The sequence below is a fragment of the Pan troglodytes genome, chromosome 5 (assembly GCF_028858775.2).
Source record: "Pan troglodytes isolate AG18354 chromosome 5, NHGRI_mPanTro3-v2.0_pri, whole genome shotgun sequence".
Taxonomy (NCBI): Eukaryota; Metazoa; Chordata; class Mammalia; order Primates; family Hominidae; genus Pan; species Pan troglodytes.
Genome location: NC_072403.2, coordinates 101,111,931 through 101,250,854, shown reverse-complemented (window position 1 = coordinate 101,250,854; position 138,924 = coordinate 101,111,931). Strand labels below are relative to the sequence as shown.

Here is a 138,924-nt window from a genome sequence, read left to right as displayed (position 1 = left end):
GCAGGGAAGTTATAATCTTTTGGAAAATCAATTAATTTGCCATCAGAATATAAACTGGTGTATTTTTTAACCATTTTGGTTGCCAGTGACAGAAATTCAACTAAAAATGGTACAAATGAAAAGAAGATATATTGGAAGGATACTCCAGGGGCTCATAGAATGAAAGGGGATTTGAAGGGAGCAGGGAAGCTCTAGGGAATTAAGGGTCTGGAATTGGGTTTCAGCATGTCCCTTCAGGGTCATATCTCCATCCAACACTCTGTCTGTCTTCATTCTCACCCACTGCAGACAAGTTTCCTCCACCTGGTGTGGGTGGGTGGGTGAAGTGGCCTTGACAGTCTTAGGCCCACAGCTTTCTAGTTCAATCACCCAGTGTCAAGGGTCTTTCTATGTTTATTCCACTTAGAATAAACCTGGGGAATGAATTTAACTGGTCTGGGCTGGGCCATGTATGTTGAAGGTGATCAGATCTCTGTGATGTGTTTAAGTTGAGAAAGCTAGAACTCTTCAAAAACACTTTTATTTGGTTCCACCTTTTTGCAAACATCTGTTAAAGGGAGGCCATGAATTTGAAAAATGAAAGGCTGCTTAGTTTGAGGAAACAGTGAAGAAGGAAAATAACATTAAAAATAGTGGAGAAAGTTCATGCTAAATTCAGTAATGTGTGAGGGCCACAGTCTATGTGTTGATGTTCATAGAGACTGGAAAGCCAGGAGAAAGAGCTGGCATGCGTGGAGGATGAGGAGTTTGAGTTTCACAAGGAACTAGAAATGTCAAATAAAAAGTAGCAAATGTTGGTGTGAGCCTGAGAGGGAGATAAAGATTTGGAACCATATCCTAGATATGCTGAATGAAGCTATGAAAATGGCCAAAACTGAAGGGGAAGAAGCAGCAGACAGCAGGTCTGTGGACAAGAGCTCGGGAGTATATATTTAGGTGGGAGGAGGATTGTGGTAGAAGCTGGGAGGAGGGAGTTTCTCAACAGGAGGAGGGTGGGGCTGGGAGCAAATAATAACCATAAACACAAGAAGGGTAAAGACTGAACAGATGTGACAAGGTGTAGGCAGGAGGCTCGGTGGCCGCAAACACCAGGTAGACAGCCATCCTTGGCTGTCTTAACCACAGTGATTGAGGAAGGTAGAAGTAACATGTTCAGAGAATTATGTTACTTATTATGGAAAGACTATTATAGATTCTTATATTTTTGAAGGCTTAAAACATAACATGGTAGCAGACCCAGCCTGAATAAGGGCTGTGTTCTCAATGGTTGGTTCCCCAAACTATTACACTGGAATTTGGGGGAGTGGCCCAAGAACAGCGTTTATAACTGGATCATCAGATCCAGTCGTCACAGAAGATAAGAGAACAGCCATTAAAGTGACCATATGAGGTAAATGGCAAGTATAGAGTGCATCCTCCGCTCAGCACCATGCTAAACGCCAGACGTGTGATTCCTGATTCAGTTCTCACATCAACCCTGCTGTGGTAGGAAGGACTTTCCCGTACTCCACACCTGCTAAGCTGTGGGGCCTCCCATAACTGCAGTCAACATGTCTACGTAGGTGGATCTTGCATGAAACAATCCATTTCTCATAGTATTTTCAGGAAAAAGGTGATTCATTCCCCACTCAGATGGACAGAGAAGTGGTTAGAAAGAGCAGATAGAAAATCTGGGTTATGCTGAAACGCATCTACATGATTATCTCTACACTCAGGTGAGAACTTGGAGTTAAACCAGGACATCTTGGTTTAGCTTCTTGAGGCTGGAAGCTGGCTTTGAGAGACACACACATATTCAGGGCAGCCAGGGCAGAGGCATTATGGGTTTCCATCACCGACTCTGTTAAAAGGCACTATTCATTTAATCAGTGCGCAAGGAGAATCCACAGCCGCCGCCGCCACCACCACCATTTGAAACGTCTTGTCTTTTTCATTCCATTGCAAAGGAACGGAGGGCTGTGGCCTAGAGGATTAGCACCGGTTTGGAAGCAGCTGACTCCCCACTCCCACCAATCACTAGGAAACGGTACCGGTAAAGAAGGCTGTGTGCCTTACATGTGTCTGAGGACAAGTGTGCTGGACTATTCTCATGGAGAGTTAAGTCCTGTGCTAGGAGGGTCTCATGGCCCAGCCTACCCAGCCTCCAGAGCCATCCGGAGCCTGCTCATATCTGCAGCATAAGAACATTCCCCATTAGCAGATTGGATAAAGCACTCAGTCCTGACCCTCTGACCTTCAGATGGCATTTAAAAAATGACATTTGGGCCAGCCATCGATAACATTCGGTTTCGGATTTATTTTAAAAGCTAAATTGAAAAATAAACCTTCGCTATAGTACTCTGTTGTTTAATCTAAACTGACCAGGTTAATGGTGGTGAATACTCTTCTGCACCGTGTCCATTTAGCCCAACATGGCTCAAATTTTAATGTGCATATGAATAACTTGGATATCTTCATAAAATGCAGATTTTGATCCAATAGTTTTGGGAGGGGACCCTGGATTATGCATTTCTAACAAGCACCCAGGAGATGTTGGTGCTGCTGGTCTGCGGACCAGGCTTTAAGTAACAAGGCCCCAGAGCCCCCTGCTCATCATTTGAAGTGAAACTCAGATGTGTCACCTCCCGTCTGTGGCATCCTGACAAGAGAGCTCACATTCCCCTCCCAAGGCAGAATGTATTATTATCTCATCTGTGATCCCAAAGCATTTTGTGCATTGAGGCACTTCCTTTATGTTGTGATTATTCTACTTGAACAATGGTTCCCAGGCTGGCTGTATGTGAGTCACCTGGGGAATGTTTGAAAAAGTATCAGTGCCTAAGCCCAGCCCCATTCTGATTTTATTGTGGTCTCAACTCTCTCTCTCTTTTTAAATGACACTATTTTTAAAAGACTGTTAAGGGGGATCACTTGAGCCCTGGAGTTCGAGACCAACCTGAGCAACATAACAAGACTCCTCTACAAAACAGTTTAAAAATCAGTTGGGTGTGGTGGTGTGCACCCATAATCATAGCTACTCAGGAGGCTGAAGTGGGTGGGAGGATTGCTTGGACCCAGAAGGTTGAGGCTGCTGTGAGCTGTGATTGTGCCACTGCACTCCAGCCTGAGTGACAGAGTGAGACCCTGTGTCTGAAAAAAATAAAGGCTGGTACTAAAGTCTGAAATAAATTTCTCTGGGAGAGTATTGTCTGGACATGGTTTCTAAACTGTGTTCCCTGGAAACAAGGGGTTCTCTGGAGGGGCTTTAAGGTCTACTCTGGAGGAATGGGTGGGAGACAGAAGAACAAGAAGGAACACAGTGCATGAGGACAAGAGATGGAGTCAGCCAACCAGCCCAACAAAGAATACAGAGCCTACTATGAGCAGGTGCTCTTCCAGGAACCCAGTGCTTTAGTTCTTCCAGGAGCCCAGTGAAGAAGGATTTACAGAGAGAGAAGAGGTAAAGGGGGTGAGTTCCAGGGCCAGGGCTGGAACTGAGGCTTCTGTCCCCAAGCCCTTTTCACTTTTCACAGTTTCCTATAAGAAAGCTACGGAGTTCCAGGAAAAAAAAAATGGCCCAAGGGAGGTTTTAGTCTTCTTCTACCAACGTCCTTTCAGATCATTCCAGAAGGCACCTGACTTCCTGGCCGCAGGCACGGAAATCAGGGGTGGGAGGGTCAGACAAGCACCCACAGAGCTTGGATTTGCCTGAGCTGCTTGGAAGAAGCTTCCAGCCCTGGATGCTGGGCCTCTGGTCGCCAGCCCTCTTCTGGCCTCCGGCCTTCACCTGCCTCTTTTCCTTTCCCTAAGAAAGCACCGCTGTTCCACCTCCGCTAGGAAGCTGGCAGCTGCTGCCTCCACATCTCCAACTCTTTCCTGGTGTCTGCTCTACCATGGCACTGGAGAAGCTGTAGAGTGGCACCTAGCCACAGACCTTTCTCATCCTCCTGTGAGCAGAAAGGGTGCAGGAGGGGAGGTTGCCCCAGGGAATTTAACCATGGATGTAATAAGAAGCCCTAGAAGGTAAGCTACCTGAGAGCAAGGATTTTTGTCCATTTCCTTAATTGCAGTAATTTAGGGTCTACAACAGTGCTTGGCACATGATAGATGCTCAGGAAATATTTATGGAAGAAATGAGTGAACTCTTCTTGCCCATGAGGCATTGGGGACTGTGCTGAATGCTTACTTACATTGTGTCATTTATTGTTAGCTACTGAGGTATCTCATTCAAGTTCAGTGTGGGGGCAGGAGCCTGGAGATTCAGAGCATGCACTTTGCTAGCTCTGTGGCCATGAGCCATTTATTTACTCTCTCTGAGTTTTAGTTTCTGTACGTGAAAAAAAAAACGTGTGTGTGTGTGTTATACACACACATATAATTCTGGCCTCTCAGAGTGGATGTGAGAAGTGAGTGAGCCAATGTACCTACCCAGCCCAGGCTGGGTGTAGTGGCTTATGCCTGTAATCCCAACACTTTGGGAGCCTAAGGAGGGAGGATCACTTGAGCACAAGCAACATAGTGAGATCCTGTCTCTACAAAAAATATTTTAAAATTAGCTGGGCATAGTGTCACGCACCTATAGTCCCAGCTGTCTGGGAGGCTGAGGCAGGGGGATTGCTTGAGCCCAAAAGTTGAAGGCTGCAGCGAGCTGTGATTACACCATTGCATTCCGGCTTGGGTGACAGAGAAAGACTCTATCTCTAAAAAACAAAACAAAACAAAAACTAAAATACTCAGCCCAGTGTCTGGCCCCTGAGGAAAAATGAAGTAGAAGAAAGAGATAAGGAGAAGGGAGGAAAGTGAGGAAGGAGAAGAGTGTTGCCATGTTCCCAAAAGGGGAAGAGCATTGCTAAGTTTTAACTTTGCCAAATGAAAAGATTTAAAACCACCCACAATTCAAAATATTACTTCCATCTCTTATCACTGTCATTTTTTTTTTCTTTGAGAAGGAGTCTCACTCTGTTGCCCAGGCTGGAGTGCAGTGGCACGATCTCCACTCACTGCAAACTCTGCCTCCCGGGTTCAAGTGATTCTCCTGCCTCAGCCTCCTGACTAACTGGGATTACAGGCATAAGCCACCACACCTGGCTTATTTTTGTAGTTTTAGTAGAGACAGGGTTTCGCCATATTGGCCAAGCTGGTCTCGAACTCCTGACCTCAAGTGATCCACCCCCGTCCTCACCTTCGGCCTCCCAAAGTGCTGGGATTACAGGGGTGAGCCACTGGCCCACTGTCATTTCTAAAACAAAAATTTGAACACTGAAACTGTGGGAAGGTCTGATTTCAGAATATATGAAATTCTTCCCAAGAAAACTCAGTTTGCACTTTATCCTTGACATTTTCACCAAAAGAACAGATGAGGGCCGGGCGCGGTGGCTCACGCCTGGAATCCCAGCACTTTGGGAGGGGGAGGCAGGCGGATCACCTCAGGTCAGGAGTTTGAGACCAGCCTGGCCAACATGGTGAAACCCCGTCTCTACTAAAAATACAAAAAATTAGCTGGGTGTGGTGGCACACACCTGTAATCCCGGCTACTCAGGAGGCTGAGGCCGGAGAATCGCTTGAACCTGGGAGGCGGAGGTTACAGTCAGCCAAGATCATGCCACTGCACTCCAGCCTGGGCGACAGAGTGAGACTCTGTCTCCAAAAAAAAAAAAAAAAAAGAATCCAGAGTGAGATAAACAGCTTGTATAATTTTCTGGATGTTCCTTCTTAATAATAAAATAATACAAGAAATAAGACAGCATTTAAAAACAACATTGTGAATAATAATGTATGACTACATGAGTCAGTAATCTGGGCCATTTGTACACCTGGGATTCAAGTTACTGCTTATCTTAAGGCCATAGTGTCCAAGAATAATGACATCTTTCATTTTCCACAATACTATTCTGCCCCTGTCTATTTATTGCATGTCATGTACACATGCCACATGAATATGGGCATCTAAAAAGTGGGAATATGTAGTCATATCTGTCATATCTGTGTTCTGGGAAACTTACCTTTTCATAAATTATTACCAGATACAGCTGACAACTTTTATCGAGGTATGATTCGCATGCACTAAAATACACAGATCTTAAGTGTATATTTCCATTCGTTTTGACAATGTGTGTACCCATTAGCCCACAATCTACAGAGATAGAACATTGTTGGCACCTCATAAAGTTCTTCCATGCTCCAGATTAATCCTTATAATCACCTTCCCTTACTTCACAACTACTGTTCTGAGATCCATCGCCATTAGATTGGTTCTATCATTTCTAAAACTTCATATAAATGGAACCATGAGGTATGTACTCTTTTATGTCTGGCTTTTATTCACTCCACATAGCATTTTTTAGATTAATTCATGTCGTTGCACGTATCAGTTGCTCATTTTGATTTGCTGCTGAGCAGTATTCCATTGTATGAATAACCAGAATTTCTTTATCCATTCTTCTGTTGATGGACATTTGGGTTGTTTCCAGTTTGGAGAAATAAATCTTCTTATAATAAATTATTTAAAATGATTTTAAAATAATAAATGTATTTATAAATAAAGCTTCTACAAATATTTGTGTACAAGAGTTTGTGTAAACATATGCTCTTATTTCTCCTAGTATGTACCCAGGAGCAGAATTATTAGGTATTAACTAGGTCGGTGAATTTTTTTTTAAGAAAGCATTTTATTGACATATAATTCACATGCCATACAATTTGCTTATCTAAAGTGTACAATTCAATGATTTTTAATATATTCACAGAGTCATGTAACCACTACTGCAATGAATTTTAGGATATTTTCATCACCCCAAAAAGAAACTGCCTGTCCTTTCATCCCCAATTTCCATATTCCTCCCCTCCCCTAGCCTTAAGTAACCATTAATTTACTTTCTGTTTCTATAAATTTGCCTGTTCTGTACACTTCATATAAATGGAATCATGCAATGTATGGTCTTTTGTAACTGATTTATTTTACATTGTGTAAGTTTTCAAGGTTCATCCATGTTGTGGCATGTATCAATACTTTATTCCTTTTTAATTGCCAAATAATATTCCATTGTATGAATATACCACATGTTATTTATGACATTTGGTTTGTTTTCATTTTTGGCTATTATGAATCATGCTGCCATGAACATTTGTGTACATGTTTTTGTGTAGACATATTTTTTCATTTCTCCTGGGAATAAACCTAAGAGTGGAATTGCTGGGTCATATGGTAACTCTATATTTAACTTTTTGAGGAACAGACTATTTGCTAAAGTGTGGGCACCATTTTACATTCCTACAAGCAATTGATGAGGCTTCCAATTTATCTGAATCTTCATCAACACTTACTACTGTCTGTCTTTTATTTTAGCCACTCTAATGGGTATGAAGTGGTATCTCATTGTGGTTTCGATTTGCATTTCCCTGATTGTTAATGATGTTGAGCATCTTCTCATAAGCTTATTGGCTGTTTGTATATTTTCTTTGGAGAAATGTCTATTCGGATTGCCCATTTTTAAGTTTGGTTGTTTTTAATTATTGGGTTGTAGGGGTTCTTTATGTATTCTAGATACAATTATCAGATACTTATCAGATATATGCTTTGTAAATATTTTTTCCCAGTCAGTCGGTTGTCTTTTCACTTTCTTGATGGTGTCTGCTGAAGCAGCAAAATTTTAAATTTCAGTGAAGTCCAGCTTATCTGCTGTTTCTTTGGTTGATTGTGCTTTTGGTGTCACACCTAAGTCAGGCGTACATTTAATCTTATAAAATCCTGAAGGTGTTATGTGAGTTGTGCATGTCTTAGCACAGAAACATGCTCATCTAAGATAGTTACTCGTGAACGAAGCTCAGGGGTGGTGTATATACAACTAGACCCTTTGTGAAGTTCAAGTGAAGAATTTGTGGAAGAAGTTGCCAAGATGAAGCAAAAAAATACAAGTTCATGCAGTTTTTAAAAGTTATCTACCAATTTTCAATCAAATGAAGAAAATAGGCTTGGTTTGAAAATTCATGTTTACAATTTGTAGACGAGTTGCTCCTGGTGGGCTGTTGATGTCTCCATTTTACAGTGGAGAAAATTCCTGGACTCTGTTTCCTTATGTGTAAAATGGAGGTGCTGACTCCTACCTTGCCTAACTCACAGTTGTGAGAAGCAAATGAGTGAATGCATGGGAATGCACTTGTCAGCTTAAAGTCCTGTATAAGTGCAAAGTGCTGATGTTGTCTACGATAAATTCACACAGTTTTCCCTTGAGCAACTGTTGTAGAACTTCATCTTAGTCTGTTCAGGCTGCTATAACAGAATACCATCAACTGGGTGGCTTAAACAATGAACACTTGTTTCTCATAGTCCTGGAGGCTGGGGAGTCCAAGATCAAGGCCCTGGCTGGTTCAGTGTGTGGTGAAGGCTCTCTTCTTGGTTAGCAATATCCTCACTTGGAGGCAAGCAGAGAGAGATTATCTCTCTCATGTCTCTTCTTATAAGGACATCAATCCCACCTGTGAGGATTCCATCCTCACGACTTAATCACCTCCCAAAGGGCCCTGCCTCCAAATACCATTACATTGAGAATTTGGGTTTCAGCCTAGAATTTGGTTGGGGGCAGACACAAACATTTAGCCCACTGCAAACATTTTACCCATGTAATGCATGATTCTAAGCATTTTACATTTATTAACTTGTTTACCTCCTTAAGAAGTAAGTATTATTGCTATCATTCCAGTTTCACAGTGAAGAACTTGAGGCGTGGACAGGTTTCCCTTCCAGAGTCCACGCAGGTATAAATGGCCAAGCTGGGATTTGAACACAGACAGAACTGGCTGAAGTCTGAGCTGCTACTATTGTGCTGTCTGTCTTTCTAAGAAGATGTTGTCGTACCTCTGAGTAGCATCCCTACATTATAGTAACTCTCTCCATCCACAGCCTTTGCTTACTTGTGGGAGGGTTGTGCTATCTTCAAATTCTTTGGAGCGTTACCCATTAGAAATAACAGAAGATGCTGAAACTTTGCATAAAATGTTAATGATTTTCCATTTTGGTCTTCTAGAGGTTTGTAATGAGATGGCTGGGTAAGCCATATGCTTCGTGCACACTATACCAATCTTTGTATTTATGGGACAACTAGAACTGCCAACCTGATAGAGCAGATCTCATGAGCTCCTGTATGAGGCTGTCTTTCCCAGGACGTGCAACATGGTGTTCAACTGAGGTAGGAAATACCCTTTGGCTTTGATTGCTAAGAAGGAAGCATTCCCATATCCAAGGTCAATCTCTGTCCTCACCGCCTGGACAGTTTGGCCTTGCTCCTTACAGACTTCTCTGGTGCCTCAGGCTTTGCCTCCTTTTGCCTGAGAGGCTATGGTAACCAGACTGGAGAGGTACCTTGCATGACTGGGTGGGGACACGTGGGGATGGAGAGAGCACTTTTTCTTTCTTTTCTATTTTAAAACAACTAGGGACCACTAGTTAACACCTGTAAATTGACCAGAAAGCAAAACATTTTTTAAGCAAAATAATTCTGGTTTTCTAAAAGTTGCATGTCCCGATTACTGAGGTTTCAGAGCATGAGCTGTGGAAATTCTAAATTAGGTGAAATTTCACTCAGCAACTCCAGAAACTACTGAATATTCAACTCAAGAAGAACCAACTGAGAAAACCACCTGCATTGCCAACTTTAGCATTTTCTACAGAACAATTAGAAGCAGAGGTCACAGCCCCAAAGACCACATCACTAGAGATCGGCTGGCTCCATCTCCAGCATTGACTGAAAGGGACAGGAAATTACCAGTTGTACCTAAATGGTACTAATAAAAAACAAGAAGCTCCTACAACTTTATAGCCACTTGGGAAAAGCAAACAACACTGAATAACCCATCTGAATGAGTTCGCTGTTGGTAAATGAGGTAGATTAACTTAGAGGAACCCCAACATCTATCCCTCCTGAAATAGTCAGGATTCTTAAAGATGCCTAAGGTAAGTTCATGCCATCAATATCAGCTGCAATCCCCACAAACCTGTGATTTATAGTCACATCCAAGCTGCCCTGGATGTTCTCCTGGGCCCAGGTTATGGAGCAAGATTCATGGTGACTTCAGAAGCCCCTAGGGAAAGCATAACCTAGGGAAAGCCCAGCCCTAAGCCTCACAAGGCAGAAGTCCACAAAAATTAGTTCCACTGGTTCATAAAGAGCCCGTGTTTTCTCTTTCCCTTAAAGCAAAGAACCAAATAATCTGAAAAAAAAAAAAATGAAGATGAATGAAAACACTCTGAAGCTTATTTTGTTTTCATTTTTCAATAGATTAAAAGATAGTGAAATTTATATTAACTTATTTTAAGAAATTATATGCAAAGTTACTCTGTGAGTCAAGACAATCACATGCTGAAAAAAGTTAAATAGTAATACATTATATCACACAACTTATGTTGTGTTATGTTGTTCTTCCTATTGTATCTTTACTCATGAGTTCAATTTAAGTGTGTTGTGTATTTTATCATAAAATTAAATCACACTCTTTCTTTTCTTCAAGAGTTGACAGTTTCTAATGTGGCTTCTCATTCAAAGAATTTATTCTTGTCATCCCCCCAAGCCTCTATTTCATTCCAATGAATCAGCTCCTCTAATTAGCAGGGAAGAATCTGGAATTAATTAACTAAAAGATCTGAGTTGTCATCAAAATGTCCTGTTGGGCAACATGGTAAATAAGGAGAATGTGTCACAAATAAAATCATTTTACAGATCAGCCATTTCAGGAAGGGGCAGGAGAGGACAGAGCTCACAAAAAAGCCCAGGCCCGGGATCAAAAGCACAGGTTTTCCTATCTATTAATCATGTGTCCTGGGGCAAATGACTTTATGTTTCTGGGCCTCAGGTGCTTCCTCAAGGAAGTGGAGGTAGTAACCTGCTATGCCTACTTCAAGGGCTTGTTCTTGGGGCCAAATGAAATCACTGATGTGAAAATGTTTTGTAAATGCCAAAGCACCATTCAATTGCAAACTATTACTATTCCAAGGCAGTTGGATTTGCTGGGGGGCACAACAAAAGAAGTCCTTGCATTTTGTATTCAGCCCTCAGACAACATGCTGAGGGGACCCCATTTCCACACACCTCTTCCATCCTAGCAGCCCCCATGAAGGGCTTCTTACTGCCACCGTGGCTTTAAGCTTAATTGATCTCACAACATTTCCTTTTTTCACCACCACATCTGCCCCTAGTGACGTCCCTGAAACCTGACAAGCATATCGAATTTGATCAAAAAGAAGCCTGGGGACTTCTTGTGAGTCTGTATTTGAGCCTAGAAGCCTATGGATTTCAATCAAAGGCAGGCTTGGAAATGAAGAAAAGGTTGCCTTAAACAATTTTTACTATGATTCCAGCAGAGGGAGACAGGACTGCACTTTCCCACAGGATATGCATTTTAATTTAAAGGTTTACAATATGAAGAGCCTGCCTGCCTGCCTGCGCCTGCCCGCCCGCCTGCTCGCCTGCCCGCCCGCCTGCTCGCCTGCCCGCCTGCCTTGCCTGCCTTGCCTGCCTGCCTGCCTTGCCTGCCTGCCTGCCTTCCCTTTTCCATCAAATCATGGTAGTCATGATTTTAATGCCCCTTGGTGGAGAAAGTACATGGCTGAAGGCCATTACAAATTCAGCTATGCTTCCAAAATGAGTTTGTGTCTATTGATCACAAAAGCCACTAGGGCATTTGGAAACAGCAGTCAAGGCACGTTATATATTCTTACTGACTCTTCATTGATAGTTCATATTTATAACCTCTAATTTAAACTGGAGATTACATTTTAAAAATCGCTTATGGCTCCTGGTGGAAAGAGCTAGCAAAAGTAAGAAGTAGGGGTTGCCTCATTGGAAGGAGACTAAAGTGCCCAACTTCCTAAGAAGGATTTTGGTCAAGTATTTAATGGATTGCTCAGAGAATCACCAGATAATTGGTCTGAGTAGTTGTAAGACATTTATTATTTGTGGGTTTTTGTGAGCCAGGCCTTTAAGCAGGAGACGTTTATTATTTGATCAACAATGAGAAATAGGCCGGGTGCGGTGGCTCACGCCTGTAATCCCAACACTTTGGGAGGCCAAGGGAGGTGGATCACCTGAGGTCAGGAGTTCAAGACCAGCCTGGCCAATGTGGTGAAACCCCATCTCTACTAAAAATACAAAAAAATTAGCCAAGTGTGGTGGCGGGTGCTTGTAATCCCAGCTACTTGGGAGGCTGAGGCAGGAGAATCGCTTGAACCCGGGAGGTGGAGGTTGCAGTGAGCCGAGATCATGCCATTGCATTCCAGCCTGGGTAACAATAGCAAAACTCCATTTCAAAAACAAAAAATGGTGAGAAATAAGAACTCAAAAAGAAATGTAATTTTTCATCCAATAGTGTACAAAGTGTTATTCTGGGTGCTGCCTGTAATAAAAAGATGAATAAAATACAGTGATGCCATTTAGATTGTCCTTTGAGAAAGAGGACTAACAAGGAATATGTGAAACAGTAGCCAAATATTTTAGGCAGCAAATAATTAAACCCTAAAGTCATGTGGTACAAAATAAATACCACTGGTACATGGACAAAGAGAGCTCCCAGTGAGCTACTGTGGTCAGGAGAGGTTATTTTATGGAGGAGATGAGCTTCACATAATGGTTTGGGTTTAGATAGACTTTTCAAGGTGAGAAAAATTGGGGCAATTATGGTATTGGGTTTTTAAAAATGAAATCAATGCTAATCAGAAATACTTTTTATTTCAACCCTTGTTGAAGTTTTTCCTAAAATGTAGGAATATATGGACATCTGAAATTGTTTCCTATATTTTGAAAATACTTCAGAATTAAACTCAGAAAAAATTTAAATGTATTTATGCATTTCCTTTTTAGGAAATAAAAGCTTTAGGCATTTGATAGGTTAATTTATTCATTTGTTAAATATTTATTGAACACCTACTGTAAGCCAGGCAAGGTTCTAAGTGGTGAGCAAAATAAATATGTCTCATTGATTATTAAAGCCTTGGGGAGATCAACAATAAAAAAGTAGTTAGACATGCTTCAAAGGAAAAGAACAAATTGAAGTGACAGCAAATAACAGATGTAAAATCTACTTAGGTAGAACAGTCAGGGAGAGCTTTGGTTGAGATTTAAAGAATGAGCAAAGCCAAGCCAGCAAAGTGGGGAGCAGAGTTCCAGGCAGGCCCCCAGGGCTAGTTTGAGGTGCCCAGGTATAGCATCATATGTAGGTTGTATGTATATGTATATAAAATCATATACATTATATATGCTATATATCCTACTTTATTTGCTTATTTATTTCAAGGAATTGCTTATGTGATTTTAGGAGCTGGCAAGTGTGAAATTTGCAGGCCAGGCCAGTAGGCTACAACTCTTGGGCTATTGCTGTAATCCTTTCTTTTTTTTTTTTTGAGACGGAGTCTCACTCTGTCACCCAGGCTGGAGTGCAGTGGCACTATCTCAGCTCACTGCAAGCTCTGCCTCCCAGGTTCACGCCATTCTCCTGCCTCAGCCTCCCGGGTAGCTGGGACTACAGGCGCCCACCACCACGCCTGGCTAATTTTTTGTATTTTTAGTAGAGACAGGGTTTCATGGTGTTAGCCAGGATGGTCTCGATCTCCTGACCTCGTGATCCACCCGCCTCGGCATCCCAAAGTGCTGGGATTACAGGCGTGAGCCACTGTTCCCGGCTATTGCTGTAGTCTTAAGGCAGAATTTCCTCGCCCAGGAAACCTCAGTTTTGTTGCGTTTAAGGCTTTCGAACTGATTGGCTAAGGCCCACACACATAATTGAAGGTAATCTCCTTCTACCTAAAGTCAACTGATTGTAGATGCTAACCACATCTACACAATACTTTCACAGCTAGATCCAGGTTAGGGTTTGATTAAATAACTGGGTACTATGACCTAGCCAAGTTGACACATTAAACCAACCATCCCAGCAGGAAACCATCACATCTAGCACAGTGTCTGGAGTACTGTGAGATAGGACAAGAAAGTCAGATAAATTTGGGAAGTTGGATAGAGGTCTTGAGGCTAAGACAGAGTTTAGCTTTTATTCCAAGTGCATTGGGAAACCACAGAAATGTATCAGCAGGGAATGGAGATTCATGCATCTTACAGCCTATTTTTCATTCTCTTAATCAGTGGAACCCAAATGAAAAAATAAGTCACTCTGGCTACTCTCTGGAGAATAAAATAAAGAGTGTATTTTGGGGAGAATAAAATAGGGAGCCTAGTCAAGATCTAGTGGAGAGGCAGAAACCAGTGGAGTGACTTCAATAGAGAACATTTGATAGAAGGAGTTGTTAACTATGCACAAGGTAGATAACTTTTAAAAGGTGTAGAAGAGGGAACAACTGCCGAGAACACCTGTAGGGCTGAGAGAAGAACAAGGAAGGAACTTGGAAATCTAGAGGAGGTCCTGTAAGGTCTGTGATCAATGCTCTGATGGGAAGGCGTGACTCCTGCAGGAACACGCTATTCACCACTGCGGGGAAGAAGAAACTTGCAGGGGGCTGCTTGCTGGAACCATAAGGACCTCAGCTGCTTTGAAGAACACCACAGGAAATAGCTGCACACTGTGCCCCTTCCTGCCACTAAAAAAAAAAAAAAAAATAGAAGAAAAGATTCTTTTCTCCCTCTTCCAGCCTTGTAGACTTCATCCTGCACCCTCTACTGGCAGCATCCAGCATTGTATTGACTGGCAAAGGAGAAATGTGGTTTATAGAGTCAGTTCAAGTATTATACAGTAGGGCAAAGAAAGGTGGGCTTGAGGATAAGAGCAAATAAGTGGATAACTGGCACTGGGATCAAGGGTGGACTTGGTGGCCAGGTGTGGTGGCTCATGTCTGTAATCCTAGCACTTTGAGAGGTCAAAGTAGGAGGATTGCTTGAGACTATGAATTCAAGACCAGCCTGGGCAACATAGTGAGACCCTGTCTCTACAAAAAATATAACAAATTAGCTGGGCATGAAGGTGCATGCTTATAGTCCCAGCTACTCAGGAGGCCGAAGTGGGAGAATCGCTTAAGCCCAGGAGATTGAGGCTGCAGTGAGTGGTGATTACACCACTGTGCTCCAGCCTGGACCCTGCCTCAAAAAATAAAAATAAATAAATAAAAAAGGGTGGACTTGGAGTTGAAGCTTTTAGGAAGCTATTGCAGTGGTCAAGGGGAGAGTTGATGGGGGCTGGATGAGAGTGGTGGCAACATAATTGGAGAAGTAGATTCATTCAAGTTATCTATTGGAGGTGGGTGCTCAAAAATGTTAAGTTGACATCTTTAATTATTCATTAGAAGAGAATATTGAAAATATGAAAATTCCATGGTATGACTCAGGCTCTTAACATTACATAAATAATTCCAAACATGAAGTCTTAGTGGCAGTATTTATTAATTCACTTATTTGTGTAGCAAAATAAATAAAAAAGTTTAAATAAATGGAGAGATATTCCATTTTCATGGATAGAAAGACTCAATATTTTTAAGATGTCAGTTCTTCCCAACTTTATAGATTCATTGCAATTCCAATCAAAGTCTCAGTGAGTTACTTTGTGAATATTGACAGATTCTAAACATTTATATAGAAACAAAAAAATAGAATGGTCAATACAATATCAAGGAAGAAGAACAAAATTGGACTACATATACTACTCAACTTAAAGACTTGTTATAAAGTACAGTAATTAAGACAGTGTAGTATTGGTGAAAGAGTAGACAATAGATCAATGGAATGAAATAGAGAACCTAGAAATAGACACAAATATATTCAACTGATCTTTGATAAAGGATCAAAGGCAATTCAATGGAGAAAGGATAGTTTTTTTCCAAAAAATGGTGCTGGAATAAGTGGACTGCCACATGCAAAAAAAAAAAAAAAAAAATCTAGACATGGAAGGTATCTGGCAGAAAATGGTGGATAGGAGGCAGGATCACATTGCAGCTCTCAATTGGACAGACAGAGCAGCCTGTGGAGACTTGCACTGTGAAATTTTGCTCCAAGATCTACTGCAGGAATATACCAGTAAAGCTGAGAGAATCCATGAACCCTTTGAAGGAAGTGGATTGCTCTTGCAAGACCTAGGAGAGAGCCCAAATACTGCAAGTGCCCATACTGTGATAATGGGAAAGGGGAATTGTCCACCCACAAACACACAACCTCACTGGGGAACCTGAAGGTCCAGATCACAGAAAAAGGATTTGACTTTACCTGAAGCTGAGACAATTTAAGGAGCCATGCGAAATACAAGGGTAGAGGAAGCAGTAGGAAAAGCCCTGTGGGCTCTCTGGGTCCCAGGGAAGCCATTTCTGCCTTGTCTCACAGGGGTCCTTGGGGAGGGCTGCCAGAGGAACTGGGAAAATATCATAGGGAGAAGGAAAACTCCTGCTGAACTTTATAACAATTCCAACCAAACATGAAGTTTCTTGGCCAGAACTTGGGGGAGGGCATGAATCCGGTGTGCAGATCCCACAGGTGGGGAGGCATGAAAGCCCTGTTTGCTTTCTCAGCCAGGAGGCTGGTACCCTCGGGCAAGTTCTCAGCCCTGTTCAACCATTTCCTAGAAACAAACTTGGTGCTGTTGGAGTGGGGGCATGGCGGGAGTGAGACCAGCCTTTTGGGTTGCACAGGAGCTGGGTGAGGCCTGTAACTGCTGGCTTTCCCCTGCTTCCCTGACAACCTGCATGACACAGCAGAGGCAGCCATAATCCTCCTGAGAACATAACTCCATTGACCTGGGAACCACATCCCCATCTCCCACAGCAGCAGCAGCAAGCTCCGCCCAGGGAAAGTCTGAGCTCAGACATGCCTAACCCTACCCCTTCCTGATGGGCCTTCCCTCCCCACCCTGGAAGCCAAAGACAAAGGTTATATTCTCTTGGGAGTTCCAGGGTCTCACCCATAACCTGGTCTTCCCCTATACTGCCATAGCTAATGCTCTCTTGAAAGTTCCACCTCCTGGCAGGAGGCCAACCAGCACAAAACTACAAGTGCATTAAACAACTACAACTAGGACCCTCACAGAGTCCATTTCACTCCCCTGCCACCTCCAATGGAGCAGGTCCTGGTATCCATGGCTGAGAGACCTGAAGACAGTTCACATCACAGGACTCTGTGCAGACACCCCCCAGTACCAGCCCAGAGCCTGGTAGCCCTGCTGGATGGCTAGATTCAGAAGAGAATAACAATCACTACAGTTCTGCTCTCAGGAAGCCACATCCCTAGAAAAAGGGGGAGAGTGCTACATCAAAGGAGCACCCCGTGGGACAAAAAAATCTGAACAGCAGCCTTGAGCCTCAAATCTTCCCACTGACAGAGACTACCAAAATGAGAAAGAACCAGAAAAACAATTCTGGTAATATGACAAAACAAGGTTCTTTAACACCCCCCTAAAAAAAAAAAATCACACTAGCCCACCAGCAATGGATCCAAACCAAGAAGAAATCCCTGAATTGCCAGAAAGAGAATTTAGAAGTTGATTATTAGGAGGCACCAGAAAAGGTGAAATCCAACTTAAGAAAATCAAAAAGATGATACAAGATATGAGGGGAAAAATCTTCAGTGAAGTGGATAGCATAAATAAAAAAAATCACAACTTCAGGAAATATAGGACACAGAGAAATGCAAAATGCCCTGGAGAGCCTCAGCAATAGAATTGAACAGGCAGAAGAAAGAACTTCAGAGCTCAAAGACAAGGTTTTTGAAATAAACCAATCCAATGAAGACAAAGAAAAAAGAATTTTAAAAAATGAACAAAGGCCTCCAAGAAGTTTGGGATTATGTTAAATGACCAAATCTGAGAATAATTGACATTCCTGAGGCAAAGGAGAAATCTAAAAGTTTTGAGAACACATTTGGGGAAATAATTGAGGAGAACTTCCCCAGCCTTGCTAGAGATCTAGACATCCAAATACAAGAAGCTCAAAGAACACCTAGGAAAATTCATCACAGAAAGATCATCGCAGAGGCACATAGTCATCAGGTTGTCTAAAGTCAAGATGAGAGAAAGAATCTTAACAGCTGTGAGGCAAAAGCAGCACCAGGTAACCTATAAAGGAAAACCTATCAGATTAACAGCAGATTTCTCAGCAGAAACTCTACAAGCTAGAATGAATTGGGGCCCTATCTTCAGCCTCCTTAAACGAAACAATTATCAGCCAAGAATTTTGTATCCAGTGAAACTAAGCTTCATATATGAAGGAAAGAGACAGTCTTTTTCAGACAGACAAATGCTGAGAGAATTCACCACTACCAAGCCAGCACTAAAAGAACTGCTAAAAGGAGCTCTAAATATTGAAACAAATCCTGGAAACACATCAAAACAGAACCTCTTTAAAGCATGAATCTCACAGGACCTATAAAGCAATACAATAAATACATAAATAAATAAACCAAGGTATTCAGCTAACAAATAGCACAATGAATAAAATAATACCTCACATCTCAATACTAACTGAATATAAATGGTCTAAAGGCTCCATTTAAAAGATACAGAATTGCAGAATGGATAAAAATTCATCAACCAAGTATTTGCTGCCTTCAAGAGCCTCACTTGCTCACACCTGTAATCCCAGCACTTTGGGAGGCCAAGGCAGGTGGATCACAAGGCCAGGAGTTTGAGACCAGCCTGACCAACATGGTGAAACCCCGTCTCTGCAAAAAATACAAAAATTAGCCGGCGTGGTGGCAGGCACCTGTAATCCCAGCTACTCAGGAGGCTGAGGCAGGAGAATCACTTGAACTCGGGAGGCAGAGGTTGCAGTGAGCTGAGATCGTGCTACTGCACTCCACTCCAGACTGGGTGACAGAGTGAGACTCCGTCTCAAAAAAAAAAAAAAAAGAGCCTCACTTAACACATAAGGACTCACATAAACTTAAGGTAAAGGGGTGTAAAAAGACACTTCATGCAAATTGACACCAAAAGCAAGCAGGAGTAGCTATTCTTATATCAGACAAAACAAACTTTAAAGCAACAGCAGTTAAAAAAGACAAAGAGGGACATTACATAATGATAAACAGCCTTGTCCAACAAGAAAATATCACAATTCTAAATATATATGCACCTAACACTGGAGCTCCCAAATTTATAGAACAATGACTACTAGACCTAAGAAATGAGATAGACAGCAATATAATAATATTGGGGGACTGCAATACTCCACTGACAGTGAGAGGTGACAGCGTGCTGGCAGTCCTCACAGCCCTCGCTCGCTCTTGGTGCCTCCTCTGCCTGGGCTTCCACTTTGGCAGCACTTGAGGAGCCCTTCAGCCTGCTGCTGCACTGTGGGAGCCCCTTTCTGGGCTGGCCAAGGCCAGAGCCGGCTCCCTCAGCTTGCGGGAAGGTGTGGAGGGAGAGACACGGGCAGGAACTGGGGCTGCACGTGGTGCTTGCCGGCCAGCGCGAGTTCTGGGTGGGCGTGGGCTCGTGGGACCCCGCACTCGGAGCGGCTGGCCGGCCCCACCAGCCCCAGGCAGTGAGGGGCTTAGCACCTGGGCCAGCAGCTGCTGTGCTCAATTTCTCGCCGGGCCTTAGCTGCCTTCCCACAGGGCATGGCTCGGGACCTGCAGCCCGCCATGCCTGAGCCTCCCCAGCCCTCCGTGGGCTCCTGTGCAGCCCGAGCCTCCCCAACGAGCACCGCCCCCTGCTCCATGGCGCCCAGTCCCATCAACCACCCAAGGGCTGAGGAGTACGGGCACACGGTGCAGGACTGGCAGGCAGCTCCACCTGCAGCCCTGGTGCAGGATCCACTAGGTGAAGCCAGCTGGGCTCCTGAGTCTGGTGGGGAGGTGGAGAACCTTTATGTCTAGCTCAGGGATTGTAAATACACCAATTGGCACTCTGTATCTAGCTCAAGGTTTGTAAACACACCAATCAGCACCCTGTGTCTAGCTTAGGGTTTGTGAATGCACCAATCAACACTCTGTATCTAGCTACTCTGGTGGGGACTTAGAGAACCTTTGTGTCCACACTCTGTATCTAGCTAATCTAGTGGGGATGTGGAGAACCTTTGTGTCTAGCTCAGGGATTGTAAACCCACCAATCAGCGCCCTGTCAAAACAGATCACTTGGCTCTCTGTAAAATGGACAAATCAGCAGGATGTGGGTGGGGCCAGATAAGAGAATAAAAGCAGGCTGCCGGAGCCAGCAGTGGCAACCTGCTCGGGTCCCCTTCCACACTGTGGAAGCTTCGTTCTTTCGCTCTTTGCAATAAATCTTGCTACTGCTCACTCTTTGGGTCCACACTGCCTTTATGAGCTGTAACACTCACCGCGAAGGTCTGCAGCTTCACTCCTGAAGCCAGTGAGACCACGAACCCACTGGGAGGAACAACTCCAGACGCGCCGCCTTAAGAGCTGTAACACTCACCACGAAAGTCCACAGCTTCACTCCCGAGCCAGTGAGACCACGAACCCCACCAGAAGGAGGAAACTCCGAACACATCCGAACATCAGAAGGAACAAACTCCGGACACGCCATCTTTAAGAACCGTAACACTCACCGCAAGGGTCCGCAGCTTCATTCTTGAAGTCAGTGAGACTAAGAACCCACCAATTCTGGATACAACAGCACTCAACAGGTCATTAGACAGAAAGTCAACAAAGAAACAATAGATTTAAACTATATCCTAGAACAAAATGGGCTTAACGGATATTTACAGAACATTCTACCCAACAACTGCATAATATACATTCTATTCATCAGCACATAAAACATTTTCCAAGATAGACTATATGATAGACCACAAAGCAACTTTCAACAAATTTAAGAAAATTGAAATTATATCAAGTACTGTCTCAGACCACAGTGGAATAATATTGGAAATCAACTCCAAAAGGAACCTTCAAAACCATGCAAATACATGGAAATTAAATAACCTGCTTCTGAATGATCATTGGGCCAACAAGGAAATCAAAATGGAAATTTAAAAATTCTTTGAACTGAATGATAATAGTGACACAACCTATTAAAACCTCTGGGATACAGCAAAGGCGGTGGTAAGAGGAAACTTCACGGCCTTAAATGCCTACATCAAAGAGTCTGAAGGAGCACAAATAGACAATTTAATCACACCTCAAGGAACTAGAGAAACAAGAACAAACCAAACCCAAACCCAGCAGAAGAAAAGAAATAACCAAGATCAGAGCAGAAATGAATGAAATGGAAACAAACAAAAATACAAAAGATAAATGAAACAAAAAGCTGATTCTTTGAAAAGATAAATAAAATTGATAGACCATTAGCAAGATTAACCAAGAAGAGAGAAGATCCAAATAAGCTCAATTAGAAACGAAATGGGAGATATTACAACTGATACCACAGAAATACAAAACATCATTCAAGGCTACTATGAACACCTTTACACTCATAAACTAGAAAACCTAGAGGAGATGTATAAATTCCTGGAAAGATACAAGCCTCCTAGCTTAAATCAGGAAGAATTAGAAACCCTGAACAGACCAATAACAAGAAGGGGGATTGAAATGGTAATAAAAAAAATACCAACAAAAAAAAGTCCAGGTCCAGACGGATTCACAGCTGAATTCTACCAGACATTCAAAGAAGAATTGGTACCAATCCTATTGGCACTATTCCACAAGATAGAGAAAGAGGGAATAATCCCTAAATCATTCTATGAAGCTAGTATCACCCTAATATCAAAATCAGGAAAGGACATAACAAAAAAGAAAACTACACACCAATATCCCTGATGAACATAAATGCAAAAATCCTTAACAAAATACTAGCTAACCAAATCTAACAGCATATCAAAAAGATAATCCACCATAAACAAGTGGGTATCATACCAGGGATGGTTTAACATATGCAACTCAATAAATGTGATACATCACATAAACAGAATTAAAAACAAAATCACATGATCATCTCAATAGATGCAGAAAAAGCACTTGACAAAATCTAGCATCCCTTTATGATTAAAACCCTCAGCAAAATCAGCATGCAAGGGACATACCTCAATGTAATAAAAGCCATCTATGACAAACCCAGAGCTAACATAATATTGAATGGGGGAAAAGTTGAAAGCATTCCTCTGAGAACTGGAACAAGACAAGGATACCCACTCTCACCACTTCTATTCAACATAGTACTGGAAGTCCTAGCCAGAGCGATCAGACAAGAGAAAGAAATAAAGGGTATCCAAATGGTAAAGAGGAAGTCAAACTGTCACTGTTTGCTGATGATATGATTGTATACCTAGAAAACCCTAAAGACTCCCCCAAAGGCTTCTAAAACTGATAAATGAATTCAGCAAAGTTTCAGGATACAAAATTAATGTGCACAAATCAGTAGCTCTGCTATACACCAACAGCGACCAAGCTGAGAATCAAATCAAGAACTCAACCCCTTTTACAATAGCTGCAATGAAATAAAATAAAATAAAATAAAATACTTAGGAATATACCTAACCAAGGAGGTGAAAGACCTCTACAAGGAAAACTACAAAACACTACTGAAAGAAATCATAGACAATACAAACAAACAGAAATACAACCCATGCTCATTGATGGGTAGAATCGATATTGTGAAAATGACCATACTGCCAAAAGCAATCTACAAATTCAATGCAAATCCCATCAAAATATCACCATCATTCTTCACAGAACTAGAAAAACCAATCCTAAAATTCATATGGAACCAAATAAGAGCCCACATGTGCAAAGCAAGACCAAGCAAAAAGAACATATCTGGAGGCATCACATTACCTGACTTCAAACTATATTATAAGGCCATAGTCACCAAAACAGCATGGTACTGGTATAAAAATAGGCACATAGACCAATGAAACAGAATAGAGAACCCAGAAATAAACCCAAATACTTACAGCCAACTGATTTTTGCAAAAGCAAACAAAAACATAAAGTGGGGAAAGGACACCCTATTCAACAAATGGTGCTGGGATAATTGGCAAGCCACATGCAAGAGAATGAAACTGGATTCTCATCTCTCACCTTATATAAAAATCAACTCAAAATCTATCAAGGACTTAAATCTAAGACCTGAAACTGTAAAAATTCTAGAAGATGGCTGGGCGCGGTGGCTCTCGCCTATAATCCCAGCACTTTGGGAGGCCAAGGCGGGTGGATCACGAGGTCAGGAGTTCAAGACTAGCCTGGCCGACATGGTGAAACTCCATCTCTACTAAAAATACAAAAATTAGCTGGGTGTGGTGTTGGGTGCCTGTAATCCCAGCTAGTTGGGAGGCTAAGGCAGGAGAATCACTTGAACCTGGGTGGCGGAGGTTGCAGTAAGCCAAGATCACGCCACTGCACCCCAGCCTGGGTGACAGAGCAAGACCCTGTCTTGGGGGAAAAAAAAAAAATTCTAGAAGAAAACATCAGAAAAACTCTTCTACATATTGGCTTAGGCAAAGACTTCATGACCAAGAACCCAAAAGCAAATGTGACAAAAACAAAGATAAACAGGTGGGACTTAAACTAAAGAGCTTCTGCACAGCAAAAGGAACACTCAGCAGAGTAAACAGACAACCCACAGAGTGGGAGAAAATCTTCACAATCTATCCATCAGACAAAGGACTAATATCCAGAATCTACAACGAACTCAAACAAATTACAGGAGAAAAAAATTCCATAAAAAAGTGGGCTAAGGACATGAATAGACGATTCTCAAAAGAAGACATACAAATGGCCAACAAACATGAAAAAATGTTCAACATCACAAATGATCAGGGAAATGCAAATCAAAACCACAATGCAGGCTGGGCATGGTGGCTCACACCTGTAATCTCAGCACTTTGGGAGGCCAAGGCAGGCAGATCACCTGAGGTTAGGAGTTTGAGACCAGCCTGGCCAACATGGTGAAACCCTGTCTCTACTAAAAATACAAAAATTAGCTGGGTGTGGTAATGCATACCTGTAATCCCAGCTACTACTTGGGAGGCTGAGGTAGGAGAATCGCTTGAACTCAGGAGGCGGAGGTTGCAGTGAGCCAAGATCATACCACTGCACTCCAGCCTGTGCGACAGAGTGAGACTCCATCTCAAAAAACAAAACAAAACAGAACAAAACAAACAAACAAACAAAACCCCTGGCGGCCAGGCATGGTGGCTCATGCCTGTAATCCCGGCACTTTGGGAGGCCGAGGCAGGCAGATCATGAGGTCAAGAGATCGAGACCATCTGGCCAACATGGTGAAATCCCGTCTCTGTTAAAAATACGAAAATAAGCTGGGCGTGGTGGCACATGCCTGTAGTCCCAGCTACTCGAGAGGCTGAGGCTGGAGAATTGCTTGAACCCAGGAGGCAGAGGTTGCAGTGAGCCAAGATGGTGCCATTGCACTCCAGCCTGGCGACAGAGCAAGACCTCCGTCTCAAAAAAAAAAACAAAAAACCCCACAATGCAATACCACCTTACTCCTGCAAGAATGGCCATTAAAAAAAAAAAGATATTGGTGTGGATGCAGTGAAAAGGAAACACTTCTACACGGCTGATGGGAATGTAAACTAGTACAACCACTATGGAAAACAGTGTGGAGATTCCTTAGAGAACTAAAAGTAGAAACTATCATTTGATCCAGCAATCCCGCTACTGAGTATCTATCCAGAGGAAAAGAAGTCATTAAATGAAAAAGACACTTGTACACTCATGTTTATAGCAGCACAATTACCAGTTGCAAAAATGTGAAACCAGCCCAAATGCCCAGCAATCAACGAGTGGATAAAGAAACCGTGGCATATATATACAATGGAATACTACTCAGCCATAAAAAGGAATGAATTAATGGCATTCACAGCAACCTGGATGGATCTGGAGAATATTACTCTAAGTGAAGTAACTCAGGAATGGAAAACCAAACATTGTATATTCTCACTCATAAGTGGGAGCTAAGCTATGAGGATGCAAAGGCATAAGAATTTCACAGTGCACTTAGAGGACTCGGGGAAAGGGTGGGAGGGAGGTGAGGGATAAAAAGACTACAAAATGGGTTCAGTATATATTGTTTGGGTGATGGGTGCACCGAAATCCCACGAATTACCACTAAAGAACTTACTCATGTAACCAAATACCACCTGTTCCCCAAAAACCTATGGAAATTAAAAAAAAAAATCTAGACAAGGACATTGATTTCTACCCACTGTCAGACATCAAGTTCATGATGATGCTTGTGATGACAAAATAATATGTATGGATAAAATTAAGCCTCTGCTATCAAAACGTCATAGTTTAACGGTCTATTGATCCTTGGCACCACAGTTGTGGCTGGAGCTGTTGTGGAACGCTGGGCTGGGTGTGTTCAGACCACAAAACTTAGACTGTAAAAAAATTTAACTCAAGCTAATTGAGGCTTCCTGTCCATCTAGATCTCTCATCAATCATGAAAATTTCATTTTAGATGGTGGGCAGTCTCCAAAAAGCCTATTGTCATGATCGTAATTAATAAGTAAAGTGCTTTCAGAGTGACACCAACACCAGCTGGTTTATGGCATTGGTAATTTAGCAGGGAAGGAGAGACAGGGAAATGACAAAAAGAGCACATTACAGATGGGCATTAAAAAACCTCAAGATCAAGGAATCTGACCTGAATTAAACGAGCAGATGCAGAACGGGGGTGGTTCCTTTGGAAGCACACTATAAATACCACAGCCTTCCCGACAGGACTTATATTAACGGTCTGACTGATGTTTTGTCCCTTCTTTGTTTTATTTGGATGTTCTGACTAATCTGAGTGTTTGGCTCCAGATATGCAGTGGGCCAAGGGGAAAAGGAGCCCCACAAAGTGGGTTTACAGGAATCGAATTTAGGATCCAAGCCACTGCTACTTGACTCTTGGGATGGGAAGAAAAATTGGAGAGTTCAGCACATTGCTGACTGTTCCCCCAAATTTATTTTTTGTTTTCATCATGATATAATTTTAGCTAGGTATAAGATGACTCATCGAGAGACCACATTTCTTGGACTCCTTACAGTTAGGAGTGACTATCAGGCCAAGTTTCTTGCCAATGAAATGTGAATTGAAGTGAGGAGTGCAGCTCCTATGTCACTTGCCTAAACAGAAATTGCTTGCTTTTCATGTCTTCTCTGCCTACTGGCAGCCCAACTTTAACCAGGTACACAAAGACCATACCCTGAGAAAGGGCAACAAGACGAAAGGCACTTCTTCCTGGAGCAGATTCCCATCAGTCTGGACCACTCACCTCTAAGCTGTTCCATGACAAAGAAACACTATTCTTTTTATTGATCTTTCCATGGCTCGATTACAGCAGCAGCTTAAATAGTAGGCTTGACGATATAGTGAGTAAAGCAGCAGCTGCATCAGGAACTGAAAAATGGCTCTTCGGGTCATTGTTTCATCAAATTCCTTTCCTTTGCCTTTTTATTTGTCCCTTATCCCCTACCTGGAAAGGGCCAGTCCAAAGCTGGGAGATTATGTTTAGGCATTGAGCTCAGAGCCAAATTGGTGCACGTGTACAGTCATCCCTCGGTACCAAGGGGATTGGTTCCAGGACCCCAAGGATTCCAAAATCCATGGATGCTTAAGTCCCTTCATAAAATGGGGTAGTATTTGCATATAACCTACACACATTCTCCTGTATACTTTAAATCATCTCAGATTACTTCTAATATCTAATACAATGTAAATACTAGCAAGTAGTTGCTATACTACATTAGTTTTTTGAATTTGTGTTCTTTGTTTTTCTATCCCCAGATATTTTTGATCTGCACTTGGTTGAATCTACAGATGTAAAACCCACGAATGCAGAGGGCTGACTGTGGCTAGAAAATGTGCTGCAGGGAGCACGTAGAAACAGCTGATGAGCACCTGCAGCCACTGTTTGGGAGCAGCTGGGGTGTGCTGCCTGCCGTTCACCCATCAGTCAGTGAGTGCCTTGTGTGTGGTGTTGGGTTGGCTCTGAGGGCTTGGGGCAGGGAGACTTTTGATGGCCATGAGAAGATAAGCTGGAGTTAAGCATTGCCTGGTCCCTCTTCTGCTGAAGAAATTATTGCCCTGGAGACCCTGCATTGCTGTAGGGAAGGCCATGATGGCTGAGGAATAAAAAGGAGAGTGAGAAGAGAGAGAAGGCTGGCAATACTCAATAAAGGAAAAGAAGAGGTTTGTCAAAAAATAGTGTTTTTGGCCAGGCACGGTGGCTCATGCCTGTAATCCCAACACTTTGGGAGGCTGAGGTAGGCGGATCACCTGAAATTGGGAGTTGGAGACCAGCTTGACCAACATGGAGAAACCCCGTCTCTACTAAAAATACAAAATTAGCTGGGTGTAGTGGCGCATGCATGTAATCCCAGCTACTCGGGAGGCTGAGGCAGGAGAATCACTTGAACCTGGGAGGCAGAGGTTGTGGTGAGCTGAGATCATGCCATTGCACTCCAGCCTGGGCAATAAGAACGAAACTCCGTCTCAAAAAAAAAAAAGCATTTTTAAAACTTGGTCTGGAAGTGTTATAGTTCAGTAAGTCAGTCTGGATCCTTAATACGCTCTGATGCTGGCCCTAACTGGTTCTCTCAGGCCTCTTTACAACTCCCTCCTACATCCTTGTCCTATAAAGAGGGCACAGATACTCTCCGCATTAGAGCCACGTGGTGTTAGTGGGAAATAAAGTTGATTAAGAACATTTACAAGCAACAAAGTAGTGAAATGCCATGACTTTCTGAGTTCTCATGACAGCAGTAAGAGGGATGCATGGTTGGCTCGAGCCCAAAGCAGAAAGGGCTCTAAGACAGGGCCCCTCCCCTCAAGGTTCTGCCATAGGAACTTCTGGATGGAGGAAGTGGCCTTGTTGCAAAGGCTCAGCAGCTGGTACCGCCTGTCCTGCCATCAAACTAACTGGGGACCTGCTGAACCAGCTCTCCTTAGCTAAGAGAGGGTAGGAAATGCGTGTTTGAGGCCTTCTGGTTTGCTCTCTTTGGTTATGCCCAGGCTCCTGGTCCCTGGAGCTAGTCCAGGATCCTCTAAACAAGAAAGAAAGGTATTTTCCAATCTGGGCATTAGGAGCCATTTAATGTCCTTTCTACCTCCCCAATTTAATGCCTTATTGTCCTGTTCATTTTGATGTACTCAGCTCCAGAATATCTCCCTTTAGACAATTTGGTCTTTACATCAGCAAGTCACTACAACTTAAGTATCCAACCATGCTTAGCTTACGTTGACCTCGGGAGACATCACATATTCTGCCTTTATTTCTATATGTTGAATGTTTTTGACATCTATTAATTGAAAGCACGTTAAAGGATGATTTATATAAGAGGATATAATCATGACTCTCACATAACTATAAAATGAACAGACATTGAAGATTTTATTTAACTCATTATTTAGTTAAGGGACCAGTAAGATGTTACAACTGGTTCAAATAAGGGCTTGATTTATAGAGATTTATACTCTCCACAGCACAAAAGGAATAATTTGCATAGCTATGGACAGGAAAGCTATGCGTTACTATCAGTTTGCTACATGTTAACATCTACTATTACAGAATTGTAAAATAGCCTAAAGACAATCAAAGGCATACATCCCTACAGGATCAGACAATCCCTGGAGGACCCGCTGGACAAGGCTTAGAATTCTATTGAAAGAACACCCAGTAATCTATTTTGCTCATTTCAAAGTTTGACGATTTTTCCTGCCCATCTTCCTTCTCCTTGTCATTATATATAATTCTAAAGATTATTCTTGATCACAGAAAAAAGCTGGGCTCCTTAGGTTTGGCTGGTTACTTCTACAGTGCATCATAGAGGCCTCCTTTGAAGTTTGCGTTGCAAAACCTAGAGCCATACAGTGTTGAATGATTCCAAATTAGCTCCTGCCTAGAAGTTATCATAAGGAATCTTAGCTTGGACTTCTAAAAGTGTCAGTTCTTTTCTTTTCTTTTTTTGGGATGGAGTTTCATTCCTTGTTGCCCAGGTTGGAGTGCAGTGGTGTGATCTCGGCTCACTACAACTTCCACCTCCCAGGTTCAAGCAATTCTCCTGTCTCAGCCTCCCAAGTAGCTGAGATTACAGGCACCCGCCACCACACCGAGGTAATTTTTGTATTTTTAGTAGGGACAGGGTTTCACCATGTTGGCCAGGCTGGTCTCAAACTCCTGACCTCAGGTGATCCTCCCACCTTGGCCTCCCAAAGTGCTGGGATTACAGGCGTGAGCCACCGTGCCCAGCCGTGTCTATTATTTTCTATCCTGCTAAGATTAGGAGACCAAGCCCAAGAAACTCCACCAAATTTTACCTGCAGTACCTATAGATTTGAGTGAATTCCTTTCTTCTAGATTTTTCAGAAAAATACCCCCAAGTACTTGCCTAGAAGTGACTTTCCTTACTAACTGTAAGACTGGACACTATAAACTGGACCTACGTCAGGTTTCCTGAGAGGACATTGTAGGCATTGGTTCCGTAAGTACAGCCAACCTTTATTCCTTAAAATGGCTTGTCACACCTCGTTAAATGAACATTATTCTCAAATAGGGCATTCAAGGCAAGGCTTTCATTGCATAATTGATGCTTCCAGTTGTATTTTGGCAAAAGGGAGGACAGATTCTTACTAAACCTATGCAAACAACTATATTGCCAAGAAGTGTAGAGAGACTGGGTAAGAGTTTCTGAATTCAAATAAGGAGAATCGTGTTAGTGAGAATCATATATAATTTAAGAATACTTCATTCTGGTTTATAAAAGCAGAATTTAAAAGCTTATTGTGACTTACAGATAGCATAAGAAGAGAAAGAAAAGGCTTCTTACGATCTGGGAACAGAACCTTAAAACAACTGCATTTCAAATAACCCGAAAAAAATTTCTCTCATCAATTTTTTTTCAGTCTTGTGTAATTAATTCTCATTCTGTTGGATCTTGGGTTAGCAGTTGTGTGAAACCGCTTTTCAGCTATAGAGTTATGGGAATCCTGACTCAGTTTACCGGTACAGTCTGAAAGTTACCAAAACCATGTCAGCTCAGCTTTGAAGAGTCAATAGTTCGGAGTACCTCATGCGGTCTCTTCCACGAGGCTCTGAGACTGTCTTTTGATGAAGACACAAGATCCGGCCTGTAGATTATAGCAGAGTCTTAAAGTAAGCATCAAAGCAAAAGAAAAACTGTCTACAAATAACACAGACTTGAGGCTACAGTTAATTTATTACTGGTATTTTTCAAATGTGGACAGTGCAGCAAGGTTCATGATAAGAACAGTGCAACTGACAAGGAAATTTACTTGTTTCTGCGCCAAACAAAGACAAAAAAACCTCTTCCCCAGTTGCCCTCCCAATCTCAGCCATATAGACAGCCCACGCAGGTACCGAGCCCTGGGGTTTCAGGGATTCAGCCACAGGAAGTGGGGGCAGGAAGCTGTCCAAATCCAGCCCTCAGCTAAAGCAAATAATAATGGCCGTAAGCTCAAAATAGATCCAGGGAGGAGCTCATTAACGTGAACATAGAAAGCAGTTCCGCACCTCTGGCCTTACTCCTTTTGGAAATTGCTTTGGTCCATTTTTACTTCCTTTTATTCGACGCACCAGAAAATAAGACTTTCACCAACGTTTTTACTGCATTTGACGATGAACTAATTTAGACCGGCTAAAATAATTGTTCCACTGGGACACAGGAATTCAACCTCAGTTCAGAAAATCCCTGACATCTGACGTAGGAGGATTTATAGGTTTAGTGGAAATTGCTTTCTCCTGCTCTCCAGATTGCATCCTGTGGGTTGATTTTTTTTTGCATGAGTAAACATCCTTCTAATAATGAACAGACCAATAATGTCTTAAGAGAGAAAAAGAACAACCTTTTCCTTTTTGCTGTTTCTGGAGAGAGCTGTTTGAATTTGGAAACCCATGTTGGCTGTCCCAAATATGAGATTTGGCATCTTTCTTTTGTGGTGGGGATGGGTTTTGGCCACTGAAAGCAGAGTGCACTGGCCCGGAAGAGAAGTCCACGAGATGTCTAAGAAAGGCAGGTGAGTGGACATTTAGGGATAGAGGATTTAGGAAAAGAGGGTGCACAAAGTGAGCTTACAGTGTTGTTCTAGAAACTGAGCATCATTTCCAGCGTATGGTGTTTTGTGTGGATGCCTTTTTCTTCCCCTTCCCTTTGTTCTCCTGCTGCTCCCCTTTTAGAAAGTTAGAATACGTTTTCTTTTAAAATGATGCTAGATTAGATCATTTTATCAGTGCATTTTTAAAATTCCTTATGAATTGTCCTGGGTGAAAGGTAGATTCTGGAAAATAGAATATATGCACATTTAAAAAAATATCAAGGGCAATTGTTTGCTGTCTGTGTCCTAGGGTTAGAACAACTCTGTGAATTCTCAAATTACCAATGGGACCTGTATTTCATGAGAATGATTCTGCTCTAATTATTTCTGTTAGATTTGTGAATCACTTTTTAATATTTTAAAAGAAAGCAGCTTTCTCCAAGCTGTGTGACTAGAAGGATCATTATTAGATGGTTCCCTACCTGTAAATTGGGAGGGCCAGGGACGGAGCTGCCTGCAGGCAAGTGCTTGCCTGTGGTCAACACCAAAGGTGCATGCTGCCCTGTCTGCCAGCACTTGCAGAGGGAGCTTAGACAGGAAACCAGGTTCCCCACCAGCCCCTTAGCACTCGGCCTCACCTGGGCCATTCTGACGGCAGCACTGGCAATGTCTATCTGGGATGCACACCTGCTTGCCCGGCATCAGTCAATAATACAGGAGACTTGGAGACAACCTAATCCAGTGCTCTCTCTGTACTGATGAGGAAATGGAGACAGTAAGGCGTTGTTGATTCTTGGTCCTTTATTAGCCTTAGCTTCAAATTGAACTTCACCTTTCTTTGAGTGTAAATATAAATAGAGTCTGAGAGATCAATGAATATGAAAAGAAATCTAGCTTTTGGGAGTTTGGGGTTAGGAGGAGGGCTGTGTGTCTAGCGCCTTAGTGTCCTCCCTCTGGGGCTGGAGGGAGCCCTCCTCACATGGGCTCCCAAACAGCCAGCTGTAGCTCACAGCATTTGTTTCAAGCTGTTCTTAACAACATCACAAAACTAGGAGCTGAAATATCCAGTGGTCATGGTGAGCCCTGGGGTGCTAAGGGAGGCCACTGTGCCCTATTACCATCAGAGTCAGAAGTTGCTTGGGCAAACACTGGAACTTGTGGAGTGGTGCAGCCGTAGAGATTATTTGATCCAAATGTGCTTATAGGGATTAAAAGCAACAACAACAACAACAACAACAACAACAACAACAACAACAAACTCTGTTGGTCTTCATCAAAAACTTTTCCCAAGCCAGAGTTAGAGTGGCAACCTATTTGCAAATATCGGTGATTAAGAAGTCTAAGAGAGTGAATAGACTTTCTTTTAAATAATTTATTTAAAACATTTAAATTTTAAGTGACAAATTATGATTGTATGTATTAATGGGGTACATACAAAATGATGTAAGGATATATACATACAATGTGGAATGATTAAGTCTAATTAATGTATCCATTACCACAAATATTTACTGTTTTTTTGTGGTGAGAACATTTGAAATTTACTCAGCACTTTTGCAATATACAATACACTATTTTTAACCGTGGTCACCATGCTGTGCAATATGTCTCAAAAAACTATTCCTCCTGTCTAACTGAAACTACTTCTTGGCCAACATCTCCTCATACCCTCAATCTCCCAGCCTCTGGTAACCATCATTCTGCTGTCTGTTAATATGATTTCTATTGTTTTAGATTTCACATACAAGTGAGATCATATGGTATTTGTCTTTGATGCTTGGCTTATTTCATTAAGCATAATGTCCTCCAGGTTTATGCGTGCTGTTGCAAATGACAGAATTTCTTTTTCTAAGGTTGAATAGTATTCCATTGTATACCACATTCTCTTTATCCATTCATCCATTGATGGACACTTAGGTTGTTTCTATAACTTGACTGTTATGAATAATGCTGCAATGAAAATGAGAGTGCAGGTATCTCTTCAACAAACTGCTTTTAAGTCCTTTGGATATATACCTGGACATGGGATTGCTGGATCATACGGTAATTCTGTTTTTAGTTTTTAGAGGAACCTCCATCTAGTTTTCCATAATGGCTGTGCCAATTTACATTCCCACCAATGGTGTTACAAGGGTTTTCTTTTCTCCACATCTTTGCCAAGCCTTGTTCTTGTTCATCTTTTTAATTTTGTTTTGTTTTTTGTTCGTTTGTTTTAGAGACAGAGTCTTGCCCTGTTACCTAAACTGGATTGTAATGGTTTCAAGTGATCCTACCACCTCAGCTTCTTGAATAGCTGGGACTACAGGTGCACTACCATGCCTGGCTAATTAAAAAAATTTTTTTTTCTATAGACAGGGTCTCACTATGTTGCCCAGGCTGGTCTCGAGCTCCTGGCTTCAAGTGATCCTCCCACCTTGGCCTCCGAAAGTGCCAGGATTACAGGCGTGAGCCACCATGCTTGGCCATCTTTTTGATAATAGCCATTCCGACTGGTGTGAGATGATATCTCATTGTGGTTCAAATTTGCATTTCCCTAATGACTAATGATGTTGAGCATTTTTTCGTATATCTGTTGGCCACTTGTATGTCTTGTTTTGAAAAATGTCTATTCAAGTCCTTTACCCATTTTTAATCAGGTTACTTGTTTTCTTGCTATTGAGTTGAGTTCCTTATATATTTTAGATATGAACCCCTTATCAGATGTGTATGCCTTACAAATATTTTCTTCCAATCTGCAGGTTGTCTCTTCACTGCATTAGTTATTTATTCTGCTGTGCAGAAGCTTTTTAGTTTGATGTAATCTCATTTGTCTATTTGCTTTTGTTGCCCAAGCTTTTGGAGTCAAATGCAAAAAATCCACTGCCTAGACCAATATTGTGTAACTTTTCTCCTATATTTTCCTCTATCAGTTTTACAGTTTCAGGTCTTACACTTAAGTCTTTAATCCATTTTGAGTTGATTCTTGTATATGGTGTGAGATAGAAGGTCTGATTTCATTCTTCTGCATGTGGATATCCAGTTTTCTCAACATATTTATTGGAGAGACTTTTTTTTTCCATTGTGTGTTTTGATTTTGTTGAAAATCAAATGATTGTAAATGTATGAGTTTATTATTAGGCTCTCTCTTCTGTTTCACTGGTTGATGTGTTCATCTATATTCTAGTTCCATGATGTTTTAATTACTATAGCTTTGTAATATAGCTTGAAATCAGGTAGTGTGATGCCTCCAGCTTTGTTTTTTTTGCTCAAGATCATTTTGGCTATTTGGGATCTTTTGTGGTACCATATGAATTTTAGGATTTTTTTTTATGTTTATGGACAATGACTTGGAGTTTTGACAGGGATTGCATTGAATCTGTAGATCACTTTGGGAGTATGGACATTTTAACAGTATCAATTCTTTCAATCCATGAATATATCTTTCCATTTATTTGTGTCTCCTTTAATTTCTTTCATTGGCGTTTTATAGTTTTCATTGTATAAATTTTTCACTTCCTCAGTCAAATTTATTCGTTAGTCTTTTTTTTGTAACCACTGTATATTGGATTTTTTAAAATTTCTTTTTTTAGGTAGTTTGTTGCTAGTGTACAGAAACACTTCTGATTTTTGCATGCTGAATTGAATCTGCAACTTTATTGTATTTGTTCATTAGTTCTGACAGTTTTCTTGGTGAAGTCTTTAGGGTTTTCTATATATAAGATCATGTCATCAGCAAACAGCAACAATTTCACTTCTTTCTTTCCTATTTCTATGTCTTTTCTTTCTTTCTCTTGTCTAACTGCTTTGGCAAGGACTTCTGGTACTATGGTTGAATAGAAGTGGTGAGAGTGAGTCTTGTTACTGATCTTAGAGAATGAAATAAAATTTCTTTGTAATTTTACTTTTAAAAGCTTTCATTTCTTTAGTTATGAAAGACACATATAACTATTATTTAAATTTACCAAAAAAAGAGAAAAAAATTTTTAAAACACCCAAGAATTACCCATAATCTCCAAGCCCAGAAGTAACCTTGTTAACATTTTTGTGTATTTTCTTCTTGTCTTTTTTGGTTAGCATATACTGAATACTAAGTAGTTTGGAATTATGCCATGCATATAGTCTGCATGTTCACTTATTTGAAAAGTCAATAGAATTATCATTTGATTGGCTGCATAATAATGCAAATATGTAAATTAATGCACAGTGTGCCACCATTTAAGTGTTTTCCTCTATTTACAGACATTTGGTTGCTTCCTCTTTGTTATTACAAATATTCTGTATTTACATCTTTGTATATAAGAAGAGTTGTTCACATACATAATTAATCAGGTTAGACTCCTGGAAGTGTTCTGGATCAAATGGCACAAGAACATTGAAAGCTCCAGATATATGCGGGCAAATTTCTTTCCAGAATGTTACGTCGACCCAACTTATACCCCACCAGCCAGGTTAAACTTCATTTTTATGTAGCCTAAACTTTTAAAGGGCTTACTTAATTTCATCCAGACTCCAAATCCATAAGCTGCTGGTAATTTGTATCCAGGCTTCTTTACATGGTCATGCTAATAAAATAGCTTAGGTAAACATGGGCACACCAGGGGGTGAATCTAGTGAGGTGCCTAGGGTGCAAAACTGAAGGAGGTGCTTACATGCCCCAGAGAGTGACTGGCTCTTTACATTTTACTCCCTACGCACCTTACCTGCCTCACTCTAGTCTCCATTCCAGGAAGTAATTCATGTTTTCCCAGAATCTCCATGGGAGGCACATCCAGATAGGACCCATCTTCACCAATCATGCAGAATCAAGATCAGAATGCCAGGGCACTGGGCAATGTTTCTAGAATCAATCAAAACTTACTGTCTCAGGCCGGGCATGGTGGCTCATGCCTGTAATCCCAGCACTTTGGAAGGCGGAGACATGAGGATAACTTGAGCCCAGAAGTTCAAGACCAGCCTGGGGAACAAAATGAGAGCCTGTTTCTACAAAAAGTACAAAAAAATGTAGCTGGGCATGGTGAGGTGTGCCTGTAGTCCCAGCTACTCAAGAGGCTGAAGTGGGAAAATGGCTTGAGCCTGGGATGTCAAGTCTGCAGTGAGCCGTGATCATGCCACTGCACTTCGGCCTGGGCCCATCTGACCCTGTCTCAGAAAAATAAATAAATAAATAAATAACCCAAACTTACTGTCGGTCCTCTCCTCCTCTCTTCCCTGGAAGAATGGAAACATAACTTGTCTACACTACGGGCCCCTGGACCATGCCAGCTCAGGCTGTGGGAGGGCAAACTGATTCTACCAGAAGCTGGAAGTACATTATCATGCATTCTTTGTCGTGCTAAAGAATTCACGTTTATTCTGAAGGTGAAGAGGAGCTGAATGGTCTCAGCAGATTTCCATTTCAGAGAGACGATGCTTGCTTGCTCAGCAGCATGATGGAACACCAGGAAGGGGGATAGAGGGGAAACAGAGAAAGTAATCCAGAGTCTATGACCAGAGTCTGAGGCCAGGTAAGAGCTGGTGCAAAGCTCATTCATAGTGGAATGAACAGGATGGGGATGGGGGAGGAATGAATATGAGAGCTTTCAAGGAGCTAGAATGGTCAGAATCTGATTGGCTTCAGGGTGAGAGAGAAGTTTAGGGTGAATGTTCGGCAGGTCTTTGGATTGTACGACTGAGTAGATGGTGATGCCAGGAAGGAGAGCAGGTGGAGGATTAGGTTTGGGGGTGAAGGTGATGAGTTTGGTATGAACATATGGACCTAGATGTGCTTGCAAGATACCCAGAGACAGCTGTCCAGTCAGCAGGAAGGGATATAAGTCTGCAGCTCAAGAAGGAAACTGGGCCTGGAGAATTAGATTTAAAGGGAGTCCCCATAGGTGGCAATGGATGAGGTGGCCAGAGACAGCATGTGGCATGAAATAAGGACCGGATCAAGGACAGACCTTGGGGAAGAGCAGCATTTAAGGAGAAGATAAAGGAAGGGGACTCAATGTAGAGCTGGAAATGAGTGATCAGAGAAATGGGTATAGAGCTGGAACACAGAGGTGTTGAGGATGTTAAGAGGCCCATTTTTTCAACAGTTATCAAGTGCTTATTACAGGGCAGGCACTACACTGGGCAATGAGCTCTTCACCAGTCACAAAATGAGATGCAGGCTGTGCCATCAGAGACCTTCCGACTAGGAAGGTGTTCTAGCAAGGTGTCAAGGGTTTTAAGAAGGAGGGGGAGTGGTCAATAGGGTCAGATCACTCCAAGGTCAAAATCAACTAGGTAGAGGACTGAGAAGTGAGCCCTAGATATGGTAGTTTTGTGTCATTAATGATCATTCCAAGAAGAGACAGATGTCAGAGGGTTGAGGAGAGTAGAAGAGAAAATGGAGTGAATATAGACAGTATTTACAAGAAACTTGGTGTGAACTGAAAGACTGAGATGGGATGAAGGCGAGAGAGGAAGACAGGAGAGTTTTAGGGTAGGAGGGACTTTGGAGGGTTCAAAGGATGAAGAGAGGCCAGGGGCGGCAACAATGTGGCATGAGGAGTTGCTGTCAAATCCCTGTCTTGCATGACAAAGAGAAAGCTGTGGGATTATGGACTGGATCTCTGATCACCCTCAACGCCTTGAAATTTGATTTTCTCTTAAGTTAGTAGTGCTCTCTTCATCTTGTCCCTCTGCTCCCCAGAAAGTTTGCTTGAACGTTCGAGTCCCCACTTTGTGCTTCCTGGTCTTTTGTCTCCCTGCTGATTACGACCTGCCCCTCCTCCTTGCAGTCTCCTAAGGCCTCTGCACCTGCTGCTCCCATGCTCACAACACCATTCTCTTTCTTATTTCTCTGACCCATTTTTTTTCTTCCTCCAATATTTAGCAGAGGTGTCACCTCCTCTGAGAAGCCTTCCTTGGCCTTCCCTCACCCCCTGCCTCTCAAGTCTCAATTAGGTGGCTTCTGAGCTTCTGCAGCTCTCCACCACCCTTCTCTCCAAGGACTAATCACTCAGCATTGCCTTTTTTATCTCATTTTTCTCTGCTTCTAGACTATGAGTCCCTTAAGGGCGCATTTATCCTTGTTTCCCCACAATCAAGAACAATGGTGAATGTTCATGAAGTGTTGGGCATGAATAAATGAGTGAATCCTGACTCTTGCTATTTCCTGTACTTCATTCATTCATTCAACAAATATGTATTGAGGGCACTATACTCCAGGCACTGTGCCCATGGCTTGGGAGGCAATGGTAAGCAAAATAGACCTGCTCCTCCCCTTGAAGTGCTGACAGTCTAGTGGGGGAGACAGACCTTAATCAGACCACTTTTGTAGAATGCAAAAATTAAAAATTTTGCAGAAGACTGGGCATGATGGCTCACACCTGTAATCCTAGCACTTTGAGAAGCCAAGGCAGGAGGATTGCTTAATCCCAGGAGTTAGAGACCAGCCTAGGCAACATAGTGAGACCCCATTTCTACAAAAACAAGCAAAATTAGCCAGGTGTGGTGGCACACACCTGTGGTCCTAGCTACTCGGGAGGCTGAGGTGGGAGGATCACTTGAGCCTGGGAGGTCGAGGCTGCAGTGAGCTGAGATCGCGACGCTGCATTCCAGCCTGGGTGACAGAGTAAGACCTATCTCCAAAAAAAATAATTGCTGCAGAATGTCAGACCTTCAAGGACCTTAGAAACCCCCTCACTTTAAAGGTGAAAAGAGCAAGGCCCAAAAGGGTACACAAACTTGTGCCATGGTCACATAACATATCCACAGAGCTCCCACAGACCCCATGTTTCCACTTCTGGTGCTTTCCTCTCGCCATCAGAAAACAAAAGAAAGTTATATTGATGGACATAAAACTCAGGTTGAACCAGGTGAAAATGTTTTTGTATGTCACAAACAGTTGAATGTCAGCCATTTCCTGTGGTTCAAATTAACATTTTCTTGCTTAATTCTTACAGCACGGCAGTAAAGTTAGTATTATTCCCCCCATCTTATAGGAAACTGAGACACAGAAAGATCAGGTAACCTGCCCAAGGTTAACAGCTAGTTTGTGGCTCCCCTGGGATTCACACTGAAGTCTGACTGATGCCAAGTCTGCACTCCTTCCGATACTGTAAGCTGCCTCATCAAATAAATCTAACCTCAGACAAGCAGTGGTGGCTCTTGGGATTGCGGTGATAGCATTGAGAAGACCTCGTGAGTCTTGACTCACCCCTGTTGAAGGCCTGGTCTCTGCTCCACTCCTCAGGCGAGAGGGCAGGAGGTGAAGCGAGGTAGAGATGTTCCGTCCGCAATTTCACATTCTGAAATGCATTGCAGGCTGTCCCCTTGACAAACACCTGTTTTTGTTTGTTTGTTTGTTTTGTTTTTGTTTTTAGGCAGCTGAGACATTTAATTGGCTATGGGGATTTCACTCAAAAGGCATTTAACAAGAGTCTAAAATGTTGGCATTAGGGTCAAATAGATGTCTACAAGTTAGAAAGTAGTACATTCTATAAGAAATGGGAATAATACAATCTGAGAATTCTAATAAAGAGAACAGGTAGACAAAATTCAGAGCTTTAAATTAAAAAAAATAAAGTAACCCAGTGTCTTCAAGTGGGAGGCATATGGTATTCCCAGGCATAGGAATTCAGACATATATGTACAAGGAAAAAAAAGGGATGATCTAGGCTGAGATTTTTTTTTTTAAGCCCGCAACTTGGATGATAGGCTGAGATTTTATCTAAGAAGCAGTTAGACAAACATATTCTTGATGTGTTCTTTTTACTCTGTGGCAAGGCAGTAGCAGGCCAGGGCTGTCTGTGTGTTAGGGGCCCACCAAGTTGGTGGAAACAGAAGTCAGTAATGGTGGCAAGAAGACAGCTTGATCAAATACCCTGAGACCTGACAGAAGCTGATAGGTCAAAGCTGGGCTGGTACCCCCATCCTAGACAGCCCTGGCAGCCCTTTGGCTGCAGGCAACAGCTCAGATCTCCCTCAGATGTGCAGGTCTCAGAGGTCAAGGAGTGTTCGCACTGTATCAGTCAGGGGTCTCCAGAGGAAGAGAACCAGTAGGCTGTCCACATCCACATCCTTATGCCTTTCTCTGTCTGGATCACACATTTGTGGGGGCTGCCAAGTCTGAGATCTGCAGGGCAGACCAGCAGGCTGGAAGTTCTGGCAGAAGCTGGCGTGTTGCCATCTTGAGTAGGAAGGCAGTCTGGAAGCGAATTCCTCCTTCTTCTTCTAGAAACCTTAGTCTTTTCTCTGAAGGCCCACAACTGACTGGATGGGGGCTCCCCACATGATGGAGGGTAATCTGCTTTACTTAAAGTCCGCTGATCTAAATGTTTATCACATTTTTAAAAAATATCGTCACAGTAACATTTAGACTGATGTTTGACCAGAACCAGTACCATGGTCTAAGCAAGTTGACCCATAGAATTAACCATCACACATTTTAGAGAACATAATTTGAAAAGCACAGTATTAGTTACCAAAAATCCACTTAGGAAGGAATCAAAGGAAATGAACTATTTAATATTTACAGCCAAGGAAAAATACAAAATGCTCAACTCATTATGTGGAAGAATGCACAGCCTCTGTAACAATTCAGGAAATGCAATATAAATAACATGATGGATACATGCTCATTAAATTAATGAAAGTTAAACACACACACACACCCAGTGCTAGTGGGTCTGTGTGGAACCCACACCCCTATTGGTGCAGCTCTGGCGGGGAACCTACCCTTGTAGCATCGCCTTCAGCCAACAGGACTAGAGCAGCGAAGCGCCTCTCACATCTCAGGGAGGCTGCCGCCTTCTGGAATGGACTTGAAAGGTTTCGAAGCCATCTCATTGCCTAATCCCTTATTTCACAGCTGAGGAAACAGACCTGGAGAGAAGCAACTTGCCATCTCCCACCAGTAAGCAAAACGGGTTCAAGGCAGTGTGCTGGCTTCCTAACTGCCTGCTGTCCTCCTACTGTACCAGGTCATGGCCTCAGAGAGCTGTGCAAAAGAGCTCCATTTTTAAAAATTAGAAATCACAACTTTGGCTGAACATTGGAATCACCTGAGATTTGAAAACTATTGCTGGCTGGGTCCCACCCTTAGAGGTTCTGATTTAATTGGTCTGCTCTGTGGCCTGGGATTTTTTAAGCTCCTCGGGTGATTCCAATGTGTAATCAGGGCTGAGCATTAGATGGTTGTGTGCTACATGTCCACTATTCTGGTAGCAAATAATTCTTTTCTCTCTTCCTAATTTGAAGACCACTCTCTTTGATGAAGAATAGCAAAGTAAAATTGGATTCTGTTAGCAGAATCTCAGCCTTATCGTAATTGTTTATTAACATTGCCTCACCTCTGCCAGGTGTGGTGGCTCACACTTGTAATCCCAGCATTTTGGGAGGCCGAGGCGGGCAGATCGCTTGAGCTCAGGGGTTCAAGACCAGCCTGGGCAACATGGCAAAACCCCAACTCCACAAAAAATACAAAACTTAGCTTGGCATGGTGGCACATGCCTGTAATCCCAGCTACTCAGGAAGCTGAGCTGGGAGGATAGCTTGAGTTCAGGAGGTCAAGGCTGCAGTGAGCTGAGATTGTGCCACTGCATTGTAGCCTGGGCAACAGAGTGAGACCCTGTCTTCAAAAAAAAATTAAAATTAAAAAAAAATTTAATCTTGCTTCATCTTCTCCAAGTGGTATATTTCCTTCTACTGACTCTCCTAGCTCAGGATGCAACTGGAAAGAATTCTGCTTGTCTTTACCATGTCTCTTGAGTCTAATTTAGACTCTGGCCTCCCTTGACTCATTTCTTATGGATCCCTTCAATTCTGTGCAATACACCCTTGGGTTTGTGCTTCTCCTTCCATATTTGGTACCTGTCTTTGTAAAGTCAATTCTGCACACTGCTAAGGTTTTACAGAGATGTGTAACATAGAGGCCAGGCATGGTGGCTCACAAATATAATCCCAACACTGTGTGAGTTTGAGGCGGGAGGATCCCTTGAACCTAGGATTTGGAGACCAGCTTGGGCAACATAGTGAAACCCCTTCACTACAATTTTTTTTTTTTAAATTAGCTGGGCATGGTGTCACACAACTGTGGTCCCAGCTACTTGGGAGGCTGAGGCAGGAGAATTGCTTTAGCCTAGGAGGTTGAGGCTGCAGTGAGCTATAATTGCACCACTGCACTCCAGCCTTGGGCAACAGAGAGAGATCTTGTTTCAGAAAAAAAAAAAGTACAGTCTCTCATCTATTGATCCCACGGTGAAGTGAGTGGGATGGTCAGAAGGCCTATCACCACAACAGCACGGTGTACACATTCTGATGGAAGCATGTAAAGGAGAGAAGCTCAAGAATACTTTCAGGAGGAGGTGGCATTTTATCTGGGAATGCGTGGAGTTGTCTGGGTAACAAAGGGTATGAAGAATGATGGGAAGGGCATTCCAGACAGTTGGGACATCAGGAGCAAAGCATAGAGATGTAATTGACAACGGCAAGAAGTTGGGGGCAGAGTGGGAGCTGAGAGTGGGAGCCTTATTATGGGCCTTATATGCCCAACTTCCATGGATTTTACTTTGAGGATGAAGGGTTTTAAGAGGGGAAGTGACATAATTGTGATTTTCATTCCATGGTGTTGGTGGGGTGGTTGGATTAGAGAAGGATAAGACCAGAGGCAGGAAAGCCTGCTGCCTCCCATATGCTAAGTAATGACACCTGAGGCAGGGGGCGTGGGGATGGAGAGGGCAAGACAGCAGGGGTGGGGCAGGGGGTGTTGAGAAGGAGGTCAGCCAGGACTGGCTGCCTGACTGCTGTGGGCAGGGCCCCAGTTGGCCTTTCGTGGCCTTTATGCACATCAGAAAAATGTAGCCCTATGAGCAGTACATGTCTAAGAAGTGGAGCTAGAGCCAGTGTTCTCAGTGTCCCTGGAAGAGGATGTGAGAGATGTGGGGGGCGGGGGGTGGAGGTGCCAAGGACAACATCTGGGTGTTTTGCACTACATACAAGGACTTCTTTTCTTGGCTGTTAGAAATGCCGAGAAAGCATGATCATTTTCATTAGCCAGTTTCTGCTTCCTTGTAAAAATTAAGTTCTCTGTCTTCTCAGATGAAATAGTCAGCAAGGTGAAGTGTAACTTATCAGGTGCTCGGCCATTAGCTGAATGAGCCTTCCAGCAGACCTCCCTCATCACAAACCCCCATCCGTGCTCCAGCTCACCTCCAAGAAAGTTCTGACACCTCTTTTGGGAAAACATCCATGCACAGACTAAGAACTAGAACAAGCAGACATCAAGAAGAAGTCTTGTAGGTTGGAATTTGTCATTTGATCCAAAATAAAAGTGGGTGTTCAACAAATGTACACCCTATGTTCAGTTCAAAAAGCTGTCTCATGTCATCCTGCATCATCTTAACATGGTACATGCCTATCCTTTCTTCATAACCTCCTGGGGCTCATTCAATAAATATTTATCATGCACCAACTTTGTGCAAGGTCTATGTTAACTTCTATATGAGGAGACGATAAGCTCAGACCTTCCACATCTAAGCCAATTTCCTGGCAGTGGGAGGCAAATCTTCCAACATGATGCTGTGGCCAGCCTTGCTTCCAACCCTGGAGCCAGAACCCCTGGCTCTGACTTCTGGCTTCTTCACTTTTACAAGTTATTTAAAGTCTTTGTATCTCAGTTTCCTGCATATAAAATGGGGATAATGACGAGGCCTACTTCATAGGGTTGTTTTGAGGAATAACCTGAGTTAACACATGCAACAGGAGTTAGCATGGTAACTCACACATAGGAAGTGCTCAAGCAGTGTTAGATTTTCCTGTTATTTGTTTTGTGTGATACATCATTTCAAGATTAATAATCATACCCTCAGATGGTGAAAAGATGCCAATGATGCAAAAAAATTCCATGATATATTATAATTTGAGTTTAAAAGAAAGTTTCAAACAGTGTAATTCTCCAAGAATCATAAGAAAATACAGATGCAGAATGGCAGAGGTTCCTTCTGAGTTATATTCATCTTCTCCTTTACAATTAATCTATTTTCTAAATTTTTTTACATGGGCATGTAAACAGGAAAAAAAGTTATTTAATAATATTAATAATGAAAAAGACTATAACTGTATTCTATTCATCCGTCTTCTCTTGGCTAGAATCGAGGCTTCATGAAGGCAAAGGCAGTGGCATCTCAGAATTTGACAAACCTCCTTTCGTCAGTGACTGGTTCCATTTCAGGCTGGCCCAAAGTCAAAGTAAGAGCTGGGCCAAGCTTTTTTCCATTCCAATCTCCTCTTTCATTCCCTCCTGTCTCCCTTTTTAGGTGCCCATGTAGGGGGCTGATTCCTTCCTTCATTCAACTAATAGGTATTGAGGGTCCACAGGGATCCAACACTGTGCAAGGGACTGAATGCAAAGAGAACTTTGTCCCCGGTGTCCTTCGGCCTCATGCTGCCCATCAACTGTTATGGCCCATCGCCTGAAGCGCATGCCACTCCCCAGTCTTAGCTCTGCCCACGCCTGCAGAGCGCACACCTGTCTCTGCTCCATTTTCTACAGATGACATAATCCTTGTGCATCTGTTCTGACGTGTCCCTGTGCATCAGTCGAGTCCTGGCAGAAAACAGCATTGCCTTCAAAAGGGCTTAACTCATGATGATTGAATAAAAGGACAATTCGAAGAGATGTGGGCAGAGTTCAGTGATCCAGTCAGGCATGTTGATGCCCCCAAGGACTAGGAATAGGAGGAAGCCAGGACTACCCCTCGACTAGAAGGGGAAATATTAACTATTATTGGAGCTTATTGAAGATACTGTGATTATCAGCAATCACAGAGTAACACAGGCATTGCTAGTCCTGGCATCAAAGCCAGGAGAGAATGAGGAATAAATACCCTGACCTCTTTCTTCCTCCTCCTCCTCTCTCATCTCCTGTCGGTGCCCATTTGGCTGAAATCATGAGCCAAAGAACGAGGATGCTCAAGTGATGCAGTTCACCTGGCAGTGTGTTACTCTCCGTAATGAGGGTTTTATGGTGGATCAAAGTTAAAATGTACACATCCTTAAGAGCCTTCTAAAAGAATGGCATCCATTTCAGGCCCGGGTAGACCAGTGGGGGAGATATTTTAGCTCAGACCTCTTCAAATTAGGCCTTCTGAGTAATGAATCCTCCAGTTTCTACTGCAGGTACTTGGAAAATGCTCAACAAGAGGCTAAATGAATGCACTGAATCTTCGTAGTTTTTTCTTCTTCTTTTACATTTTATTCTGGATAGATTTGAAGCAAATCTGGAGGGAGAGGGGTGCTTGGTTGATCTGAGTACCTAGACTTTCTCTACAATGTCTTTACTTTTTATGTTCATAGTAGGCCTCAAAGACAAAGACGAGAAGTACATGAAGATGCCCACAAGCAAGTCAGGTATGGCCATAAGCACATGCACACTGTTCTGCAGATGTTTCTTCCCTGAACCTCAACTGTAGTGATTTTCAGCAGGGCCCCTCCCCGACCCCTCACCAAGGATCAGAAAGTGGAGGGTGGGGGACCAGAGGAAGGGGAGCCTGAAAGGAGATGGCAGTCGGGGGTCGGGGGGTGGCTCCTGGATCGAGCTGGTGAGAGAGGGTGTCCGCGGCAATGGGAGCTGGTGTTCCTCCTCTTGACAAGCCCGGCTTCCTCCCTTATATCTGTAAGCAGCTCAGTGGTTCCAATTCTTTCCCTGGGCCACCTCCTTTGCTGCCAGCACGGTAATTCCTCACTTTAGAAGGACACTTCCTGGTGGGTTCAGAAATGGCAATGGCTCCTCCCATTTGTATAGCACTTTCTACTTTGAGAAGTACTTCCAGGTTGGGTGCGGTGGCTCACGCCTGTAATACCAGCACTTTGGGAGGCCTAGGTAGGAGTTGCTTGCAGGCCAGGGGTTTGAGGCCAGCCTGGGCAACATAGTGGGACCCCCATCTCTACAGAAAATTTAAAAATTAACTGGACTCCGTTGCATGTACCTGTAGTCCCAGCTACTTGGGAGGTTGAGATGGGAGGATCACTTGAATCCAGGATCACTCGAGCCCTGGAGTTTGAGGCTGAAGTGAGCTCATGATAGGTCACTGAATCCAGCTTGGATGACAGAGCAAGACCCTGTCTCTAAAAATAAATAAATAAATAAAAAATATAAAATAAAGAGGGGATAACTAAGAATATATGTCTGTATATACTTGTATACAAGAAACTCTGGTCAGATAGACAAGAAACCAGTAAGAGCAACACCTGGCCAGGTGTGGTGGCTCACATCTTTAATTCCAGCACTTTGGGAGGCTGAGGTGGGTGGATCACTTGAGGCCAGGAGTTTGAGACTAACCTGGCCAACATGGCAAATCCCCTGTCTCTACTAAAAATATAAAACTTAGCCAGGCGTGGTGGCAGGCGCCTGTAATCCCAACTACTTGGGAGGCTGAGGCATGAGAATCACTTGAACCTGGGAGGTGGAGGTTGCAGTGAGCCGAGATCACACCACTGCACTCCAGCCTGGGTGACACAGTGAGACTCTGGCTCAAAAAAACAAAAAACAAACAAACAAAAAAAAGAAACACCTGTGGATGAGGGCTAGGAGCGGGTGGAGGCAGAAGTGGGAGGCTGAGTCTTCACTACATTTCTTCTTTTAAAAATTTGTCAACTGCTAAAAGTATGTTACCAATCGAGAAAAAGAGAAAATAAATACAAATGACCCCAGGTGTGGTTCAGAAGCAGTAGCAGGAGTAGCCACCTTCCATGCAAACAGATGGTCAGCATTTCCCTCGAGGGCAAGGTCCCGCTCCCTCCACAGTGGGCCAACAGAGATCAGGGGACCAGGCTCAGACCATACTCACTGGCTCTCCCCTCCAGCTCAAAACCCCTCAAAAGGGTGAGGCACTTTAAGGGAATTTGGGCTATTAATAACAAGATATTTTTCAGTCTTGGTTACACATTAAAATCATCTGGGAAGCTTTAAAAATACCAGGTCCTATTCCCAGACAGTCCAAATCAGCAACTCTGAGGTGGGGCCTGGGTATCGGTATTTTTTTTTTTTTGAGACGGGTCTCACTCTGTTGCCCAGGCTGGACTGCAGTGGTGCAATCTCGGCTCACTGCAAGCTCCACCTCCTGGGTTCACACCATTCTCCTGCCTAAGCCTCCCGAGTAGCTGGGACCACAGGCGCCTGCCACCATGCCCAGCTAATTTTTTGTATTTTTTGTAGAGATGGGGTTTCACCGTGTTAGCCAGGATGGTCTCGATCTCCTGACCTCGTGATCCACCTGCCTGGGACTCCCAAAGTTCTGGGATTACAGGCGTGAGCCACCGCGCCCGGCCGGCATCAGTATTTTTAAAGCTCCACAGTCATGGTCAAAGCCAATGTCTTGGACCTTCTGGGTTAGTTCATTTATCCAGAAAGATGGGGAAAGAAAGAGGGGATGTCCAATAGCTTAAAAGAAGAAGTAGCACACCCCATCACACCTATCAAGATCAAGTCAGAATGCAAGTTACTGTTTATTTGTCTTGGTTGGAATATATGATCAGCCTGGTTTCTTCCCCCTTGGCAGCCCAATTCTGAGACGAAGTCCTGACATCACCAAATCGCCTCTGACAAAGTCAGAACAGCTTCTGAGGATAGATGACCATGATTTCAGCATGAGGCCTGGCTTTGGAGGTATGGGATGTGTGCTCTCAGGGTGTCCTCTTTCTTCTGGTCCTCTGTCTGTGGGCAGGAAATTAGCCAAGGGACAGCACAGCTTTGCTCTCCGCTGACCCGGTCTGCCTCAGTTGGGCTTGGTGGACAAGACATTGAGCCCACAGTACATTTTGAGCATCTGTCTTGCCCCGCCCTGGGTTCTGCTGAACACAGTCTCAGGAAGCATCTGCTGCTGGGTGGCTGCTGCCCCTCTAGGATGGCTCACGATGAGGGAGGCCAACAGCTGGCTGTAGGAAGGGCAGGGGAACACAGGGCAGCTGCAGCCCAATGTGGCCTCCTAAAAATACTTGGAAATAACAACCTTGGACTAAATTTGTTGTCATCTGGGAGCTGGCAGACAGAGTTCAGGGTATGTATCTTACGGCGGAATGTGGTCTGCTCATTTTAATTAAATGAAAATAGCTTGAGAGAATAATGATTTAGTGCAGAAGAATAGCAAAGCCCTATGAAGCTTAGCCTGCAGCTACTGGGTTTCAGCCTTCTTAATGTCAATGATTTTTCACCCTTATGGGTTTATTTTCCTGGGAAAAAAATACTCATTTTAAAAATCATTCTCGGCTGGGCATGGTGGCTCATACCTGAAATCCTAACATTTTGGGATTTCATCTGCCATGGCTGAGGTGGGCAGATTGCCTGAGCTCAGGAGTTCGAGACCAGCCTGGGTAACATGGTAAAACTCTGTCTCTACTAAAAATACAAAAATTAGCCAGCTGTGGTGGTGTGCACCTGTAGTCCCAGCTATTCAGGAGGCTGAGGCAGGAGAATCGCTTGACCTCAGGAGGCGGAGGTTGCAGTGAACTGAGATCACACCACTGTACTCCAGCCTGGGCAACAGAGTGAGACTCTGTCTCCAAAAAAAAAAAAAAAAAAAAAAAAGGGAAAAAGAAATAATTATCTTGCCATTTATTTTTCTTCCAGTCACTTTTACCCAAAGAATAAATAGGCTGTAGAAGAGAGTCTCTATGCAGTCCCCAATCCACCATTGTTGAATCCAAACCCACCTTTTTACTCCAAATGATTCAGTGTGCTCCATGCCTGCCCTTCATCCTCAGAGCATCAGAGCAGGGAAGAAAGGGGGCAGGAATTGATTCCCTTCATTATACTTCCTTACTCTTTATCAATATTTAGTCCGTATGGCCCAGAAATAACAAAAAATCTAATGTTTTAAGGCCATCCTTAAAACAGGCATCCTGTCTTCCCTGGAAGCTACTCCATCATGTTGCAAAGATGCAGATCTGTGGGTTTGGCAAATGACCTGAATATGACTTTGGTTCTGAGTGCCTATTACCAAACAATGCCTTTCTCATGTCCAGACAAGAGACAGTGGCTTCCAGGATGAAAGAGGGTGCAACACCAGAAGGCAAATATAGAGAATAATGTGGGTGACCTCATGCTAAGACGTCAGTTACTCTTAGATCAGACCCAGCTTTTGACCTAGGTCTTCATCATACCTTCAGATGAGCATATATAACCAAGAAAGGATGTTTTCAAACTTTTGTTGGAATATTTCAGAAAGCCAGCCTATGATTCCATGCTTTTATCTCTGGTTTGACTTCAGGTTGCCATGACCAAACCTCCAAATCTGATATGACATTGAGGTTCCAGGGGAAATGCTCCTTTTGCCTATTTCCTCCATAGTAAAATTTCAAGTAAAAACAGTGAATGCTCTTGCCATGCTCTGTCCCCAGGCCCTGCCATTCCTGTTGGTGTGGATGTGCAGGTGGAGAGTTTGGATAGCATCTCAGAGGTTGACATGGTAAGTGCTTCTCTGACCAGGGCCGTGGCAGGGGGATTCACAAAGCCGCTCCCGGGCCAGGAGCTCCACGCACCTGAATTCACTTAGTCTCACAACTGCCCTGGGCGGTGGGAATCCCCACACTACTTTTTCAGATGGCTCAGGAAGATTTGCCCAAAGCCACCCAATTGGTATGAAACAGAGCCAGATAACAAGCTTAACCTTTCTCACTCCAGTGGCCAGGCTCTTGCCACTGGGATGCATTTTCTGGACAAAAGCTCTCAAATGTAAGCAGCAGGGCCCAAGTTTGCAGCTGCCAAGTAGTCAAACACATCTTATTCCTGTGGATTCTGTACCTGGCTGTGGAAATGCAAAAGAAGCAAAAGAGTGTCCTTTCCCCCCGCCCGCCCCCTTTTTGGTCGGTTCAGATAAAAAGTGCAACATTCTCCAACTCCTTGACTTGCAGGATGTTTTAGGGACCTACCTTAGTTTGGGTCCACCAAAAAGCAGACCTGAGACAAGCAGTCACAAGCATAAGTATAAGCACTTTATTTGGGAAGTGATCCTGGGAAACACCAGAACAGAGTGGGGAAGGGAGAGAGGAAGAGAAGGAAGCAAAGAGGGCTGTGCTATCAAACCAGTTACTGTGGAACTGGTATGGAACTCAGTTATAGAACCACAGAACTCAGTGCCACTGGAGTACTCTGGGAGTCACTGAAGAACACACTTCAGGGTTATTCTGACTCAGGGGTGCGGGCTCTGGGGTATGTATCCACCGCCTTCTCTCTGATTGAGTGCTGCTTGCAGGTATGAACTTTCTGGCACCTGTGGCTTGAGTCACACATGGTGGCAGTAGCAGCCCCTCAAGTGTAGAGTGAATGCCAGGGGCTTGAAGCAGGGCCAGGCACACTTACACTGTCTGCTCCAGGCTTCTCTCTGAGTTCCACGCTGTGCCCCGCCCCCCGCCCCCTGCAGCGTTCTCTTCCTCCTACTGCAGCAAACTCTGGAGACTAGAAGCAAAACCTCTCTTGGTTCGGTTTCATTCCCCAGCCAAGTGATGGCTCCACAGGGGCTACAGAATCCACATCTCAGTGGGTTTGTGTGTGTCTGGGGTTCCCTCTCTGCCCTTCTGCCCCCAGGACTTTACGATGACCCTCTACCTGAGGCACTACTGGAAGGACGAGAGGCTGTCTTTTCCAAGCACCAACAACCTCAGCATGACGTTTGATGGCCGGCTGGTCAAGAAGATCTGGGTCCCTGACATGTTTTTCGTGCACTCCAAACGCTCCTTCATCCACGACACCACCACAGACAACGTCATGTTGCGGGTCCAGCCTGATGGGAAAGTGCTCTATAGTCTCAGGTAGGAAGAAAGGCAGATCATTCATATTAACCAAGAAAAGCATTGGTTTCACAACAGCAATTTGGGTTTTTGGCTCTGAATGTCTACTTTCTAACTTTTCAGTAGTTGCCAGCTTCTCAACATCAAGGAAAACTAACTTTATACGTGAGTAGAAATTTTAAAGAATTATTCAGTCTTGAAAATACCTTTGGGGCAGTTTCTCAAACTGATACTATTCTATGTGTTATATTTCAATAACAAACAAGTTTATTTCTCTAGTAGGAGTCAGAGAAATAGATAATGTGTTCTCAAGGATTGTAAGAGGTAACTCTTACAATCTCTCTGATTCCCATTTTTGGGAACATTTTAGAACTTTGGTTAAAAAAAAGTTCTTCTGCTTCATCTGGCCACCACAGGCATGTTTTCTCTCCTTTCTCTCCGCAGTGTCCTACTTGAGAAACTATGGGGACCCCCGGCTACTTTATGACTTGACGTGCCATTCTGAACATCACTTTTTAAATATAATGAATAAAATCTTCTCACCAGTTCAGACACTTTAAAAACGTTTAATTGCTCATGAAGCGCTGGCCTGGGGAAGCTTTCCTTAAACACAGCTCCACAGTGTGGTTTTCAGGCTGCACAGGAACTTTAGAAACTCATGGTACTCAAAGCACATGGAGATGAGCAGCAGGCCTTCACAGAGAAGGGATGTGGTCACTTGCTGTGGTCTGCTCCTCTTGTGCTGTGTGGACGGTGCATTCCAGTTTCACAGACTTTGCTTTGGCTTCCGTGCTGATGAATGGTAAAGATGAATCCACACATCAGTGTATAAGTAGAGGGTTCATGGATGCTTGCACAGTAGACTTATAAACCTATGGAGTCAGAGATTGCAATGTTGAAGCTGACTTTCTGTCCCCATTCCCCAAAGGAATATTTATGATGATCCCTCCATACTCATTCTGGCCTGGAACCTAAGTAATTAGGTACCTAACACAGAGTGGGGTTATGGGGTTTTCATCTTTAAGGCTTAAAATGCTTCCTCCCGTAAGAAGTACTCAGGCGGGTCCAGGATGTGCAACCCCTTCCCCAAGCCATGTTGAGCTGGTTCTCCCTGAAGTCTTCATTTCTGAGGCAGATTTTTTCTCTTCTTTTCTTTTTTCTTCTCTTCTCTTCTTTCTTTCTTTCCTTCTTTTCTTTTTTTATTTACAGAGTTTTGCTCTATTGCCCAGGCTGCAGTGCACTGGCGTGATCGTGGCTTACTGCAGCCTCAACCTCCCAGGCCCAAGCAGTAATCTGACCTCAGCCTCCCAAGTGGCTGGGACCAAAGGCATGTGTCACTATGCCCAGCTAATTTTTTAAAAAATTATTTTTGTAAAGACAGAATGTCCCTATGTTGTTCAGGCTAGTCTTGAACTCCTGGGCTCAAGCCATCCTCCCACCTTGGCATCCCAAAATACTGGGATTACAGGTGTGAGCCACCACACCTGGCCCACTGAGACCGGTTTTCAAGGCATCTTAAGGCTCAAAAACTACCAACACAACAACACAACTCAATGGCACCACCAAGGCTACAGAGTACTAGACCATAACATATGTGACCATTGGTATGCTAGTAAATGTTTAACAATTGGTTACCTGGGGGGAAAGTATGCATACCTATGTGTATATAAGTTTGCTATAAACATCACTGACATAAAGGATGTATAATGCTCTTTATTATAAATTCCATATATTTATAACTTGAGCATGATTTCCTAGTTCTTGGAAAAACCACTATAAGTTTTTATAATTCTATCATCAACAAATGAATATAGATCTGATGAATGTTGGTTGATATTTTCTTTTCCATTAGTAAGATAAAAGTGAAACAATGAAAAACTATATAGAAACTTTACTCATTCATCAAAGACATAAGCAACTTCTTTGCTGAATTGGATGATAGCTTTCAAATACTGAAATATGTCCTCAATATTTTGTACTACTCACAATGTAATGATAATAGGCATAACACCCTTTTAGGCTTAATCTGCCTTAAGTCTAGACAATCAACAAAACAATAAATCAAGCCCTGATTTGTAGTGTTTGCTGATTTCTGTAGTATAAATACTCCCATCCTGGCTGATTTCAAGCTCCCACCTGATGTCACTAAATGCAGAATTAGGAAGAAATTCATGGCAGCACACCATTATGCAGTGTTTCCACCATATAGATGCAATAAGTATAAATGGCTTCAAGAATATACATAATAAAATGTAGTGAAATAATTAGGAAGTGATGAGTATTTTTTACTTTTGTTTTTACAAGATAAGTCTGGTGATAGTGAATTATCTCAGCTTTTGTCTATCTGGAAAAGACTATCTCTCCTTTATATTCAAAATAATTTTGCTGGATATAATATTCTTGGATGACAGTTTTTTTCTTTGAGCACTTTGAAAATATTCTTCTACTTCCTCCTGGTTGGCATGGTTTCCATTGGGAAGTCTGTTGCCAGACAAATTGGAGCTTTTTTTTTTTGGAGATGGAGTCTTACTCTGCTGCCCAGGCTGGAGTGCAGTGGCGTGATCTTGGCTCACTGCAACCTCCATCTCCCGGGTTCAAGCAATTCTCCTGCCTCAGTCTGTCAAGTAGCTGGGACTACAGGCACATGCCACCATGCCTGGCTAATTTTTTTTGTATTTTAGTAGAAATGAGGTTTCACCGTGTTGCCCAGGCTGGTCTCAAACTCCTGAGTTCAGGCAATCTGCCTGCCTCAGCCTCCTAAAGTGCTAGGATTACAGACGTGAGCCACCATGCCTGGCCCAAATTGGAGCTTTTTAATGTGTTATTTGTCTTATTTATCTTGCTGCTTTTAGGATCCTCTCTTTGTTCTTGACCTTTCAGATGGATTACTATATGCCTGGAGATAGTCTTATTTGCATTGATTCTGTTTGGTGTCCTCAGACCTTCCTATACCTGTATATTTATCTCCTTCTTGAGTTTTGGAAAGTTTTCTGTTATTATTCCTTTGACTAAGCTTTCCACCCCTTGCTGTTGCTCAGCTCTGTCTTGAACACCAATAATTCTTAGATTTGGTCCTTTGAGGTAATTTTCCATATCTTATAAGCAGCCTTTGTTCCCTTTTATTCTTTCTTCATTTTTTCTCCTCTGACTATATTTTCAAATAGCCAGTCTTCTAGCTCACAGATTCTTTCCTCTGCTTGGGTCATCCTGCTGTTGAGAGCCTCTAAAGAGTTCTTCAGTTCAGCAAATGTATTTCTCAGTTCCAGGATTTCTGTTTGATTTTTGTTGTTGTTGTTATTTCAGTCTCTTTGTTAAATTTCTCTGATAAATTTCTGAATTGCTTTTTTGTATTATTTTGGATATCACTGCACTTCCTTAAAATTGCTATTTTGGATTCTTGGTCAGAGAGATTACAAATCATGGTCTTGTTAGGATCCCCTTTTGGGGAGGTCCTAATTCCCTGTTTGCTGTTGTTTCTTGTTGGTATACATCTATGTCTTTGCATTGAAGGATTAGTTTTTTATTCCAGTTTTCTCTGTCTAGTTTTGTTTTTTATTGACTATATTTGCTTAGTGAATCTGTCGCTAGGTTGCTGCCTCCTTTTCAGCTCCAGGTGGCACCTTAAACCCCGGTTCGCCTCGCTCCAGTAACCAGTCTGTCTCTGCACCGCCAGTCCTGAATGGGGGAGGTCCTGAAGGGATTATCCCGGCAGTGTGGGAAGGCTGGCTAGGGGTTCGTGCCCAGGGGACCTACAGAATATTCTTCCTACAGTGCTACTGAACAGCCACTCTGATTTGGCATCTCCTTTGGTCAAGTTACAGAGCATAGTTTCCAGGATGGGGATGGTTGTCCTGCCTCCCCTTTGTCTCTGCCTGTTCTCAGGGCTATTTCTCCCTTCAGGCAATCATGATGCTTCCTGTTGGTTAAGGTAAGGACAAATCTCCTGCCAGGGAACCTAAGAAGGTAGGGAATCTGATTGATCACCTCGATTTCACTTTTTCCAGTGTAGAAGTCATGAGTTGGGGGGAGATTTTCCATGCATTTGGTGGCAAATAGAATGGGAGAGAGGAGCATCGGAGATGTGTAAGTCCAGTTCTCCTACTGGCATCTCAGTTTTTCTACTTCTCTGTGGCCCAGGGAACTGTCTCATCCTCATCCATGAGCTCTGGGTTGTTGCTGTTGAAAATCTTGGCGTGATATGTTTGTTTTTGGTTTTCTGTGGTGTGGAGTGAAGCAGCTTGCCTTTATGCCACGATTTTGGAACTGGAAGCTATTATTTATGTTTTTTAATGTGACATTTAATTTTAATGCTTAATAGTGACTGTGTTTAACAACTGGCTCACAAGCTTCCTGAAAATCTAGCAATCAGCTCCCGAAAGCCTGTAGAAGTCCAGTCCAGTGCACCACTGGATGTGAGTGCAGGAAGGGAGTAGAAAATCTTTTGTATGTTCAGAATAAAAATCCTCAGTAAGCCTCAACCACCAGGAAAACACCCCCTTTCCCTCCCTGTGCCTAAAAGCAGATGAGTTGATTTCTCATTGCAAATAAAGTGATGAGTTTGTTTGATTTAAATGAAAAAAAAAAAGAGATCTAAGTTTCTGAAGACCACCGCTTTGAATTTATTTTAAGGAAAACATGTCAACTCTGTCAGCCACTGGCCAGCTCCTAAAATACATCCAATTTACCATCTCCTCACTTCATTCATTCATTGATTACTTCAACAGATTCTTATTAACAGCATCCTGGGTGCCACGGTGGCCTGTGGAGTTGTACGAATGAAAGCCATGCCAGATTCTACATCAAGCTCTGGGGACATAAAGACAGGAATAGAGGTCACTGTCCTTCCTAGGACTGCAGGCTAGTGGAGGAGACAGGCACAGAACCCAATGCTTAGGACACAAATGAGGAATGCAGCAGTGCAGTGGGTGGAGGAGCAGGGAGCCACAGATAACAGGATGATGAGAACAGTTTCCTAGGCACCAGCATACAATAAAAACTGAAATCCACAAGTGAGATACTCTATTATGCTTGGTAGATTTTACTAAGGTAATATTGAAAAACCAATTCCATGACTTTTGAATCCCTAGTCAACTTCAAGATATAAAAGAGTCAATGAGGCCGGGCGTGGTGGCTCAGGCCTATAATCCCAGCCCTTTGGAAGGCTGAAGCAGGTGGATCATCTGAAGTTGGGAGTTCAAGACCAGCCTGGCCAATATGGCAAAACGCCATCTCTACTAAAAATACAAAAATTAGCTGGGCATGGTGGCACATGTCTGTAGTCCCAGCTACTCAGGAGGCTGAGGCAGGAGAATCGTTTGAACCAGGGAAGTGGAGGTTACAGAGTTGAGATCGCACCACTGCACTCCAGCCTGGGCGACAGAGCGAGACTGTCTCAAAAAAAAAAAAAAAAAAAAAAAAAGAAGAAGAAGAAGAGGAAGAAGAGGAGTCAATGACAGCGGGAGAAAGGAAAGATTTGTGAAATTTTCTCGGGAAAGCATTGTGGGCATTCCGTGAGTGGGCCTTCACTGGGGCCTCTCAAAAAGCTTGGTGTGTGTGTGCCTGCAGTTTGGGACACTGTGCAGTTAGGTGGGAGAGAAGAGCTGTCTGACCACCCTGGGGGCAGAGCCAGAAGTTTTTGCCATAGTGGGATCAGACTGTACTTATCTGTGAGTGTATGTGGAGAGGACGGTGGGTGAACCAAGAGCTGGAGAATGGAAACCTGCAGTGTGGAGGCGCCCAGTCGTGGGAGTGAGGAAGCCAGGAAAGAAAGTATCAGCTTCCACCAGGTAACAGGCCCAGAAAGCAGGAAGCCGCCCAGCCACAGAACTGCCCTGCGCCCACCTCCCTGTCTCCTTGCGCTTCCACCTGTGTGGGAAGAGATCGGAGATAGGCAGAAACTGACCACTCAAATGCCAACTTTCTTTTTCTTTTTTTTTTTTTTTTTCGATGGAGTCTCACTCTGTTGCCCAGGCTGGAGTGCAGTGATGCGATCTCGGCTCACTGCAACCTCCGCCTCCCAGGTTCAAGCACTTCTCCTGCCTCAGCCTCCTGAGTAGCTGGGACTACAGGTGCATGCCACTACGCCCGTCAAATGCCAACTTTTATCTTAGCTGAGGAGGGACAGCAGAAGTCTTCATTTGAATGAACTTTGAAGCTGATGAATACCTCAGACCAAAACTCTTAATTTCTGAATTAAGGTGTGGTTTGTGACTTAAGAGGGTTTTGACTATTACATAAGAGTGAGCAGAAGAGCCACGGGACCTGCCAAGTTTCCAGGGCAGGGAAGAGCCCCTCCAATGAATCAATTTAAAGAGACTTGTGGAAACAAGAATAAACATGAGCTTTGATTACATCACAAATGGTTGCTTTATGTGTAAGTTATATGGAGAGAAGCATCAACTCAGGGTGGGAAGACCCATTCTGGTGATGTCTGTAATTCTGAAAACAGCTGTTCCTGTACCAACTAACAGAATGAGGAGGAGTATTCAGTCCCCTTGTTCGTAGCAAAACATTTCCTTCATTGGGCATTCTATGTCTCTAAAGTTAGCTCGAAGTGTCCCTGAAGTTAGTTCTTAGCTTATTTCATGTTGATGATGCCATTGGGCATCGTTATGCGATGATGTACCCATAGAAATGGAAACCCACCCATTAGACATCCAGGTCAGCTGCCAGCCTGACCCCCACCTTGACCTCTGCACTCTAACATTCCCTGTTTATCAGGATTTCCAGGAGACATAAGACCACCCAGCTGCTGGCAATCAAAAATGCCTCATAGATAGAATACAACCATTCCACCCTCAAAGCAGTGGGAAAAAATGAGGCAAATATTTGAAAAATTCCATTTCAAGAATGTTCTTTTCCTTGAAATTTCCATTTAAATTAAAAGTGATTTTTCTTTTTTTTTTACCATGAATTATTCATATAATTTCCGCAACTTTTGCGTAGCAAATATTGCATGGTCGAAGGAAAAGGAGTCCATTCAGCACCAGTGAACAAATGTTAATCGTGTCCTGCTGTGAAATTCCCCACTGGATAGGAGGCTTTTCACTATGAAGAATGATCTGTATGTGTTTGGCTTTTGATGCAGAAGCCTCTTTCCAAGTGTAAATTCTGAAATAAAATCACTCAATGCCAGCAAGTGCTTGCCTAGTAACACAATAAGACCTTTCAGTGTTTTTCCGTTACTTTGATCTCCAAGGAATTATCCACTAACAACACATATGTCCACTAGTAGATACTATTATCAATATAAAAATATCAACATCGTTAAAGAAAAAGTGCCAAGCTTGGCAACTGGGGTAAGTGTACACTGTATTGTATATGATGTTGAATATCAATAAAATCAATAAAAGAACAAAAGAACTGGAATTTATCTGAAACAGGAGAACAATATATGGTCCTAGAGCTTCTTTTAAGAAACCATATCATGTAAATTTTTATTTCACATTATTATATTCATTGAGACCATTGCTTCTTTAAAATGCTTGAATGTGATAAGAGTTAGTAGAGACATTCCATTTGCCTCACACTGACCCTTGGGTTAAACATAAATGCCTAAGAGTACTCCAGTGATGGTATCACTCATAAGCTACTTATCTAAACCCTGACACATTGCTTATGAAGTATGAGAAGAGGCATCTATCATATTGGAAGGAAGCAGAGGCCTTTTCCATTTATCATTTTGCACTCGTCTTTTGCAGGCTCTGAATAAATCAATTTTGTCTTTTTGGCCCTAGGGTTACAGTAACTGCAATGTGCAACATGGACTTCAGCCGATTTCCCTTGGACACACAAACGTGCTCTCTTGAAATTGAAAGCTGTGAGTAGACTTGTCCCTGGGCATCAGCACACAGCTCCTGATAATTCTCAACACCTCTAACTCTCAACTGCAGGAACAGTGTGTGTTCCTTATTCATGAGTAGACTTTTTTTTTTTTTTTGAGACAGAGTCTCACACTGTCGCCTGGGCTGGAATGCCGTGGCGCAGTCTCTGCTCACTGCAACCTCTGCCTCCCAGGTTCAAGTGATTCTCCTGCCTCAGCCTCCCGAGTAGCTGGGATTACAGGCATCTGCCACCATGCCTGGCTAATTTTTTGTATTTTTAGTAGAGACAGGGTTTCACTATGTTGACCAGGCTGATCTCGAACGCCTGACCTTGTGATCCACCTGCTGGGATTACAGGCGTGGGCCACCATGCCCGGCCTTCATGACTATACTTTTAAAGTAATGTGTTAGATTGAAGCTAGGTCTAGGGTAATTTTAAATATCAGGAACAAATTTGAAACTAAAACCTTCATTGCCATAACTGATCTTTTTAATGCCCTGTGGCAATGGTTTTAAACTTTGTTCTGTTGAATCAGGGTAACTGCTTGGGGAAGGGAAGTAGAGGGCTAAGCGAATGTGGGTCTCCTTCCAAGCCCTTTGCCCAACACACACACACACACACACACACACACACACACACAGAGAGAGACATGAGTTCATCCAGAGAGCTCATTTTTGATGTGTTTTATTGCTCTTCTAAATGTAATTTCTGCTGAAGAAAGGATTTCCTGGCCAAAGCAAGTTTGACAAGAGTTGCCCTAGGGAACTGCCACTGTGAGTTTGTGTGGTGGTTGAGACACTCAGGCACAACAAGGGATTTCAGGAAGCTTGCACACACACAGACATCCTGGAAAAACTGAAAACCAGGCGCTATGACACCACAGGTGCAGTCAACAAAAGAAAAAAATACGCAAATTGGACTACATGAAAATTGTCAATTTTGTGCATCGACATTATCAACAGAGTAAAAAGGCAACCCACAAATGGGAGAATATATTGATAAATCATCTATCTGATAAAGGATTGATATCCAGAATATAAAGAGAACAGCTAAAACTCAACAACAACAACAACAAAACAATCTGCTTAAAAAAATGGACAAAAGACTTGAATAGACATTTCTCCAAAGAAGGTATACAAATGGCCAAGAAGCACATGAAAAGATGTTCAACATCATTAATCATTAGGAAAATGCAAACCAAAACTACAATGAGTTACACTTACTGGGATGAATACTGTCAACAAAACAGAAAACAATTCTGGGGAGGATGTGAACAAATTAGAACCCTTATCCTTTGTGGGTAGTAATGTATAATGGTGCAGCCACTGGGGAAAACAGCTCCTCAAAAAATTAAAACAATGGCTGGGCACGGTTGCTCATACCTGTAATCCCAGCACTGTGGGTGGCCGGGATAAGAGGATCACTTGAGCCCAGAAGTTGAAGACCAGTCTGGGCAACATAGCAAGACCCTGTCTCTACAAAAAATACAAAAATGTGCTGGGCATGGTGGCTGGCACCTGTGGTCCCAGCTGCTCGGGAGGCTGAGGCAGGAGAATCACTTGAGCCCAAGAGCCTGAGGCTGCAGGCTGCAGTGAGCTATCATTGCACCACTGCACTCCAGCCTGGGTGAGAAAGCAAGACCCCCCCCGTGTCTTAAAAAAAAAAAAATTAAGAACATATGATCCAGCAAATCCATTTCTGGGTAAATAACCAAAAGAATTGAAAGCAGGGTCTTGAAAAGGTACTTGTATGCTCATATTTATAGCAGTTCTATTCACAATTGCTAAAACATGAAAACAACCCAAGTGTCCATCAATGGATGAATGGATACACAGAATGCAGTATCTGCATACAGTGGAAGAGTGTTCAGCCTTAAAAAACAAGGATTTCCAATACATGCTACAGCATGAATGAAACTTGAGGGCAGTATGCTAAGTGAAATCAGCCAGTCGCAAAAGACAAATACTGTATGATGTCACTTTTAAGAGGTACTTAGCGTAGTCAAAATTATAGAGACAGAAAGTAGAATGTTGGTTGCCAGAGGCTGGGGAGAGGGGAAACAGGGATGAGGCATTATTGTTAAATGGGTATGGAGCCTCAGTTTGGGAAGATGAAAAGAGTTCTGGAGATGGATGGTGGTATGACCATCATAATGGTTGTATTTATGTAGTAATGTAGTACAACATAGATACTACATGAAAATTTTAAAATGCTGTGCATCAAAACATTATCAACAGAGTAAATGCAACCCACAAATGGGAGATTATACATTGGCAAATGATGTATCCTACCATAAGAATGGTTGTATTTATGTAGTAATTTTCATGTAGTATAATTTTAATTATATTTATCATGCATCATAAATACAACACTAAGAATGTAGTGCAATACCACTGAAGTTACACTAAAGAATGGTTAAGATGGTAAATTTTATGTGTATTTTAACACAACACAACACACACACACACACACACACCCCAGAAACCAGGCCACAGAAAGAGCCAGGCTGAGGCAGTATAAAATGATCCACATGCGTCTCTGTCCCTCTACATGTCCGCTCCATTCTCCTCCCTGCCCAAACACTTTCTCCCACAGCACAGTGGACACCCCTGTGACTCCTACACTCCTCCTGAACACTGGCACTCCCTGGCAGTGTCAAAGCCCTAGTGAGGGTTCTCACTGGTCCAGGGCACTTTATCAGCCAGCCTGGGCTTATAGCAGTGGATCAGGTGTCCCCTGGCTCCAATCATCTGGGACCAAGGAGTGCAGGGATGTTGACATCACACACCGCTGGGGCCAAAGGGACAGCTGCACAGGGCAGTGAATGTGGGGAAAGGGTGTAATAAAACCCAGGACCAAGGGAGTGGCTACTTATTGCACAGTGGCTTTACCTCCGCCTTGTCATTCAACCCTCACAAGACCCTGAAGAACAGGTTATTATCATTATACAAAGGAGGGACAGAGCTCGGTGGCAGAGCCAGACTGAAATACTGAGTTCATTGTCTCCAGAACTTAGTTTTCCCCACTATGCCTGGGCAGCTTCTGCCTCCATCTGGAATGTAGCCTTTTTTCAGGTTGTATCAGTCATGGCTCCGCCAGATAAACAGAACCAGTAGGACATACAGAGTAGAGATTTATTGCAAGGAAGTGGCTAGCAGGATTGTGGGGGCTGGCTAAGGGTCCCACATCTGCAGGGCGGGCCATCAGGAGTGCAGGAGGGGCACTCTGGGGCAGGAGCGGATGCCGCAGGCCACAGGTGGGATTTCTTCTTCCGGGAAGCCTCATCTCTGCTTCTAAGGCCTTTCACCTGATGGAGTCAGGCCCACCCAGATTATCCAGGAAAATCCCCTTTAAAGTCCAGTGGTTGTAGATATTAGTCACATCTACAAAACACTTTTACAGATTAGTGTTTGATTGTATAATTGGGTACCATAGCCAAGCCAGGTTGACACATGAAACTGACCATCACACAGGTCAAGTGTTAGAAAACAAGAATAAAATAGTCCCAGGGACCCCTGGAAGGAACTGTTTACACATCAACAGGCTGGACTGGCAGTGCCATGAGGCTTCTCCTCAGTTGTGCTCAGGCTGGAGGTAGGTTTGTTCACTTGGAGTTCACCAGAAGCAGGTGAGGGAAGGGGAAATGGTAGCACCAGAAAGGGTGATGATCATGGATTCACTTCGACTTTACCCTGAGTAGGAGTAACTGGAGTCCTACAGAGAAGGGACTTGTTCCACTCCCGTCTCTTTATGGATCTTTTCTTGCTAAAATTCAGCCTTTATTACCTGATAGTGTTTACAGGTGCTTGCCATCAATTGATGAGTCGCCACACTTTGAAAGAAGAAAGGAAAAGGCTAAATTACTCTCCATTTATAAGGCTGAGCCATGTGAAATTTTGCCAATATTTAACCATTTCTAACCTACAAAAATAGAATTCCATTTGATTTAACCTAATAAATGGCAGGCTGAATTGTAGGGTGAACCCTTTTGCAGGAATTATGTGCATTTGGGCTTGAGAACTTTGCTCTGATGACTTTTGGAAGAGTGGAGATAATTAGATTTGTCTTTTTGGATATTGTTTTGCTTTGTTTAGACTGTGGTTTGTTTTTCAAACTATCATATCACAATCCCAGTAGTCAGTGTGGGAGGTCAGGACACAGCTTCTACATAGCCCCACAGACCATCCTGTCTTGCCACCACCTTGTGTCTGATGCTGGCCCCTGTCTTTTCAGATGCCTATACAGAAGATGACCTCATGCTGTACTGGAAAAAGGGCAATGACTCCTTAAAGACAGATGAACGGATCTCACTCTCCCAGTTCCTCATTCAGGAATTCCACACCACCACCAAACTGGCTTTCTACAGCAGCACAGGTAAGTGTAGAGTGAGGGCTGAGAGTCAGGGCAGGCTTCAGCTTGGTCTCCAAGGTTCACCCTCTATTATAGGAAAGGTTTGAATTGGTCGTCAGGTGAGCAGTGTCACTTATATTTGAAACTAAAGACAGAGGCCGGGTGCAGTGGCTCATGTCCCAGCACTTTGGGAGGCCAAGGTGGATGGATTGCTTGAGCTTAGGAGTTCAAGACAAGCCTGGCCAACATGGTGAAACTCAGTCTCTACTAAAAATACAAAAATTAGCCAAGTGTGGTGGCACACGCCTGTAGTCCCAGCTATCTGGAAGGCTGAGGTGGGAGATCCCTTGAGCCCTGGAGTCGGAGGTTACAGTGAGCCGAGATCACACCACTGCACTCCAGCCTGGGCGACAGAGTGAGACCCTGCCTCAAAAAAAAAAAAAAAAAAAAGAAAGAAAGAAAAGAAACTAAAGGCAGAAATCCTAAGTGAAGTCTAGTGGGTAGCAAGCAGTGGGTGGAAGTGATTTTTTTGATATTACCAATGCATCAGAGTACTAACCTAAAAAAATTAGTAAGAACTTAAAACATAAGCCACTTGAGTGGGTTTATTTGAGACAATGGCATTGCCAGCTTAGTAACTGGCATCTCAGCCGTGATACGCTGATCCGAGTCCCCTCCTTGACAGCAGGAAACAAATACAATTCAGGTCTGCTGTTTTCACTTTACGTTCTCCCTGCTCCAGCCAGCCCCGTGGGGTCGCTCCACTCTTGACCAGTCTGCTCTTGTTATGCTGCTTGCACAGCCCCTCCTGGTGACTCTCTTCTAAGTGTCAGTGCAGGAACCACTGGTCAGTCCCCTGTGGACCCAGTTGTTCCTTTTTGAACCAACGGTTGGGACAGGCTCACCCCCTCCTGTTGCCTGGGGGCGTGCTCTGTGACCTTTCTCCTGGGAGCTTGCCTGCGCTAAATAGCTGAGGTTAACTTGCTTCATTTCTTGCCTTAAAAAAAAAAAAAGTAGGGACACAAGTGGGTTTTGATTACATCGATGAATTGTATAGTGGTGAAGTCTAGGAATTTTTTTTTTTTTTTTTTGAGACGGAGTCTCACTCTGTTGCCCAGGCTAGAGTGCAATGGCCAGGTCTGGGCTCACTGCAACCTCTGCCTCCTGGGTTCAAGCAATTCTCCTGCCTCAGCCTCCCGAGTAGGTGGGATTACAGGCACCCACCACCACGGCTGGCTAATTTTTGTATTTTTAGTAGAGATGGGGTTTCACCATGTTGGCCAGGCTGGTCTTGAACTCTTGACCTCAAATGATTCGCCCACCTTGGCCTCCCGAAGTGCTGGGATTACAGGCATGAACCACTGCGCCCAGCTGAAGTCTAGGATTTTAGTACATCTGTCACCTGAGTGGTGTACATTGTACCCAATGGGTAGTTTTTCATCCCTCACTCTCCTCCCACCTTCCCCACTTCTGAGTCTCCAGTGTCCACTATACCACTCTGTATGCCTTTGTGTTCCCATAGCTTAGCTCCCACTTATAAGTGAGAACATGTGGTATCTGCTTTTCAATTCCTGAGTTATTTCACCTAGAATAATGGCCTCCAGTTCCATCCGAGTTACTGCAAAAGACATTATTTCATCTTTTTTTTTTATGGAAGAGTGGTATTCCATGGTGTATATATACCATATTCATTCATATCCATTCATCTGTTGATGGGCACTTAGGTTGATTTCATATCTTTGCAATTGTGAATTGTGCTTCTTGCCTCTTTTTTGACCAGTCACCTTTCAGGATGATTTCGCTCAAATCTTCATGCAGTTTCTATGGCTAAAACTTGCGCAATTGACTGCACAGGGAAGCACATTCTTTTTAAGTACCCCATGGTCTTTCTAATCTGTAAGAGGGAGCACCAACATAGCACTGCAACCCAGCACATATTATCTCCTGTATCCATCACCCCAAAGTATTGGTTCCTTGGAGGAACCCTGTTCTTTTGACCCTCAGCATTCTGACAGTCCCTCTGCAGTAGCTTGCTGGTAACCAGAGGCATGTCCCATGCATTATAATGACCCAGGGTGCCAAGTTTCCAAGTTCATATTGCCAAGTCCCCATCCATTTTATTTTTAGTCCTAGGCATCTCACGCATATAAGGCCTTTTCCTTTTTTTTTTTTTTTGTCTTTTTTTTTTCCATCATCCTCCCTTTCTCTTCAACTCCTCCATGCATATGTTTTCCTTGTAAGGACACAAAAGAAGAGCTAAAATGTAGCTGGACCTGTGATTGTTCACTGTGTTCCTAAATACAATGTTGTGTTTAACTTTCTTTTTTAACTTAAAGCACATTTCTCCCCATAAAGAAATCTAAAGAGATTGTTTAAATCAGTGCTTCTCAAACTTTGACGTGCATATGAACTATGAACAAATTACATATATATATATAAAATTATTTTTTTTCCTAATAGAGACAGGGTCTCATTCTGTGGCTCAGGCTGGAGTGCAGTGGGCGATCATAGCTCACTGTAACCTTGAACTCCTGAGCTCAAGCAATCCTCCCGCCTTGGCCTCCCAAAGTGCTGGGATTACAGGCATGAGCCACCGCGCCCAGCCGAGAATATTGTTAAATGGACCTCCAATTAAGTAGGTTTGGGGTGGGGCCCAGGTATCTTCATTTATAACAAGCTCCCAGGTGACGGTGAGGTTGCTGAACCCTAGACCAGGTAATGAGAGTAACAGGAGTTTAAATGACCCAGGCGTGATGGTAGTTCATACCTGTAATCTCAGCATTTTGGGAGGCTGAAGTGGGTGGATCACTTGAAGCCAGGAGTTCGAGACCAGCCTGGTGAACATAGCAAGACCCAGTCTCTACCAAAAAATTTAAAAATCAGCTGGATGTAGTGGTACCAGCTACTTGGGAGGCTGAGGTGGGAGGATTGCTTGCACCCAGGAGTTCAAGGCTGCTGTGAGCCAAGATTGCACCACTGCACTCCAGCCTGGTGACAGAGTGATACCCTGTCTTAAGAAAAGAAAAAAGTTTAAATGGTCTTTTCAAGGGATTCCGTTTGTAAATAGGACAACGGCCAAAGGTTTCTTGAGATAGATTCACCCAGGTGGTATGTATTACTATATAATCACTTTGTTTCATGATTTCTCTCAATTTCACCTTATAAAGACATGGTAAGAGTCCATTGGAGTGTCTAAGGCACTTAACAATTTCCTGAATAAAATGTGTTTTATGAAGGAGCCATGATGTGTACTGTCTTTTATTCCTGTGTCCCCCAGGCTGGTACAACCGTCTCTACATTAATTTCACGTTGCGTCGCCACATCTTCTTCTTCTTGCTCCAAACTTATTTCCCCGCTACCCTGATGGTCATGCTGTCCTGGGTGTCCTTCTGGATCGACCGCAGAGCTGTGCCTGCCAGAGTCCCCTTAGGTAAGGAATACCTCAAGTGCATATTCCAAGCATCTGCAAATATAGGTATTAACAATTCCTTCCAGATAAAACCATTCTTTTCAAATTGATTCTATATCCCTTTTGGCGTTATGACTTGGAAAAACTCAAGAGTTATTTATTTATAGTTAAAATCCTGTAATTAGGAATCTATGTAGCAAAATGCTTTCCAGGACTCTGCAGGTGCCCATCCAAACAGCCCACCTTTAGTCTTGTCGAAGCCGTGTTCCAGGGTGGGCGAGCCTGGTCTTTAGGTGCCTTCTTTGCTCACCTGCAAAATGAATCATATCCTACAACAGTGTTTCTCAAATGGTAGCTCAAGGGGTCTTTGTGATAGAGTCTTTGTGGGAAATTGTTAAAAATGAAGGGTCCTGGGTCCCATCTGCATCTATAGAATGAGAATCTCTGAGGGAGGACCAGGAACCTGCATTTTTAACAAGCTCTCCCAGTAATTATTCTGTGTACTCAAGTCTGAGAATCCCTTCTCTATAAGCATTCCGCTTATGGCTATTTGCTGTCAGCTCTTTTTCTCACCTTAAATATTATACCCATTTATACACACCACCATTGCTCAGACAGTTCAGGAGCTGCAGGGGAGAATGCGACCCACCAGGTTTTAGTGAAACTGGATTGGAGCTGGCCCTTAAGATGACCCCAATCCCCTGTGATTTGATGTTTGCCAAACAAATGTTCTGAGCTTAATTTGAAATCCTGGGCAAATTTCCATGGACAGATGCCTTGTCCCCTAACAGTTGTTCCATAGCTTGAACAGTTACTGTGCTAAATAGCTACACACTCTAGTTTTAAAATCTGTTTCCTATAAATGAAGTTAACATTGTCATCCTTGGTGAAATTGACCCTCAAGTCCTCAAGTGGACAATGCTGAATGGGCAGCTAGGTCCAGCATGGTGGTGGCTGCTGGGGGTGCCCTGACAGCTGTCGACACAGGCCCAGGACAACAGGACTGCACACCAAGAGCCAGGACATGATATTAAAATAAACCCCATGGGCTTTTTCCCCTTGATGGAGCAGTAGTTATAAGAAACATATATACCTGCTCATATATGCAACCTCTTATTTTGTAAAAATCAATTGAAATAAATGTTTTAATGCCAAAATGTCTAGGGTTCTTTGCAGAAGAATAGTGACACAGATGCTACGATGAATACACAGGGTATGCAGAGGGGCGAAAGGGTAGGGAAGCAGGGGGAGAGGAACGGGAAAAGCTTCATGAAAAGCTAAATCTTGAAAGATGTGTAGGTGTTTGCTGGGCAGTGGAGCAGGGATGGAGACATTCTAGATTGAGGGAGCAGCAGGGACAAATGAGCAGAGACATGAAACCATCCTGTGTTTGGTGAAAGACAAGCAAACACTTGTTTCTCATTCTTGTGTTTGCAGGTATCACAACGGTGCTGACCATGTCCACCATCATCACGGGCGTGAATGCCTCCATGCCGCGCGTCTCCTACATCAAGGCCGTGGACATCTACCTCTGGGTCAGCTTTGTGTTCGTGTTCCTCTCGGTGCTGGAGTACGCGGCCGTCAACTACCTGACCACCGTGCAGGAGAGGAAGGAACAGAAGCTGCGGGAGAAGGTGACTTTGCCATGCGCTTATAGTGTCTGGTCAGGATGGAACCTGATCTAGCTCTGGTACCTCAGGCAGGGCAGACCTTCTCTGTAAAGCAAGGTCATGATACCCTCTCCTGTGCCTACTTCACAGGGTTGTTGTGAAGAGCAAACAAATTGGTGTATTTCAAGTCATTGTGAAATTTACTTTGGGTGACATCTTTCATTCATTGAAAAATTTTTTTGCACCTACCACATACTTGGACCAGGTCTTAGTTAAGTGTTAGGGAACATCTTGGTGATGTTCATAGTTTAGTGAGGGAATCCCAGGAGAAAAATAAGTGACAATTTAACATAGTGGGACAAATTATTTATGAACATAAGGGTGTAATAAAAGAACTGTCCAGGGAAGAACATTTCTCATTCTAGGAAATCTTCCTTCATATGTAACCTCATGCATGCTCCACCTTTTCCCAGGTTATCTTTCCTCCCACCTGACTCTCCTTTCCTCCTCCAGTGTGCAGCTCAATGGTTATCTCCCCCAGCAAACTCTAACCATGTTACAGTAATCTATCCCCACAATGCTAATCCCCATCCCCATGACAAATGCACACATTCATGCACACACTTGTAATTATGTGATCTGTAAACATTTTTATCAAGGGCTCATAACAGATTATGATCTCATGGAGAACAGGGTGATCTATGAATCATGAGCATTCTTGTTGGTCTTTGGTATGGCACTGTGATATTTTCTAAGAGTCAGTATGTAGATTTTAGATCAGCAAAAATGGATACCAGGCTGGGCGCAGTGGCTCACGCCTGTAATCCCAGCACTTTGGGAGGCCGAGGCGGGTGGATCACCTGAGATCAGGAGTTTGAGACCAGTCTGGCCAACATGATGAAACCTCATCTCTACTAAAAATAAAACAATTAGCCTGGCATGGTGGTGTGCATCTGTAATCCTAGCTACTTGGGAGGCTGAGGCAAGAGAATCACTTGAACCCCAGAGGTGGAGGTTGCAGTGAGCTGAGATTGATCGTGCCATTGCACTCCAGCCTGGGCGACAAGAGCAAAACTCAAGTCCCCCCAAAACAAAAACAAAAACAAAACAAAACAGGATACCTACCCTCTTCCCAAACTGGGAATACCAGAAACCAGGCAACACCCTCCACTATGCAGTTCCTTTTGAAGGACTTCTGAGAGATGATGCTGAGCTCACACCCCAACATGTGTTTACTGTTTGCAGCTTCCCTGCACCAGCGGATTACCTCCGCCCCGCACTGTGATGCTGGACGGCAACTACAGGGATGGGGAGGTGAATGACCTGGACAACTACATGCCAGAGAATGGAGAGAAGCCCGACAGGATGATGGTGCAGCTGACCCTGGCCTCAGAGAGGAGCTCCCCACGGAGGAAAAGTCAGAGAAGCAGCTACGTGAGCATGAGAATCGACACCCACGCCATTGATAAATACTCCAGGATCATCTTTCCAGCAGCATACATTTTATTCAATTTAATATACTGGTCTATTTTCTCCTAGATGCTTGTAATTCTACAAATTTCACATTTCCATGGCATGCACTACAGAAATAACTGTATAATGAAAAAGTATTTAAGGATATGGTTAAAAAAAAAATCCCAGGACCCACCCATGTTTTCACTATCCCTTCTGCAGCTTTCCAAAGCTACATTGACAAGACACTTACTGGTTTAATTTGCACTTATTAACCATCTATTGAATACACAGCATTATATTAGGTGCTGCAGGAAATACGACACTGTAGCGACTGATGTTAGTTGTTACCCAGATCCCCTGGAAAAGCACACCACCAGTGTTGTGGGCACATTTAGTTCCACCCGTGAGACCCTTGATGCTATTCACATGAATAATTTATTTTCCTCAAGTGTCATTACATTGTTCAGGCTACGTGAACTTGGAAGCACCTACAGGCCATTTGCATGAAATTCACATGCACCTAAATCCTCACTTTGACAGAAACTCATGCTTCAGTTTATAACCTATTACCTATTTTGTATGCGACTCCACCTCTGCATGTTTATTTTAATAAAAGGCAATGATAACATTCACATTATTTTTCTTTATATGCTGTGGTTCACAGGCTTTACCTCTTCACAAGAAAAGCTCTTTAGATTGGTGCAATTGCTTCTGATTTTGGTGAAATTTTCCCTGGTAGGGAAACTTTGAAGATAAGAGTACACACATGCATTTTGTCTGTTGTGTCATAGAGGTAACTAGGCTATAAAATTTGTGTTTAAATGTTCCCTATTTTATATAATCACCACTTCATATTTCTTCTTCTTGGAGCATGTCCTTGTTCAAAGAGAAGTGCTTTCTCAGTGATGTGATATCTTCACTGAGGAACTTGGGTAGAGAATGATTTCTTCTGCATAAACATTTCAAGGAAATACATAATTTGGGACTACTTGTAACTCATTAGAATGAGAAATGCTCACATGGTTTCTTAAGAGAAAAAGAACATCGGAAAGCAAAATAAATGGGAAGATATCACTGGACATCTGCATTTATACTCGAAATACCAGCATTTTCTATGGACCAGAAAACTGCCATCACCTAGACCACACAGCCCAGATACCAGGCAGAAGGATGGCCCAATGGCAACTGATGTCAGGGCATGGGGTAAAGGAGAGGGTTCTAATCTGGTGTATCACTTAAAAACAGTTATTTATATTATATATCTGCTATATAGATCAACCTCCACCAAACTTACCCAAACAGCATTTGTTTTATTTGAAACTCACTTTAATAAAGTGAATTATATACACAATAATGTCATTTTCATTTCAAAGTTAATTTGACTCATCACCAATACTAAATATTATGATATTTCTACATATGCAGGACTATATTTTAATCTGAAAAAACCTATTTGCATAAACCCTAATTACAATGTAATCTCCCATTATCTCCAATGAAAACTCACCGAAAGAAAGTTTTTTGGCAAGCTTGAATAAACTTAAAGGGATTTAGATGAAATAGTTGAATGTTAACTATTTAAATTTTGTATTCTTATTTTACTTTTTTGAGACAGGGTCTCACTCTGTCACCCAGGCTGTAGTGCAGTGGTGCCATCTCAGCTCACTGCAACCTCTGCCTCCCAGGCTCAAGTGATTCTCCCACCTCAGCCTCCTGCGTAGCTCGGGCTACAGGCATGCTCCACCACACTCAGCTAATTTTTTAAAGTTTTTGTAGAGACAAGGTCTCATTATATTGCCCAGGCTGGTCTCAAACTCCTGAGCTCAATCAGTCCTCCCACCTCAGCCTCCCAAAGTGCTGGGGAAAAAGGCGTGAGCCATCGCACCTGACCCCTAAATGTTAACTTTTGATGTTTAAAAATGTTATTTTTAAAACGCTGGTTTTTTCCATGATTATTTTATAGAACAATTGCAATCAAACTCTTTACAAACATCTTTGCTGCTGTCTTCTTCCTCATGATCACTAGGGCCACTGTGAGTGAACTGGAATGTATCCAGGGCACACCATCTGAACTTCCATCTATTTGTACAGGATACTCCACCATTTGAAGCAACCTATGGGATACACTATTAGTGTGCTAAAGTTGCGATAGCGAAGTACCACAGACTGGGTGGCTTAAACAACAGAAATTTATTTTCTTACAGTTTTGGAGGCCGAAGTCCAAGACCAAGGTGTTGGCAGGCTTGGTTTCCCTGGAAGCTTCTCTCCTTGGCTTGTAGATGGCCATCTTCCCACTGTGTCTTCACATGGTCTTTCCTCTGTAATGTGTGTGTCCTAATTTCTTCTTCTTATAAAGACACTGGTCATATTGGAATAGGGCCCATGCCAATGACCTGATTTAACCTTAATTACCTTTGTAAAGGTCTATCTTCAAATACAGCTATGTTGGGAGTTAGGGCTTCAATATATGAATTTGGGGCCCATAGGGAGACACAATTCATTCCATAACAGATGCCAATAGAAATTATCAATTTGCTTAATAGTATATCTAATGCATCTTTTAGATGTTTATTCTTGATTTTTGCAACACAACACATGCAGCATTGTTTTTTAAAGTGATATTTAAAAGACTTATTTACTTTGATAGTCACACAGTGATTGTGAGGAATCAGTGATTAAATTCATATTAAATGTCTTTGCTATCTTTTCTGGCAATTCCCGGTGACCACTATGAGTATCTAAAACTAGCATTAATTGAATAATTTCCATGCTAATGTGTTTTCTTAAGGCATTACTTTTCTGTCAAAGTTATGTAATTGACAGAGAGCTCTGTAGTATGACTTCGTAAGGACCCAAATATAAAGCAACTCCCTATTTTTTGAAGGATAATTTTGGAGAAAACCACATAATATATCTGAGCATCTATAGTACTTAATACGTTTTACTGGCATGAGTAGGAAGATGTGGTTAATAATATTGTCTTGTTAATGGGCAAATACCATGTGGCCATATTTAATAATTTTTTTAATTTTAAAAATTTTTTATAGAGACAAGATCTCACTATGTTGCCCAGTCTGGTCTCAAGCAAACTCCTGACCTCAAGCAATCTTTCTCTGCCTCAGCCACTGTGCCTGGCTTGAATAATTAATTTTTAAAGAGTTAAAATGTATTTGACTAAAACTATATCAAACATAATGTATTCTCTGCCTGGTAGTTCAGAAGGCGCTGTAGGATTCTGAAGGATTTTTATCACTGTGATAGAATGTAGGCATCATCCAGATGTGCAGAAGGGTTATAGGCAGTAGAGAACTGGAGTTTCAATATTCTTTAGTTGCTTTCGTAATTCATACTTTATAGGGAAGGGTGGTGATGCTAGATCTTAGAATAAAAAATGGCTTATATTTTAGTGACAGTGAAACCTCACATTTGTAAATCCAGTTTTACAAAAAATACTTTCACATTCTGTTTCATTTGAACCTGAATGAGGAAATTCTAAAGGCCGAGAGAGGCTGATGGAATAACATGCAGATAACATGGTTAATAAGTGAAAGACTCTTTTTTTTGAGGCCGAGTTTCACTCTTGTTGTCCAAACTGGAGTGCAGTGGCGCAATCTCGGCTCACTGCAACCTCCACCTCCCAGGCTCAAGCAATTCTCCTGCCTCAGCCTCCCGAGTAGCTGGGATTACAGGCACACACCGCTATGGCTGGCTAATTTTTTTTTTGTTATTTTTTAGTAGAGACGGGGTTTCACCATGTTGGCCAGGCTGCTCTTGAACTCCTGACCTCAAGTGACCCACCCACCTCAGCCTCCCAAGGTGCTGGGATTACAGGCATGAGCCACCTTGCCTGGCCTTTTTTTTTTTTTTTTTTTTTTTTAAGACAGAGTTTTGCTCTGTCACCCAGGCTGGCGTGCAGTGGCATGATCTCAGCTCACTGCAACCTCTGCCTCCTGGGTTCAAGCGATTCTCCTGCCTCAGCCTCCTGAGTAGCTGCGATTATAGGTGCCTGCCACCACGCCCAACAATTTTTTTTTTTTTTGTATTTTTAGTAGACATGGGGTTTCATCATGTTGGCCAGGCTAGTCTCGAACTCCTGACCTCATGTGATATGCCCACCTCGGCCTCCCAAAGTGCTAGGATTACAGGCATGAGCCATCGCGCCCAACCTTAAGTGAAAGATTTTTTACTCAATGTTCATTCACCTTATTACAGATAATAAATACTGGACAACCAAACTGTCATACACAATACATAAACACTGCTATAAGGAAATATTTTAACTGATCATTGGTATATTTTAATTAATTCGTTAATTCATTTATTTATTCATATATTCGTCAAGTAATACTGAGCACCTATTACTTTGTAGGAAACATTTTAGACCAGTGCTTCTTAAACTATCTGTGGTGAAGGTTCAGCTTGTTTTATTTTTTAAAATGTCAGTCCATCAGCTTTTTGTATGATGAGTTTTTTGAATGTGGAGAGTCCCTGACATAACCCAGTCCTGTGCCTGCATCCCCTCCTTCAGAACCATGGAGCCCACCACCATGTGTTGCTAAAATCACAATCACAATAATCCACGTATAGAAAGAACAATTTCATTTTGATGTTATCAAGAAAATTGCTACAGCTGAATTTCAGGGCTTGCTATGTATGGGAAATTTCAGTACCTGCAGTAAATAAGAAAGTACATTCTCCAATGCACACGTCAACAATGTTAAAGTAAAACCATTTCACTCACTTCAGTATTATCACAACTTTTAAAATAAGTGAATGTGTTTTCAATTCCATATTCTAAATTTAATTTCAATCTATTTCCTTTCAATTATTTCAAGTATTACTATTTGTGTAGAAGGAAATATCCTTACGTTTCTTGAGACCAGAGTGTTTTATGAATGCCCTCTAGTTTACACCAAAAACAATGAACAGATCCTTATTGGTGAGTTTAGTGGGTTTCTTCAAGTAGCATTTATAGCTCTGTACACACTCGGTACCTATTGTGATGAAACACATGCATTTGTAGGCTACTTGGCTGGCAGGCAGGCCTTGGCCATGAGAACTGAATGAAGATAACTGAATCTCTTTGAGAATCAAAGCCATGCCTAAGTGAGGTTAACTTATATGAAGTGTTCAACCACACAACTATACCTTATATCTATAATGGGGAGAGGAAAATAGGGAAGTGTTTATCTTTTTCATTTTTCTTGATTTGCAAGCTTCAATACCCTGTTTAAAACAGTGTAATTTTAGCCGGGCACAGTGGCTCCTGCCTGTAATCCCAGCACTTTGGGAGGCTGAGGTGGGAGGATCACTTGAGCCCAGGAGTTCAAGACCAGCCTGGACAATACGGTGAGACCCTGTCTCTACAAAAAATAGAAAAATTAGCTTCAGCTGGGCATGGGGGCACATGCCTGTAGTCCTAGCTACTTTGGACACTGAGGCAGGAGGATTACTTCAGCCCAGGAGGTCAAGGCTTCAGTGAGCCGTGATCACACCACTGCACTCCAGGTTGAGTGACAGAGCAAGACCCTGTCTCTAAAAAAATTCATAAAATCTTGTGAAAGTAATTAAGGAAATTTTAAAAAATTGGAAATTTAAAATCTAGTTAGCAGGACAAAGCAAAAAGTGAAAAACTTCCATTTCAGTCCAAATGGAGTTAAACACAACCCCAATGACTGAAAGATACAAATTTAGGCAATATGTTTTGAGTGTATACAATGTCAGACAGTTTGGTATGCTGAGTTGAATAACTGCTTTGGCATTTTGTAGACTGAACCCTCATGTACCTATCTAAACTTTGTGATTCTCCAATAAACAAAAGTCCTTTAAACGTTTTAAACATCTAATTTGTTTTGAAAACTAAAAATAAGACAGGACAGCCAGGCACAGTGACTCATACCTGTGATCCCAGCACATCGGGAGGCTGAGGTGCAAGGATGGCTGGAGCCCGGGAGTTTGAGACCAGCCTGGTCTCTAACAGAGAGCCTCGTCTCTACCAAAAAAAAAAAAAACTTAAAAAAAAAATTAGCTGAGTGTGGTAGGGTGCACTGGCGGGAGGATCGCTTGAGCCCAGGAGGTGGAGGTTGCAGTGACCTGAGATTGCACCACTGCACTCCAGCCTGGGCAACAAGCAAGACCTTGTCTCAAAATAAATAAATAAATAAATAAATAAATAAATAAATAAATAATAAACATAAGACAGGGAACCACATGCCATAAAGAGGTGCAAAAAGTAAATCCTCTCAAATTCCCACCATTTCTGTGGCTTAAAATTTTAATTGACATTTCTAGAAGTGGTCATTAACACTGAGGAAAACCCACTGGAGCAAGAAAGAAAGTCCAGCAACAAATAAAAAATACAACCTCAAATTTAATTTTTTGTTGCAACGTAGAACCCAGATGAATGTCATTCCAAAACATTGTTCCTAAAAATGATAGATTCCAAAGAAAAAGACATTAGTTGCAGGGTGAGAGGTGAGTGGAATTGAGAAGAATTAAAGAGGCAGAAGTTGCTTTAGGAAATTTTACTGGCTGCAGTGCCAAGATTTCTGTTGTTCAAAGGCCAAGTTTTAAATCTCATTCAGGCATGTTATAACAGGATTCTGTTTGTAATTTTCCAGTGGTTTCTTTCTCTTAGACTTTCTTCTTCTTCTTTTTTTTTTTTTTAGACGAAGTCTCGCTCTTGCACCCTAGGCTGGAGTACAATGGCATGGCGTGATCTCGGCTCACTGCAACCTCCACCTCCCGGGTTCAAGTGGTTCTCCTGCCTCAGCCTCCTGAGTAGCTGGGATTACAGGTGCCTGCCACCACACCTGGCTAATTTTTGTATTTTTAGTAGAGACAGGGTTTCACCATGTTGGCCAGGCTGGTCTCGAACTCCTGACCTCATGTGATCTGCCCGCCTTGGCCTCCCAAAGTGCCAGGATTACAGGCGTGAGCCACCATGCCTGGCCCTCTTAGACTTTCTATTGGAAAGCAATCAACTTTATATTGCCCAGTTAATGACATGTGCAGAGAAACAGTTCAAGCATGATGAGAGAAGAAAAAATGATCTTTGAAAATTTCTCAGTCTTCACCCCAAATTGGTACTGTTTCTCATGTTATGCCTCTGCACGTAACTATCCTTATTTTAATGTTCTGGCTTGTCTCCAAAACACTGTAACTACAGCTTAATATGAACCTAGCTATAAAGTTGCTGGCTTTGCCATCCCAAATAGTTAACAGTCTTTGCAAAATGGTCTTTAGTTATGATATATGGTATGATTATACTCAAATATATTGGGTAGCTTTACCTAAAAACTAAAAATTTAAGGTACAACATTAGAACTATTTTCCTATTTTGTAATACTTTTCCATAACACAATTTAATTACCATGGCATTCCTCAAGTTGGATTTCCACTTTTGGGTAATCACTACACCTTTTTTTTTTTTTTTTTGAGATGGTCTCGCTCTGTACTCCAGGCTGGAGTACAATGGCATGATCTTGGCTCACTGCAACCTCCGCCTCCTGGGTTCAATCGATTCTCCTGCCTCAGCCTCCCAAGTAGCTGGGATTACAGGCACCTGCCACTACACCTGGCTAACTTTTGTATTTTTAGTAGAGATGGGGTTTCACCGTGTTGGCCAGCCTGGTCTTGAACTCCTGACCTCAGGTGATCCACCTGCCTCGGCCTCCCAAAGTGATGGGATTACAGGCATGAGCCACCACGCCCAGCCTCAATGCACCTATTTTTAATTGAGATAATTACAATTAGGTTCTCGTAACTCACAGTATCCCCAGAGCGGCACTGGCATTACCTTGGAACATGTCAGGGAAGCAGACTCTCAGGCCCCATCCCAGGCCCACTCAATTAGAACCTGTAGTTTAACAAGATCCCCAGGTGATTCATATACACATTCAAGTTAGCAAAGCTCTAAACTAGGTTCTCATAACCATACACCTTTGTCATTCATAGAAAGTGATGAGTGTTGCCTCTATGCATTCAACAACTTATTCCATATTGAGCGTTTATTATATGTGCTAAGCACTGTGTTAAGAGCTATAGCTGATCTATTGATCTCAAAGAAATTGTTAAACTATCCCCCTAGGGTCTGCACCTTCAAACACCAAGCTTTGTTTTTTTTTTTCCTAATTTTTACTTTTTATTTTTCTTGAGACAGAGTCTTATTCTGTCACCCAGGCTGGAGTACAGTGGTGCCATCTTGGCTCACTGCAACCTCCACCTCCCAGGTTCAAGGGATTCTCCTGCTTCAGCCTCCTGAGTAGCTGAGATTACAGGTGTGGGCCACCACGCCCAGCTAATTTCTGTATTTTTTAATATAGATGGGTTTTCACCATGTTGGCCAGGCTGGTCTCAAACTCCTGAACTCAGGTGATCCGCCTGCCCTGGCTTCCCAAAGTGCTGGGATTACAGGCATGAGCCACTGTGCCTGGCAGAAGCCCAGCTTTAAAGAACACAATTGTCTCTTCAAAATAGGAAGAAATGTTTGTTCAGGAATATATCTTTAAAATATTCCTCTACCACAAAGCTCAGTTAATTTTTTTTTTTTTAATTCTGGTGGAGTATGAATCCGAGTTACCTAGGATTTAAGTGTTGATTTTTTTGGTTGTTTTTTTTTTGGCAGGGGAGTAACCTGTAAAGTTCACCAAGTTTTAGAAGGCAAAGATTAATTTTTTCTTTTCCAAAACACAGCATTATCATTTTTCTATTAAAAACTCTCCACATTTTGTAGCCATTATAATAACTCCATACTATGGATATACAATTCAATCTTTCCCCTAGTATTGAAAGAAATAATAATATTGTGATGAATACTCCTTATATTCCTATCACAGACTATTTCCTTACATTAACAATGAGCATATAGAATGAGGTTGATTTGAGATCAATTTTCTTTATTATATTATGGTAGTACAACTCTAGGTCCCTAGCTTTTTAAGACTTAAAAAAATCAGGAAAGGGTATTAAACTATACCTTAGTGATATTTGATTGTATGAACAGTAACCCACTCAAACTAACTTAAAAAAGAAATAGAATACAGGGGAATCTCACAGGCAGGAAATAAAATGAAGTGCAGCTGGGGCTCACTGGAAAGATTTCAGACAGCTGCCCTTTCTAAGCAATATAGTAGTTTACTTCTTGCTGGACTATTGCTTTATTCATAAGATTGGACTTCTCACAGCCATAAAAAAGAATGAAATCATGTCCTTTGCAGCAACATGGATGGAGCTGGAGGCCATTATCCTCACAGAAACAGAACACATAAACTGAAAATAAGTATCTCATGTTCTCACTTATAAGTAGGAGCTAAACAAAAGGTACACATGGACATAAAGATGAGACAATAGACTCTGGGAACTCCAAAAGGGGGTGGGGAGAGAGGAGGGTGAGAGTTGAAAAATTACCTATTGGATACAATGTCCATTGGACATTGCAGGTAGTATGTATTGCATGTACACATGTATGTATGCTACACGTAATACCCATGTAAACAAGCATACGTACCCCCTGAATCTAAAAAACAAAGTCCCACTTCCCTGGATTGTATTATTGAAACCATGTTTGCAAGAATTATAAGTGAGAAAATTACGACAGTGAGAGAGATCTGACCTAACTGACGCCATCTTGCTTCGAACCGCCAAACTGCCCTTGTTCATTCCTGGGTGTAAGCCAGACTAACTTTGGGAGGAACTTATAGTTTAACTTTGAAACAAAGATAACAACCCTTTCCCAAACCCCCTTCTTGCCTGAGGACCAGGCTGCCTTTGTTAAGACTAACAAATTAGCCACAAGATTAGAAATTATCATTTAGGAGTCATTGTAACCAGAGGCCACAAGATCCTGAACCTCCCTAATTGTTCCTAGGGATAACATCACTATAGCAAAACCTAAGATCAGGGCTTGAGGTATTCTTCAGAGCCCCATTCTGATGCACCAGCCGGAGCCACCCAGACCCATTTTGCACCAGCCGGAGCCACCCAGACCCATTTTCCATCTGGCTCAACCAGCTCTGTGATCCCACACAGGAACAGAATTCAGCAAGAACCCACTCGGGCCCCACTATGATTGCATCTCCGACCTGACCAATCAGCACTCACCACCCTGACCCCCAACCTGCCAAATTAGCCTTAAAAAACCCCAGTCTTCAGATTTTCAGGGAGACTAATTTGAGTATTAAATCTCTGTTCACCCGTTTAGCCTAGCTCTGTGTAAATTAAACTCTTTTCTATTGCAACTCCCATCTTGATAAATCAGCTCTATCTGGGCAGTGGGCAAGGAGAACCCATTGGGCGATTACATTATCAGCTACTTGATTTAAATGATGTAATTATATTATTAAAATTATTCTGTTAAAAAAATTAGACTTCTCTGACACTCAGCTACAGGATTATTGACCTCAAAATTCCAGGGCTCATCATCATCAGTGGAACTTTAGGCCAGGAGAATTTAGAAAGTGCAGACGGGGCCAGGAACAGTGACTCACATCTGAAATCCCAACACTTTGGGAGGCTGAGGCAGGAGGACTGCTTGAGCCCATGAGTTCGAGACCAGCCTGGGCAATATAGTAAGATCCCCATCTCTACAAAAATTTTTTAACAATTAGCCAGGCATGGTGGTGCACACCTGGAGCCCCAGCTACTCCAGAGGCTGAGGTGGGAGGATCACTTGAGCCCAGGAGGTTGAAGCTGCACTGAGCCCTGATTACGCCACAGCACTCCAGCCCGGGTGACCTAGTGAGACCCTTTCTCAAAATAAACAAACAAAAAATAAGAAACATTATAAAAAAGGAAAGTAGCAGAGGGTAGGTGGGGTGTAGTGGCAACATCAGAAGCTGGGAAGCATAGTCTCAAATCTGCTTGGAGAAAATGCTTAATCATGGTTGTAATCTCTTTCTGCCTGGGATTTTCTTTTTTCTTTTTGAGATGGAGTCTCACTCTGTTGCTCAGGCTGGAGTGCACTGGCACAATCTTGGCTCACTGCAACCTCTGGCTCCCAGGCTCAAGAGATTCTCCTGCCTCAGCCTCCTGGGTAGCTGGGACTACTGCACTACCACGCCCGGCTAATTTTTGTATTTTTAGTAGAGACAGGGTTTCACCATGTTGGCCAAGCTGGTCTCAAACTCCTGACCTCAGGTGATCCGCCCACCTTGGCCTCCCAAAGTTCTGGGATTACAGGCGTAAGCCACCGCACCCAGCCTGGATTTTCTACTATAAACTATTCTTATATATTTTTACAAGGGATCTTTTTTCTTAAAGAACACACGACCCACCTATAAGCCTTCAAAAACTATGGCAAGCACACCAAATAGGTGCTGTGAGTAACTGCTCCATATCTGAAGAAACGTCATGGCTCAACAATCATTTACCGCCACACATGTTCAGAGATAACGGGACTTGGATATTAGTTTAAAGCATTAGGTTTCAACTGCATCTGAGTTCACTTCTTCCTGGCATCCTATCCTGCTCTCAGGCAATGAGCAAACTTTCATTCATTCATTCATTCATTGAGACAGAATCTCACTGTTGTTGGCCCGGGCTGGGGTGCAATGGTGCGATCTCGACTCACTGCAACCTCTGCCACCCGGATTCCAGCAATTCTCCTGCCTCAGCCTCCCGAGTAGCTGAGATTACAGGTGCCCACCACCATGCCCAGCTAATTTTTTTAGTAGAAGCAGGGTTTCACCATGTTGGCCAGGTTGGTCTCGAACTCCTGACCTCAGGTGATCCACCCACCTCGGCCTCCCAAAGTGCCGGATTACAGGCGTGAGCCACCGTGCCCAGCCCAATGAGCAAACTCTTAACTATTCATACTCAAGGATTTTTATTCAGCTTCTAATCAAACTCTTTAAGTTTCTGTACTCTAACACACAATCTTTCTTCAAAGAAAGTGCCAGACCAGATGACATGCCATGAGGCTACTGTTAATCCTGAATCCTTATCATTTCAGGCAATAACAGTGAGTCAATTTAGAAGCTTTGGTTCATCTTAAATAAACGCAAATGGAAAAGATGCAAGTTTTTAACTCTTTCCCATTCTCTTGAGCTAAATATGTTGTCAGTGACCAACAACACAACAAATAGAAAAAAAATTCAAACTCCCAAATGCGATTGTTCATCCAGGGAGGCAATGTCTACTCTCTCTGACCTCAACAAGTTGATTATTGTCCACTTAAGACCCTGACCTGATAATCTTCTCTGTTTTGTATTTCTGAGGTTTCTCTTTTAAGGTGGTTAGGTGCTTTGATCTATTGAACTAACAAAAGCTAATCTTACATATTAATCTCTTTTAAAAAGAACAGATTTGGGCTCTATTTTGAAAGCCAGTCTAAGGCTGGGCACAGTGGCTTATGCCCTAATCCTAGTCTTTTGGGAGGCCAAGGCAGGAGGATCGCTTGAGCTCAGGAGTTTGAGACCCCATCTCTATAAAAAGTTTAAAAATTAGCCGGGCACATGCCTATAGTCCCAGGTACTCAGGAGGCTGAGGCAGGAGGATTGCTTGAGCCTAGAAGATGAGGCTTCAGTGAGCCATGATCACAACACTGACTGTACTCCAGCCGGGGTGACAGTGAGAACCTGTCTCCAAAAATAACAATAAAAATTAAAAACCAGTTTAAACAAAGAAACATGGACATTTGTGACTTTTCTCATATGAGGCACTTATACTTTAGCCAGGATCCAAAAACCTGTTCCATTGCATTTGTGTTATTATATGGAATTACTCTGTATTAAATGTGTAAACTTTTTTTAAAAAAGGAAACTCAATACTATATGTATTTACCTCCTGCCATGTACAATTTGCACTGCAATTTTTTAGCTTCTGAGACTAGTGAAACATTCATTTTTAAACAAAAGAACTTAATTGTTCTTTTAAAATATTTGACACATAGTGGAAAAGCAAGTCAACGTCTATGATACTGATGCGTAAGAAAAAGTATAGTATATCACAATGGATTTGGATGATTGTGCTTCATCTTTGTACATATATCTTCAGGTCATTAAAAAAGCAAGACAATTGCTATCAGATAAACATGTTTATTATAGATTTTTCATACACATTTTATGTACCTATTATTACAAAAAAGCTTATAATCTGATGGTAGTAGACTGCTTACTTGAAAATATTAACTTCATACATAACAAAATACACCATCCTCAACTATGTAATTGGACTGCAAAATGCTTGATATGAAGTATGTAAAAAAATAAGCAGTTTATCATACCTTACAACCTTATAAAGGGTTGCTATCTAGTACAAAGATAACATTTATCTTACAACAAAAATTTGATAGTTTTAAAGGTTAGTATTGTGTAGGATATTTTCCAAAAGACTAAAGAGATAACTCAGGTAAAAAGTTAGAAATGTATCAAACACCATCAGACAGGTTTTTAAAAAACAACATATTACAAAATTAGACAATCATCCTTAAAAAAAAAAACTTCTTGTATCAATTTCTTTTGTTCAAAATGACTGACTTAAGTATTTTTAAATATTTCAGAAACACTTCCTCAAAAATTTTCAAGATGGTAGCTTTCAGATGTTCCCTCAGTCCCAATGTTGCTCAGATAAATAAATCTCGTGAGAACTTACCACCCACCACAAGCTTTCTGGGGCATGCAACAGTGTCTTTTCTTTTTTTTTTTTTTTTTTTTTTACAGGCACAGAAACTCATCAATTTTATTTGGATAACAAAGGGTCTCCAAATTATATTGAAAAATAAATCCAAATTAATATCACTCTTGTAAAAAAGTTGAGCACACTTTTCACAAACAATTTATGTAAAAGAGAAGAAAATACACATAATTTTACATAATACCGAAAACTCTTTTATTCCCTACCATAGACATTTTGTCTTTTGTTTTCTTTCAGTTTTCTACAATTTCCAACTTGTACCTGTGTTTAATACTGCTTTAGTGTGCTAAAGACATTAACTGATTGCTTTTCTAAATCTAAGGATTATATAGTTTTAGTATAAATATATATCATATATTTTCGTAAAATTTTGACAAAACCAAATAAGCAAGCCTTGTTTTAAGTCCACGCTCCTGCCACTGTTTACAAAATTTGATTTAATGATCAAAAAACTATTGGTTGTCACTCTTCTGTTACAACAATCTTCCTTGTGAACTGCCACCCAGTTTTTACATAATAGTAACAAGCAATAGAAAAACCAAAGAAATTACGTTAATCTTAGCTCTTCCTTTTGCAAGTGTCTTTTCTTCTTACACCCAGTGCTTAGAAATAGGCACTCCTCAACCAATGTTCACTGAATTCAACTGCTGAAATTGTAACAGTTAAATTATCAACACAACTCTTAATAAATAAACATTCCTTTGGGAAATTGTGGGAAATCAAAACACTTTTAAGTTTATACAAGTATTCATAAACATAAAATATTCTAGTTTATCCTAATGCCCTAGCTCTTATGAGTGCTATAGAGGCAATTAAAAAGGGAAAATTTCTTGAGTAGTTCACATAATGTGGAGAATTTGTTAAAACCGAAAAGCAGTCCAAAATTTTTAAAAGGCATACTAAATATTAGCTATACTCACTATTACATGGTATATAGCAATTTAGTAATTCACAGTACCACATATTTTACTTTAAAAGCAGGTCCCATATTAAGGCCTGCTTTTAAAATTGCCACTAAAAAGAAAATATTCTCAATTTGTATATTTAAACCATTAATTTAGATAACATCTTTTAAAGTCTACAAATTTAACATAGCCAAGAGTTGGTATTTGAGAAAAAGGTTTCAGTACAGGGTGTGAACAATGAAAAATTATAAAGGCATGTAATAAAAATGTTCCATAAAAACAAAGATACCTCAAGTAGGTCCATCTATACCTCTAGTTTAGTTTAGAAACTAATTCAGTATTTTAAGAATCATATAATTTTAAACTTTGCACTAAGCCTAACCTTTTTAAAAAATGGTCAGGGCCAGGTGCAGTGCCTCAAGCCTGTAATCCCAGTGCTTTAGGAGGCTGAGGTGGGAGGACTGCTTGAGTCCAGGAGTTCGAGACTGCAGTGAGCTGTGATTACACCACTGCACTCCAGCCTGGGAGAGCAAGAACCTGCCCATTAAAAAACCAAACAAAAATGGGCAGGTGTGGTGTCTCATACCTGAAATCCCAACACTTTGGGAGGCCAAGACAGGAGGATTGCTTGAGCCCAGGAGTTTGAGGCCAGCCTGGAACCTACAGCGAGCCCCTGTCTCTATTATGTAAAAAAATAAAAATTTTTTTAAAAAAGAGGTTTTCTTATGTGTACCTGAAGCAAAGTAGTAAGTATATCTTTTCTTCTCCACGTTGCACAAGAGATGACTATAAACACAAAATTAAAACTCATCTTAGGATCATGGTCCATCCACGAAGCTACTTTAAACTCTGATGATTCCAAGCAAGGAAGCAATATTTGCTTATTCAAAAAGTACTGAATATTCAGAGTAAGCAATATGCTAGATACTGTAACAATTTAAAAATACTAACACACATGTGTATTAAAAAGACACTGGCAGGCCGGGTGCGGTGGCTCATGCCTGTAATCCCAGCACTTTAGGAGGCCGAGGCAGGTGCATCACCTGAGGTCAGGAGTTCGAGACCAGCCTGGCCAACATGGTGAAATGCCGTCTCTACTAAAAATACAAAAATTAGCTGGGCATGGTGCCACACACCTGTAATCCCAGCTACTTGGTAGGCTGAGGCAGGAGAATCACTTGAACCTGGGAGGCAGAGGTTGCAGTGAGCCGAGATTGTGCCACTACACTTCAGCCTGGGCAACAGAGCGAGGCTCTATCTTAAAAAAAAAAAAAGAAAGACACTGGCTTCAAATATACAATCTGGTAGAGGAATTAATATACGATTAGAGAACAAGTTTACCACCCTATACCACAAAACACTCTCATGGGTGTCAATTCTGAATATAAGGTTTGAAATCTCTTAAGCTTTTAAAAATACACATAACATTTAAGGCTTATAAAAAGGTTTATTAACATATTTTATAAAAATGATGCCATGTATCCTCCAGGTTAAGAAATGGTATCACTACTGTGAAGGTGAGTGGTTGCGGGGTAAAAAAAAAGAAAGAATGGCATCACATACCAGCTCCTGTAATATCATAATCCTATCAAGTACGGATTTGCAAAAATTTTCACTTTAGATATGAGGTAATATGTTTTCTCCACACCCTGTCCTCACTTATCAGGTAAAAAGAATTTTACTCCTTTAAGATTAAAAAATAAGCATGCCTTCATTAAAAGAGATTAAAAGAAAAAAATCATCACGTCTTCTTGATTTATAAGTGGCCCCTAAGTCTTCCTTTTATTCTACTGCATTTACAAACTGTTCTTCTTGAAGTTTCAGTTTAAAGTCCTCTCTGATTCCTTCCAGTAACTCTGGTTTAAAAATAACATCCAGTGCCGTCATTGCCAGAGCTTTGGCCGTCCGCAGAGTGTAGAACTGAGCTTCCTGTGACCCTAAAAGGTAGAGAAAATAAAATACCTCCTTACTTATTTAAGCTGTATTTAATTTCACAGGTTAGCTATCCGTATCTCAATTGGCTCTCCAACTACCCACCACAGTGCAGTATTTACTGAGGTGATGTTATGTAGTGAAATAGTAGGTTAAACAGAAAGGCAGCTACTACCAGAAGAAGAGTGTGTGTGCCAAAACAGTCATATCCAACAACACTTACCAGCAGCTTCAGTGTACTGTTCAGTATGATTCAAGGCATTAGATCCAATGTGAAAATATGGATGAATTCCAGGAACCACAAAAGTAACATTTCCAAAATCCGTAGATCCTTGGAACACACAAAGTAAGAAAAGTCTATTTAAGTATATGTGGTTAAGTATTCTGGAGTTATAAAGTCACAGTTCCTGTTAGAAGAGACGCAGAGAAGTGAGCTTCTTGGAGAGTTGTCCGTATGCTCATGCTTTCACGGGCTCACCTTCCACTGAGTCTGCCACCCACTCCCCTGTATCAGTCACATCTCTCATGAAGGTCACTGCAAACCTGCCCTCACCTTGTCTCACGGCTTTTACTGGCCCTCTTGGCCAGCACTCCACACTGCCACCTACTCCCTTTCTTCTCTTCTGTGACACAGCACTTGCATGGCTTCCCTTCTGCCTCTCTGATGGCCCCTTCTTCTGTCTCTCTTGGGGATAGAGCCCCCTCTACCTGACAATGAAATATTAGTTACGGGAGACTCCATTCCAGGCCCCTTTCTCTTCTTACTGCATATTCTTTCTCAAGATTTTGTCCGTATGTATTGCTTCAAATCACCACCAACTCAAATCTCTTCCCAGTCTCTGCTAAGTTCCATGCTCATACATCCAGTTGCCAGCCTGGTATCTTCTCTTGGATGTCTTCAAGGTAGATCAAACTTAACATACCTAAAGTCAAACTCATGATCTTTCTCTTCTACCTCCACTCCACCTATCAACAGTACCTGCCAAATATCTCAGAATCCTAACGCTCTTTGCATCACCATCACCAACACCTGTCCCCAGCCTATGCTATCATTATCTCTTGCCTGAACTAGAAGTTTCCTAATTGGTCTAGCAGCATCTAGTCTATTTGCCGTCTTTTTTTTTTTCAATCTTCATTCACCTTTCCAACCTGATCTCATACCATGTTCCCACTACTCTCGATGCCCTAGCCGCTCTAGACACTCACCATGCTCTCCCCGTCACAGGACCCTTGCACATGCTATCCCTGCATCATCTCTGTAACTCTTACTTAACCTTCAAATTCCATCTTAAGCATCATTTCCTCAGCAAAGCCTTACTTACTTCACCTTCCCATAAAGTGAAATTCCTCTAGCATAAGCTCTCACAGAGATGTATTACTCTCCTTTACAGTACTTTTTAATTTTCCATGTATTGGATGATTTGGTTCATGCTTATGTCAGAAACTAAATTATGAGGCTGTATGAGGCAAGAAATAGTATTTGAAATGACTGTGCATCTAGCTTCTCACAGGATTGACACACAGGCACTTGTTGAATAAATCACAGTAAAAACAAAGCCTTATGTTCACTCAATGGATATTTACGGAACGTTTATTACACGTCAAACACCATGCAGGCAAAGTGAGACTACACAGTGATTGGTAAGAGAATAAAGGAATATGTGACAAAGAGTAGCTAACATTTATCTGGAATACTACGTTCCAAACACAATCCTAAGTGCTTTGTATGTATTCTCATTAACATTTAGAACAGTTTCCATTTTAAACATGAAGAAACCAAGGCTTATGGGTATTAAATAACATGCCGATAGTCTCACAGCTGCTAGTTATGTGGTAAATGCAGACTGAGGCCAGACTTTGAGGCATAGTAGCCTCTATAGAAGTACTGCTTCAGAAAATATTCACTAAGCACTTAACTGTGCCAGAAACGGCTCCAGACACTGAGGATGCACAGTAATGGGACATCAGTGAACAGGATGGAAAAAGTCTCTCCAGTGTTTAAAGAGTCTAAAGAGTCTGAGTGTAAAAACAAAACAAAACAAAAAAAGATGGACAAAAAAAAAACCTGTTGCATATTTTAAGATCTTACTTGTGGAACTAGACCCTAGAGCCCACAAATCATACCAAAATCACAGCCACTTTATCCTACTGTTTTGTCCATTATATAAAACCCAAACCCGGGGTAGAGCAGGCCATGTGTCTTCCCTTCTTCAGCTAGACTGCAGAAACCTGCTAGGGTAAAAGAACAGAACCATGCTGAGCTGAGCTCTCTTGCTGTCCAGAACAAAAGAAAACATGAAACTCTGATGTCCCTGGACAACTCCTCTCAGTGGCAATTCTCTCTCAATCCCTCAGCCCTACCAGCTCAATGCTCACTGTGTGCTACTTCCTAGAGGGAAAGTCTCTGAACTCCCTGACCTCCTTCCTAAACATTACATCTACTTCTCAAGTATCTTCCCTTAAAAACTATTTTCTTTTCCGTATTTCCCTCAAGCTTGTATCCACTCTTTCTATTTTCCTTGAAAGCTAACTCTCTTGAAAAAGAATAGTCTTCATTTGCTACTTCCACTATCTCAGCAGTCAATGCCCTGGGTAGAGAAGTGAGACCCAGCATCTGGTACCACTGGTCTTGTACTATTTTCTTCCAGACAATTCATGAATTTCTAATTACTAGAGTCCAGTGGACACTAGACCATATTCATCTTATTCAGTCTCTACAGCACCTGACATGATTTATGCCTCCTTCTCTTCTGTAAGTTTTCTTCTCCCTTGGCTTCCATGACTTCTCCTCTCTCCTGATTGTCTGGCTTTCCCTCTGACCACTTCGTTGACTGCCAATGTCTGATCTCTGGGAATCTTCTTCCTCTATGTATTTGGGCAACCTCATCGACATCTATGTCTTCTATATACCTTTCATATATGGACAACTCCTAAATCTCCAAACTAGACATCTTTTTGGGTTCTAGATTTAACAGGTACTGAACAGCTCCACTTAGAAATACTATAAGCACCTCAAGTTTAACATACTAATAATTTATAACAACCCCCTCTTACCCTAACCTGCTCTTTCTCTTGAACTCCTTATCTTAATGAATGACACTGACACCCCATTTTCACCACCAAGTCCTTTTGGGCCTACTTCAACAACATCTATTTTTAAAACAGATGATACATCTCTAACTTGCAAATGTATTAGTAATAATATGCTTTTAAAAGGAAAAAAAAACTAACATAACCCCAAATATGCTTATTTCAATTCTAGCTGTCTGTTGCTCCTCAGAAACTGAAAATGCCCCAGATAACTAAGTACTTAGTAACCTGCTTATTGTGATGACTGAGAATGAATTAAAATTCTATATCCCACCTTAGCAACTTACTTAAAAATTAAAACTAACGAAACTTAAACACTAGAAAATATTTAGAATACAGACAAAAATGTAGGTTGACTATTTCTAAAATCAAGTCTGCTCGTTTGACATTCTACACTCACTTAAGAGTCCATTAGTTTCTTTCCCCTAACCATAAAGTTTGTGAAAATATTAAAAAGTCAGTAGTACCTCCCGACCTCCCAAACCATTAAATACAACCAATTTAACCAAAGATGGTATTTCTCTTCCTCAAATAGCTCAATATATAAAAAAACACTTAATTACCTGAAGGGCCATTCAACATTGTATCTTCTGAAATGAATTCTATTCCTAGCTTTCTTCCATTTTCCATATAGGCTTTCCATAGGCTCTTATTGGGAAGAACATTGTAATAATCATGTGCTCCACCTTTAATTTCCACCTAATAAAAAATTGCAAAACAAATTTTGAAATAAAAAACTCAAATTCACTATCTAATTTTCAAACCAGTGATTGTTCTCTAATAGGAAGAGGTTTTAAGAGAAGATACTTTCCCTTCCAGATATAAACACTCTCAAATCTCTTACCTTAAAAAAGAAAAAAGATTTATTTTCTATAACGAGAGTTCCTAGGACTCTCTTTTATGTTATATATACACTAAACCCCACAATGTCACCAAGCTCTATACTAGCTAGCAAGTGTCAACTTCAGTCACCTAGATAGGGTATGAGAAGGGCCCAGAAATTTTTATTTTATTTTTGAGATGGAGTCTCACTCTGTTGCCCAGGCTGGAGTGCAGTGGTGCGATCTCAGCTCACCACAACCTCCGCCTCCCAGGTTCAAGTGATTCTCCTGCCTTAGCCTCCCAAGTAGCTGGGATTACAGGCGCCTGCCACCAAGCCCAGCTAATTGTTTTTGTATTTTAGTAGAGATGGGGTTTTGCCATGTTGGCCAGGCTGGCCTCAAACTCCTGACTTCATGTGATCTGCCCGTCTCGGCCTCCCAAAGTGCTGGGATTACAGGCATGAGCCACTGCACCCAGCCTAATTTTTATTTTAACCAGCACCTCAAAGTAATTCTGACATAGGTGACCCAAAAACCACACTCTGAGGAACACTGCTCTAGGATTCAGTCTCCAAAAAAAAGAAATTAAGCTTTACTAATATTCAATATGCAAACTGACACTGACATCACTGCCTGGTGTGAGAGGTAGAAAAGTACTCTGAGGGAAATGTAGAAGATTTGCAATGAGGAAGGGTTGACAACAGTCCTCATTTATTAATTTCAGTATATAAAGATATGGAAGCAGCTTTTATGTGCCCAGTTAAATGGATTTACAGATTCAGTTTTGATTAAATAAAAATTGGCAATATTCCCTCAAACCAATATTAGCAAAAGCCAATCATAAAATGGCAGAGATGACATTTCTTTTATTCTTAGCAACATCTACGGTAGAAATTATGACAACCAAATCAGACCTTACAAGTCAGCCAAAATATAAGAAATTACTAAAAGATTATTTAAAATATAGATTTAGGCCAGGCAAGGTGGCTCACACCTGCAATCCCAGAACTTTGGGAGGCCAAAGCACGAGGATCACTTGAGCCCAGGAGTTTGAGACCAGCCTGGGCAACACAGGGAGATCCTATCTCTGCAAAAAACTTTAAAAATAAATAAATTAAATTAAATATAGATTCAAATCCAATAACAACAAACCTTACCATAAGGGAATACTGTATACCTTGAGATATTGCCTAATGATAATAGTTCACATGCATAAGTATTTCACAAATAAATATTTATAATTATAAATGAATAAGGGAATAAATATTTAGTTTTTACTGCCCTCGGCTATGGACATTTCACAGTTTTCATTCACTATAACCATCTTCTCTAGTGGCATATGAGAATACATCTTTGCTCCTACATCTGTCCATATGTTTATCGATTAACTACAACACAACACGAGCTTCTATATTCTTATCTTTGCTGACTATATTCCCTAAGAACTGTCAGTCTCTGTCTTTCCCATGCATATCTGAAAGTATGATCAACCTTCAAAGCTCAGTTCAGGTCTACAGTCTTCCACAAAACCTTCCTCCAAGGTTAACAGCCCCAGGCCACTCTTTCCCACCTCTGATCCTCACGACACATTCCACACTACTCTCAGGACACGTAACATATGCTTTCTGAGAATTACTGCTACTGTGAGATACTGCTACTACGTGAATCAATCATACATCTCTAGACTAATAAGAACAGAAAAAAATAAGGCAATATAAATGAAGGCTGGGCTCTAAACCCTTCAGAAACATTATCTCATTTAATTATCACAAGAATCCTAAGATAAATTGTTATTATCTCCATTTTTCAAGCAAGAAAATGGAGAGCCAAAGACACTAAACATTTCTAAAGGTTACAGAATTAGCTAGGCTGAGAGTTATGGGTCAAGATCTTGTCTCTCCAACTAGACTACAGGCTCCCTCTAGGGCAAGATTCTTATCTTGTATAATTCTAAAACTCACTCCACTTTACACAGTACGTGATTTTAAATACTAACTTTATAGTTCAAATCAACAAAACCAGTCAGTGTGGTGGCCCACACCTGTAATTCCAGCACTTTGGGAGGCTGAGGTGGGTGGATCACGAGGTCAGGAGTTCGAGACCACCCTGGCCAACATGATGAAACCTCGTCTCTACTAAAGATACAAAAAAATAGCCGGGTGTGGAGGCAGGCGCCTGTAATCCCAGCTACTCAGGAGGCTGAGGCAGGAGAATTGTTTGAACCTGGGAGGCAGAGGTTGCAGTGAGCTGAGATTGCACCATTGCACTCCAGCCTGGGTGACAGGGCAAGACTCCGCCTCAAAAAAAAAAAAAAAGAAAAAAAAAATTAGCCAGGTGTGGTGGCAAGCGCCTGTAGTCCCAGCTACTTGGAAGGCTGAGGCATAAGAATCACTTGAACCCAGGAGGCAGAGGAGGTTGCGTTGAGCCAAAATTGCATCACTGTGCTCCAGCCTGGGCAACAGAGCAAGACTTTGTCTCAAAAACAAACAAACAAACAGAAACAAATCAATAAAACCTCTTAACTAACTTCTGTGTCTATTTTATCTTCCATTCCAGCAAGCCATAGTATTTATATCACTACTATACACACCCTAACTTCAAAAATAGCTTTCGCTGGCTGGGCGAGGTGGTTCATGCCTATAATCCCAGCACTTCAGAAGGCCGAGGTGGGTGGATCACTTGAGCTCAGGAGTTTGAGACCAGCCTGGGCAACATGGTGAGACCCTGTCTCCAGAAAAACATACAAAAAATTAGCCACGTGTGGTGGTGCGTGCCTGTAGTCCCAGCTACTCAGCTGGCTGAGGTGGGAGGCAGAGGTGAGAGGATTGCTTCAGCCTGGAAGGCGGAGGTTGTAGTGAGCCAAGATCGTGCCGCTGCAACTCCAGCCTGGGCAACAGAGCAACACCCTGTCCCCCCACCAAAAAAAAAAAAAAAAAAAAAAGCTTTTGCTGATTTTGCCATAAACTTTCCTTTATAGAAACTACATATAGCAATTCTAAAAGTATAACTGCCAACAAGGAAGAATATAACTTGTAAAAAGGCACGGATTCTAGCATAGAAGTATCAGAATTATTCTAATTACTATATAAGTAAGATGACCTGTCATCTTCCCTATTGCAAGCACTGAGGAATGAAACGTGTAAAAATTAAAGACTTTCACATTAACTATTCAGCCAATTCATTTTGCATATTCAACATGTCACCAAATAAGAGAGTCAAGTTAGATTTCAATCTAACAGCGCTAGCCCACATATATACCTCTGATTGTAACTTAGATTAACTTTTAAAAGTTCTTACTGTGCACCCTGAAGCCAAAGCTGCAGCTCTGAAGCAATCTTCTGCCTTTTTGGTCAAAACTTGAAGTTCTTTCATCGAGGGTGCACGGAAGTAATAGATTAATTCAGAATAAGAGGGAATGATATTGGGTTTTACACCACCATTTTTTATTATACCTATAAAAAGAACCAAATTACTAGAATTAAGCTTGGTGACCATTTCTTTAAGCTTAAATACACCCATTAAGTTTTTCAGCCAATATGTTCATAAATAAAAATAATTTAAACTCACTAGCTCCACCAATACACCAATCAAAGATTTTGTTATGTTGTACAACTGAAATTTCTTTACATAGGGTGATATTTTTTGGCTGATAAGAAAAAATAATTATCCATATGCACTTCATTCAAAAGAATTTATATAATGTTAAGAAATTATGATCCAGACTATAATGAAACTTAGAAATTATATAACCACAAAAAAAATTAGTAACATCTTAAGCTTTCTGGAAAAGATTTTACCATACCTCAACAATGGTATGAGGTTCTATAATTACCCTCATACCTCAGGAATCCCATGAGCATTTTAAATGGCACTTAGCTCTAGGAAAAATAATTTTCATGCCAAGAAAAAAACCAATGCAGGTCAAAGATCACTGAGTATTATCAACTGTCAAAACAAATGTATTTATTTGGAATTATAAAGAATTAAGATTTATTCATTCGAAGTAATAACTAAAATAGATACAAAAAATCCAATGTCATATGACCTACTTTAAAAAAATATTTCTACACATTGCTGTTTGTTCCTTTCAAAGAAACTAAAGCAGGAAAACTGGTAAAAGTACAATTACAAATTGACCTCAGGCTATAGCAAAATCAGGTAAAGAATAGATATTAAAATATAACAATTTCCTAAATCATAAGGAAATAAATTAAAAAACAAATGTGTGCCTTCGAGACAGTACTTTGACTCTATTTATATTATGGTGATATATATATATATAATTTTAAAAGACACTATTCAGGACCAGGCTTGGTGGCTCACACCTGTAATCCCAGCACTTTGGGAGGCTGAGGTGGGCAGATCACTTGAGGCCAGGAGTTTGAGACCAGCCTGGCCAACATAGCAAGACCCCGTCTCTGCAAAAAATACAAATATTAGCTGGGTTTGGTGGTATTTGCCTGCCTGTAATCCCAGCTATTTGGGAGGCTGAAGCAGGAGCATCACTTGAACCCAGGAAGCAGAAGTTGCAGTGAGCCGAGATTGCACCACTGCACTCCAGCCTGGGCAATAGAGCAAGACTGTCTCAAAAACAAAAAATCACACAAAAAGATATTACTCAGGACTAACAGCACTTAAATAAAACTAGCAGTTATTATACCTTTTTTTAATTGACAAAATTTGGTTATCATTAAGAAATAATGAGGACAACTGGAAAATCAAGATCCAATTTTCAAATACCCACCGAAAGAACACAGCTCCTTACATAAAACCTTTATCTTTGACACTCAAAGATGACATTCCATTTATGTACAATAATCAAAACTGTCTTTCTAACCCTATATAGACAAACATCTTAGTATCCTGTCACATGAATTTCTGAAAATATGCTTAAAAATCAGAATATTCATATGAAGTACAAAAATATTTCCAAATTTTTAAAAATTGAATATTAAATAATTATACTGCACTGAACTATAGCAAGCACCATCTATTATAGAAGGTATTTGACATTCATACCATGAACTCTCCAGGTTGGTTTCATTTGCTGTCTGAACACAGACAGATTGTTATAGGCCAGCACAGCAGCATCTAATGCATTTAATCCTTCCCAGGGATAAGAAGCAGAATGAGATGCTTTTCCATAGTACTTCACAGTCACACTAGGAAATAAAAAATCATTTGAAATTACTTTTGTTATTATTGCTAAAGTAAGAAAATCCAGGTAGTCAGAATTACCCAACTACTATTCAAAATTAATTCACATTGCTGGACTTTTGATTTGCAAATTATTTGTAGTAATAACACTGCAATTTATTTATGTTAGTTATAGTTTATTATTAGGTAACATAGTGCCTGACACAAAGAAAGCATTCCCAAAAAAGAGACAAAAAGAGAAAAGATTAAATGTATACACAATCTAATGCAAACATGCAATATGGTATCAGGTGCTGAAATTACAAAAAAAAAAAATGGATCCTGTATGTTTTTACACAGCATTGTGATGATTCTATTATCAAAAGTCTGTAAAAAATCAGAAATTCTGTCTTAAGAGGTGGAAGGTCAGGAAAGACAGAAAGGAGTTACTATTTGAAGTGGGTTAAGACAACCTCTGAAAATCAGATTATATTCAATGTTATCACAAGATACCCTAGTATTAAAGCAGTTGTTCCTGACCAATATCCAATATTTTATTATGTTCCAAAATGCCTACATCACTAATATTTTACATTTTAATAAACTGTTAAGTTCTCACACCAGTCTAACTGCTCTAATACAATTAAAAAAAAAAAAGATTAGAGAAAGGATTGCATGTTGAATAGTTACTTATAAAGCTCTGTGATTGACGTGCTTTGATAACACTTTTTAAGCCTGATTAATAATACCCACATTTAGGTGATTAGAAAACCAATCTGGACTTATTTTAATGGGTTAGATTCAGGAGTCCTTAGAATGCTTATGATATTTCTTCTCAACTGATTCCAGACATTCTATTAGCAGGACAAAAATCAAGTAAAAACATCAAACACGTATTAGATTTCAGGATACTGTATTGTTATTTCCTTGATATATATCTTATCACCATGACCTTGAAATGAATTTTTTTTTTTTTTGGTACTCATCTCGCTCTGTCACCCTGGCTGGAGTGCAGTGGCGTGATCACAGCTCACTGCAGTCACCACCTCCCAAGTTCAAGCAATTCTCCTCTGCCTCAGCTTCCCACAGATGAATAGCTGAGACCACAGGAGTGCTCCATGCCCAGTTAATTTTTTATTTTTTTTTGGTAGAGACAGGGTCTCACCATGTTGCCCAGGCTGGTCATGAACTCCTGGGCTCAAGAGACTCTCCTGCCTTGACGTCCCTAAGTGCTGTGATTACAGGTGTGAGCCACCTGGCCTGGCAAAACTGGAATTTCATCACAACTGGTGATAAATATTATAAAAACGAAAAGGATTATATGGAATTATTTTCAAGACATACTATTTAATTTTAAAAAGCCAGAACAATATATTGAGTGGAATACTTGAGGAAAACCTTCTTTCACAATTTAATTTATACAGGATTCTATTTATGTCCCATAAGTACACCAAAAACACTCTGAAAAGGATACATACCTCTAGAAAAATGACTGGATTTGGGAAAGGTGGTCAGCAGGATTGCTTTATCTTATTCATTAGAAATTTGTGGTTGGGCCTGGTGGCTCATGCCTGTAATTCCAGCACTTTGGGAGGCCAAGGCGGGTGGATCACTTGAGGTCAGGAGTTTAAGACCAGCCTGGCCAACATGGTGACCCTGTCTCTACTAAAAATACAAAAATTAGCTGGGTGTGGTGGTGCTCGCCTGTAATCCCAGGTCCATGGGAGGCTGAGGCAGGAGAATCCCTTGAACCCAGAGGCGGAGGCTGCAGTGAGCTGAGATTGCGCCACTGTACTCTAGCCTGGGTGACAAAGCGAGACTCTCTCGGAAAAAAAAAAAAAAAGAATTTTTAAGAAAAGTGGATTAGTAATTAAAAAAAAATGAATTCTTGATCTTGTTCTCTTTTTTTTTCTCTTTTTTTTTTTGAGATGGAGTTTCACATGTCTGGTGGCCAGGCTGGAGTGCAATGGCACGATCTTGGCTCACTGCAACCTCCGCCTCCCAGGTTCATGCAATTCTCCTGGCTCAGCCTCCCAAGTAGCTGGGATTACAGGTGCCCACCACCATGCCTGGCTAATTTTTGTATTTTTAGTAGAGATGGGGTTTTGCCAAGTTGGCCAGGCTGGTCTCAAACTCCTAACCTCAGGTGATCCACCTGCCTTGGCCTCCCAAAGTGCTGGGATTACAGGTGTGAGCCACTGCGCCTGACCTCTCTTTTCTATCTTAAAAGATGACCAATGAAGGCCAGGTGTGATGGCTCATGCCTGTAACCCCAGCACTTTGAGAGGCCGAGGTGGGTGAATCACTTGAGGTTAGGAGTTCAAGACCAGCCTGATCAACACGGTGAAACCCTGTCTCTACTAAAAATATGAAAATTAGCTGGGCGTGGTGGCGCACGCCTGTAATCCCAGCTACTCAGGAGGCTGAGGAAGGAGAATCACTTGAACCTGGGATGCGGAGGTTGCAGTGAGCCAAGATCGTGCCACTGCACTCCAGTCTGAGCAATTGAGTGAGACTCAGCCTCAAAAAAAAAAAAAAAAAAAAAAAAAAAAACAGAGATGATCAGTGAGAAAGCTAAGAAGGCAGATACTAGGAGAAGGTCTGGGGTCAAGTGCGCTGACTTCAGAACCAAGACCACGAAGCCTAACCTTAAGTCCCAGAAGGGTAATGAGCTGCAGAGCCTGCCTGCATATGCAGGCCCCTTCTAGTCAAAGGCAAGGGCAGAGATTTCTAATCCCCAGTGTTTTCTAGAGATGGATTAGTTTACCACCACCCTTGAAACCAAAGTTCAAAGATTCCTCCTACTGCCACAGTACCAATTTCCAGTGATAAGAAGGAAGATACCCTAATAGTTAAAATGATCACCCTTTGAAAACAGGGCCTGGTAAGGTGCTAAGAGGTGGGATACCCGGGTACAATCTAGAAGCACTGCTGTGATGGTTCTGCTATCACTCCCTCAGTACCGAGCTACTTCTGAGGAAAACACATGGTTTTGCTGAAGCAGCTGAGCACTGGCTCCTTGTGCCTGGACCATTAACTACTATAGTTACTACTATGGTTGAAATTTCTGGTATAAAAAATCCAAACCACTTCAATGATGTGTGCTCCTAGGTACTAAAAAGTGAGTTCTTCAACATAAAGAAAGACAAATAAAAGGTTTCAGCACCAGACAAATCGGAAAAGCACAGAATGAGAAGTTCCACAAAAACCATAGCTACTCATGTTCCATATTCTCTCTCAGGACACAATTTATCCTCTTTGCAAATAACTCAAATTAAAGTAAATAAAATGGATAAGTGTGGTTTCTTCCCATATCTAATAGAACGATCTCTCGCAAATCTATTCAGTTGCAAAGACAATTTCATATGAAAGGACAGATGTTTTCCAGACACCAGATTATTGACAGTTCAAAAGAGAACTTAATTGTCAACATGTTTGTTATTCCTATGGTTTCTAAGTGCTACTATTTTAATACTCCAATTATGAACACCATAATGAATCTCAATTAGAAGAGGCTTGCCAAATGTCACTCCATAGATCAAGACATCTTGTTATTGTCTTTCAGTTTACTTCTTAAATATACAAATGTGGAGTTTTCGTCTCTGGTTTAGACATAAAAGTATTCTATAGCCTGTGTTCCCCTAAGAAGTTTATCTTCAACTTGATTACTCACTCATGTTCAGCCATATCTGGTAGATAAGCAGCATTCTCTTGTGATGGATGGGCCATAAAAACAACATCAAGATTTGTAAAAGCCCCTGCTTCAATTAAATCAATTTTGCCACCACCATCTTCTTCTGCAGGGGTTCCCAGGACAACTACCTAGAAGGAAATACTCATGTCAGGGAAAAACAACAAAATCCTCATAGGAATATATCAAACAGGTTCACCTGCATATGTATTCACAATCTACATTAAAGTCCTTAACCTATTAAGACAGGTTTTGTTCTATGACGCTTACGCAATGGGCATCAACAAATGGTGCTAAATTAATCACAAAATGTACATTGTTATACCAACTTGGTGCAAAGTATGTACTAAAGACACTATAAAAAGCTTTTCCCAATTTTACAAGTCAACTAATGGCAAAGATAAAAAAAAAATACTACAAGTTTAGTTCCTCAAAATTTGTTAGGATTTGTTTCAAAAAGGTTCCTCTCGACTAAGCCTTTCAGTGTATGTATATAATTATTCTTAAGTACTTTACGAGTCAGGAACTTTCTGTTAACTTACTACTTATCCTCACAACAACCCTGTGAGGTAGGTGGGTGATCTCTATCATCATTTTACAGGGGGTGTTTTTGAGGAATTGAGTGAAGTGTCTTGCCCCAGGTCACAGAGCAAGTCTTCAGGCAGAATTAGGATTAGATGTCCTGATCTTCTGGCCTAAACTCTGATTCCTTACTGGGCTACCTACTTTAAAAGTCTGAACTCATTAATCCTTTATGAAGAACATTAAACAAGTCTTAATGCCACAGTTAGAAACAGCCAACTATTACACAAACTTACTAATTCGATTCCACCAGTTCAACCAGGCAGATTTATTGGTCACCAAACACCTAATTAAACAAAAGAGAACTTTACAGAATAAACATTTTACTTTGATATTTAAGCTTAACTGCTTCAAACAATTTTAAAAATCAAAATAAACAACTAATATATTTTCAAGATCATGTATAAGAACACAATGAAACAAGCTGGAAAAGTCTTGGCTTGCAAAGGAAATCAACTTAAATTCCATTTTCAGATAATTAATAACTTAACCTTGCTAAAATTGAGAACAACCATTTGAAGTTAGAAGAGTGGGCCGGGAGCGGTGACTCATGCCTGTAATCCTAGCACTGTGGGAGGCCGAGGTGGGCGAATCACCCGAGGTCCGGAGTTCGATACCAGCCAGGCCAACATGGCGAAATCCTGTCTCTACTAAAAAATGCAAAAATTAGCTGGGCGTGGTGGCACGCACCTGTAATCCCAGCTCAGGAGGCTGAAGCACGAGGATCGCCTGAACCCGGGAGGCGGAGGTTGTAGTGAGCCGAGATAGGACCACTGCACTCGGCCTGGGCGACAGAATGAGACTGTCTCAAAAAAAAAAAAAAAAAAAGAGTGTACATTTCTCAAAGTTTAGCTTTTTTTGGCGGTTCTACAGTGCTCAAACTCTGACATGAAGCCGCCGCTCTTTTTTTTTTTTAAGAGGAGGCCTCGCTCTGTTGCCCAGGATGGAGTGCAGTGGCGCGATGTCGGCTCACTGCAACCTCTGCCTCCTGGGTTCAAGCGATTCTCCTGCCTCAGCCTCCCGAGTAGCTGGGATTACAGGCGTGAGCCACCACGCCCAGCTAATTTTTTAAAAAAATATATTTTAGTAGAGACAGGGGTTTCACCATGTTGGCCAGGCGGGTCTCGAACTCCAGACCTCAACTGATCCGCCCACCGCTCTTCATTCTTGACCATTAACTCATTAAATACGATATGTCTCTCGCTGACTACTCAGAACCTTTCAAAAACGTGGTTGAAGCGAAATCTCTCCAGTGTTTGTGACATGGCAAAGCATGCTTCCCCCAACCCAAACAAAAACCTAACAAATGCAAAAACGAGCCTCCAGAGACAGAAAAAAGAAGGCAGCTAAAGTGAAAAAGCCACAAAAGATGTAGTGTTAGGATAAAAGAGGAAGGTTACTGACACTGGGGCAAATGAACTAAAGAGTATGAAAATAAAACATTTGTTTTCCCCTTAACTGAATGACGATTGAATCTTAGCTCATAGTGTAGAATATACCATCTGGAAAAGCAGAGTAACACAGGATTAAACTTGCCCTACGACAAACATAAACGACATTTCCCTGTTTAAAGAGTCGAGGTATTTCTTAAAATCATAAAACAAAAAAATTAAGACTTAAGGATGAACTCATCTATGTATAATGCTCATTCACTTCCCCTTTATTTGTATACTTCTAGGGGTCTGGTGGTTCTAGCGACTGAAAATTCCTATCCAAATACCAATGACTTGAATCACATTTTCTAGGACTGCCACAAACAAAAGATTTATTTGGAGACGAATAAAAAGGGGCCGTAGGATTACCTACAAAAAGTTATTTCCTCCTGAGATTGATGGCACAACCTTGTCAGCAAATTGCTGTTGCCTCTCTCAGTTACCAAAAATAACCCGTAACAAACACCAGGCTTGGGTGTAAGTTCTTTCCTAAGGGAACAACTCAGCAGAGCTGTTTATAACTAGAGAGGAGGAAACAATAATCTGCAAGATGTCGCCAGGTCGGCAACGCGAACTGACTTTGACTGGGGGTTCAGCTCTGCTCCTGCGCCGAGGCGAGGCCCGCAGGTTTAGCGCGGTCCCGCACACACCTGCCCCGGGCGGGAGGGCACCGAGGCGCGCGGGACGCACGAGAGTCCCGCCCTTCCCGGATCGCCCCCGACCCGGGCAGTCGGATAGGGTCCCGCACCCGGGCCCCACCTCACCTTCACGGGCGGAGGCGGCCTGGGGAGGCCCTCTAAGGCCCCCCTCACGCCCAGCGCGGCCGCCGCCCCGACCTCAGCGATGAGGTTGTGGCCGCAGGCGTGGCCGATGCCGGGCAGCGCGTCGTACTCGCAGAGGAAGCCCAGGTGCAGCGGGCGTGGCGTGGCGCTCGGTGCCCGGGCCTCCGGCGGCTCCCACTCGGCGCGGAAGGCCGTGGGCAGCTGGTAGTGCGGCTGCACTGCCCAGGAGGCCGCGGGCGGCTCCCGCTCGAAGAAGTGCGTCAGCACGCGGTGGGCATGGTGCTCCTCGTAGGCCAGCTCGGGCTGGCTCCAGATCGCGCGGCTCAGGGCCCCCAGCCGCTCGGCCGCCTCGTCGATGCACTCCGCCGAGCGCAGCTTCAGTAGCTCCAGCTCGGAGCGGCCATTGCACGCGCCCCCTTCCACGGGCCGCTCCCCTCCGGGCCTCATGCTGCCCAAGCCCGCTGCCCTCTGCGCCCTCTCGCTCCCTGGCTCGGCCGCAGGTAGCGACCGCCCGCGCACGCGCCCAGAGGCCTCCAGGACCCCGGCGGAGCGCGCACGCGGCCACACAGCTCCCAGGGCACCACCCGCAGTCCCGGGGCCGCCCCCGGCGCCGCGCGGGAAACGCTGGCGGCCGCTCGTACCCTACCAGGCGCTCTGCCCCGCCGTGGGGTTTTGGGGGTGCTGTGGAGAAGGCAGGGCTCGGGACTCTTCCACCTCCTTGGCTGCTCTGGCCTTTGAGTTATGCTCTAAGATTATCGATTACTTTTCCGTTGTTGCTTATTTCCCACAGCAGCAGAATGAGAACGGTTATTAGTTAATAGCCATCAGAGACAGACCAAGTGGAACACAGTCCTCGGAAAAACGCCACTCTGTAGCATTAGTAATTAAAACCTCACGAGGTTTGTATTTCCTGAAGGAGGCCGTCAGTGTCAATGCTGTACTAACGACGGTACTGTACGTTAAGTTTCGGTACTGCCCCCACTTTCTTCTCCTTGACGTTGTATTACTAAAAGCTGCAGCTACTCTCTACAGTTTTCTCATTGGTTACTAATGTCTGGAACAGCAGCTAGATTATGCAGTAAGCTCTTGGTATGTATTAGCTATTATATAATAATTTATTTGAATAGAGTAGAACTAAAATTTGAAATGAGTTAAAACCAAAGAGTTAAAAGATTTATGGTAGTAAATATTCATACTGTTTTGTTGATTTGGACAGTTGTCTTGAACAGCTTTGAAAGGGAACATATGACAGGTTTCGTTTATAATTTTAATTGATGCTGAACTCCACTAACATGATATGTGCAGCTGGTGTTACATTATAACTGAGTTTTTTAATTACCCAGTGAAGAAATTCAAGATGTCATGCTCTTGTTTTTCTCCAGAGTGAAGCACAAAGTCTGAAAAACTGTTGTTGACGGTATGCCTATTAATAACACTGTAGATGTTTATATTCTGAGGTTTTCCACATATTAAAAGCTGCTATCAGCTCTTCATACCCTATCATCTTTCCTTAATTTGTCTCAACTATGTTAAATGGGACACAATATATTAATGTGATAAACCAAATGAATATTTTGAAAATAAGTCTAAGGGAAGCTAACATGCACGAAGACTATCAACTACTGTTTTTACTACTCTATATGCTAATAATACCAGAGTAAATGTCACATTCCATTCGCGTCTGAAAACTTTCTTTCTCAGTTAACACTCCAACAAAAACTCAGCTCTAAAAACAACAAATGTGTTATTAAATTCCTGGGCCCCCTTGGCGATACTTAATAAATCTTTCTCTGGTATTCTGCTGAAGAAAATTACCCTGTATCCACGAGATTCAATATTATCCTGCTCAGTTAGTTGGCTAAAAAAAGGGGAGAAGGGGGGATTGGAGAGCAAAAGCAATAGGTGACATTTGTAGAGCAATTACTCTGTGCTAGGCACTGTTCCAAGGGCTTAGCATTTGTTAACTCATTTAATCCTCACAGCAAACTATGAGGTGGTTAATGTGGTTATTTATCTTCACTTTACAGATGTATGTCCAAGATTATAGAGCTAGTAAGTAGTGGACCCACTGTAGAACAGAAGCCAGAGTCAGCCTCCAGTGGCTGACTTTCAGCCACCATGGTCTATTGCTTGTGTAAACAGACATGCAAATTCATAAATGCATCTACAGTTTATCTATTCAAATCAGAACCCACAACACTCATTTTGAATAAATTTTACTGCAGCAACTCTGCCTGCTGACATCAGTAGAACCCATGTTTGCCCTCCTCAGGCATCAATAAACAGCAACAGAAAAGGGATGCATATAATTTCATATAGAAGCTGCTATTTATATTGCTTTGCAGGAATTAACAAAGCTGCCACTTGAGGTAGAGGAAAGACAGATTCATTTCAAGCTCTGTTCCTTGTGTATATATGTGGGTGGGTGGGTGGGTATACATGCCCACAGGCACGTATGTATTCAGTTTCTACTGTTGACACCTTGTATTTCTTGCTCATGGTATTTTGCACCCTTGAATTCATTTATTTGATAAACTGTGATAACTTGCTGACCGTTTATCTTCCCCTCCAGGCTTTAAACTCTTTTGTTTTCCCACTGCATTCCCCAGCACCTAACATCTTATGGTCAGCATTTCCTCTGTGTTAATAAATATTTGTTGGCTGATTATTCTTCTTGAATCTAATAAACTAACTGAATAATGGCAGCAATTAACCATTAAACGACACTGACTACCTACCAATAGACATTGTTATGCTTCTTCCTAGACTTCTCAGTCCTTTATGTGGAGCTGGGGGCAGGAAGAATTGCTTCTGGAAGCTGATGGAGTTGGACATGTGGCTTTCTAGAATCTGGTCAGCTCATAAATTCTTACTATTACTTTCATTTGTACCCTTAATATTCATACAACTGTCTACCCTATCTATGTGCTACTGGTAAGGAACCTGTATGTTTTTATTAGAAACAAAAAAAAAATGTATACAAGCTCCCTTCCTTTAGCTGGTGCTGGATCTGAGGAAACAATACAATATCCAGAATTTAGTATTAAGATGTATAACCTTTTTGGGGGGGGGGGTGAGAGGAGTGCAGATAGTTCTCTCTTGAGGACTGGTTTTAAAGTATATAAATGTTCTTTCTTGGCTCCTGATGAGAAAAAAGGGGAAAAAATATATAAAGATTCCTCTTCTTTCCTGGCTGCTTAGAAAACCAGCTGTCATCACAACTGACTCAATAACTTTGAGAACAGCACATTCATGACAAATGAGTGCTGTGGTGGAAAGAGTAGATCAAAAATTTCCTTTACCCTGGAAAAGCAACTAAAATACAGCCAAAGTGTACAACTATACTGGGTATGATTTTGGGCTTCAGATTCAGAACTCCTTTTGAAAAGGCAGCAGGCTTTTGTATGGTTTATATTCTTTGAATTAAGATAGAAATAATAAAATAAAATCCCCAACATGGCAAAGCATGAGCTCATGGCAAAGCATGAGCTAAATGAGAAAAAAAAGTTTTTGAAAACAGAAAAAGGAATGGAATGAAAAATAAAATGAAGAAAATTAAAGGTAGAGAAAAAGTAAATAGAAGTACCAGAGAGCTTCAGTGCAGGATTTCAGGAATGAAAAGCAAACAAGCAAAAATAATTGTGGGGGGCCGGGCGCAGTGGCGCACGCCTGTAATCCCAGCACTCTGGGAGGCCGAGGTGGGTGGTTCACGAGGTCAGGAGATGGAGACCATCCTGGCTAACATGGTGAAACCCCGTCTCTACTAAAAAATACAAAAAATTAGCCGGGCGTGGTGGCACGCACCTGTAGTCCCAGCTATTCGGGAGGCTGAGGCAGGAGAATGGCGTGAACCCGGGAGGTGGAGCTTGCAGTGAGCCGAGATCGCGTCACTGCACTCCAGCCTGGGTGACAGAGCGAGACTCCGTCTCAAAAAAAAAAAATAATAATAATAATTGTGGGGGAAAGGAATAAAAAGTGCAAAAATGATTTAATCCAAGGAGAGAGTGCAGATATTTCACCAAAAAAACAAACTTATAATACCTTCAAAATATATGATATTTCCAAAAGTGCACGTGAATCCAGCCTACATCGTTTCAGTTTAACAATACTTGGAACTACAGCAATTTTCTCCTGAACAAAATGCTGGCCACTGCACGATTTGGGGACTGCTGCTGCCAGCATGGAGAAGCAGCAAATCACAGTGTCACTCTGGTATACTCGTCATTTACAACATTCTCCTAAGCATCCCCAGACACACATGCAAACTTGGTTAACTCCAGAAACCTCTCTAGCTGAAAACACACATGCAAATTTGGTTAACTCCAGAAACCTCTCTAGCTGAAACAAACACGTAACACGCACTAGATAGCACATGTAAAATCAATCTGGGCTAAGGTGTTGGAAGAGCTGGTTGTCATATGGCAGAAAGCAGACAACTAAGAGAGTAGGTGAGCAGAAAGGTGAATTTGATTGGGGATGAAGGGACATAGAGGAAGTGTACAACACATTGCTAAGGAATTACAACTTTAGCTGGTTTTGGTGGCTCATGCCTGTAATCCCAGCACTTTAAGAGGCCGAGGTGGGAGGATAGCTTGAGCCCAGGGGTTCAAAACCAGCCAGGACAATATAGGGAGACCCTGACTCTACAAAAAATAAAATAAAATAAAATAAAATAAATAAAATAAAATAAAATAACATAAAATAAATAAAATAAATAAAATAAAATAAAATAAAATAAATAAAATAAAATGAAATAAAATAAATAGTAAATAAGCCAAGCATGGTGGCACACACTTGTGGTCCCAGCTCCTCTGGAGGCTGAGGTTTGAGGATTGCTTGAGCCCGGGAGGTCAAAGCTACAGTGAGCATGATTGCACCACTGCACTCCAGTCTGGGCAACAGAGTGAGACTTTTGTCTCAAGGTAAAATAAAACTTAGACAATGGCTAAACTATTGGATGTTATTAAGCAGGAGAGAGACAAGATCAGAAATTTGTTCTACAAGAATAATTGATGACTATTTGGAAGATGAATTGGAAACAGACTTAGGTCTGAGATAAGTTAAAAGCTTTTGCAGGCCAGGCGCGGTGGCTCACGCTTGTAATCCCAGCACTTTGGGAGGCTGAGATGGGCGAATCACTTGAGGTCAGGAGTTTGAGACCAGCCTGCCCAACATGGTGAAACCTCATCTCTACTAAAAACACAACAATTAGCTGGGTGTTGGGGCAGGCGCCTGTAATTCCAGCTACTCAGGAGGCTAAGGCAGGAGAATCACTTGAACCTGGGAGGTGGAGGTTGCAGCGAGCCAAGATTGTGTCACTGCACTCCAGCCTGGGTGACAGAGTGAGACTCTGTCTTTAAAAAATAATTTAAAAAATTAAAAATAAATAAAAGGCTCTTGCAAAGTCCAAGGATTCCAGAAACATTCCATGGGCAGAAATGGCCAGACTTAATGCCTCACTGAATGTCTGTTTAGGTGAAGAAGGTGCTCCAGAGAAAGGGGGAAAGAGAACTGAAGTTTCTCGGGTTAACAGCTGAGTGAATGGTAAAGCCATGAAACAAAATAGGGGAAATAAGAGAGTGAGGGGCAAATTGATGGATGTGCATTAGACACGTGGAGAGGAGGTAGATGCAGTTGTCCAGGAGGAGACCAGCAGAGCACCAAGGAAAGTGCATTTCTACATAGCTAGTATGAGTAATGGTATACCCAGAGGGGAATTAAACCATCCAGGGAGTGAGTGAGTTGAAAGGGAAAAATGTAAGCTGAGGAAACAACCCTGAAAAACAAAAAGGGAATGAGCAAAAATACCTGACAGACCCTTGCTTCTGCTGGGCAAGATTCTATTACAACTCGTTTTCAAGTTCTGTACGGATTTCTTCAAATGGCCCACAAAGTGAAGGCAGTGACTTTAAAGCCCTGAATGTCCTGGTACCTGATGACCTGAGGCTCCCTTTGGCTTCCCTTCTCTTGGCAGTGAGATTAGCTGCTCTGTTCTCCATCACTATTCCTGGAAATGAGGACAGGGAGGTTCTGAGAGGATAGGCTTTTCCTTTGCCCTGATTCCCCACAGTGTGTACAAAACAACACTGCAAAGACGTAACCCAGCTTGTGGTTAACAAGAACATTTCTCTCCTACCGTTATGGCTTAGGAAAATGGGTGGAGAACTTTGACTGCCCTTGGTCCTCTATACAACATCTAGAGCTTGGGCCCGGTGCAGTGCTTTTAAAGTCCTTGAAGAGATTCCTACATTGATCCCTCAAGCAATGTGTTCACCTCGACTGTGTACACACCATGGTTAATAATTACCTTTACTAAGGATTCACTTCTCAAACTTCCTGGTCAATTTGTTGCTACATATTTCAAAGATGCTAGCAGGAATGGATGGCAGGTATAGATGGTCACAGGGTTACAATCCTCAAGGTGTTCTGTGGGAATAAATTTTTATTAAAAATGTGATGTCATTAATAAAAATATGTGTGTTCTAAAAATTACAGGCACCCAGCACAGGACTGGTGCTTCATGCCTGTAATCCCAGCATGTTAGGAGGCCAAGGCAAGAGGATTGCTTGAGCTCAGGGGTTCGAGACCAGCCTGAGCAACATGGTGAGACCACCCCCCCATCTCTACAAAAAAGTTAAAAAAAAAAATCAGCTGGGTGTGGTGGTATGTGCCTGTAGTCCCAGCTCTCTGTCTCTGCATGTGCATATGCTCACGTTTGTGTAACAAATGTAATTTGTTTATGGCTGGGGCCCTTTTGCAGCTTCTCCGTTTGCTCCATTTTTATCTTTAGGCCAGACTTGAGGCATTAAATTCAAATCCAGACCACTGATGGTTATATTTTATTGAATGCTTTGAAGGGAGATAAAGAAAGCATTACATCATACCTTGCACTGTAAACTTTCCTTAAAATGCTTTAAGCATTTCTCTTTTCCCCCAGAACCTCTCTCCCTCTGGCAACTGACTCATCTCTCCTTTCCTGCCTATATATACCCAACAGCCACTCCAGCTGGGGCCCCACCCTTATCACCTTATTTATTTATTTGAGACAGGGATTGCTCTGCCACGCGGGCCAGAGTTCAGGGGCGTGATCACAGGTCATTGCTGATTCAATCTCCCAGGCTCAAGCAATCCTCCACCTCAGCATCCAGAGTAGCTGGAACTACAGGTCCAAGTGCTAACCTCCAGTGTGACTGTATTTGGGAGCAGGACTTTAGGGAGGTAATTAAAGTGAAATAAGGTCATAAGGGTGGCTCTCGCCTATAATCCCAGCACTTTAGGAGGCTGAGGCAGGAGAATGGCTTGAGCCTAGGAGTTCGTGCACAGACCAGCCTGGCCAACATGAGACTTTACCTCTCCAAAAGAATACAAAAAATTAGCTGGGTATGGTGGCACAGGACTGTAATCACGGTGCTATGGGAGGCCTAGGCAGGAAGATTGCCTGAGGCCAGGAGTTTGAGACCAGCCTGAGAAACACAGCAAGACCCCATCTTCTCACACAAAAAAATTTAAAAACTAGCTGGTCATGGTGGCATGTGCCTGTAGTCCTATCTATTAGGGAGGATCAACTGAGCCCAGGAGTTTGGTAAGCAATGATTGTGCCACTGCACTCCAGCCTGGGCAACACAGTGAGACTCGGTCTCTAAAAAAAAAGCAAAGATTAAAATGTTTCTCAAAAGCTTCATTTTACAGTCCTATTTGCTCTAATATTAAGTTTTCTATGTCAACTAACAAAAATTTCATCATTGCTATTATTGTAAGCTACCTGACTTCACTAAAACTAGCTTTCTTTGTTATAAATTAATTTGGCTTAGGGGAAAAGTTTGTTCAAGATGAACTATGATAATTTATTTATTTGTTTATTTATTTATTTATTTTTCTAAGACAGGGTCTCACACTGTCACCAAGGCTGGAGTGCAGTGGTGCCATCTCTGCTCACTGCAACCTTTGCCTCCCAAGTTCAAGCAATTCTCCCACCTCAGCAACCCAAGTAGTTGGGACTACAGGAGTGCACCACTACACCCAGCTAATTTTTGTATTTTTAGTAGAGATGGGGTTTCACCATGTTGGCCAGGATAGTCTCGACCTCCTGACCTCAAGTGATCTGCCCGCCTTTGTAATTAGCACTTTGGCCTCCCAAAGTAAGCCACCATGCCAGGACTGATAGAGATATTTAATTCAATTTTTTTCAGGCAAATGTGATAGCTGGCCAATTTTTTTTTTTTGTTTTTAAAAATCTTTTGTTTTTTAGAAACCTCACCTGGAAAATTTCCAAAAACCTAGAATGCCATTTTTATTACCATTTCAGAAAAGTAAATACTTTCTTCATTGTCTAATTCATACCAAGTGGCAGCAGTTGATGCTCTCATTTCTTTTCTTGTCTAAAATTAGCTTATAATTGTACCCGAGTGTTGCTGTTGGCAAGTGGTCCAATTTCTTTCTCCAGGAACACTTGACCATGCAGAGGTCTGCAACCATGAAGACATATAATATGGATCTATCATGTTGCTTTGAAAGTTTGATGCTGGGTGCATGGTCTCATGCCTGTACTCCCAACACTTAGGGAGGCCAAGGCAGGAGAATGGCTTGAGCTTAGGAGTTTTAAGACCAGCCTGGGAAATATAGGAAATATAGTGAGACCTTGTCTCTACAACAAATGCAAAAATTAAAAAAAAAAAAAAAAGAAATCTTGAAACCCCAGATTTGACCATAGCACTAAATACCAAGGGTTAGTACAAGACAAAATTAATTGTAGAACAGTGTATGCTGTTGAATGGAAGTGAACCAAAATTATATTGAAAATGTGAATAAAAGGCCTAAAAATCAAAGTTATTAAACTGGAATGTCCAATGGTTTATATTTACCATTAGAAGAGACCTATACCACATAAATTAATTTTAGAGTAATAGAGAAACTACCAAAGGAAACAAACAATGAATATGTCTGAAGGAAAGAGAGAAAAAAAGAGGGGGAATAAGGAAACAGTATGCAGCTGTAAAATTTTCATATTGCTGTAGTCTGGTCTAAATATTTCTATTTTTAAAACTGTCTGCAATAAAATAATAAAATAAAAAATTGTAATATGCATTTTTAGCCCAGGCATTACACAATGAAGGTGAAGTAAGTTTAAGAAAACAAGCTAAGCTAAATAAATAAATGGAAAGGCCAAAATAGCTTATTACCAGCCTCTTTGCTTTTGATTAATGGCTAAATAATTTTCATGCAAGATCATATTAAACCTGAACTTCTATGTTGCATGATAGGATCATCCACTGTAGTTGCTAAACCAAAATAATTTGATCTTCAAATACCTAAGGCTGTGAAATAAACAAATCCCCTATACATGAACTCAGATTCTAGTTTCAAACTCTGAAACTCTTTCTTTCTTTTTAGAGATGGGATCTCACTATGTTGCCCAGGCTGGTCTCAAACTTCTGGCCTCAAGGAATCCTCCCACTCAGCCTCCCAAAGTGTTGAGATTCCAGGTGTGAGCCATTGCGTCCAGCCTGAAATTCTTTCTATAAAGTGCTTCTTGTGTCCCATTTTGGACTTTCTATTAGCTTCACTGTATATTTTTTAAATTAATGTAGAATCTCAGTAAGTGTTTATTAGTTTTTGGTTGATTTAATATCCAAAGCAGCAATTGTTAGTAAAGTTTCAGTGGAATTGAGAACCGTGTATAAAGGAGAAATTATAACACTTTATAGAGAATCACCTTAATCAATCCATGATTCTAACAGGACAGCAAGCCTGTGGGAGTTGAAAAACCTTAAAAGCTGACACAATAATCTGGAGGAAACATCTCATACAAAATATCAACATGTCTGTAAGATGAAAACACTGTAGTAATGGCTTCCACCCTTAGCCTCCACTAGTCGTACCAGAGAAATTGTCTGACATCCCTTTGCTATACTACCACATTTTGGGGCAACTTTACAATGAAGTATAGAGTTCATCAAAAGAGAAATTTATTCTGAGGGAATCTGTAAGATTAATAAGGGCATGAAATGTGGAAATTTTCCAAATATAAAGGTATATATAGTGTATCTGGTTAGAAATTTTTTTTTTTGAGACGGAGTCTAGCTCTGTCACCCAGGCTGGAGTGCAGTGGCGCAATCTTGGCTCACTGCAAGCTCCGCCTCCCAGATTCATGCCATTCTCCCACCTCAGCCTCCCGAGTAGCTGGGACTACAGGCGCCCACCACCACGCCCGGCTGATTTTTTTGTATTTTTAGTAGAGACGGGGTTTCACCGTGTTAGCCAGGATGGTCTCGATCTCCTGACCTTGTGATCCGCCCGCCTCAGCCTCCCAAAGTGCTGGGATTACAGGCGTGAGCCACTGCGCCCGGCCTCTGGTTGGAAATTTTAAAAGATTTAAGTATCATGAAGATGTATATGTTTGAAAATATTTTGCGTATTAACATATTAGAAATAAATTACACTGAATTAGCAGAGTTAAGTGAACATGATTTAACTCATGTTCTTGGTAAGGACGTCTCTTGGTCAGTAAGATACTTGGGAACACCGATCTAACAAAGATGATGAGACCTCACAGTTTGACATTGAAGTGGCCATAGGCATTCTGGGTTCCAACTAAGGGAAAGTTGAACTGGGCATACATTTGGTTTGGGTTTAGTGGATATAATTATGTGTATTGCAGTCACGTCTGCAACACTCATCTAGCTGTCTAGGTGCAGAAATGGCATCCAGCAGTATTCTTATTGCCCACATGGCAACTTACCTGGCATCCGCACAGGTAAATGTTCAGGGCCAGAGATCATATTGCAATATGACCTTGTCCTACAATGGGCAACACCATAAGTATATGGATAGTGAAGGGGAAACAAGGCTTGAAATGAATGGAGGTAAAAGTCAGTCTATTGGAAATGCTTCTAGTCACCAGATATGTAAAATTGTTAAGGAGGGACAAGTCTGTTTTCATCTTCCTGGTCAAAAAGGAAGTTCTGCTTGTGAAGAATATACTCAATGATGCCATATACACAATTACAACTGTTTCACAGTTTTCTCCTCTCTTTCAATGGGAATGGTACAAAATTGAGTTTATCAGAATTACTGCGTATAGGGTACAAACTTAGCAGTACTACACACAATCTGTCTGATCTTGATGAAGGCTGATAACATGTCACTCACTGGAAGAAAATTTAAATTTATCAATAAAGATAATATAAACTCATATGCCATTGAAATAAGACATTGAAGACAAACTGGTTAATGAGTGTGGCCAATTCAAAGAGAACTTAAGATTTATCACTGTCCAAGAAAACTTGAAATGCCTTTAAATCTTACAGCCAATATACAAAAAAAATTTGATAGAGGCTTTACCAAATTTGACGATAATCCTAAAAATATACATGGCATTACTTGTAATGGATTATAGCTAAATAATGAAGCTAAAAGAAACTTTTCTAAATGATCAATAATAAAAACAAATTTAAATCAATTATGCTAGACTTTCTATAGAAAACTACATTACAAAACCATTGCCTTATGAAGAGGTGATCAAAAATTATGAAGTAAAAAAAGGAGAAGTGGTATATTTTTCTGAATTTTGTGATCTTTACAAATTTCTTAAGATTTTAAATGACCATTTTCTCTTCTTATCTGTAGCAATAGTTGTTAGTCTCCTTCCCTGATTCCCTTCAGCAAGCCAGTGCACCCATCTACCAGCTGCTGCAGGTGTTCACTACCAAGGACCCACACCTGTACCCTTCTGCAGCAGACTGACTGCCCAGGCCTGGGGGAGCCACCTTGCCTGGGAGCTTGAACCACCCCAGTGACTGATCGATGTAAAAGCTTTTGACTCACAGCAGGGTAATTTACACTCCAGAGCTCCCCAAGAAATCAGCCTGAGGCTAGATCTCTTCCGAAACCATCCCTTTGCCTAATTACCCCTGCCCTATGTTGCATCCCTTTCTCCCTTACAATTTTCTGAGAGCCCACTCATAAATCACTTGCACAAGAATCTCCATCTCAGGCTCTGCTTTTAAGGAACCCCACCTGAGAGAGTATCTAATTTTGTATTTGTAATGTTGTGTTCTTATATAGTTGCCCCCAAATTTTAGAAGCTTCAAGTTCCCCCAGTTTTGGATCTATTTCTGGTCCTACTTATTGGTATCACTGCACAGGGGAAACTGAGCTAGAAAATGGGGAATCCATTCTTCAAGTGGTTTGAGGAATAGGCTTGGGTTGCTAACTATTTTAGTAACTACTATGATATCCCACCTGCCTTTTGTCACCACCAAAGAAAGACCGAGCTGAAGGGGTAGGATAAAAGATGTGTGGGGGTTCAGTCAGGATGGTGGGAGAAATTGTAAAACTATAGGAAATAAACACAAACCCTCTTGGAAGGCCTGGGGGTTTGCATAGTTCATTTAAGTGTTTGGCCGAAGGAAGCTGAATTCTCTTAAAGGCTTAGGGCGTAGATGCATAGGAATGTAGAGGAGTTTAGCTAAATAACTTGTTTACTCATGTGGTCCTAAAACTAACCTTTGATCAGGATTGAGATCAGGATGGCTCTAGGTGGGGGCAACCAGGTTAATTACCCTCTAATGGTGTTGACTCAAAGCCTTTGTCATTTAATGTGTGCTGAATAAATGCCGGCAGGGCCAGGAGTCAGGGCCGAGGCTGCAACTCTACAGCACCCTCCTTGGTGTCTGTAAGTGGCCCAGACCCTCAGCCGGACTGACAGGCAAAATACCTGTGTCAGTGTACGTTATTCATCCGTCGTTGGGTCAAGGTCTGCGGGACAGACCCCTGCAAGATGGATTCACTAAAATTAGATTTAGCAGCATTTATTCTAAAACCCAAATATCATGTAATTTAATAAGAATTGTATTTCCCTCCCATGTAAAATATGTCTGGTGTTAGTCCAGGACAACTTCACTGCCATCAGGGACCAAGTAGTCACACTTCTGTTCTGCTATCCCCAGTGTGTGGCTTCCTTCCTCAAGGTTTCTTCATGAGTCCAAGATAACTGCTGGCATTCCAGCTATCATGCCCACATTTCAGGCAGTAGGAAGAAGAGAAGGACAAAGAGTGTGTCCCCTCAGCTGAAAAAAAGTCCCTTAAGGGGCCATTCCGGGTATCTCTTATACATTTCCCTTTACATGTCTTTGGCCAGAATGTGGTCATATTCATATCTACAGGCAAGGGAGGATGAGAAATGTAGCAGGCATAAAGGAGGCAGGAGGCTGATGCAAGCAAGAAGAGCCAATACAGTGTGCATTAGTGAACTGACTGCCACTCTATGCAGCCAGGGCCCAACCCTGCTGAGAGCTTCTGAAGACTCTATAGAATCCACTTGGAATTGTATACTATTGATAAACATATAATTACATAAAACAATATCTATACTTATGTATAGAGAAAACAAATAATTATGAGATTTATATTAAAATATTTATAAAACAGCTAAAGTTTTATCAAATGTCATTTTGAACACAAGTATGTTCTTTTATTAAATTTTTATATTTTATCTTATTTTATTTTATTTTTTAGAGACAGGATCTCACTCTGTTGCCCAGGTTGGAGTGCAGTGGCATGATGATAGCTCACTGCAGCCTCGAACTCCTGGGATCAAGTGTTCCTCCCACCTCAGCCTCTCAAGTAGCTGGGACCATAGGCATGCATTACCATGCCTGGCTAATTAAAAAAAAAATTTCTTTGGTAGAATGAGGTCTCACTATGTTGCCTAAGCTGGTCTCAAACTCCTGGGCTCAAGGTATCCTCCTGCCTCAGCCTCCCAAAGTGCTGAGACTACAGGTATGAGCCGCCGCATCTGGCCATTAAGTAGCAGTTTTTAAAATGCTAAAAAATAAATTAAAAAAAAAGATTAAAATTCCTTTTGAAGAGAAGCGATGTAAAAAGTCTTTACTTTCTTTTTTTCTTGAGATGGAGTCTCACCATGTCGCCCAGGCTGGAGTGCAGTGACGCAATCTCGGCTCACTGCAACCTCTGCCTCCTGGGTTCAAGGTATTCTCCTCCCTCAGCCTCCCGAGTAGCTGGGATTACAGGTGTGTGCCACCACACCCAGCTAATTTTTGTATTTTTGGTAGAGACAGGGTTTCACCATGTTGGCCAGGCTGGTCTCGAACTCCTGACCTCAAGTGATCTGCCCGCCTCAGCCTCCCAAAGTGTTGGGATTACAAGTGTGAGCCACTGCGCCCATCCAGTCTTTAGTTTCTTGATCTTAGTTCCAATAATTTGTTCACTCAAACTTTGAATTAATTTCAAAAGAATTCATTTCTGTTTTTAGGATGTGATGGTGCAGGAAAAACTCCTGCCCATTGAGAGGGCTCCGTAAGTGCTTCCCAAAAGAGAATGAGAAGGAAAAGGAGATCTCCGCAGGAACTGCCTCCTTGGATCCAGGGCAAAAATGAACCTCCTATTGGAGAGAAGGTGAATGAATGTGGCTTGGCAGCACAGGAAGTTTGAGCGGAGGGAAGGGAACGGCCCATTCTTCTGAAGGACAATGAGGAAGCTGTTGTTTGCATAAGCTCTCTATGAAGTGATGACTGCTAGGCCAGTGACAGCATCATCCCTGTAACTTCAACCATCATCTCCTTTTTTCTTGAGTGGATCTGTCTTCATTAGGTTCTTTTATTGGGAAACTTATTTCCTCCTTCAGGATTGAGTTGGTTCTTGTCAGCTTTCCATAGGTGTCCAATAGGCTCAGTACTTTTGATTACTTTCTCTTTGGAGGTTGATGTCCTCCAAAGATGACTAACTTTTGCATTCTCCTTTTTGAACAGTGCCCAGCTTGTCAAGAACTTGAATCAGTGCAACCAGCGTTTGTGAAAGCAGCATTTCCCATTTCACACAAAGTCAGCTTCTGGCCAACTGGACAAATCTGAACAAATATGAAACCCACTAAAAGGCCAGTGACAGGTGCACACACTACTGACTCTGGCTAGAGGCTGTGGCAGGAATTGGACTCATGTCATCCAGCGACAGTTCCACCAGCATCTCTTGTGGCTTCCCAAGGACCAGCCTGAAGCAAACTCCTCAGTGGTGTGAAGACTTTCCATGTCACTGGAAACCCACCACAGAGTTCTACCAAGTAACCATGCCTCCACCAGTCCACAACAAACTTTTAAGGCCTCTCCAGTTATGCCTGCAACCATCCCACATTAGCAACCTAAGTAGGCCACCAGTAGAGCTGGTCAAGAGAAAGGATAGGTTCAATTAATTATTTTTTAATTAAAAAAAATAGAGACAGGGTCTTGTTATGTTGCCCAGGCTGGTCTTGTACTCCTGAGCTCAAATTATCTTCCCACCTCAGTCTCCCAAAGTGCTGAGATTACAGGTGTGAGCCACCGTACTCAGCCAGATAGATTCAATTTTTAAAACTTTATTGCCATTACTGTTCAGTAACCCCTTGATATGGTTGAATATTTGTCCCCTCCAAAACTTATGCTGACATCTAATCCCCAATGTGACACTATTGAGAGATGGGGCTTTTAAGATGTGATTAGGTCATGAGGGCTCCACCTTCTGAATGGATTAATCCATTCATGGATTAATGAGTTCATGGGTTAATAGATTAATTTATCTTGGGAGTGGGATTAGTGGTTTTATAAGAAGAGTGAGACCTCAGCTAGCATATTAGCACTCAGCTCCCTTGCCATGTGATACCACCTTGGGACTCTGCAGAGAGTTCCACCAGCAAGTCCTGTACCAGATGCAGCCCCTTGACCTTGAACTTTTCAGCTTCCAGAACTGTAAGAAATAGGCCAGGCATAGTGGTTTACACCTGTCATCCCACCACTCTGAGAGGCCAAGGCCAGTGGATTGCTTGAGCCCAGGAGTTTGAGGCTGCAGTGAGCTATGATCATGCCATTGCACTCCAACCGAGCCTGGGCAACAGAACAAAACTCAGTCTCAAAAAAAAAAAAAAAAAAAAAAAAAAAAAAAGCAGCAGCAGCCAGATACAAAAGAATACATTCTGTATGACTCCATTTATTAGAAGTTCAAAGCCAGATGTAGTGGCTCACACCTGTAATCCTAACACTTTGGGAGGCCGACACAGGAAGATCACTTAAGCTCAGGAGTTTGAGACCAGCCTGGGCAACATAGTGAGACTCCATGTCTATTAAAACAAAAAAGTTCAAGGAGAATCCAAATTAATGGATGTGGATAGAAATCAAAGTGGCGATTCCTCTTCAGAAGTGAAGACTGACTGATAGGAGAAATGAGAGAACTTTCTGAGTGATGAAGGTGTTTTATATCTAGATTGGAGAGTTGGTTACACAAGTGTATATATTTGTCAAAAGTCATCAAATTGCACACATATTATTTCACAGTATGTATGTTTTACCTTAAATAAAAATGTTTTGGCCAGGCACAGTGGCTTACACCTATAACCCCAGCACTTTGGGAGGCCACAGCAGGAGGATCTCTTGAACACAGGAGTTTGAGACCAGCCTGGGCAATATAGTGAGCCCTCATCTCTACTAATAAAATAAAATAAAATATAACATAAAATAGCCACGCGTGGTGATGCAGGCCTGTGGTCCCAGCTACTCAGGAGGTTGGGGTATGAGGACCGTTTCAGCCTGGGAGGTCAAGGCTGCAGTGAACTGTGATGATGCTACTGCATTCCAGTCTGAGTGACACAGTGAGACCCTGTCTCCAGAAATAAAACAAGACACAACAAAAAAAGTGTTGTATACTTTTTTTTTTTTTAATTTAGAAGAGAAGAGCCAGGCACAGTGGCTCATGGCTGTAATCCCAACACTCTGGGAGACCAAGGCAAGAGGACTGCTTGAGCTCAGGAGATTGAGAACAGCTTGTGTAATATATTGAGACCCCATCTCTACAAAGAAATATATATTTTTAATATTAGCTGGGCATGGTGGCACACACCTGTAGTCCCAGCTGTTTGGGAGGCTGATGTGGGAGGATCCGTTGAAGCAGAGTTTGAGACCAGCCTGGTAAACACAGCAAGATCCTGTCTCTACAAAAAATTTGTCTCAAATTAGCCAGGTACAGTGACATGCATGTAGTCCCAGCTACTCAGGAGGCTGAGGTGGGAGGACTGCTTGAGCCCAGGATGGTGAGGCTGCAGTGAGCTGTCATTTGTGCCACTGCACTCCAGCCTGGACAACAGAGTGGGACCCTCTCTCAAAAAAAAAAAAAAAATAGAAACAGAGAGAAGAGGGGTGTCTTGGTCCATTTTCTATTGCTTTTAAAATAATACCTGAAACTGAGTAATTTATTTAAAAACTATTTATTTATTTAGAGACAGGATCTCACTCTGTTGTCCAGGCTGGGTTGGAAAGCAGTGGCACTATCATAGCTTACTGCAGCCTCAAATTCCTGAGCTGAAGCAATCCTCCTGCGTTGGCCTCCCAGAGGGCTAGGATTGCAGTATCTGGCTTCTTTTGCTCAACACAATGTGCTTGGGATTCATGCATGTTGGTCCACCCCTTTTTTCATTCTGTGTAGAATGCTATTGTACAAATACACATGATTGGACATGATCCCATCCCCTTTACTCCCCATTCTCCCTCACCCTCCTGCCTTTTGGCCTGTACCTCCCTTTTTTCTCTCCTCACATCTTGGTGGCAGCCCCCTGACTCTGCAGGAAGAACCCCTCAATGAGTGTCAAGGGGTTCTTGGCCACAGAATGAGAGGCCACCACACCCTCTAGCTTTGCCTACACCAGCTTCTCTCCTTTTTCTTTTTTCTTGCAATTTGTTGAAGAAACTTTGTAGCTTGCCCTGTAGTTTTCCACATTGTGGATATTGTTGATTGCTTTCTTTTGGTGGTATTAATGTGCTTTTTTAGCCCCTGTATTTCCTGAAAACTGATAGAACTAGAGTTGTCACCAGCCACATATAGATATTGAGCATTTGAAAAGTGGCTCATGGGACTTATTGGAGGAACCCGCCCCCAATATTTCAACATAGGTTCTTTCTATTTTCCATAAGTGTCAGCTGGCTGAGAAATAAAGAGAAAGTACAAAGAGAGGAATTTTACAGCTGGGCCACCGGGGGTGGCATCACATATTGGTGGGACCATGATGCCCACCTGAGCCTCAAACCAGCAAGTTTTTTTATTAAGGGTTTCAAAAGGGGAGGGGGTGTAAGAACAGAGAGTAGGGACAAAGATCACATGCTTCAAAGGGCAAAAAGCAGAACAAAGATCACATGCTTCTGAGGGAACAGGACAAAGGGCAAAAGCAGAACTACTGATAAGGGTCCAACAAAGATGACAAGGCAAAGGGCAAAAGCACAACTACTGATAAGAGTCTATGTTCAGCAGTGCACGTATTGTCTTGATAAACATCTTAAACAACAGAAAACAGGGTTTGAGAGCAGAGAACTGATCTGACCACAAATTTACCAGGGTGGAGTTTTCTCCCCACCCTAATAAGCCTGAGGGTACTGCAGGAGACCAGGGCGTTATCTCAGTCCTTATCTCAACTGCATAAGACAGAGACTCCCAGAGCGGCCGTTTATAGACCTCCCTCCAGGAATGCATTCCTTTCCAAGGGTATTAATATTAATATTCTTTGCTAGGAAAAGAATTTAGCAATATCTTTCCTACTTGCATGTCCATTTATAGGCTCTCTGCAAGAAGAAAAATATGGCTCTTTTTGCCTGACCCAGCAGGCAGTCAGACCTTATGGTTATCTTCTCTTGTTCCCTAAAAATTGCTGTTATTCTGTTCTTTTTCAAGGTGCACTGATTTCATATTGTTCAAACACACGTTTTACAATCAATTTGTACAGTTAACACAATTATCACACTGGTCCTGAGGTGATGTACATCCTTAGCTTATGAAGATAACAGGATTAAGAGATTAAAGACAGGCATAAAAAATTATAAAAGTATTATTTGGGAATTGATAAATGTCCATGAAATCTTCACAATTTATGTTCCTCTGCCGCGGCTCCAGCCAGTCCCTCCATTTGGGGGTCCCTGACTTCCCACAACAGGACTAAATGAATTTAAAACTTTATTTTAAATTTAAATAGTCCCATGTGTTTAGTGGCCACAGTATTGGACAGTGCAGATATAGAACACTTCCATTATCACAGAAAGTTCTATTAACCAATGCTGAGCTAGGCTAGACTCAGTGTTTTTGGAAGAGCATTTCAGCTAGGTGCAGTGGCTCAGGCCTGTAATCCCAGCACTTTGGGAGGCTGAGATGGGTGAATCACCTGAGGTCATGAGTTTGAGACTAGCCTGGGCAACATGGTGAAACTCCATCTCTACCAAAAATCAAAATTAGCCAGGCTTGGTGGCACATGCCTGTAATCCAAGCTACTCGGGAGGCTGAGGCAGGAGAACTGCTTGAACCCGGGAGGCAGAGGTTGCAGTGAGCCAAAATCACACCACTGCACTCCAGCCTGGGCAAGAGAGTGACACTCCGTCTCAAAAAAAAAAAAAAAAAAGCATTTCACAGGTACTGATGTGAACTTCCTTCAGAAGAGCATATAATGGATGTTTCTCTTTGTATTAATTTAGCAGTCATTTATGGCCATTGCCTGGACCCATTACTTCATTAGGGGTTGCAAAATTATGACATTATAATTCTATCATCTCCTATTTTATTGACTGGAATACTTTTAGAAAAACAAAACAAAACAAAACTTCCTTCATCAACCATTTGGGTTACCCTGAGGAATAAATTTATACAGGAAAGTTAGGATCCAAAGGTGACCAATTAGGGTTGTTTTTTAGTATAATTATGAACTTGTGCACTTAAAAATATTTGATATGTTTTAATTCATTGCAGTTATTGTTCTTATTGCTACTCAAATTGTCTTATCTCTAGCCAGGATTGTCTTTGGAATCCTTTTCACATGACCCCAGAAGCTTTTGATAACTTTTTTCTGATATGACAAGATATTTTAGGTTCATTGTGTACATGTTTCCCTCAAGCATGGAATCAGCCACACTTCCAAAAAGTCATTGTTTATTTTAAGACAAAATTATATTTAGGGAGTATGGTCTGGGCCATAAGGGGTGCCAAATGGTACTGGGCTGGTCATTGTTTCTAAGCCTTTTCAGTGGACAATGCTAATAACTATTTTTTTTTTTTTTTTTTTAGATGGAGTCTTGTTCTGTCACCCAGGCTGGAGTGCAGTGGCGCAATCTCAGCTCACTGCAACCTCCAAGTTCAAGCAATTCTCTGCCACCCGAGTAGCTGGGATTATAGGCGCCTGCCACCATGCCCAGCTAATTTTTGTATTTTTAGTAGAGATGGGGTTTCACCATCTTGGCCAGGCTGGTCTTGAACTCCTGACCTCGTGATCCACCCGCCTCGGTCTCCCAAAGTGCTAGGATTACAGGCGTGAGCCACCATGCCAGGCCTTTTTTTAAAGACAGGTCTTTCTATGTCCCTCAGCCTGGAATGCCGTGGTGCAATCATGGCTCACTGCAGTCTTAACTTCACAGGCTCAAGTGATCCTCCCACCTCAGCCTCCCCAGTAGCTGGGACTACAGATGCGTGTCACCACACCTGGCTAACTTTTTAATTTTTTGTAGAGACGGGGTCTCACTTTGTTGCCCAGGTTGGTCTCCAACTTCTGGGCTCAAGCCATCCTCCTGCCTTGGCCTCCCAAAGTGCTGATACTACAGGCATGAGACACCATGCCCAGCCAAGAAATACTTTACTTTTTTTTTTTTTTTGAGACAGAGTTTCACTCTGTTGCCCCGGCTGCATTGTAGTGGCATGATCTCAGCTAACTGCAACCTCCACCTCCCAGGTTCAAGTGATTTTCCTGTCTCAGCCTCTCAAGTAGCTGGGGCTACAGGCACCCACCCCAATGCCCAACTAATTTTTGTATTTTTACTAGAGATGGGGTTTTGCCATGTTGGCCAGGCTGGTCTCGGACTCCTGACCTCAAGTGATCCGCCTGTCTGGGCCTCCCACAGTGCTGGGAATACAGGCATGAGCCACTGTGCCTGGCTGAGAATTTTTTTTTTTTTTTGAGACAGAGTTTTGCTGTTGTTGCCCAGGCTAGAGTGCAATGGTGCGACCTTGGCTCACTGCAACGTCCGCCTACTGGGCTCAAGAGATTCTCCTGCCTCAGCCTCCGGAGTAGCTGGGATTACAGGCACCTGCCACCACGCCCGGCTAATTTTTTTGTATTTTTAGTAGAGACGGGGTTTCACCATTTTGGTCAGGCTGGTCTTGAACTCTTGACCTCTGGTAATCCGCCTGCCTTGGCCTCCCAAAGTTCTGAGGTTACAGGCATGAGCCACTGCACCCTGCTGAGAAATGGTTTTTTTTTTTTGAGACGGAGTCTCGCTCTGTCACCCAGGCTGGAGTGCAGTGGCGCGGTCTCGGCTCACTGCAACCTCCGCCTCCCAGGTTCACGCCATTCTCCTGCCTCAGTCTCCCGAGTAGCTGGGACTACAGGCGCCTGCCACCACGCCCGGCTAATTTTTTGTATTTTTAGTAGAGACGGAGTTTCACCGTGTTAGCCAGGATGGTCTCGATCTCCTGACCTCGTGATCCGCCCACCTCGGCCTGCCAAAGTGCTGGGATTACAGGCGTGAGCTACCGCGCCCGGTGAGAAATACTTTTTAGAAGAGAAAATATATCACACACAAGACCTTTTTAACTGATCTGCTTGTACCAGTCTCTACTGTTCCAATTCATCCTCCACATTTTTGTCAGAATATCCTTATTAAACACAAATCTGATCTTAATCTCCTGCTTAAAAAATCTTGATGGGGCCAGGTACAGTGGGGTTACATACCTGTAACCCCAGCATTTTGGAAGGCTGAGGCAGGAGGATCACTTGAGGCCAGGAGTGTGAGACCAGCCTGGAAACATAGCAAGACCTACCTCTACAAAAAATTTAAAAATTAGCAGGGCATGGTGGTACACACTTGTAGCACCAGCAACTTGGGAAGCTGAAGTGGGAGGATTGCTTGAGCCCAGGAGGTTGGGGCTGCAGTGAGCCATGATTGCACCACTGCACTCCAGCCTGGGCAACAAAGCAAGACCCCGAATTGAAAAAAAAAAAAAACAACAGCAGCAGCAACAACAAAAAGAACTTTGGCTCTAAATCTCCATTCCAATCTCTTTAGCATTCTTCCTTCCTTCTCCCCTAGTTCAGCAACACTACACTACTCTCACCACAAATGTCCCTTTGCTCATCGAGTTCACTTTGCTTTTTTTATTCCTGGGTGAATTTAATCCAATAAATAGCACAAACATTGATTTCCTCTAAAATAACTCCTAGTACTCCCCCCCAGAGAACTAATCTGTTTCCATTATATCCTCCATACTACTCCAAAATACCTTTATGTGGCACTAATGAAACAATATTATAATGACTTATTTACATACGTGTCTATCTCTAGCAAGAACGTCTCTCAAAAATTAAAGATACTCACCAGTGGTGGTACTATTTAGTTTTATATGTTACACTGATGAGACATTAAATGTGGAATTGCATAGTGTGAGAGTTAAAACTACAGGCACACACCACCATACCCAGCTAATTTGTTTTTATTTTTATTAGAGATGAGGTTTCGTATGTTGCCCAGACTAGGCCCTTTCCATATTTACATTAGGGAGAAAGTTTTAGTTTTGTGCCAGTATGTCTTCAACATCTCTATATTGAGTGATTAATTTCCCTTTTATAAGAGAGAGCAGGCTTGGAGCCTGCGCAGACAAAAGTAATCGGCTGGAATTTCCAACATGGTTTTGTTTATTATTATTATTTTGGGACATGATCTTGCTTTATTGCCTAGGCTAGAGTGCAGTGGCACGAACACAGCTCACTTCAGTCTCAACCTCCTGGACTCAAGTGATCCTCCCACCTCAGCCTCCAGAGTAGCTGGGACTACAGGCACACTCCACCATGCCCAACTAATTTGTTTTTATTTTTACTAGAGATGAGTTATCATATGTTGCCCAGACTAGTCTTGAACTCCTGGCCTCAATCATCCTGCCTCAGCCTCCCAAAGCACGGGGATTACAGGCGTGAGCCACTGTGCCTGGCTCTCCTTCTGTCTATAAACCTTTTTTTTTTTTTTTTTTGAGACAGTCTCACTCTGTTACCTAGGCTGGAGTGCAGTGGCACGATCTCAGCTCACTGCAACCTCCACCTCTTGGGTTCATGAGATTCTTGTGCTACAGCCTCCTGAGTAGCTGGGACTACAGGCACACACCACCATGCCCAGCTAATTTGTTTTTATTTTTATTAGAGATGAGGTATCGTATGTTGCCCAGACTAGTCTCAAACTCCTGCCCTTATGCAATCCTCCTGTCTCGGCCTCCCAAAGCACTGAGATTACAGGCATGAGCAACTGTGCCTGGCTCTCCTTCTGTCCATAAAACTTTAAAAATTAATATTGGTGATAGAGCTTTCTTTTTAAATAAAAGTGAGCTAATTTAAAGTAAACATATTATGGTAAAGAAGTACATCATTATGGCAAAAATCTCACAGGATGGATGAAAACGACTTAAGTTTGGGAAACAATGGACTAGGTCCTTGAGAATTAAGGAGCATAACTTCTATTTTCATCCCCAGTTCCTAGCACTGTGCTTCACATACAATAGATCAACACTAAGCAAATGGCAAATTAATTAGAAAGAAACACCCCCCCAAGATTTTCAATACCCAATATGATTTTAGGGAATATACAGGAAAAGTGACAGGCCTTCTAAGTTGACTTTTCTGAAAAAGTTAGTTTGATCCCTCCTAGTTACATTATTATCACACAAATGACCTTTTTAAAAACATGATTTCTTATGGCTATAGCAGAAGAGATCAAATTCATAAAAGGATACAATCATAGATTCTCCAACTGATTGTGTGGAATGATGATGTCTTATAAACCAAAGTACATAGGTAATAGAAAAATGTTTACAATGTGTTCTATACAAATCCCCACATCACTCTTCACGGTTTGTTTTAAGAAAGGATAGGCCATGGCAGCTCTCACTAGAGGAAAGCTAGCACCATCTGTTGGAGAGTGAGTTCACAACATAAAATGATATTCTCTGTTGACTTCATTAATCCTGACACTGTTTCTTCAAGGTACTTTTTAATCACACAAATTTCAAGACACTAATACCTACCTAAATACAATTTAATTTTCAATTAGTTCTAGTTATCCACTATGACAGTAATAAACAAAACTAGTTAATTAATCTGATTAAGATATTAATCAGATGTATTGTTTAATGCAGTTAAAATATTAATCAGTCTTTCACTATTTGACTTCTTGATTAGACCTGACAATTAGCCCATTCTGAGCCATTTAAGAAATGGAAGAAAAGCTTATTCAACCACATACTCTATCAGATTGCTTTAGAATAACAAATATCGTATGTATTGCTCAACATTGTAAACCTGCCTCAACTTCTTGATTATCCACGGTAATTAGGAAGAAATAGTGACAGCCTTGAATCGTGAACTTTACTAATAACCCAGAAACAGTAATTTTCTACATTCAAACTCTTCTCCCACAAATCTACTGATGATATTGAGAGGTTTGTGCTTCTCCTGTACCATTCAGAATAGATGTTTCTAAGAGACAAAAAGAATGTAAGAGATAGTCAGCTCAGACTATGTGCAGGTAGGTAGAGATAAGAGGAAAGTCCTAAGTGTTTAGATTCTAAATGACAGTAAGTTATTGTCATATCAGCAATTTCCCCAAAGACAGGATTCAGGAGTAAACAACCAAACATTATAAATAGATTCACATGTGGCTCTATTTTAAACACAACATAGACTACTAATTTTAAAGACTTGTAAAACTGAAAAGAGATTCTGAATTTTTCTTGCAATACTCTTTATGAAACCGTGATTCCAATGAAAAAGTTTAAAATGTATTTACTTTTGAAAAGTCAGGTGATGATATCTAAATGAGATATGACACAGGTTTTCCTAAAATATTTTCAAATCAAAGTCTCTCTTAGGTGAAAACTTAAAAAGCATTTAATTGATCATAATTTTTTAAATGTATTAAATAAAAAGTAATGGAAGTAACAGTTACTTCGAAGAACAATATATGAAACTCTCATGTAAAAATGAGGCTTTTGTTATGGGAACAGTTGTCAGATTTGCCAGTGGTATACTCCTTGGGAATCCTCGGGCAATTTAAGAAAAACATTAACTCTCCTAAGCCTGGAGGGTACCATTTGGTGCCTTAAAGCAATGATTCAATAAAGCAATACTTTTGTTAAATGGCACCTAAGTTCTAGGACAAGGGGTAAATATGAATATGTTTATGAGTCCAGGGACAGGCAGGGTGTTTACTCTTGACCTAAGCCTTTCCCCTACCTCTTCAAGTATCCTAATCTGCCAAAGGGAAGACAAAATACAGCTTCATCAGTCACTCATCTCAACTGGTTTAAGGACCAGGGCAAGACACTGGCCAAGCTGACTGTAACATTCCTTAGTTGGCCGTGCCCGACGATGTTCTCTCCTTAGGCCTTCCAACCAGAAAACAGCTTTCTTACACTTTACACTAGCTGCCTCAAATCATATCTGGAAAAAAGAACATATGTTTTTATGTAATATAAATAATTATGGCTCCCGAACTTATTTTATATCAATTCCAGCTACCTTTTAAGTTCAAGTTGCTAAGAGAAACTCCTTACACAGTTGAAGACCCTTTCCTCAGGTATTTCCATCAAAAGGAACAGAAAAAACACCCCCTATCCATACATGCATGCTAAGTATTTTTGGATACTCCTACAAAAGCTTTTTTCAAACTGTAAAGAGCTTTGTGGTTTTTTTCTATATTTATAAAAAGCATTAAAAAAATCTGACAATACTAAAAGATAAGAAGAAAGCAAGTATCAGAGTATAATACCTATACCTGAATAGGTAAAAATAGAATAGAAAAATTCTATTTATACATGAACATACAGATAAATTTATTTATTTATTTACAGACAGGGTCTTGCTCTGTCACTCATGCTGGAATGCAGTGCACTAGCACAAACATAGTTCACTGCAGCCTCCAACTCCTGGGCTCAAGCAATCCTCCTGCCTCAGCCACCTGAGCAGCTAGGACTACAAGCATGTGCCACCATGGTTGGCTAATTTTGTTTTTTTTAATTTTCTGTAGAGATGGGGAGATTCTCTTATGTTGCCCAGCTGGTCACGAACTTCTAGCTTGGAGCAATCTTCCCAACTTGGCCTCCCACAGCACCAGGATACAGGCATGAGTCACCACGCCTGGCCAATATATTTTTAACTAAATAGGTTAATCGTTTACATATCTCATGAATTGATTTTTCTCCACTTAACAGTATGTCAGGGATGAGTAATTCTGACTACCCACCAGGTCAAGTTTCTTTTCTTTGGTCAAGTTTCTTTTATTTGCAAAGTCAATGTAGTGGTTTGAATGGCGGCCCCCAAAAATACATGTCCAAGTCCTATCTCCAGGTATGTATCCTTATCTGGAAAAAGAATCTTTGCAGATGTAAGTGAGGATTTCAAGATGAGATCATTCTGAATTAACCAAGTGGGCCCTAAATCCAATGACAAATGTCCTTATAAGAGATAGAACTGGATAGGATAGATGGCTGATACCATTTGGCTCTGTCCCCACCCAAATTTCATCTTGAATTGTTAGCTCCCATAATTCCCAGTTGTGGGAGGGACCTAGAGGGAGATAACTGAATCATGGGGGCAGTTCCCCATACTGTTCTCCTGGTAGTGTGAATAAGTCTCACTGGTTTTATAAGGGGAAACCCCTTTCGCTTGGCTCTCATTCTCTGTCTGCCACCATGTAAGATGTGCCTTTTGCCCTACACCATGATTGTGAGGCCTCCCCAGTCTTGGGTATGTCTTTATCAGCAGTGTGAAAACGGACTAATACAGTGGCTCACACCTGTAATCTCAACTTTGGGAGGCCAAGGCAGGAGGATCACTTGAGCCTAAGAGTTTGAAATCAGCCTAGGCAACATAGACTCCATCTAAAATAAAAAGAGAGAGAGACAGAGAAAGAGAGAGAGAAAGAGAGGAGGCCATGTGAAGACAGAAGTGGAGACTGGATCTATGTATCCACAGCCAAAACATGTGTGGGGCCACCAGAGACTGGAAGAAACAGAGGATTCCCCTAGAGTGCCTTCAGATAGATGATGGCCCTGCGGACACCTGGATTTCAGACTTCTGGCCTCTGAACTACAAGAGAATAAATTTCTGTTGTTTCGGGCCACCAAATCTGTGGTGCTTTGTCATGGCAGCCCTAGCCAACTAACACATGGTAAGCATTCTAAGCTTTTGTATTATGAATCCAGCCTGCTCTCCAGCCTCATTTTCCAACTCTTCTCCAGCCTCATGCTCCTGTTTTGCCTCGTTTACTATATTGCCTCAAAGCCTTTGCACGTGCTGTTCCACTGCACTAATTACTCTTCTCCATTCTTTACCCATCTCTTCAAGACTTGTTCAGGGAACATAAGTGACCCTCTAGCCTTGCTCACCATCCCACAATGCCTGCTCTCAGCAGCATATAGTTCTTTTCATAGCCCTGTATTATAGTTTGTATCTTTACCAGTATGATTGTTAGATTCTGCCTCCCTACCAAATTCTAAGCTCTAGGGGAATAGGCACGGTGCCAGTCTAGCCCTGTGCCTGCAGTGCCAGAGCAATCCCTTCTGAATGAAAGAATAGCCACCGTTCCAGTACAGCTGCAGACCCAGGAACCTCCACAGCCTCTGGGAGGGCTGTGAGCTAGAAGGGTGACCACGACATGTATTCTTCAAAGCCTACCACTTCTGCGAGCGAAAAGGGGCACTCTTCACACTTAGGAGTTGCCTGGTTACACTCCCAGCCCTGAATAACAGGCTGTGCCTGCCGGCCACAGGAGCAAGGCGAAGACGAGTCTAACTAGAAGGGGATGGGCTACAACATTTTGGGGAATAGGGAGAGGGTAATTTAAATTTTGCTTAACTGTTCCTGCATTTAAACTGTTGTCTTCTACATCATGTATTCATTTGTACATTCGTTTGTCCCCCCTCTAGAAAGTAAGCTCAGAGGGCGGGGCTTGGCCTGTTCGTTCATTGCTATATCCCACGCTAAGTGCCTGGCGCATAGTAGACGCTCAATAAACATCTGAATGAATGTACTCACAGCTGAGTGTTATTCCCCAAGTGAATAAAGGATGAAGAATCATATAATACTTAAAAATCCAACAGGCCAGGCGCGGTGGCTCACACCTGTAATCCCAGCACTTTGGGAGGCCGAGGCGGGAGAGGCTTGAGCCCAGGAGTTTGAGACCACCTGGGCAACACAGCGAGACCCCGTCTCTATTAAAAAACAAATCCGAACAACACTGAGACCTCACAGTTGGAAAGCCGAAGGCTCAAGACCAGAGGGGCAGGAGGCCTACCAACTGCCAAGGTCCTGCGCTCAGGACGATGCGCTGAGGGCCGCGGAGGCTGAGCGGGGACGGGGTTGAACGCGGCTCTCACTGCCCCCACCTCCGCCCAGCCGCAGCCCCGCCACCACCTCTGGGTCCTCTAACCCCCGGCGTCCCCGCCGCGGCCTCAAGCCCCCTCTTGGCCTCCGCCCTCCTGACATACACTGGCCCTCGCCGCCCCCTCCCCAAATCCCGTCGCACTCCAGGACCCCCCATACCCGGATCCCACAGGGCCTGGGAACGGCCGCGCTCCTGTCTTCGGAATTCCCGCGGCCCCTGGGCCGCGCCGGCGCCGCCCCCGCCCCCGGCCCGTGCGTCCAGGCTGGCGCCGCGCTGCGCCCCCTCTGCGCCGGCCTCTGCGGCTGCGCGCTGGCGGGGCTGAGGCCGAGGGGTGGGGGTCGCGCCGGGGGCCGGCGGAGCTCCTGTGGTGGTAGCAGCGGTAGCGGGAGACGGAGCGAGTCCAGCGGCCGCGGGCAGACCCGGAGGGAACGGAGGAAGCGGTCATGTCTCGCTACACGAGGCCCCCCAACACCTCCCTGTTCATCAGGAACGTCGCGGACGCCACCAGGTGAACGGCCGCGGCTGCAGGTTGGGGGCGCGGAGGAGGGGCGGGGTAACAGCCGCGCCGCGGAGCACGGCCGAGGCCCGGCGGAGGCCCGGGGGGGCTGCGCGGAGCCTCCCCGCGGGCCCAGGCTGCGCCACTGGGGGAGGTGTGAGCCCTCGGACTACTCCGCGGCCTGGGCGGAACTCGCGCCTCCGCCCTCCCGGCCAGCTTTCAGCCCCGGCGCTGCGCACATCGTGTCCCGGGCCCGCGTCGCTTTCCGCGGTTCAGCACCGCAGCCGGCGGGCCGTGGGACACGGGGCGCCCCTCTCCCGAGCTCAGGTCGCTCCCCGCCTGGAGCTGGGAGGGTTTGCGCTCCAGCGAGTGCCCGCGTTTCAGCTCCTTTGTCGCCGTGCCCCGATAAAATCGCGCGCATCCAACCCTCCTAGATGGAGAGGAATTGGGGCTGGTGAGAACGTTTTGTACCATAATGCGTACTCGGGCCTTACAGTTTCTCTCCCCCAGTTCTGGTCTACTTACAGACGGTGCTGCTTGCATTTTATTCACACAATTTTATTCTGCATACAAAAAATAACTTCAATGAATGAGATCAGTGCGTTTTTCTTTAAAGTTCTGAGTCCAGTATTAACACCCTTTTTAAGGGCGTGAGTATAGACTCACCTGGTTGATTCTGATGCCCCACCCCTCTGTTGAGAATTTTGTCTACAGAGTGTCTGAACACAGATATTAAGGAATGACTTTTTCATATAGCACTTCCTTCCTTAATGGAGCTGGAGAAATTGGGGGCGGGAGGAGAGGGAACGGTGTTAATAGACATTCTCATTTCACTGGGCTTACTTCATTTACTTCCCCCCAGCCTTTCTACCTATGCAGTACTGTTTTATTGTACATAAGGGAGAGCGGAAACTAAGAGTTTTAATGATTTACCTGGGGCCAGAGAGGTATAGATACATGGAGCTCTTGACTCCATAGTCATCTGAGATGAGTATTATAATTTACCTTTGAGGAGTAAATAAACGTTAAGTATTTTTTATTTTTTAGTTATTTTAATTTTTTTTAGACAAAGTCTCGCTCTTGTCCCCCAGGCTGGAGTACAATGGCCCGATCTTGGTTGGCTGCAACCTCTGCCTCCCGGGTTCAAGCGATTCTCCTGCCTCAGCCTCCAAAGTAGATGGGATTACAGGCGTGTGCCACCACACCCGGCTAATTTTTATATTTTTAGTAGAGATGAGGTTTCATTATGTTGGCCAGGCTGATCTCCAACTCCTGACCTCAAGTGATCCGCCCAGCTCGGCCTCCCAAAGCGCTGAGATTACAGGCATGAGCCACCTTGCCCGGCCAAGTATTTTTTATTTGATCACCGCAAGTACATGTATCACAACTATATGCTGTGGTTAATATATCTTAGTTAACATCTAAAAGGTGCCTTGTTTACATTTCTTCTGTCAGGCTTTTTATCAATATATTACATAGAAAACACGAATATAATTTATGATTTGGGCAGAATTAAAAAACCTTGCAGTTGAACAGACAACTTGAAAATGGAATAAGCATCAAGCCTCTTCAGGGTGTCTGTAGAAAAATCAGAGGTTTCCAATTCTAATGGTTCACAGGGGCCAGCCGGGGTAATATAAACGAGTGAAGGTGCCAGCCTATAAGGCACAGTAGGATGGTGTGGACTATCAAATAGAAATAGAATAGCAAATAGAAAAGGAAATATGCCATCTAAAAGGTGCAGCATCTGCCTCTAGGCTCCAGCTGACAGCTGCCATGTAGACATCTGGACTTATTGTTGATATATCTTACTAGTTGTAAAGAGAAATCAGAAATCTGGATTTTGTATGTGTAATCTTAGTCTTTAGATGTTAGCATTAAGTTGAATCATGTGAAAATCCCATTCGTGGCCGGGTGCGGTGGCTCATGCCTGTAATCACAGCACTTTGGGAGGCTGAGGCAGGCGGATCACGAGGTCAGGAGATGGAAACCATCCTGGCTAGCACGATGAAACCCCGTCTCTACTAAAAATACAAAAAATTAGACGGGCGTGGTGGCGGGTGCCTGTAGTCCCAGCTGCTCAGGAGGCTGAGGCAGGATAATGGTGTGAACCCGGGAGGCGGAGCTTGCAGTGAGCCAAGATCGCGCCACTGCACTCCAGCCTGGGAGACAGAGCGAGGACTCCGTCTCAAAAAAAAAAAAAAAAAGAAAGAAAAAAGAAAACCCCATTTGTAGATTTGAAAGCTGTAAAATATAAGGCTGGGCGCGGTGGCTCACGCCTGTAATCCCAGCACTTTAGGAGACCGAGTTGGGCGGATCACTTGAGGTGAGGGGTTCGAGACCAACCTGGCCTACCTGGTGAAACCCCGTCTCTACTAAAACACAAAAATTAGCCAGGTGTGGTGGCTGGCGCCTGTAATCCCAGCTACTCAGGAGACTGAGGCACGAGAATCGCTTGAACCCCAGAGGTGGAGGTTGGCAGTGAGCCGAGATCAGGCCACTGCACTCCAGCCTGGGCGACAGAGTGAGACTCTGTCTCAAAAAATAAATAAATAAAAGAAAGCTATAAAATGTAGCCTGGTGTATGACACCTGTAGTCCCAATTACTGGGAAAGCCGAGGTGGGAGGATCACTTGAGCCCGGGAGGTCAAGGTTACAGTGAACGATGATCACATCACTGTACTCCAGCCTGGGTGACAGAGAGACCTTTAGAGAGTCTAAAAAAATAAAAGCTGTGGCCGGGCGTGGTGGCTCACGCCTATAATCCCAGCACTTTGGGAGGCCGAGGTGGGCAGATCACGAAATTAGGAGTTTGAGACCAGCCTGGCCAACATGGTAAAACACCGTCTCTACTAAAGATACAAAAAATTCACCAGGCATGGTGGTGCGCGCCTGTGATCCCAGCTTCTCAGGAGGCGGAGACAGGAGAATCGCTTGAACCCGGGAGGTGGAGGTTGCAGTGAGCCGAGATCGTACCATTGCACTCCAGCCTGGGCGACAGGGCGAGACTCTGTCTCAAAAACTAAAAAAATAAAAGCAGTAAAATATTGGCAATTTCATATTTATACACATTTTAAGTGTTTAAACGTCATGCAGGCCAAATAAAACACATCTGCAGGTGACACCTGATCTCTGATCTATGTACTTCATTCACCAGTGAGTGATTGAGACTGATAGTTGAGATTGACTGATTTCCTTTTCCATTTTTTCACTTTTTTTTTTTTTAGCTTTGCCACTGGCAGACAATCAAAATCTACAAGATTATATTACATGAATGAAATCTCTAACATTTGTTGAATACTCACTGTGTACTAGGTGCCATACTAAAAACATTACATATATTAAATTTTCGCAGTAACCCTATAATGTATGGTGGTTTTTTTGTTTGTTTGTTTTATTTTGAGACAGAGTCTTGCTGTGTCAGCCAGGCTGGAGTGCAGTGGCACGATCTCGGCTCACTGCAACCTCTGCCTCCTGGGCTCAAGCAATTCTCCTGCCTCAGCCTCCCGAGTAGCTGGGATTACAGATGTGTGCCACCATGCCTGGCTAATTTTTGTATTTTTAGTAGAGACGGGGTTTCATCATGTTGGCCAGGCTGGTCTCGAACTCTTGACGTCAGGTAATCCGCCCACCTTGGCCTCCCAAAGCACTGGGATTACAGGCATGAGCCACTGCGCCTGGCCGTATGTTCTTTATTAACCCCATTTTACCGATGAGAAATCAACGTTTAGGTTAAGTATTTTGCCTAAGATCGAATAGCAGGTGAGTGATGATATGAAATTAGAATCATCACATGTAATCTGTATTAACCTTTTAGTACAAAGTAGTATACAGTATACGTTAACTAGCAATGTGACTTGTAGACACTTTTAAAATTAGCTTTAAAGATAGGGCACAGTGGCTCATGCCTGTAATCCCAGCACATTTGGAGGCTGAGGTGGGTAGATCACTTAAGCTCAGGAGTTTGAAACCAGCCAGGGAAACATAGCAAAACCCTGTCTCACCAAAAAATACAAAAATTAGCCAGGTGTGGTAGTGCGCACCTGTAGTCCAGCTATTTGAGAGGCTGACGTGGGAGGATCGCCTGAGCCCAGGTGGTCGAGGCTGCAGTGAGTCAAGATGGCACCACTGCACTCCGGGGGTGAGAGTGAGACTCTGTCTCAAAAATAAATAAATAAATAGGCTTTAACATTTAGTATGCTTATAAACAAAATCCTTGGGGCCTGGCACGGTGGCTCACATCTATAATTCCGGCACTTTGGGAGGCCGAGGCACGTGGATCACTCGAGGTCAGGAGTTCGAGACGAGCCTGGCTAACATAGTGAAGCTCCATCTCTACTAATAATAGAAAAAATTGGGCTGGGTGCGGTGGCTCACACCTATAATCCCAGCACTTTGGGAGGCCAAAGTGGGCGGATCACGAGGTCAGGAGTTCGAGACCAGCCTGGCCAATATGGTGAAACCCTGTGTCTACTAAAAATATAAAAATTAGCTGGGCGTGGTGGCACTCGCCTGTAGTCCCAGCTGCTAGGGAGGCTGAGGCAGAAGAATCGCATGAACCTGGGAGGCAGAGGTTGCAGTGAGCCAATACCGGCCACTGCACTCCAGCCTGGGTGACAGAGTGAAATTGTGTCTCAAAAAAAAATAAATCATTGGGATAAAATGTTAAATAAAACATATGTAAAATTATATATGCAGCATGATTTCAGTTACAGTCATGCATCAGTTAAGGACAGAGATAGGTTCTGACAAATCCATTTGGTGATTTTGTTGTTGTACAAACCCAAACCTACTACATAGTAAAGCCAGCTACACACCTAGGCTATGTGGTGTGGCCCGTTGCTTCTAGGCTACATACCTGTACAGCATGTTACAATACTGAATACCGTAGGCAATTTTAAGACATTTACCTACATGTATCTAAACATAGAAAAGACACTAAAAATATGGTGTAAAAGATTTTTTAAAAGGTACACCTGTCTAGGACAGCTTTGTTATAAGATTATGGGGCCACCATGATATATATGGTTCATCATTGACTGAAACATTGTTATGTGGTGCATAACTATATTAAAAAATGAAAAAAGGAAAAAACTATATATGGAAAATGAGACTAGGGCCAGGCTCAGTGGCTTATGCTTGTAATCCCAGTGCTTTGGGAGGCCAAGGCAGGAGGATCCCTTGAGGACAGGAGTTCAAGGCCAGCCTGGGCAACATAGCAAGGCCTCATCTCTACCAAAAAAAAAAAGTTAACCGGGCATGGTGATGCGTGCCTGTAGTCCTAGGTACTGGAGTTCAAGGTTGGAGCAAGTTATGATATCACCACTGCACTGCAGCCTGGGCAACAGAGCGAGACCCTGTCTCCAAAAAAAAAAAAAAAAAAAAGAAAAGAAAATAAATGAGACTAGAAAGAAATTAATTTGGACAGTAGGACTTACTTTTCTTCTTCCTTTTTTCAAATATTTTTCAAATTTTATTTACTAAGAATGTTTTAAAACAAAACAAATTTTTAAAAAATTAAAAGCAGAAGACACTAAAAGGCTTTGTGAATTAGTGTAAAATTTGACAGAAATGAAATTGAACACAAGAACTAAAGAAATTTTAAAAATAAGTTTTAGGCCGGGAGAGGTGGCTCATGCCTGTAATTCCAGCACTTTGGGAGGCCGAGGCGGGCGGTTCACCTGAGGATCCCAGCTACTCGGCAGGCTGAGTCATGAGAATCTCTTGAACCGGGGAGGAGGAGGTTGCAGTGAGCCGAGATCACGCCCTTGCACTCCAGCCTGGGCAACAGAGTGAGGCTCGGTCTCAAAATAAATAGTTTTAAAATTTGTGTTATGTTTCTTTTCACTGGTGAAACAAGATGTAGCTTAGGAAAAATAATATCTTTGCTTTTGTACTGCATAAAGGAATAATTTTTTAATGTTAAATATAGTGTATTAATGGAACTCCAGTCTAGGTGACAGAGTGAGACCTGAGACCCTGTCTCCAAAAACAAAAACAAAACAAAACGTGTGAGCAAACTAGGAATAGAAGAGAACTTCTTAACCTAATAAATGTCAGCTATAAAAAACATAGCTAACATCATACTTAATGATGAAAGACAATGCTTTCCTTATAAAATCAGGAAAAAGAAAAGAATGCCACTCACAACCTCCAACGTTTTATTGCAGGTCCTAACCAGTGCAACAAGGCAAGAAAAAAGATATAAAATACAAAAATTGGAAAGATAAAAGTAACCATTCTTAGGTGACATATTTGCTTACATAGAAAATACTAGGGAATGAACAAAAAAACTGCTAGAACTAATAAGTTTAGTAAGTTATGAGGATATAAGGTAAATTTACAAAAACTTTATTTCTATATATTAACAGCAAACAATTGAAAACAATGACAATTTTTAAAAACAGTTGCATTTACCATAGCATCAAAAGGCATACTTACTTAGGAAAACAGTTAACAAAAAATGTGCAGAACCTTTGCACCAAAAACTACAACATATTTTCAAGAGGAATTTTAAAAGCCAGCATAACAAAACCCCATCTCTACTAATAATAGAATAAACAAGGTGTGGTGGCACATGCCTGTAATCCCAGCTACTTGGGAGGTTGAGGCACGAGAATAGCTTGAACCTGGGAGGTGGAGGCTGCAGTGACCCGAGATTGTGCCACAGTACTCCAGTCTGGGTGACAAAGCAAGACTCCATCTCCAAAAAAAAAAAAAAAAAAAAAGACAAACAAGTCTCACCCTGTCTTCCCAGACTGGAGTGCAGTAGCATGATCATAGCTCAGTGCAGTCTCAAACTCCTGGGCTCAAGTGATCCTTCTTCCTCAGCCTTCTAAGTAGCTGGGATTATAGACACCACGCCCAGCTAATTTTTTTTTATTTTTTGTAGAGATGGGGGTCTCACTATGTTGCTCAGGCTGATCTTGAACTCCTGGGCTCAAGTAGTCCTCCCACCTTGGCCTCCCAAACTGCTGGTATTGCAGGTATCAGCCACCATGCCTGGGCAACAGTGGGAATTCTAACACATGTTTTTGGAAATGTAAGTTGGTTGGGCCACTCTGAAGAACATGTAGTGAAGCTGAGATAGGCATACCCTCCAGCCTACCAATTTCTTTGCTAGTGATACTGAAGCAGGAGAATAGGGTCTGGAGGCAGGGAACCTAAGGCCGATTCATAGTGACTTCCTAGAACTGAATCAAAAGGAGAACTCCACCTCTCTACACCCAAGTAACAAAAGGATCAGAGGCTACTCCCTTTGCACTGTATTACAGATAAAAAATGGAAAGTACCTCTGACTGGTCCCCTCCTGCAACCAATCAGACTGGTCCCAGGCCAAGTCTTCATGTGTAACTTTGTAGCTTTGCTTCAGCCTCTAATTGGTCGCCTCCCTCCACCAGACTGGTGGTGGGCCAAGTCTTCATTTACATAGGGTGTAACCGAGTAACCAGTGGGAAACCTTAGAGGGTATTTAAACCCTAGAAAATTCTGTAACCAATGCACTTGAGTGGCTTGCTTGAGCCTGCTCCCACTCTGTGGAGTATCTTTTCATTTCAATAAATCTGTGCTTTCATTGCTTCATTTTTTCATTGCTTTGTGCATTTTGTCCAATTCTTTGTTAAAAATGCCAAGAACCTGGAGGACTCATAGGCAAGACCCTCCATTGGTAACAGAAGGATATAATATTTCTTTAAAAATACTGAAAATTATGGCAAGTATGTCAAATACGGAGAAAATAATTTTTTTTTTTTTTGAGACAGAGTCTTGCTCTGTTGCCCAGGCTGGAGTGCAGTGGCATGATCTTGGCTCACTGCAAGCTCCGCCTCCTGGGTTCACACCATTCTCCTGCCTCAGCCTCCTGAGTAGCTGGGACTACAGGCGCCCGCCACCACGCCCAGTTAATTTTTTGTATTTTTAGTAGAGACGGGGTTTCACCCTCTTAGCCAAGATGGTCTCGATCTCCTGACCTCGTAATCCGCCCAACTCGGCCTCCCAAAGTGCTGGGATTACAGGCGTGAGCCACCGCGCCCGGCCAGAAAATAAATCTTGTTGGTAGATACATGGGTGTTTATTATTCTCTGTACTTTTTTGAATATTGAAGTAGATCATACCAAAAGTGCAAAAATAAAACAACAGCTAACAGGTGAGGGAGTGGAGACAGTGAATGGGAATTGGCTCTTTTGAAAAGACCTGTTCCATCTGACTCCCATCACCCTTGGCTTCCAGACTCCAGACCTCTGTGGCACACAGTGCTGCAGCCTCCTCTTTTATATTATCTATGATCCCTTTCCTCTTAGCCACTACATTTGGTTGATGGGATTGGTTGTCTCAGAAGACCTTCATTTGAATCCTAGCTCTACTACTGGCTGTGTAGATCTCTGGGCAAGGTAACTTCTCTCACCCTCAGTCTCCTTAACTCTTAAATGGTAACAGTAATGTATTCTTTTTTCATTGATAGGCAAATATATATTGAGTACCTACTGTGTGCCCAGCAGCTACATTAGGTACAGAGATATGCTGGTGAAGACACCTGCTTTAGCAGTGATTCTCAACCTTCAGTCTCAGAATTGCCTGTGAAGTCCTGAAAAAATTAAACATAACTGGGCCTCACTATGGAAAACACTAATTAGGTCCAGAATTAATGCATCGGGTTGGGGTGCCTCTGTCTGTAACATCCCTTCACAGATGATTACAGTACTCAGGAGAGGTTGA

General features: G+C 42.3%; 3 protein-coding genes and 1 long non-coding RNA gene across 9 annotated transcripts in view; 3 read left to right on the top strand and 1 right to left on the bottom strand.

Moving 5' to 3' along the window:
- Nucleotides 1–30,312: 30,312 nt before the first annotated feature.
- On the top strand, nt 30,313–70,636 carry GABRR1 (gamma-aminobutyric acid type A receptor subunit rho1). Of its 3 annotated transcripts, XM_063812544.1 has the most exons (11): nt 30,313–30,888; nt 44,002–44,100; nt 45,208–45,261; nt 47,412–47,518; nt 49,249–49,316; nt 50,435–50,658; nt 58,374–58,456; nt 62,695–62,835; nt 66,089–66,241; nt 67,658–67,854; nt 69,076–70,636. In XM_063812544.1, exons 4-11 carry the CDS (start codon nt 47,500–47,502, stop codon nt 69,367–69,369), a joined length of 1,179 nt encoding a protein of 392 aa, XP_063668614.1. In that variant the 5' UTR covers nt 30,313–30,888; nt 44,002–44,100; nt 45,208–45,261; nt 47,412–47,499; the 3' UTR covers nt 69,370–70,636. The 3 variants fall into 3 exon arrangements, with proteins under 3 accessions (XP_063668614.1, XP_024213098.2, XP_063668615.1); XM_024357330.2 differs by lacking the exon at nt 44,002–44,100 and having other exon boundaries at nt 30,335–30,888; XM_063812545.1 differs by lacking the exon at nt 30,313–30,888 and having other exon boundaries at nt 43,965–44,100.
- A 12,276-nt stretch (nt 70,637–82,912) lies between these two features.
- Nucleotides 82,913–102,175, bottom strand: PM20D2 (peptidase M20 domain containing 2). Of its 2 annotated transcripts, XM_003311381.6 has the most exons (7): nt 101,272–102,175; nt 98,475–98,623; nt 94,685–94,827; nt 92,963–93,117; nt 89,408–89,543; nt 85,978–86,085; nt 82,913–85,759 (listed from the first exon to the last, which is right to left on the bottom strand). In XM_003311381.6, exons 1-7 carry the CDS (start codon nt 101,734–101,736, stop codon nt 85,605–85,607), a joined length of 1,311 nt encoding a protein of 436 aa, XP_003311429.2. In that variant the 5' UTR covers nt 101,737–102,175; the 3' UTR covers nt 82,913–85,604. The 2 variants fall into 2 exon arrangements, with proteins under 2 accessions (XP_003311429.2, XP_016811481.1); XM_016955992.2 differs by lacking the exon at nt 82,913–85,759 and having other exon boundaries at nt 86,076–86,161; nt 101,272–102,095.
- On the top strand, nt 100,914–117,994 carry LOC104006907 (uncharacterized). The gene is made up of 5 exons (XR_008548813.2): nt 100,914–101,067; nt 102,080–102,706; nt 104,056–104,142; nt 115,562–115,704; nt 116,058–117,994. It is a non-coding gene; the product is annotated as an uncharacterized LOC104006907 (long non-coding RNA).
- Nucleotides 117,995–129,974: 11,980 nt separating this feature from the next.
- SRSF12 (serine and arginine rich splicing factor 12) overlaps nt 129,975–138,924 on the top strand; it is a 22,097-nt gene continuing 13,147 nt past the window's right edge. For 2 of the 3 annotated variants that reach the window (XM_054686834.2, XM_054686833.2), the window contains exon 1: nt 129,975–130,224. Coding sequence is in view for 1 of the 3 variants with exons in the window: in XM_054686832.2 (XP_054542807.1) it covers nt 130,160–130,224 (65 nt within the window). In the remaining 2 variants the exon portion in view is untranslated. The remainder of the gene's footprint in view (nt 130,225–138,924) is intronic. The other variant, XM_054686832.2, reaches the window with a different exon arrangement.

Bases quoted from the DNA above. Each gene is read 5' to 3' on its own strand.
- GABRR1 (XM_024357330.2), top strand. From the start codon at position 30,767: ATGTTGGCTGTCCCAAATATGAGATTTGGCATCTTTCTTTTGTGGTGG. The intron at 30,889-45,207 runs GTGAGTGGACAT...TTATGTTCATAG, and splicing joins GAGATGTCTAAGAAAGGCAG to TAGGCCTCAAAGACAAAGAC. The intron at 66,242-67,657 runs GTAAGGAATACC...TTGTGTTTGCAG, and splicing joins GCCTGCCAGAGTCCCCTTAG to GTATCACAACGGTGCTGACC.
- PM20D2 (XM_003311381.6), bottom strand. From the start codon at position 101,736: ATGAGGCCCGGAGGGGAGCGGCCCGTGGAAGGGGGCGCGTGCAATGGC. The intron at 89,544-92,962 runs GTAAGAACTTTT...ATTTTTTATTAG, and splicing joins CTTTGGCTTCAGGGTGCACA to GTGGAAATTAAAGGTGGAGC. The intron at 85,760-85,977 runs GTAAGTGTTGTT...TCTACCTTTTAG, and splicing joins ACAGTACACTGAAGCTGCTG to GGTCACAGGAAGCTCAGTTC.